The sequence below is a fragment of the Peromyscus leucopus genome, chromosome 5 (assembly GCF_004664715.2).
Source record: "Peromyscus leucopus breed LL Stock chromosome 5, UCI_PerLeu_2.1, whole genome shotgun sequence".
Classification (NCBI taxonomy): Eukaryota; Metazoa; Chordata; class Mammalia; order Rodentia; family Cricetidae; genus Peromyscus; species Peromyscus leucopus.
The window spans coordinates 89666596-89810774 of NC_051067.1; the positions used below are offsets into that span (position 1 = coordinate 89666596).

Below are 144179 nucleotides of genomic sequence, written 5' to 3' on the forward strand. Positions count from 1 at the left end.
CGTTCCCAGACAGCGCTGTGCGGCGCGGCGGGAGCCAGCGAGCCGTTGAGAGCGCCGAAGCCCCGGCTCGCGTCACGCCGATCAGCGGAGACGCAAACCTACGCCGCCGCGCTTCCTCCAGGCCCCGCCCACTCGCTTCCTCCAGGCCCCGCCCACCCGCCCTCCGCGGCTCGCTCGAGGGCTGGAGGAGGCGGGGACGAGGAGGGGCAGGCGCATGCGCATCGCGATCCGGCCCGAGGAGGGGGGCAACTAGCGATCTCGCGAGGGTTGAGAGCGGGTGGCGTAGGTCGCCGTCCCGGTGGTTGGAGAAGCTAGTCTACCCCGGGAGAGGCGAAGGCGCCGGGAGACCCCCGAGTGCCTTTCGCTTTCCTTTCCCCTTCCCTCGGCCCTCCGCCTCCTCCGTCAGCCCGCCCTCCGTGACCTCCGTGACCCCGCCGGCCCCGCCCACCCTCGTCGACGTGATTCCCGCCGTGAAGTAAACGCCGGCGGAGCGGAGCCGAGTCCCGCGGAAGAGGACGCGGGGAGAGCGGCGCGGCTGGGCCGGCTCGGGTCGGTGGCGGAGCCGCTGCGCGTGAGAGCTCCCGGGCGGGGTCTCGCTCCTCGGGCGGCCCGGACGCCAGGGCCGCGCAGGCAGGCCCAGGCCGCTTCCCTCCGCGCCGCGCCTGCCCGTGGCCGCGGCGGGTGACGCAGCCGGAACATGTCGTCCGCGGCCGAGCCTCCGCCGCCCCCGCCTCCCGAGAGCGCGCCTTCCAAGGCCGCGGCCGCGGGCGCCGGCGGGAGCAGCAGCGGCAACAAAGGCGGCCCCGAGGGCGGCGCGGCGCCGGCGGCTCCGTGTGCGGCGGGCGCGGGCCCCGCGGACGGCGAGATGGAGGTGAGCGCGGCCGGCGCGCGGGGAGGGAGGTGGGTGCGCGGCCGGCGCGCCTCCGCCACCGCGGCGTTTTCCCTCCGTTTAGCTACCCAGGCGGGTCGCGGGGCGCTCTTAGGACACACATGTTCCTGATTACTGTGGCCGAGGGGGCCGGGGTCCCCCAGCGCCAGACGCCCCCAGCCTCGCTCGACTGCCCCCGGATCTGGGTTTTAGTTTGCACCAAACTTTGGGGAAGGGCGAGGGAGATGCCCCTCCGGAGTGGGATGCACCGGCCGAGCGCGACGGTTCCCAGCGGCGCAGCTGGGGACTTGCGCCTCCGGGGCCTCATCCCGGTGCCGGCGGGGGCGGCATCTGTCTGTTCTGGGCAGAAACAATGGCGAGAGCTGGAGGGCCGAGTGCGCAGTGGGGAGAAGCGGGGCGCAGCTGCTTGTGTGCAGCGAGGGGAGGCGCCTCCCGGGCCCTGCTCCGTCGGGAGGGGAGCGAGCGTGACAGCCGCAGCACCTGTCCTGGATCCCCATCTAATTAGGGGTTTGTGGATGGAGAGTTGAATGAATGGGAGCGATGGGGAGGGTGGTGGGCTTCTAGCCCAGCGCATTACCTCCTGTTAGAGCCATTCAGACAATTTCGCTGTTGAACCACCTTCTGGGGCTCGAGTGGGCCAGATGATGATGACAGTACTGGAAGTGGGGGAGAGGGTGGGAAAATGGGGGAGCTGCCAGGCAGGTCTCTTGGATATGCTCCCAGGCTTTGAGTTGCCTGGGAACAAAGTTATTGCTTCCAATTTTTATTCTTGGCCTTGGACTTGTTTTGAGATTCTGTAGTTCCAGTCTGAAGGGTTCTGAAAATTTCGGCCCTTGGGAGGTAATACTCTAAAGATGAACCTTGGTGCAGAATTTGCACTGTAAGGAATGATGGTGCAGTCTGCATCTTTAGGGTGAAATTGCATGTTAGTCTTTAAAAGAACTTTTAGTGGGGAGGGTAGGTCTAAGTGTAAGGCACCATTTGAAGTGAATGAAGTTTCATTTTAAAATGTATTTGATGCCGGGCGGTGGTGGCGCATGCCTTTGATCCAACCACCCCTGAAGCAGAGACAGGCAGATTTCTGAATTTGAGGCGAGCCTGGTCTAGAGTGAGTTCCAGGACCACCAGGGTTACACAGAGAAACCCTGTCTCCAAAAACAGAAAGAAACAAAAAATTTTATTTAATGCCCTCCTTAAGATTTTAAACGGTCTTTGAGTTTCTAGGGTTGTTTAACTGGATTCTTGAATTTCTGGACACCAATAACACTGAAGGAAATTATATGTAAATGTACAGCTCACCCCAGAGAGATAGCTTAGCTTACCTAAGCTTTGCAGATTCTGCCTGCTGTTATAACTTGGAGTCCCACATTTCCACTATAGGTGTTATTTCTATTTACGTGTCCTAAAGATGAGAATTTAAAACCCAAATGAAATTACTTTAATTTTTGAGTTTCTGTTTTTCAATTAAAACAAATGTAAGCGTGAGTGTGATAACACCTGCTGTATAAAATAAGTGGTATTTTCGCTTATCAGATGAGAAAACCGAGTCTTTTAGATAGTCTGTGATAGAACTGTGGTCTGCTTCCAGAATGAGCCTTTTCTACACATCTTGCCCTTTTTTTTTTTTTTAAACATTTGATAATTTTACATATTGAAAAATATCAATTTCTGTTTTCTCTTACTCTTAACACGCTTTTTTTCTGTTCATGTTGTAGTTTTTTTTGTTAACTTTTAAGACTTATCTTCAATCTACTTTTCATTGTCTTAACTGAATTTAGAATCAGAATTAAGTTTGAGTTGAGTACACTTGCCTAATGTACCTGATGACCTTAAATATGTTTTAGCAGTTAGAAAAAGAAGACAATTGAGTTATAGAAGTAATGTCTGCAGTTAGAAAGCACATATTATTATTATTATTGTAGGGTGTATTTTACCTCTAATGTGTTCTGGCAGGAATTTTATAAATTAGACTGGGTTGGGGCTTTTGTCACTTTGCTTGTGGCATTTGAATGTCAGGATAAAGGCATTTTTAAGAATAGTGTATTTATTACTAACTAGGAGTCAAACTAAGAGTATTCAATTTAGCTGGGCGATGGTGCCACACACCTTTAATCCCAGCACCGGGGAGGCACAGGCAGGCAGATCTGTGTGAGTTCGAGGTCAGCATGGTCTATAGAGCGAGTTCCAGGACAGAGAAACTCTGTCTCAAAAAAACAAAACAAAACAAAAGAATATTCAATTTAAGCCCCTTTTTGGTAATGTTCTAAATAGTGGAAATTAGTGACTAATTGCTACCTTCCATGTGTTTGTACAGTAGATAGATGGGGTTTTATGATAAAAGGAAAAGGGATCTTTGCTCACATTAATGTTACCTAATTTGGCTTTATAATTTTATTTGAAAAGACACAGATTTGCCCATGTGGCTTGTATAGAAAGTAATTTTGCTTTAAGATGTTGTTGATAATATTTTAATCATGGCAACAGTTTATAATTGGGAAAAGTGATTATCCTCATGGTATTTTATTTCATCCTTATCAAGTTTCATGTCAGGTTATGTGATAGCCGTTAAATACCTAGGGAATTTGGAGTAAGAATATATTATTTAGTTGACAATTCTTAAACAATTCGATTTTCCTTTTCTAGCAGGAAGTATTTGATGATGCATCACCTGGAAAGCAAAAAGAAATCCAAGAACCAGATCCTACATATGAAGAAAAAATGGTATGTTCTAGACATATGAATAGCATTTATAATGAACCTTTTAAAAAAGATTTTAAAGGTATTTATTAGTTATATATACAGGTGTCTCTAATTATGCTGTATAAAACTTTAAACAATTCTTTGTGGCTCTTTTTAAGATGAACATAATTTTAAGATCAGTACGGGGTACTTTTACCCACTATGGTTTAGATTCTGATACTAATACTATATTAATAAATATAATTCCAGTCCTGTGGCTAATGGTTATTTCATTGTTGCTGATCTCATATGTATGTATTTATTATTCCCTGAAAATTTAACCCTGAGAGACTGTTTTCTTTTAAAAAATGATTATCACAATTGGCTTTCTTAAAGGTGTGTGATGCCATACCTAACTTGTTTCTTTGTATAAATAGATAATCATGTCTTTAAAATATCAGTTACTGAAGGACTTGAGATTTCATTATCAGTAAGCTTAATTTTAAGAAACTTGTTTTCAAATAAATTCATTCTCTTGATGTGACAACAGGAAATATTCAAAGGGATAGTTAACAAATACGAAAGAAATGAATAGTACTATGTGATATTCATTGATAAGTGAATTTTGGACCTGGTACCATTTTACAATCTGGCATTAAGTTGAGTAACTAGTGTGTTTTCTTCTGAATGCATTCCCTTGTAAAATGTTTTTGTTTGTTTGTTTTATTTTATGTAAAATTTAAAAATCTTGTTTCTGCCATCTTTTAAATGATAATGTACGTAAAGTTTTTGTTTTGGAAATAGATGAATTCATTTAAGCATTACTGTAGGCATGATGTAGAGTATTTTCTGTCACCCCTGTACAATCAGTCGTTCCGCTTCTTATCTTTAAATCACTAAGTAGCACTTGATATATTTGTGTATTCAACCTGTGCTTGTCCATCACTTGGCAGAATGCTTCTGAGAGCCACAGTCACCCATGTTGCCTATTTCAGTAGTTTGTTTATTGTGGTTCTTGAGTTTATCATGCAGGCATATGGAAATTGATTTCTAAAGTTTAATAAAATGTGCCTTATATTTTGCAGCAAACTGACCGAGCAAATAGATTTGAGTATTTATTAAAGCAGACAGAGCTGTTTGCACATTTTATTCAACCTGCTGCTCAGAAGACTCCAACCTCACCCTTGAAGATGAAACCAGGGCGCCCACGGGTGAAAAAGGATGAAAAACAGAATTTGCTGTCAGTTGGCGAGTGAGTAATAGCTTACATTTGATAATTTAAATCAAACTTGCTTTTTAAATTCTATTTTTTAAAGGTTTTTAATTTTTTTTTCTGTTGTTTCACAGATGTGGCCATCAGTGTCTAAATACCAAAAAATAAATACAGTGACTTACTCTTTTTTTTTTTTCCTTTTTTTTTTTTTATGTTTTTTGAGACAGGGTTTCTCTGTAGTTTTGTGCCTTTCCTGGATCTCACTCTGTAGCCCAGGCTGACCTTGAACTCACAGAGATCTGCCTGCCTCTGCCTCCCGAGTGCTGGGATTAAAGGCGTGCACTACCACCGCCCAGCTACTTACTCTTATAGCATTATGCTTTATGAATTGTAACAGCTGTGTTGTACATGGAACTAAGATGTTAAACTGTTCCTTGGAAAGGTTAAAAATGCAGAGGTTAAGTGGGTTATTCACCATCACATAGAAGTATAGAGTCCAGGCTTGAACTTGACTCTGATGTATGTTCCTGTCCTCCACAATTAGTTTTTTTTGTGTTGGTAGTGGAGATTGAACCTAGGGTCTCATGCTTGCTGGATGAGCATTCCATCCACTACTGACTTATAAAATCCACCCACTTTTTTTCACTTTTTGAAACAAGGTTTCACTGAATTGTCAGAGTTGGCCTTGAACTTATTCTGTAACTCAGATAGGCCTTATGGACTTACTGAGTGAGGGTCTTCTCTTTCAGCCTTCTAAGTAGCTAGGATTGCACGTTCTTATAACCAGCCTTGGTAATCAGGGTGTTTGAAATCTGAGCTGCTGTGTGGAATACTTGTTTAAAGTGCTTGCTTTATACTTAACTTGCTACTTATATGTTGAAGTGTCACATAGGTCATCCTTTGGGATTTTTTGATAATTCCTTGTACGTACTGAATATACAAAATTTTTCAAGATTTTTATGCTAGTACATTAATTTTTTTTTTCTTCCCCGAGACAGGGTTTCTCTGTAACAGTCCTGTCTGTCCTGTTCTGGAACTCACTTTGTAGACCAGACTGGCTGGCCTCCAACTCATTGAGATTCACCTGCCTCCCAAGTTCTGGGTTTAAAGGCATGCGCTACCACCGCCCGACCAGTGCATTAATATTTTAAGAGTTTCTGGCATGATAAATGAAGTGTGAAAATTAATTATAGTATGTGAGATTATTTAAAAGAGGTGATATATTATTAATGTGAAAATTGCTAAGTGATTAGTTGAAATAGAAAAATAAGATGTTCCATTTGGAGGGCATAAACATCATATTTAGTTTCATTCTATTGTTGCAGTGCATCTTATTACCAATTATGTATATCCAAAGTGCTATTTCTATATTTAAAAAACTTTTCAAGCCGGTGGCAGTGGCACACACCTTTAATCCCAGCACTTGGGAGACAAATCTGAGTTCTACAGAGTGAGTTCCAGGAAAGCTAGGACTACACTGAGAAACCCTTTCTCTAAAAAACAACAACAAAAAAAAAAAAAAAAAAAAAAAAAAAAAACAAACTTTTTAAGAGGTGGCTTTGTACTTTAGATATATTTAAATTGTTCCAGATATAATATTTTGTTAGCTATTTAAATATATCAGTGTCCTGGAATTACCTGGAATTACTGTAATAAGTGTTATTGTGAGATAAATTAATACGGTATGAAAAGAAATGCTTCTGCTTTTTTGTTTATTCTATAAGATAAAGATGGTTCACAGGATATACACAGTAGATTATTAAGTTTTTTTTTTTTATTAAGTAGTGTTATTAGAAAATAAGATTGAGATTTCTCTCTCTGTTTTTTTTGTTTTTGTTTTTGTTTTGTTTTTTGAGGTAGTCTTGTAAGGATCAAACCCCAGACCTTGGGTACATTAGGCAAGCATTCTACTACAGATGGATATATGTCTAGTCCCCCTTTCTTATCCTTTCTCATTTTGGAGATGGGGCTGGGTGTATATTACTTGAGACAACATCTCAGTGCATAACCCAGACTGGACTCAAATTCAGTCTTTCTCTCCCCGGAATGTTGGAATTATAGGTGTGGTCAGCTAACACCAGGGATTTGCTTATCTCTGGCTCCTCAGTGTCCACATTGCAACCTTGAGCTGCATCTTGCTTTTATTTTGGTGGGGAGATAGATTTGAACTCATATCTTGTAAGGCAGGCACTTTGCTGACTGACTTTCTCCAGTCCCCAAAGTAATCTTTGAGAGTAAATCCAATGAATCCCTTAGTTAATAACTGTTAAACATCTTAAGTCCTTATTTCTTAGCTTTTAGTCATAGTCATGATTTTAAAAGTGTCATTTCTGGAATTTTCCTCTTAGCAAAAAGACCTAAAAAGGCAACTTTAAAATGCAAGTTAAAAAAATTTTGGCTGTATATATCCTTGAAATTATTATTGTGTTTATTAAGTTCTACTGTGTATTAATGTATTTTAAATTTTTTTGTTTGCTCTCTTCCTTCCTTCCTTCCTTCCTTCCTTCCTTCCTTCCTTCCTTCTTCCTTTCCCCTTGAGACAGGGTTTCTCTGTATAGACCTGGCTGTCCTAGAACTCACTCTGTAGACCAGGCTGGTCCCAAACTCAGAGATGAGCCTGCCTCTTAATGTATTTTAGTTTTATTCATAGTTTAGGTAGCCACATAAATAATTTCAGGTTTAAATTTACTAGTAAATTTCCTGCTGATCACTTTTTTAGGCTTACTCTGCTTTTCAACTTTTTGTTTGTTTATTTGCATAAATTTTTTTTGAGTACACTAGATCTAACCCAGGACTTCTACTCATGCTAGACAAGTGTTCTACCATTGAGCTCCAGTTAAGCCTTGGCTTAATTAGATGCCTGTTAAGATTGTTGGGATATCACCATTTGGCTACTATGTTGAAATAAAACTATTAGTTGATTTTTGTTTTCATTTTGACAGCTACCGACACCGTAGAACAGAGCAAGAGGAGGATGAAGAGCTTTTAACAGAAAGCTCCAAAGCAACCAATGTCTGTACTCGATTTGAAGATTCTCCATCATGTATGTTAAATTCATTGAATGATTGGAGTTTTCAAAGTTCCTTATTTGAGACATCCTTTTATGTTTGAATTTGCTTTTCCTATAATTTATAAAGGGAATTCTTAGTAATCTTGGATAGTTACTAGCTGTGAATAACTTAATCTTTTTTTTTATCTGAAATGTTAATACGTCGGCTGGGGTTATAGCTATAGAGTTATAGCATGTGCAGAGCCTTGAATTGATCCCTGGAAGTAGAACTGAGAGATGATAGTATGTGCTGTATTTCAGAAGAATATGAAAATGCCATTCAGTTTATTATGGTTCTAAGGTACATTTAAATAGTAGTGATTTTGCCTCATTTTTTTCCCAAATAAGAAAACTACTTTGTAAAAGCGGGAGGAAAATAGGGGGAAAAAATTTATCTGCTGATGTTTTCACGTGAATTTATCATTTTTGTGGAATGTGTTAGTGCTTTTCCATAAGAAATCATTTTAGCCAGGTTTTACTAAAACATACCTGGATTTCTGATAGGGTTAGCGGCTTCAGTACTCTTCACTGCAGCCTCACTTTCCTCAGCTCCTAGATGAGTATTTAGTGTGAATACTAACAGAATTTTGGATGGACTCTTAGTTAGAATGTTAAGGAGTTCACTCACTCCCACTTTCCCTTTTTCTCCTTGCCTTACGAACGAAACACCCAGTTTCTACTTCTTTTCAAATGAAGTTAGAGGATAGCGATCATGTCTGACAAGCTGGAAAGGAAATTCAGATTATTTCTTTTTCACATTCATTCATTGTAACTAGTGTACCCAGTCCTGATTAGCTTTTCATTCTTAAGCAGTGATTTATCCAGGGAAGTAAAACAAGTAATATGTACTGAAAGACATAAGATCTGTCAGAAAAAGAACTTAAAAATTAGGGTAGACTTGAAGAAGGAATTCTCTGTCTATATTCTACTGTCACTAGGAGGAAAAGAAAATCTTCAGAGAACCACTATCTGATCTTTATGAAGGACAAAAACACTTGGTTAAAAACATTGTGCTAACATTAAAGAGAGAGGTAAAGAGACAAGAGATGGTCTGAAGGCCAGTGTGTTTTAACCTTGGATTGAGTAATTTAGATGAGGACTCTGATGCCAACAGTCACAGTTTCTGAAGTTCATTATCAGCTATTTGTATCCAGCTACCCCTGCTTCAGTCCAGATTTCACAGGCTACTTTTAATGATTTTTAACCTTTCAGAATCCCCATAACACATGTATCTTCTAGAAAAGAGATGTAGATACCTATAGGTCCAAGTTAAACCTCTAATATCGGATAAAAGGGGCCTGGCCTGTTTTGTATCTCTTGTGTTTAAAATGAGCATTGTGTTTTTTTGTTTTTGTGTTCTTAGATGTAAAATGGGGTAAATTGAGAGATTATCAGGTCCGAGGTTTGAATTGGCTCATCTCTCTGTATGAAAATGGCATCAATGGTATCCTTGCGGATGAAATGGTATGTACTTGGTTTTCCTGAAGCTTGAAGGTTTTTGTTGTTGGTGTTTTGCATTTGTAACTTAAGATAGTTGGACATTAAATTTGTAGCAATTAAGAGAGAATAGTTTTGTTGATTACAGCTAAATTTTTCTCAAAGTGTTAGAAGCAACTTGCCTTAGCTGCATAAATGACATCTTCATATGGGAAGAATCATAATCTCTGTAAGTAGAGTACATCTTTTTTTTTTTTGGTTTTTCGAGACAGGGTTTCTCTGCGTAGCTTTGCGCCTTTCCTGGAGCTCACTTGGTAGCCCAGGCTGGCCTCGAACTCACAGAGATCCGCCTGGCTCTGCCTCCTGAGTGCTGGGATTAAAGGTGTGCGCTGCCGTGGGCCCAGCTTGTTTTGTCTTTTGAGACAGTGTTTCTCTTTGTAACCTTGGCTGTCCTGGAACTTGTGTAGTAGACCAGGCTGGCCTCCAATTCACAGAGACCCGCCTGCCTCTGCCTCAAGAGTGCTGGGATTAAAGGCGTTCACAGCTTCATTTTTGTAGTTAAGTGATTTGGCTGTTTCTAACTTTTGATAAACAGCTTACACAGTTCTATTTCATACAAGATTGTGTCTTCTGTTCACTACTTACTAGTTATGTAGTGACTACGTTTACTCTTTTCAATTGTTTAAACAATTGTTTGGAGAAAGTATAGGGTCAAAAGAGATATTTACATCTGCCTCTGCTAGGTTTCTTTGGGAATATCACATTTTCTGAGCCTTGTACAAGTGATGTCGATACTTTCCGTCCGTACAGACTTTATGTGACATAACTCTGTAAACTTTCATACACATTAAGCTCCTGTCATGCTGTCCCAAATGTAGCATTTCTTTTAAATGTTTCTGTACATGTTGGGAGGCTATAAGTATGGGAAACTTGAATTGTTTAATGATTAATTGATGTGATTAATTTAATTGATTTAATGTTTAATTATGATGGAACTTTTTCAGGGTTTGGGAAAGACACTTCAAACAATTTCTCTCCTTGGGTACATGAAACACTATAGAAATATTCCTGGTCCTCACATGGTTTTGGTTCCCAAGTCTACATTGCACAACTGGATGAGTGAATTCAAGAGATGGGTACCAACACTTAGATCTGTTTGCTTGATAGGAGATAAAGAGCAAAGAGTAAGTTTTTATACCACTAAGATGAAATAGCTGGAGAAGGGGGAAAAAGAAAGGGACTTCACAAGTTGTTAGTGGTTTATAACTGTAATACTGCTTTTGTGGGTAAGAATTTTAGGAGAAGGCTTTAAAGACTATAGAAAGCTGTAAGAATTTCTTACTTTATTTTCAGTTTGTTTCTCCCCTTGGATGTGATTTTATAACGTCAAGGATTGTTTATTTGGAAGTATTAGCTTTTTTTTTTTCTTTAAGGTTTTGAATGTGTTAAGATCATTAGAAATTTGAGGGGCCAGATTTCTAGATTTGGGTACAGTGGTAGTAGTCATAGAATAGTAATTGTTAAATTTGAGTGGAGTCAATTCTACTATTTTGGTGAGATGTTATACAAATACCAGTTTAAAATATTGATTTCTTAGCCATATCTTTTGGGGACAAAGTTGTGGAAATAATGACGCTATTAAGAATAAAGAACTTTGCTGGGTGGTGGTGGCAGTGCAGGCCTTCAATTCCAGCACTTATTAGGCAGAGGCAGGTGGATCTCTGAGTTTGAGGCTAACCTGGTCTACAGTGTAAGTTTCAGGACAGCCAGGGCTACACAGAGAAACCCTGCCTCAAAAAACCAAACAGAAACCCAACAAAACAGAGAGAGAGAGAGAGAGAGAGAGAGAGAGAGAGAGAGAGAGAGAGAGAGAGAGAACACTTAGATTTGGAGGTTGGAGATAATGGATTACATTCACTGATTAAATGACTATAATAAATGATTTTGTGCTAATTAGTATAGATTAAGTAATTTTTTAAGATTATATTGATGAGTGCTTTGCCTGGATGTATGTCTCTGCACCAGGTGCATGTTTCTGAGGCCAGAAAAGGGAGTCACACCCCTGGAACTGGAGTTATGGATGGGTGTGAGCCACCATGTGTGTGCTGGGATATGAGCCTGGGTCCTCCCTAAGAACAGCAAGTTCTCTTAACCACTGAGCCTTCTCTCTATCAGCAGTCCAGATTTCTTTCCCTCCTGAGTAAATAATGTGGGTTATTTTAAGTTACTAGGTTGCTTTTTGTTTGGGGGACTCAGTTACTCCTCTGGTTTTTACTTTCATATCCTTATCTATAAAATGAGAATAGTAACAATGTGTTAATACATCTACAGATCAAACGAATGATACTGTTTACTAACAACTGTCAATTGTCTTTATGTTACAAACCCTGTTTCCTAAGAATTTCAAGACCTAGTGGATTTGTGGAAAGACATTTTAAAGAGATAGGCTTCTGAATTTTGTAATTCACTTCAGCTTTCTGAAACTAAGTTAAAACTGACATTATGGTGACTAATGAAGTAACTTTAGTGGTAGGATAGCTAGCTTTAAATACTTAGTTAATAATAGCTATTCTGTTTAGTAGTCTCACTCCTTTTTCTGTATTAGATTACTTGGTGAATTTAATGTATGATTATATTGAGTGATGTAATTTTTTTCTGTTGCTTTACAGGCTGCATTTGTCAGGGATGTTTTATTACCAGGAGAGTGGGATGTGTGTGTCACATCTTATGAAATGCTTATTAAAGAGAAGTCTGTGTTCAAAAAATTTAACTGGAGGTACTTAGTTATAGATGAAGCCCACAGGATAAAAAATGAAAAGTCTAAGGTAACTGGATACTTGATAGGAACGTTTTTGTGTCTGAGGGTTTGATACTTATTCAGAATGTTCTAATAATGCACTTTGATTGTTTCAGTTGTCAGAAATAGTGAGGGAATTCAAGACTACAAATCGACTGTTGCTAACTGGGACGCCTCTTCAGAACAACCTGCACGAGCTCTGGTCACTTCTAAATTTTTTGTTGCCGGATGTGTTTAATTCAGCTGATGTAAGCATCTCTTTGCAGTTAATGATATTTTTGTTAATGCTTTATATTTTAATAATAGCAGTGTTTGAGATGGTCATTACTTTTTTATACTTACGTAGCTAACCTGTTACTAACCAGCTAAGTTGGTTGTGTACCCTGAGAATTCACTTTTGAGCCTTGGCTTTAACCTCATTTTCCATCAGTTTCTATAACTGGAATGACATACTCTTTCTTATTCCTGTTTGGCAATCAAGGCTGTTTAATTTTGCCTGAAGAGTTTCTAGGTTAACAGCTTGTTTTAAAGCATTCCCAAGTATCTATGTATACCTCACACATTGTATTTTAGCATTCAGAAATGGCCTTCAGATGTGGAGGGATTTGTTTAATCCTGTCACATAGGTTTTCTTCCTGTTGCTGTGATAAAACACTCTGACCCAAGCCGGGCGGTGGTGGCGCACACCTTTAATCCCAGCACTCGGGAGGCAGAGGCAGGTGGATCTCTGTGAGTTCGAGTCCAGCCTGGTCTCCAAAGCGAGTTCCAGGAAAGGCGCAAAACTACACAGAGAAATCCTGTCTCGAAAAACCAAAAAAAAAAAAAAAAAAAAAAAAAACCCCATCAAAACCAAAACCAAAACCAAACCAAACAAAAAACAAACCACTCTGACCCAAGCAACTAAGGGAGAAAGGGTTTGTTGTGGCCTACAGTTGAAGGGTACATGCTGTCAAGGTGAAGGTGCTGACCGTAGCCATCATACATCATTCACATTCAGAAAGCAGACAGTGTGATAAATGTATCTTAGTGCTCTGCTCCTTTTCTTCATTCTAAACAGTCCAAGATCTTCAATCTAGCAATGGTCACATAGTTAAGATCGGTCTTCCTACACCACTTACTGTAGTTGAGATAATCCACCAGTCATGATGGGAGGCCCATTTCTGGGCTAATTCTAGACTGTCAAGTTGACAGTGAATGGTAAACATCACTCATGTCTTTCCTTATGGTTTAGTCTTTACCCTATAAATTATTTACATAAAAGAATGATGGTATTAGTGGTTAATTGTTCATTATACTAGGGAAAATTATGTATCAGTAGTCTGTGCTATTAGTAATTGCAGCCGCCAAACCAGAGTTCAGTTTTGAACAATTGTTTTGTCTGGAATGAGTAAGGAGAGCTTTGTAGACATCCATGTTAGTACATTTATATAAATAAGTTGTGTAAAGGTATTAGTTTTGGTTTGTTACGTTAAGACTTATTTTAAAAAGAACAGGAATTTGTGTGGAAAAAATACATTCAGATTTGAAAGTTTTAATTCTCCTAATACTTTAATGTTTTAGAGATAATTTCAAGGTAATTTGTTTTTCTTGTTAGGCTAACACTTATCTGTTGAAGCCCTCAGTTATAACTGATTATAAGATGTTTTCTTAACATAGCAAATTTATAACAGATGTTTTCAAGATACTTGATAAGGAAATTGTCTTTATTTAGATTTTACCTAAATAGTAATGATATGCTTTTAATCTCAGTTTCACTTAGATTAATTAATAAGATAGACATTTCTTTGGAAACCTTGAGTTGTGTATTCTAATTATTTCTATAAACTAGCTTTTAGACTCTTCATTGTGAGTCTGTGTTTGTGGAAAAAATGCTTAGGGGCCGGGTGGTGGTGGCTCACGCCTTTAATCCCAGCACTCAGGAGGCAGAGCCAGGTGGATCTCTGAGTTCGAGGCTAGCCTGGGGCTACCAAGTGAGTTCCAGGAAAGGCAGAGAAACCCTGTCTCAAAAAACCAAAAAAAAAAAAAAAAAAAAAAAAAAATGCTTACGGAATAATATGATTCAACTACTTGTCCTGGAACTAGTAGTAAACATGATACTTGGAAAACAAGGGCTTCAACTAAATTGTTTTTTTGTGGCTTACAACTCATGTGCTATACTAATTCTAGAAATCATTTTTATATCTGATGCTCTAGGGCATTTATGATTAATATTAATTTTGACCTTAAGATATTTTTTGTTTGTTGATCTAGGACTTTGATTCCTGGTTTGATACAAACAATTGCCTTGGGGATCAAAAGCTAGTTGAGAGGCTTCATATGGTAAGTATGGTTAGAACATATTTTTAATGGGAAGATATTTAAATTAATTATTTTACTGTTAACAGTACGATACAGAATTATATTTGTTTGAATTTAAAATCTGTTTGAAATGACATTAGGGAGATGATGTGTGATGGTTTTAGTGTTAGAACCTTGGATGTACTTTTTTTTTTTTTTTTTAATTTTACAATACCATTCAGTTCTACATATCAGCCACGGGTTCCCCTATTCTCCCCCCTCCCACTCCCTCCCCTTACCCTCAGCCCACCCCCCATTCCCACCTCCTCCAGGGCAAATCCTCCCCCGAGGACTGCTATCAACCTGGTAGACTCAGTCCAGGCAGGTCCAGTCCCCTCCTCCCAGACTGAGCCAAGTGTCCCTGCATAAGCTCCAGGTTTCAAACAACCAACTCATGCAATGAGCACAGGACTTGGTCCCACTGCCTAGTTGCCTCCCAAACTGATCAAGCCAATCAACTGTCACACCTATTCAGAGGGCCTGATCCAGCTGGGGGCTGGATGTACTTTAATGTAATGAAGAAAGGAGCCTTTTAGTCCACAGGTAAAAGTTGGTAGGCTAGATGAGGATGCTCTTGGCTATCAGGATCAAGTAAGAAATTGTTTCCATGCCCTAGAAGTCCCTTCATAACCTAACATTAAGGCTTTCAACATGGGTTGACATTTTGGTGTAGATAATATATAGGGAATAGGAGGATAGAAGGTTGTACTGTGTACTGCATATTAGTCTGTTTAACAACATCCTTATACTTTCTCCTTGATGCCATGTGTGACAGTAAACATGCTTTTAAACATGGTAGAAGTTACCTGGGAGATGAACTCATGCCCTGCTCGCTCTCACTACATCCCAATCTTTTCAGAATACGCCAGCTTTAATTTTACTTTTACCTAAATTTTCTGAAAACATCTGACTAATTTCACTTACTCTTGGTTCATTGTTTTTACTCTATCTAGAATCTCTGGTTTCTTTATACATATCCTAAGACTGACTTACATCTACTACCTTCTTTATTGACCATCTAGGCTGAGGCAGGCCTAGGTACTTTGTGTATTCATTCCATCTTTAGTCATTTGATCATTTGACATTGTAAGACTTGTACAGGGGACTGAAGTTTTGTCCTTGATGGATCCTAAGTACAAAGGCAGGAAACATGTTTATATACTTTGCACAGTGCCTGGCTTCGGTGGGCATTTTTCTTCTGTCTTCTCTTTCTCCTGTTCTCCTTCCCTTTCCTTTTCTGCCTTTCTCTCTTAAGTTTTGTCGAGACATGATCTTGCTATGCAGCTGTGGCTGGCTTTAAAACAGGTAATCCTCATGCCACAGCCTCCCAAGTGTTGAGATTACAGGTGTGAGCCCTTATGCTAGGTCTACTTTGACCTGTTTTTTCTATATACATTATTATACTTTTAAATTCTTGTGCATTGAGATTTTTTGTTAAGAATATCTGCGAATAGTGATAGTGTCCTAGGAACTTTTAATTCAGATAGCAATCAAGCATTTAAATACTGTTTAGATTTTTTTTTTATTCAAAGGATTGAAAGTTTTGAAAGATTAGAGTGTTGATAAAATCTGAGTGATGAAAAATGATGCAGAGAAATTTGATTTTTTTTTTCTACCTTTCCCTCCCATATCCTTCATTTCATGGCTTCCCTTTAAGTAAATATCTAGAGCAAACTAAAGTACCTAGGCAACAGAGTCAAGTAATTTTGGTATCTTTGTTAATTTTTCTCAGAATAGTCTGAAGTGCTTTATTAACCCCAGGGAGAAGAGAAATGATTTCTCTACTTTGTCCTGCCCTTGCATTCTGAAATCCTCATTTATAGTGTCTGTGATACTATGACGAAAGGGGCATTTAGGAGTCAGCCTGGGAGGCTGATGACGTGGCTTATATTACAGAAAGGTGCTTGTTTTGGAGGCTTTGTGAGTGACCTGAGTTAAATCTCTGGCACCCACACCAAGGTGGAAGGAGAGAACTGATTTGACATGCTGTCTTGGCCTCCACACGTGTGCTATAGCATGTACACCATAGACATATATACATGCACAATAATGATACATTTTCTAAAACTCAGCCTAGATATTCTAAGGAATGATTTATCAGCTATATAACCCTACAAAACCAGTCCCTTACTCTCTACAAATTTCTACCTTAATAGCTTGCATTTTAATAATTTCAGAGTTCGTGGGTGTTGTGGTGATTTTGGTTTTTCGAGACAGGGTTTCTCTGTGTAGCTTTGCACCTTTCCTGGAACTCACTTGGTAGCCCAGGCTGGCCTCGAACTCACAGAGATCTGCCTGCCTCTGCCTCCTGAGTGCTGGCTTTTTTTTTTTTCTTCCAAACTTTCCGTGCGTTTATCCAGCTGCATTTAGCTGGACAATTTTAGAAGACAGCCAAGTAGGACTGGAGGTCTTCTTGTCTTGGCAATAGCTGGTGCTTGATTAGGCCTAGACTAGCTTTATTGTCTGCTATAATCTGGTAAGAATTGCTGATGGTTTTTCTTACACATTTTAGATTTGTTTTGTGATAAGTCAGTATTTTTATAAGCCAGTAAAACTGGTACAAAGAAGCTATAAAAACAATTTTTAGTTTTATTGTTATATTAAGCAGTACATTTTATAAAAAACGAAAGAACTACTACAGTCCAGTCATAAACATTGAATAAAAAAAGTTGCAAGTAGTAGGTAGATAATTTGTTGTATAAAATTAAAAAGTAAGTATTGTTTAAAAAGTAAAAATATTGCTTACTCTTAGGAAAGGATTGGGAAGGACTCCAGGATTTATTAACTTGCTAGAGACTGAACTGAACTGGGTATTTTGTGCTTGCCACATGGACTGCTTCTGTAATGGGTAATTATTTAAAAGCTAGCCAGCCATACAGCACCTAATCTGGGTTGGACAGTATATGTGCAAGTAGCTTTTAAACTAGCATGAATTAGCAATTTTGAAAGTAGTTTTAAAACCTACCATTGTTTCCTAGTATTTAATGAGACTATAACAAGTATTATATAAATACTTACATATAGGATAAATAATGAAATTGTTACCTTTCAAGAATGCAGTAGTAATAAATTATGTATTTGGGACAGGGAAATCTTAAAAATTACTTGGTATTCAAGCAAATTTCTTTTTTATGTATTTGGTACATAATTTTAAGATTTTGAAATAATACCAATATTGCAGATAAGGTTATCTTTTTCTTTTTGCCCTTTCTAAGGTTTTGCGTCCATTCCTCCTTCGTCGAATTAAAGCTGATGTTGAAAAGAGTTTGCCTCCAAAGAAAGAAGTAAAAATCTATGTGGGTCTTAGCAAAATGCAGAGGGAGTGGTATGTATTCTGAGATGCTTGACAGTACTGTTTTTCCTACATTTTCATTTTACAGTCTTTAATGTCTTTATGGAATTACTGTTTACTGGATTAACCTTAGCCTGTTAATGCAATGCCCAAAAAAGGTGGCAGGAGGCAAATCAGCACACCAGCCTGGCTTGCAGCATGGTTTCTGCTGCCCAGGACTATTCTGGTGGTGGGTACTCCTTCTCTATGTTTTATTTCAGACAAGTGATAGAAACTAGAAGTTTAATTTAGTTACCCTAACATTGAGAGGCTTGGTTCTATTAATTTCACCTGAAGTTCACTTAAAAATTGAATCATGGAGCTGGGCGGTGGTGGCGCACGCCTTTAATCCCAGCACTCGGGAGGCAGAGCCAGGCGGATCTCTGTGAGTTCGAGGCCAGCCTGGGCTACCAAGTGAGTTCCAGGAAAGGCGCAAAGCTACACAGAGAAACCCTGTCTCGAAAAACCAGAAAAAAAAAAAAAAAAATTGAATCATGGGACTGGAGAGATGGTTCAGTGGTTATGAGCACTGGCTACTCTTCCAGAGGACCCAAGTTCAATCATGTGAGGACTCAGCACCCACATGATGGCTCACAGCTGTCTGTAACTCCAGTTCCAGGGGATCTGATACCCTCATCCAGACATGTGAAGGCAAAACACCAATGCACATAAAATAAAAATAAATGAGAAACTGAGTCATAATTTCTATACTTAAAAAGTATAGCATTTTTCTGTTCAGTCTGGAAAGCTAATAAACAGAACAAAGCAAGATCCATGATACAAACAAAACAAAAAATGGCTCAGGATGTAGTTCAGTTGTTAGAGTGTTTATCTAACATGCACAAAATCCTGGGTTCAATCCTCATCACCACATAAACTAGGTGTGATGTAATCACTGCACTGGAAAGGCAGAGGTATGATATCAGGAGTACAAAATCACCTGTGGCTATGTCAGCTTGAGACTAGTCTGAGATAACCTTTCAAATATGCACACACACAAATATACATGTATGTACACATATACACTTATGGATATATAAAACTTTATTTACATTTGTTTGATTGTTTTATACACACATATTACATGAAAATGTATCATTATTTTTACTCAACTGGGCTATTGTGAACATTTAAAATAATGTCTTTAAGGTCCAAGGGCATAAATGTGAACATATACTATAGGCAATAAAAACAGAAACAAGAGGTTACAGATGACAATTAACCGTACCTTATGAATTAATGCTTGTACACCAGCTACATAGTATATAGCATTATGATCCACCATTTAATGATGGGATGTATTCTGAGAAATACATTGTTTTTAATTTCGTCGTTGTACAAACGAGAGACTTTTTATAAAATCTGTGTTTATTATTCTTAAGTGTTTTGTGATTGGTTTGGGTAAGAGGATCATGTATGCAAAGTGTCAGGAATTAAATGATCTTTCTTTTTAATAGGTATACTCGGATATTAATGAAGGATATAGACATATTAAACTCAGCAGGGAAGATGGACAAAATGAGGTTATTGAACATTCTGATGCAGTTGAGGAAATGCTGCAATCATCCGTATCTCTTCGATGGAGCTGAACCTGGTCCACCTTACACAACAGATATGCATCTAGTTACCAACAGTGGCAAAATGGTGGTATTAGACAAGCTGCTCCCTAAATTAAAAGAGCAAGGTATCTGTGTTATTGGCACTAAATTCAAAAGTAATAAAAACTTTATAAATTGTAATAGTAAGAGGGCAAAAGCACAACACTTTAAAATGTCTGTTCTGACAGTTTTTAAAGTTGAAATATTGGATGCCAAATCCCCTTTTCCTAATTTTCATTCTTAACTCTCATAGAAGTTGGTAAATACTCAAGAGTAGTTACCATTCAGTTTATGTAGCTTTCTTAGATATTTAATCTTTTTATCATAAGCTACCAGGAATGCCTTTCCTGCATACACATTTCCCATTTCTTTTGTTCAGAAAGTGATGTTGCATACTTTTCTGGAGGTAGAGTCTTGTTGTGTCCAGACTCTTCTTTCGCCCCATGTTGGGTGCTAAATGTTGGGGTGCTCTGTGTAGCTCAGGTTGGTTGAAGAAAGAAGACACTCCCACTCCAAGATGAAATTCTAAGGCCTATGTGCCAGCAGAAAGTTCCAGCCTCTGTATTGAACCCGAACAGCCATACAAAGGCATAGTTATTGAAAGTTACACAATATATTTCCTCATACCAACATCCCTAATCTAATTTACATGTCTTACTAAAGAAGAGCATCACGTGCCCTCATGACTCTAGTCCATTATGTGTTGTTTGCAATACACAATAATACAAGAGCCTCAGGTGTGCCTGAGATGTCTTGTGTCCAAAGTCATGGGATGGCTACAATACCCCTTCAACAAAGTAATTCTACAGATCACGGGACACAATCATTGTTTTCCACAAGGATTCTTCAAGGCCAGAGTACTTTTAAAGATGGTTTATTCATTCTAATGTATACTCTGGATACAGTTACTGCTAAATTCCTATAACATTTTTATTGTGTTTTTTATAGAGCTTAAAATATTTACTTAAATATCATTTACAAGGACTCAAAGCATTCCTATTTACAGTATTCTGATTTTTTTTAGTATGAGAGTGGCTGTCTGCGTTATATATATTATACATATAATGCATAATACACACACACACACACACACACACACATACACACATATATATAGTTCTCCTAGATGAATTGAAGCATCTCATTCACTATGGTATTTTGTATATTATAGCTTTTAAAGATAAATATCAGCCCTAAATGAAATAGATTTCTGTAATATCAAGAGTACAGTGAGCTTTCAGATTTCTCTAATTGTGTTTACAGGTAAGGTTTTTGAAGGAAAGATAGTTGTACAAATAGATGGACCTTGATAATGATGGCCAAAAACACCATTGTGGTTTTCAGCTTATTTTATTTTACTTTTTTGTAATTGTTTATGGAAATAGCTGAATAGTTAAAGATTGATTTGGTAGGTAGAAGTGGCAGGAACTTGTGGGGCAATTACATTTTGGTGAGAGTGACATTGAACTCTAAGGAAGTAGAGACCAGAAATGTCCAAGAACATATGCATCAGGTTGTCAGCCTCAGTTTTGAGTTAGGCTCCTACCATAATCAGGTATTCTCAAAACAACTCCTTTGTCAAAGGTTTTGCTGATGGTATTCCATAGCTTGTGAGGAATCTAGTAGAATAATTTGAGTCATGGCAGATAAGTGAAGGACTTGTAAATATGAGGCACACATTTAGGTCTATTGAGTTAAAGTGTGTCTTCATAATTAGAATTGTACTAGGGATTTAGAGGGTTTTGGGGAGCTTAAGGGATCATGTTTAAAGAAAGGTGGTGTAGTGGTGGAAGACTTAAATATATATGAGGAACAGGCTAATGATTCTGTCTCCTAAACCAGACAGCTTACCTTGTGTGCTATATACATTATATATAACTCTTTTTGTGCCATGATGGAAGACAGGTGGAGAATGACTGACCTGGGTGTTTACTAATGACATTTTTATCCTTTTAACTAAATAAGTAATTTGTAATTGATTGGTAGTTTGTAATTGATTGGTAATTTGTTAGTCTTACTTTCATTAACCTTAAATTTTTAAATAAAAAGTTCTATTAGAAGTCTCTTGACAAAGGGCTGTTTATCTCTATCAGGTTCAAGAGTACTCATTTTCAGTCAGATGACAAGGGTGTTAGACATTTTGGAAGATTATTGCATGTGGAGAAATTATGAGTACTGCAGATTGGATGGGCAGACACCCCATGATGAGAGACAGGTAAGTAAAGGCTGGAGAGATAAAAAAATCAGATAAAATGATTCACTTTATTTTTTATGTTCTGTTAGCGTGTACCAAGTTAATATATGTTTGCATTGTATTAGAATATTTGATTTTTTTAAAATACCTTTTTCTTCTATAATTCATTTTGTGTATATGGGTATTTTGCCTGCATGTCTGTCTGCACCTTGTATGTTCCTGGTGCCCAAGGTGGCCAGAAGTGGGCATTGGAGCCCTGGGACTGGAGTTACAGATGGTTGTGAGCTGTCATATGGGCCTGGGAATCAAACAAGGGTCCTCTGGAAGAGCAGCCAGTGCTCTTAACTACTGAGCCATCATTTCAGTCAGGGATTTATATGCATTGGTATTTGCTTCGCCAATGACCTTGGGCTATATGGCCCAAAGGAGGCATGCTTCCTGTTGTTGTATGTGACCTCTTATAAGGGAAGGGAGAAAGGTCACATGTCCCTTCTTCGTGGACCCTTCTCCTCTGCTCCTGCCTGAGAGGTGGATTTGCTCCCAGGAGGTAGAGGTGGGTCTACTTAGTGAGATGACAAAAAAGAATATCCCATCTCACAGCAAATATAACAAAAATTTCTAACACTTGTTATTTTATTCCCATAGGACTCCATCAATGCATACAATGAGCCAAATAGCACGAAGTTTGTTTTTATGCTAAGCACACGTGCTGGTGGTTTGGGCATCAATCTTGCAACTGCTGACGTAGTAATTTTATATGATTCAGATTGGAATCCCCAAGTAGATCTTCAGGCTATGGTAAGAGGTAACAAATAAATACTTGTGTGCTTGGTAGATGTCTTAGGTAGAGTCCATTTATTTTATAAACCTCCCTGATTTAACCTAGTAGAATTTTCTTTTTTCTTTTTAAAATTCAGTTATTTAGAAAGTGTGTGGACACATCTCTGCCTGGTGCATATGTGGAGGTCAGAGGACAACTCAGGAAGTCTGTTCTGTTTTCACCATCTGGTTTCCAGGGATTGACTCAGTTCATCAACTATCTCCTCAGCTACAGCATTCTATATTTTTATAAATATATAGTATTTTAAACTAGTCTTAGATAAAGTATCATGCATGTATATAGGTTTTTGATCATATACATCTCTTGTTCCCCTGCCTCCTCTTCTCCTCTTGGACTCATTCTACTATATCCTCCCTTCTCAACTTAATCTTTTTTTATTTTTTCAGTAGCCCAGTGAGCCCAGTTAGTGCCCCTGTTTATTGGGCCATGTACTGGAGCAAGGGCAACTTAGCAGTGGCTATACCCAGAGAAAAAAGATTCTCCCTTCCCTAGTAGCAGTACTTGCCAGTAGCTCCTTGGGTAGGGATGGGGGTCTCACCAGCTGGAATTCTGGCAGGTAACCACAACTGCTATAGGTCAGTGCCTGCAATGGAGACGTTATGTACAGGAGACAGCATTTCAGTGTTCCTCTCCACTCTCCCACCGTTACCTCCCACCTCCTTTTGATGTTCTTTGAGAGCCTTTGACGGGGGTGGGAGGTTGATAAAGATTTAGAGCTGAGCACCCACTGTCACGTCATAGAATTTTCTTTCTTTGGCCTAATAGCTCAGTCAAGGTATTTTGAATACTCTGGTGTATGAGAGGATCAGTAAATAAGTATAGTTGTGCTTTAGGAGAAAAGGGAAGTCAGTTTGGTGAGTAGCTAGCTTATCTGCCACTTGGGACACCTAAAATTTATGCCCATTTTTGGAGTGTCTGACCAAATAAGGAAGTCGATTATAAAGCTGAGAACATTCATGACCCACAGACTAATGTGAAATATACAGGTTCTGACTATTGATTTGACATAGAGTTGGTGTTTGTAAGTGCAACTTGGAGATACCTGCATTGGTCACTTTTGTGTCGAACACTTTGTAAGGATGGTTAAGGGAAATTGATAAATTATTAGAAATACGATGTTTTGTTGGAGGTATGCAGTTTGTGAGTTTACCAGAAATTAACATGCAAATTAATTGGATTGAAGGTATTTAGCTAGTTGAGTAGTATTTAAATATTTTTATATCATTTGTGAAGAACATTTTTTATTTTCCTAATAAGTGATATTTAAGATTTCATTAATTTTGCCAGATGGTGGTGGCGCACGCCTTTAATCCCAACACCCTGGAGGCAGAGGCAGGTGGATCTCTGAGCTTAAGGCCAGCCCAGTCTACAGAGTGAGTCCTAGGACAGCCAGGTCTACAGAGAAACCCTGACTCAAAATAGAAAAACAAACAAAAACAGATTTCATTAACTTCGTGAAGGAAAAGATTGTGACGTTAAATTTAAGTAAAAGAAATCATTATCACACTGACGTGTTAATTACAATTTTGCCTGTTAGCTAGTGTCATATTTGCGTTACTCATGTGGTTAGCCTTGTCTGTTAAACAACTGAGGTTTCCAGTCTTAGGAAGCTTGCCTTGGATTAACTTGATCAAATCTGAGAATTTAAGAAATATTTATGTAGTATGAATTTGTGTTATTTTATAGGTGTTATATTTTATACTTAATACTTGTTTTAATTTTGTTTCTCATTGTACATGTTTGTGTATTATTTCACTTTTTAATTGTATTCAAAATGACGATAATTCAATTTTTCTAGGACCGAGCACATAGAATTGGACAAACGAAGACTGTCCGAGTGTTTCGCTTTATAACTGATAACACTGTAGAAGAAAGAATTGTAGAACGTGCCGAGATGAAGCTCAGACTGGATTCGATAGTCATTCAACAAGGTGAGGCCTAGAACTTTTAGATAATTCCCTAAGTTGGGTTGACAGCGACATGTTTCTGTATGATGCTTTTCTGAGATGAGATTTTAAGCACCTGGAATCCAACTAACAGCCAAGAAAGATGGTTTATATTCCAGACATTTTAAACTTTAATTTTGTTATTAAGAAAGTAGGTTTTGAGCTTGGGTAAGTTATTTTAGTATTTACTAGCTAGCAGTTTCCTTTTGCCTGAACCTCATATTTCACATAAGTGGAAATAAAAGTAATGTTTAAAATTTTTTAAAGAGTTAAATGGGGTAATACAGAAAATGTGTGACATTCAGCACAGCGTACATTAAATAGAGCTGTGGTAATGATTTACAAGCACTGGGGGATACTGAAGAAATGAAAGATAAAAAGTGTTTTACTTTTTTCTTATCTGAAAATATTCCAGGCACTGTTGTTACTGCTGAGACTAAAACAACAAGTTGACCAAGTATGCTTATTTTTAAGGAACTTAACAGTTTAGTAGAGAGAGACTCTTGACTAGACACAGGACTAGAGAGAGGGTGGGACTTTATTTGGCTTGTTTGAAGGAAACTTCCAAGTTCTTGTATCAGATCAACCTTTAGGAATATATACTTTGCTTGTATTTGTGAAAACACTAATAAGATTGGCTAAATTCCTACCAGTTGAAGATCTTCATTTAATTTATTAATGTTGAATTCTTTTCTGTGATCAGACTAAATTTTCAAAAGCTTTGGGTTCCTCATATCTAGACATTTTCTTTTGTGGTTTTTTTTTTTTTTTTTTGAGGTGGGGTGGGTGAAACAGGGTCTCACTGTATAGCCCTGGCTAGCCTAGAATTTGCTAAATAGACTAGGCTGGCCTTGACTCATAGTGAATTTCCTACCTCTGCTTTCCCAGAATTGGGGTTAAAGTCACCTGTTCTTATATAAAATAAAAACACAAGCAAGATTTGTGTATTTCAGTTTTCTAAGAAAAAGCTGATTGGGAAAAATGAGCAATAGCATATTTCCGATATGATATTTCTTATGTTTATAATGTTTACAAATGTTAAAATTTGTGAGATTCCCTCTTAACTTAGCTCTGGCTGTCCTAGAACTCACTATGTAAATCAGGCTGGCCTCAAACTCAGAGATAATGCCTCCCAAGTGCTGGGATTAAATGCATGTACCAATAGGCTCAGCAACTTGATTTTCAAATATCTCAAATAATATATTCTTCAAAAAGCATTTTATTGAGCCAATATATAGTAGGTAACACAATATTTAAGCTTTAGAAATATTTAAAAACTTATCCAGCTTAAAAATGTGACATTAAATTTAATGTACTAGTGAGTTTGATCATTTGTAAATTAACAGTAAACAGGAATGAAGTAAAGCTATAAGGTTTGTTGCCTCTGACGTTTAAAAATTTAAGTTTATAGTAAAAGCTTAAAATTAATATCATACAACACATCTTATTTTTCAGGGAGGCTTGTAGATCAGAACCTGAACAAAATTGGGAAAGATGAAATGCTTCAAATGATTCGACACGGGGCCACACATGTGTTTGCATCAAAAGAAAGTGAAATCACTGATGAGGATATTGATGGTATTTTGGAAAGAGGTGCAAAGAAGGTAAGATGCATGGTAAAGGATAATGTTTGTAATAGAAATTGTTTATGAATAAACTGATGACATGATATGGTGTCCTTGGTATGGTTAAGGGGAAGTTTGTTTTTTTAATCATAACTAAAGAGAACATCCAGAGCATCTGGAGGAGTCCAGAGCAGAGAAAGAAGTAGACTGAACATGGCAGCAGAGCAGACATGGCCAGGGCTGGGGAAGTAGCAGAATGGAGAGCGTAGTGAGACTAGCAGAACTGAGGGGAGAATAGCCAGGCTGTCAGAAGGATGAGTAGCTGGCAGGAGGGCAGCCCAAGAGCTGAGGGAGTTTACTTAGGGGAGCAAGGGAGAAAGGCTAGGGTGCTAGCATGGTAGCCGGGACTTGAAATGTCTAAGTATTTGTGATACAGGGAGCCTGGAGGCCAGCATGTACTTTGATATGCTGATAGGTGCCATAGGGAGGAGGCTGCCAGAGGTAAGGGAAAGGACTTCCTTTGGTAGTTGGAACGGGCTTGACAAGTTCCTGAGGAATGCTGGCTTTAATCTAGCTGCCAGAAATCTTCCTATAGTCTAAGTTGAGCTCATTTCTGGAATTTTGGATGTCTTTTGGAGTTTGGGATATTTGAATTTGCTTTGAACCTAACAGTTTAGGCCAAAACTACTTGAGAAAATACTTCCTCTGTGAATTACCATCTTTTTTTTTTCTATAAAAAGCTTTTGTATAACTGTAAAGTCTAATCTTATTTTATGTGTATGGGTATACATACATATATATCATGAGTGTGCTTGTTGCCTAAGGAGGCCAGGAAAGGGCATTGGATCCCCTGGAGCTGGAGTTAAATAGAGCTGTGGGCTGTCTTGTGAATTGAACCAGGTTGTCGGGAAGAGCAACAAGTGCTCTTAACTGCTAAGCCAATTTTCTAGCCCCAAAAGTCGAATCCATTTTGACTATAGGTCTTAATATTATTTTGCTTTCAATATAATGAGTGTTTTTTTCTATATAGACTGCAGAGATGAATGAAAAGCTCTCCAAGATGGGTGAAAGCTCACTTAGAAACTTTACAATGGATACAGAGTCCAGTGTTTATAACTTTGAAGGGGAAGACTACAGAGAGAAACAGAAGGTATTTATTTTAGAATGGAGTTTTACTGAAAACTTGGAGTCTTGTGTTAGTTGTGAGACTTCATAAGTATTTCAAACAGCAACCAGTTTTGTTTATTCACTTTTTAGGGTTTTCATTGTTTAAGTGGTGTTTTAGCTTGTAAGATCTGATTTGTTTGCTTGCTTATTTATTTATTTGGAGTCTTACTACAGCCCTGAGTGGCCACCCTTGCTTTATATTTGAGGGTGGCCTTGAACTCTCCTAATCTCCTGCCTTTATGTCCCCAATGCTGGCATCACAGATGTGTGCCACTATGCTAGTTTTGGTGTGTTTTTAATGTATATGGTAAAGTTTATTATATACTGTTACTGAAAGTATTATTGTATAGAGTTAGTATAATTGGGGTGCTTGAAAGTAAACTCAGTGGCAATAAAAAGGCCATAGGCTATTTTTCTTAGAGCTTGAATTGATTTAAATGATTTAATTTCATTAGTAATATTTGCTACTACAGAGAAAAATTGGGAAATTTGATATAGAAGGAATATGTTACTTTTTTAAAACATTTAGACATATTAAACATAGTCTCAGAAGTTTTTCTAAGAAAAAAATTTTTTTCTACTTATTTGGGTTGTAGCATATATTTTTAAAGTATTACAGATTCAGTCTTGTGTTTTAATTACATGGTATAAGAAATACTGTAGTCCTCACCTTTATAGAATTCATAGTTCAGTATTTTGTCAATATCTTTTTATTCATAAATCACTAGACAGTTGACTGCTGTGTATAATGAAATTAGTGATTTGAATTCTTTCCCACACCCTAGATTGCATTCACAGAGTGGATTGAACCACCTAAACGAGAGAGGAAAGCCAACTATGCTGTTGACGCCTATTTCAGGGAAGCTCTCCGTGTTAGTGAGCCGAAAGCTCCCAAGGTAGAGTGACAGCAGGGAAACTCCGGGATGTCATGGCAGTTACGTTGTGTTCTCTCAGATTCTTAGAGCAAAAGAGAATGGAGAATTAGGTTTCGTGTGATTTTTTTTTTTTTTAATTTGTGTAAATTTTGGTTAATGTCAGTTTATTTTTATTAAAAGATGAATTCTCTTCTTTGGAGAATTGGCTGTCATGATTTAGGAATTAATATAGATAGATGTGTGTGTTTGTATTTTTCTGTTTCTTAATGGATGATACTGTTTTTATTTTTCCTTAGGCACCTCGACCTCCAAAACAACCAAATGTTCAGGATTTCCAGTTCTTTCCTCCACGTTTATTTGAATTGCTGGAAAAAGAAATCCTGTATTACAGGAAAACTATCGGGTACAAGGTGATTGAAATTCTTCTCTTTGTATTTTCTACTCAGAAACCACAAAGGCACAGCTACTTAATGACATTTGCTTAACTAACTGAGCCTAGTAGGAAATACTGTTATTTGCTTTACTCTAGTTTTACATGTCTAGTATCTGAACTTTCTGACTTTTCATTGAAAAGAAAAAATTTCATGAGTAATACTTTTTAAAATGTAACATTGGAGCTGGGTGGTGGTGGCGCACACCTTTAATCCCAGCACTTGGGAAGCAGAGCCAGGTGGATCTCCGTGAGTTCGAGGCCAGCCTGATCTACAGAGGGAGATCAGGACAGGCACCAAAACTACACAGAGAAACCTTGTCTCAAAAAAACCAAAACATAAAAACTAAAAGACAGAATTTAGTCTGTTAAGCCCCTTAAATTTACCAATTGATGGCATTGGAAAACATCTGTTAGGTGCCTCGGAGTCCTGACCTACCTAACGCAGCACAGGCACAGAAAGAAGAGCAACTTAAAATTGATGAAGCGGAGCCCCTGAATGATGAGGAGCTGGAGGAGAAGGAGAAGCTTCTAACCCAGGTACAGCCTTAGAGTGGCACAGCCATGTTGTAAAGAACTGTTGTGGGTGTGTGGAGACCACACAGTGCAACTCTTTGCTCCCCCAGGAGAGTTAGTGTGACCCGGCACTGGAGTGCTTCCCCGGTGTGTGCGGTGCTCTAGGTGCGCTCTCCAGCACTGAAGAAGTAGGAGGGTGATTCAGCATGGGGAAGGAAGCTGGAACACAGGCTGCTTGTGATTTTCATTCCCAGTTGAGCTTAGAGACACGTAATCCGTAGTTGCCATTCTTTAGAACTTACCTTCAGTAGTGCCAGCTTTCTGTGAGTTCCGTACTTACGAGTTATCTCAGGTACAGTTTTCTATTTGGAACTTAATTGAAAACACTTTTAGAATGTTGTGTAGTCACTGTCCTTGGTACTGTGTTACATAAGGATATTTTACACCAACTACATCATTGGGTTGAGCACATTCTTCCCCATACACCTTCCCTTCCTCTTTCCACTCTTGTTAGTCCTCTCTCTAATGTTAGTTCTCCTTCTGCATTCATGTCTGTACATGAATCATTTCAGTGTCTATAAAGCCTAGATGCAACAAATGAGAGAATACATAGTGTTTGTCTTGGTGTTGGCTTCATTTTCTTAATAAGATTATCTCCAGTTGCATCCATATTTCTGTAAACAGTGTAACTATTTTTTATGGCTGAAAAAAATTCCACACACTACTTGTTCTATATTTTCATTATCCATTCCTCTGTAGTTGGCCCTATAATTAGTTCTTGAGAATGATTGCTGAATAAACATTGGTGTACAAGTATCTCAGATATATTGATTTGGAGTCTTGGGTAAAAACTGCCATACAGGGAACTGGAGAGATGGATGGCTCAGAGGTTACATTTGTTCTTGCGGAGGACCAGAGTTTCAGTCAAAGCCCCTACATGGCAGGCAGCTCACAGACGGCAACTCTAGTTCCAGAACACACATGATATAGACATACATTTGTGCAAATACACTTATACATATAAGATTAAATAAATCTTTTCAAAAACCTGCTATATTGGCTTCTATAGTGGTAGGACTAATTTAAATTCCCATCAGCAGCATATAATGATTTATTTGTCACATCTTTGGTGATATTTAATATTTTCTTAGTGATTGCCATTCTAATGTGAGATAAAATTGCAATGTCATTTTAATTTGTATTTCTCTGATGGCTAGCAAAGTTGGGTAGTTCATGTATGTTCATTATTTATTTGTATTGATATATATGTGTGTGTGTGTGTGTATACACATATATGTTCATTAGTCATTTATATTTTATTTTCTGTAAGCAGTTTGTCTCCTTAGCCTATTACTTAATACAGTTCTTTGTGTTTTGGGGTCTGATTTTTTTGAGTTCTTTGTATATTCTAGATACTAATCCTCTGTCAGATGTATTCTGCTTAATATTTTGTTTTAATTCTTTAGGGTTCAAACCTTTGAGAATCTGGTCTTATGTTTTTGGTTGTAAACCTAGCCTTTAACAGCTGAGCCATCTTTCCAACTTGAGAATCTGGTCTTCGACCTACCCTTTTTTAAAAATTAAATGTATTAGCCGGGTGGTAGTGGCACTAAGAATTAAGTCTAGCTGGGTGGTGGTGGTGCACACCTTTAAGCCCAGCACTCAGGAAGTAGAGGCAGGTGACTTTCTGTGAGTTCTCGAGGCCAGCCTGGTCTACAGAGTACATTCCAAGACAGCCAGAGACCTGTTACACAGAGAAAGCCTGCCTCAAAAAAAAAAAAAAAAAAAAAAATGGAGAAAAAAAATTTTTATTATTTGAGACACACACACACACACACACACACACACACACACACACACACACTACATTCTGGCAGCTCTTGCTTCCAACATCTCTCTCTAATCCTTTCCACCACTGTCAAACCCACCCCAGTCCCATTGTTGTGACCCACTGATCTGTCTGTGAGCTTGGGAGTGGAACTATCCATTGGAACGTGGTAGTCTTGCCAGTGCCTGCACAACTGAACACATCCGCTCCGTAAATAGCCAGTAGTCCTCCATTGATGGGTAGAGCCTTATGAGTTCCTCCACCCTTTACTTAATACCAACAGGTCCAGTTTTGTGCAGGCTTATTGCAAACAACTGTAGCTGCTCTTAGTTCCTGATTGTAATGACTCTTTTATGCCCAGAAGGTAGCAGCATTTCACAGCTCTCCTCCTTGTCATCTGGCTTTTACATCCTTTCTGGCATTGTGCAGGCCAGCCAGCAGGGAGGAAGCTTCTAGTTGACTTCCAGCTTGAGTCCTATGTCTTGCAGCCAAAATGTGTGCTGTCTTCAGCAGTAGGTTCTCATCTAGTTCTGGTGGGCAACCAGGAACAATGGTGCTACGCTGTGTTGTTTTGGGGTTTTGAGCCTTCCTGACCAACAACTTACTTACAGGGAGATATCACACATCTGGCAATGGAGGTTTTGTTTGATCTCTTTGACTTCTGGGATCAGCGGTAATCCACCCATGTAGAATACCTTTTAGTAGTAAATACAGTTAATGTATTCTTGTGTTCATGTGTGTGGACAACTTGAGGGAGTCAGTTCTTTTTACCATGTAGATTCTGGAGATTGAAGTCAAGTCATTAGACTTGCCTTCAGGGACCTTTGTATGTGGTACCATCTCACTGGCTCTTTTTTAAATAGTTTCATAGGGTGTAGCATGTAGAGTAGTAGGTTCCATATGACTTTGTACATGTTTAGTTTTGGTTAACCCACTCCCTTCTGTTTCTCCTGCCCCTCTTTTCTCATTTAGTCCTTACCTCAATGCTCCCCCCCCTTTGACTTCACATGTTCTTTTAAGCTTTGTTTTTCTTGTGTTTTTCTGCTTGGTCATTTTTGCTATCAGTTACTTATTTTCCTTCCCAAATCCTAATAGTATTTCAGGGCTAAAAAAGGTGTCATTGAACCTTTTCATGCAGCATTCCTTACTGTTTCCATTTAGAGTTAGTTGCTCAGATTTCTGAGAAATATATAGCATGCTGGTAAAAGTGTGTACATGAAAAGTTAACCGCTCCAAACTCTTAGTTAAGATAAAGATATTTTTTTCTGTAATGCTGTATGTATTTGTAAGTATAGTAGCATTATTTGCTAAATTTATATCCTATGATTAAACATTTTGCTTATTGCTGTTTAGGGGTTTACTAATTGGAATAAGAGAGATTTTAACCAGTTTATCAAAGCGAATGAGAAGTGGGGTCGTGATGATATTGAAAATATAGCCAGAGAAGTAGAAGGGAAGACTCCAGAAGAAGTCATTGAATACTCAGGTAATCATCACTCTCTGAAAGTTGAATAGAGGGTTTTAGACGCTTCCTGTTTTCTCTTTTATAATTTTCCCTTTCCTCCATTTATTCTAATTTATATGCTTACAGCTGTGTTCTGGGAAAGATGCAATGAGCTCCAGGACATAGAGAAGATTATGGCTCAGATTGAAAGGGGAGAGGCAAGAATTCAAAGAAGAATAAGTATCAAGAAAGCACTGGATACAAAGGTACTTTGTATATTCATAAGTACAGTAGCTTGTGTAAGTCCAGTCTGTGAATATGATGAGGTAACCTTGTTAAAGAACAAGTAATTTTTAAATGTAATGTTTAAATTTTAAATTCTACCATAACTTTTTTTAAAATAGTTTACCTGAATATTACATTGATAACCTAGTTTAAAGATACTGGACTTGCTTCTGCCTAAGTAGTGTCAGAAAGCTTAGACCTCATTTCTCTCAGTAACAATAGTGGGAAACTATAAAGTACTGTAGGACAGAGGGCAAGAGAGGCCCTAGATGGGAGAACATTTAAGGTTAGTTATAGTAAAGCTGAAGTAAGTTTGAAGTGTGGATTCCATAGGACTTGTGTTTTTTATATAATATATATTATATAACTTTCATAGATTGGACGGTACAAAGCACCCTTTCATCAGCTAAGAATATCATATGGAACTAACAAAGGAAAAAACTACACTGAAGAAGAGGATCGATTTCTCATCTGTATGCTGCACAAGCTTGGATTTGACAAGGAAAATGTTTATGATGAGTTACGACAATGCATTCGCAACTCCCCTCAGTTCAGATTTGATTGGTTTCTCAAGTCCAGAACTGCAATGGTGAGTGTCCAAGGTTTTTTGTGTAGTGCAGCCGAGTTCAGAATAAGTACATTCGGTATTTGTTAACTTTTTAAAAAGATCCTTGAAGTATATTTTTACTTAGTTTTAGAAATTAAATAATTTCCTCTATTTTTCTCAGCCACAGTTTGAAAATTTAGAGGTAATATGAAAAGCTGCTGTCTCCTCTTTTAATGTTGTATGTTTTGGTGTTTTTTTGTTTTTCGAGACAGGGTTTCTCTGTGTAGCTTTGTGCCTTTCCTGGATCTCACTCTATAGACCAGGCTGACTTCGAACTCACAAAGATCCACCTGTCTCTGCCTCCTGAGTGCTGGGATTAAAGTCGTGCGCCGCCACCACCACCCGGCAATGTTGTATGTTTTAACATTGCTTTATACTATAGGACTAGTTTTCGCTATTAGCTTAATCAGGTTCTAAGTGAGGAGAAATTCTACTATCACGTTCACCTCCTGAACATGATGACTTTTAGGTTTGCATCTACCTGTTCTATCAGGATGCTGAATCTGGGTTCTTTTAAAATAGCTAATTGTTGCCGGGCCGTGGTGGCGCACTCCTTTAATCCCAGCACTCAGGAGGCAGAGCCAGGCGGATCGCTGTGAGTTCGAGGCCAGCTGGCTACCAAGTGAGCTCCAGGAAAGGCGCAAAACTACGCAGAGAAACCCTGTCTCGAAAAAAACAAAAAAAAACAAAACAAAAAAAAAAATAGCTAATTGGCATAGAACAGTGTTGTTTATACTGATTTAAGACTGGGTTATTGGTTGAAATATTAAGGCAACTCCACATAGTTAAAAGGGAGGTTTATTTTGTGGGGTAACTTACAAGTGAAAGGATAGGTTACAGGGTCTGGGAAAGGTGAAGCGCAGTCCAGTGGTGTTCTCTGAAGAACTCTGCTTGGTCTACCTCCAGTGTCCAGGACCCAGGAACCAAGAGAGCCGGCCCATCCGGATTTTCAGGGGTCCTGTCTCCGCTCTACCTTGTAGGTGTGACAGTTACCGAAGCCTCAATGGGGGTGGTACTGCCAGGTCAAAGCTGGGCTACCCACTACATCCCCCCCTTTTGTCTAAATAAGAAGGTCCTAACCTAATACAAGACTATATACAATAGGAATGATTATCAAATATTGTCCAGGAGTAGTAAGGCCTGGATAAGTAAGTAATGACCTAGATATGATGGAACTTTAACCAATACGAAAAATATCAAACAAGAGACACATACTAAAGTCCAGAGAAGTCTGCAGCATGGGTAAATGGCATGTTACAAAGATTATTCCAAAAAAAAAAACCCCAAAAAACAAAAAACAAAGATTATTCCAAAAGGTGTCCTATCCTAAAGAACCTAAATCTAATACTTAATATGTTCTATCTAAGATATTATATATATACTAAGTTGTAACTGTAACTGCTAGTCTTCAATCCCATCAAAGACCTGAGAAGGAATATAATGATACCTGAGAAATGGAAGATGAATGCAAGCAACTTTCGGGAATCTTGTAAGAATAGACAGAGACAGCTGGCAGCCCCGACAGTCACCTAATGTTTCTCAGCATTGTTGGTGTATTCAACTTGGCTACAGGTCTAGAGTATCTTGACATACCATTTTCAGAAGTAGGAATTCTGAAAGACCATCTTACCCTGTCTTGGCAGAGTTCAGTAGTCATTTTTCCTTGTGTCTTGCTTGTCCAGAAAGGACAGCATTGCATTCCTACTGTCAGCAGTCGAGGCAAGGGCAGTTCTTTGCCCAGTAGTCCATTTTGTGCCAAGAAGACAAACTTTTAAATGGAAATGTCTTAGAAGCCCAACATTCTCTTGGGATCAAATTGGTGCTGCCAGGAGCAATTGTGTCTCATGTCAACAGAATTCTAAGTTATTTAAATGCCATATTCTCTAGGTCCATGAAGTGTTTGAAGATTACCTGTCCATCCGACCTATATATCTGTAAATCTGGATAACCTAACTAACTATAGAGATGACAAGCATAGGTGACTATAAATCTATTAAGTCTTATCTACCTAAATAACCTAAGGACTAAGGCTTCATGTAAACAAGGTAAACAGTTTGTAAGCAAATGTACGGTAAAGGATGATGACTTCAAAATTATACAAAATATCTTTAACATAGGTAGGAATGTATAGTACAATATGCAATATGACAATAATCCTGAATATATATCAATATACAAAATATTCTAAACAGAGATAGAACATACATACAGTATGACAGATATAAATTTACAGTTGTATTAATATACAAATATTTCAAATAAGAGTAGAAATATATGTATATTACAACAAATATAGTTCTGTATTTGTATAAATATACAAATTATCTTAAACAGGAATATAAAAATAGTTTACATTTGTATAAACATAAGAATCCATAACAGTGCAAATTATCTAAGGCTGTTATTTTACTGAATTTGTTTACTAGTATATACAATAATCTACCATAATACCTTATACCTGTCCATCCCACTTTTTCTTTTCTTTTTTGTTTCTTGTTTTGTTTTGAATGAATTCTGTATGTTAACCTTTAAATATAAATAGTCCAGAGCAATAACTATAACTAGGCATAGTTATTGCATGTGTTAGATGTTCATTTTCACTGTTAATACCTAAATGATCAGTGGAGTAATGATTTGTGAAGACTATACACTAGTATGGAGCTTTACTGTTTATCTGTTTGTTTATTGGCATACTACCACTGAGCTAGTGTCCGTTAGTGCAGCTTTAAAGAGTGAAGTAAAAACACGGGGCTGGAGAGATGCCTCAGAGGTTTAAGAGCACTGCCTTGCTCTTCCAAAGGTCCTGAGTTCAATTCCCAGCAACCACATGGTGGCTCATAACTATCTGTAATGAGATCTGGTGCCCTCTTCTGGCCTGCAGGGATACATGCAGACAGAACACTGTATATATAATAAATAAATAAATCTTAAAAAAAAAAAGAGTGAAGTAAAAACATTAAATATTTGCTTTTTTTGTATCCTTATAGAATAGTCGGTGAGTAAACATGAACTTCCTTTTGCTTGCTTTTATCAGTCTATTGGGAATATATGGATGACTTTCGTAACATTTTAAAACATCTTCATTTAGATACTGAACTCCCGACAATATGTAGTTGGAATTAACAAGTTTACTGTGTATATTTACAATGCAGGAGCTCCAAAGGAGGTGTAATACCTTAATTACTTTGATTGAAAGAGAAAATATGGAACTAGAAGAAAAGGAGAAGGCAGAGAAAAAGAAAAGAGGACCAAAGCCTTCAGTGAGTGTTCACTAATATGTAAAATGTATAAATTATCTGAGTACAGTGTGTGTGTGTGTGTGTGTGTGTGTGTGTTAGTATATTGTGAGGCAGAGGTTGACAGTCAGGTGCCACCTTATTTTTTGAGACAAGGGTCTCACTGAATTTAGAGCTTGCCATTTTGGCTAGGCTGGCTGTTCTGTTCACCTCTTCTTCCCCACCCCAGACCCCTCACCGATGGGGTGTCTGGGTTTTTCTGGGTTTTGACTCAGAACTCAGGTCCACGTGCTTTCTTGACAGTTTACCCACTAGCCGTGTCTTCAGAGCATTTGAACATGGTTGGCCTTTCTTAGGTTAGGTTTGTCTCTTTTCTTTGTACCAGAAAATAGAAACTGAGTTTGATGCACTGCATATGGAAAAGCATGTCTGCTGATTGCCAAGAGTGCACACTTTTCTTATTCTTGAAACTGGAGGAGATTGAGGGACATTAGGAACACAAGAGCTTTGGTTGTCTTCTAAGCTCTGATTCACTGTCTTAGTAATGTGTTAGCAACTTGAGTGCATTTCCGGAGGAAGCAGGCATCTTGTTACTAACTATGGTAAAATGTTGGGAGATGTGATAGTGGTTTTGAAAGATCATTGTGTAGCCCTGGAGAAAAGTCTTATACTGTCCTGTCCTGTTAGTTACTACTAATGTGCTACACCAGTGAGACTTTAGTTCATGTTCACATTATTTTAATCTTGTCATGAGAACTAATTGTTGTGTTTATTTATAGACACAGAAACGTAAAATGGATGGTGCCCCTGATGGTCGAGGAAGAAAAAAGAAGCTGAAACTATGAACACATACTTGTCTTATAATCACTAAACTAGTAGTTCTTTAATTTACGGGTCTTCATAAGATGTGCTGTACAGTGCTCAACTGTTATGTCATTCAAAGACATCAGCTCCATCTGCTTACTGAGCTAGAAACATAGGATGTAGTTTCACTTTTTTAAATGCAACAGCTGTGCTGAAATTTTTTTTATCATTAACACTTGAAGTAATAAAACAGGCTTCATTTATTAATAAATGTTTCATTTGATTTATTTTTCTATTAGTTTCATTTGCAAGGATTGAGGCTTTTTATTGGCTACGACTTTTAACACTTGTATGGCTTAAAAAACAAGCAAACAAGTAAAAAAAATGACAACATTTGTCCTTTCATCTCCATTTACTTGTGTAATTTTATTTCACATTCTTTGCCTTTAATGATTTTTTTTTTTTTGGTAGTACTATTGAGTCTCATCTGGAAAGATTGTGTAAATTGCATTCTTGCTTATTATAGATGGGGGAAGGCAAGACAAGTTAAAATGATTTCTATGCATATTTCTATTTCACTTTCTGTTCCTATGGTTCTGAGATGAATGTGCCCTGGTCCGTTGGATGAATGGCCTTTTTAGTTGTATAGCCAAAGACATTTAGTATTTTCTGGTTCTTGAAGGTGGTGTATTATTTTGTAGCAGGATTTTTTTTAAAGTATTTGGTAAATATATTGACAAATGGCCTGCAGCAGCCACAACTTAGATAATGTCAGAAGTAAGGTGATTTTTTTCTTTTAAATTTGAATGACCCAGCCAAAATGAGGTGTGAATCTGTCATATTGTTACAATACTAATAGTATGTACCCTCTCAGTTTATAGTATTTTTGAGTTTTTAGAGTAAATGAAAAATTTATTTTATTATATTTTAAAATAACTTCTAAATCTTAGTAGCAAGATGGAGTGTAATTCCAGTTTTTATTTTCTATGGAATAGACTTGCTAACTGGAGACCCTGAAGCAGGAATACCCAGAGGCCTTTATGTGCTACACATCATTTGTATAAAGTTTTATATGTGCAAATTGGGTACATAAGCAGTTCTCCATTTTTCTAAGGGAATGCAATAAATGTAGCATCGTGAATAAATATAACTTTTATAATCCTTAAAGTGGTCTTTTCTTTCCATCTCTGAATTTTTTCCCTTATTTATTTAACTTCAACCTTTTCCCCTTAAGAGATAGTCTGTTTTTCTTAGCTCTCTCCTCTGAAACTTAGTTTTCCTCTGTGCACGAGTCACTGAAGTCTGCTGTCGTACTGTGGTTGCCTGATTTTCTTAAATGTAAGCTTGCTGATGTGAGTGTCATGCATTTGGTCTGTGGCTATTGTAGAGCAATTTGAATTCTTTTCGTCTTTCCCAAAGCTGGTTAATATTGACATTAGATGTGGCCTCGTTTTGGAAGAAATAGTTGAAAACAGTTCTAAGATTGAAGAAAACTATAAAGGTCATAAAAGTGAGGTTTTGAAGATGGAGAGAAATTGGCAGTACTGGTGCTTGGGCCTCCCACACATTTGGGTAGCCAGGGCTTAGGAATGGTAGGCACTGGGACTTGGCAGCAAAAACATGTGAGCGCTACTGTCTTGATGCTTGTCTCTTCTGAAGCCATGCTTTCTGATAAGTCAGTCACCACTCAGCACTACAGGTTGAGTTGATAAAAGTGTCAGCCCAAGTTTGATATTTTGACAGACCTTTCTGGACCTATACTGACACTCTTAAGACCTTCATTGGGGTGATGGTAAAGGCAGATTTGGAACTTGTGCTGAATAGGATCAGTATTGTACCAAGAGGTGTTGTGTAGAATAGAACTGGAAAAGCAATGCTTCAAAGTATTTTGCAAAAGGAAAATGAAACCTTAATGGCTGCATAGCAGCAGCATTATCAGTGACATTATTATCAATAGCAGACATTATCAAGACTCCTTTTTATTTTCTTTTCCTATGCTGAACCGCTGAGCTTTAATATATTTCAGGAGGCCTCCCAGTGTTTTCAGGGTGGTCTTGAACCTTCTGCTTCAGCCTCCTCTAGCTGTGACTCCAGGTGCAAACCAATGCATAAACACCTAGTTTGAAAAAAGGGAGATTATATTTTTCAGATAGTGCTTTATCATTTAATTTTTTTATGTATATAGTTCAGGCTGGCCTGTAAATCTTGTACCTACCAAGGGCTGAGATTATGGGCATGCTCTAGTATTCCTGGCCTTTAAATTTTTTTTTTTTAAGATTTATTTATTATGTATACAGTGTTCTGTCTGCACATATCCCTGCAGGCCAGAAGAGGGTACCAGATCTCATGAGAGATGGTTGTGAGCCACCATGTGTACTGGGAATTGAACTCAGGACCTTTGGAAGAACAAGCAGTGCTCTTAACCTCTGAGCCATCTCTCCAGCCCTTTTTTTTTTTCTTAAGGAAAACTACTTTTTTTTTTAATTTATTTTTATTTTACGTGCATTGGTGTTTTGCTTGCATGTATGTCTGTGTGAGGCTGTCAGATCTTGGAGTTACTGCCATGTGGGTGCTGGAGTTGAACCTAGGTCCTCTGGAAGAGCAGTCAGTGCTCTTAACCACTGAGCCATCTCTCCAGTCCTAAATTGCTAAATGTTAGCGTTTTAAGTCATAAGAGCCCAGTTACTTTTGAGCTGTGTTTCTTTAGAATGTCGTACTAGGGTTATCAGTGGCAGTGCAGGAGAATGTAGAATCACTAGTGTGGTTGGCACACAGGCTCTGGCCCCAGTCTCCATCAGCCCTAAAAGTAAGTCAGTTTGTAGTCCAGAAGTTCATGAACTACAGGCATATTCAAGTTGAGATGCCACCATTTAGAAGGCTTCAGTGTATCTCTTGGTTAGTATTCCATTTAAATGGAATGGATGTAACAGAACTTTAAACAATTGATTTTTCTCCTGCTCTTAAATATATGAATATCAAATGTATCTGTAAAGGAAGAGTGCCATTTGAGTAATTCTGGACATAACCTAGAACAACCTAGGAAGAGAGTCTTAAATTACATGTTTGTTTTAGAGAGTGTGTGTATGTGTATGGGAGCACACATGCCACAATGTATGTGTGGAAGGAAAAGCGCAGCTTACTGGAATCAGCTCTTGCCTTTTAGCATGTGGGTCAGATTGCCAGGCATTTACTTGGAAAAGAGTCTTAGGAATTCTCTAGATGAGGTTCACCTGTGGGCATGTCATTGAGGTTCAGGGATTGTTTTGACTGTTACATAAGTTCAGCTCACTGACAGTGGCCCCTGCTAGGCTACTTCCAGAACCATAAGTAAAGCTAGAAGCTCTTGACTGGATGTGATATGATAAGCTCTTGGAAGTTCCTCTCTTGACTTCTCCACAGTGATGAACTGTAAGCTGGAATTTTAAGCTCAAATCAATCCCTTTAGCCTCTAAGTTGCATTTGGTCTAAGTGTTTAATGTTGTGTATATATCTCCAATAAGAGTTCCCTAGTTAATGCGGAGGTTATAAACACTACATTCACAAAACCACTCACTGGCACTTTGGGAAACAGTAAAACACTAATTTCCTAGGAAGCAGTTTATGCCATTTCCAGAGATAAGGACAAATGTCTCAACACCGTTTATTTGAGGGCAATTCCTCAACTAGAGAGAGAGTAAACGGCAGAGAAGGGTTTTCTGAAAGTCACTGAGATGACGGCATTCAAACTAATCCTCTGTGGCTTTGCCCATAGTGTCTGGTGAATTTGGCACATATTTTCAGCCTGAAATCCATGATGAACAGTCAAAACTGGAGTATTCAATTGAGAGTTACCCTGCTCACATGTAATTTTCCCAGTACCCTTGCTAATATCTGGGGAGAGTGTGTATCTCTCTGACCTATAGAAGATTAAACGCCGGGCGGTGGTGGCGCACGCCTTTAATCCCAGCACTCGGGAGGCAGAGCAGGCGGATCTCTGTGAGTTGAGAGCTGGCTACAATGATTCCAGAAAGGCAAAGCTACATAGAGAAACCCTGTCTCGAAAAACCAAAAAAAAAAAAGAAGATTAAACAATATTTGTTAATTGATTTTAAAAGATTTTGGTCTGGAGAGATGGCTCAGCAGGTAAGAATACTGGCTACTCTTCCAGAGGACCCAGGTTCAATTCTCAGTATCCACAGGGTGGCTCACAACCATCTATAACGTCAGTCCCAGGGGATTCAAAGCTCTCTTCTGGCCTCATGGGCACTACATGCATGTGGTACACAGACTTACATGCAGAAAAAAAAACCCATATACTTAAGACAAAGTATAATTTCTAAAAAAGGTTTTGGACCTGGGTTAATGAGACAGCACTAGAGAGCTGTGATTTTCTGGTGGGATCACAACTGGCAAGGTCTTACTTCGAAACTGCTGGCACATATTCCACGGTGGAAACCTCTTCTTACCTTGGACTGGGAAACCTGAACTAACAACAGCAAAACTTGGGCTGACAGAAGACATGCCATCTGTGCAGATCACCTCACAGGAGCCTTCTTATTCTGTGTGTGTAAAGTCATGAATTTAGCTCCCATGTAGGTTTGGAAATAGGTTAAGAAATGTTTAAAACAATTTTTTTTGGCAGTTTCTGGGTAACCGTCTTGGTTGTCCTGGAACTCTGTAGACCACCAGGTCTGCCTGCTTCTGCCTCCCAAGTGCTGGGATTAAAGGCATGAGCCACCACACCAAGCACTCTGAAACAAAGAAGGCAGTTGTGCAAGAAATACCTAAAGGTAATCATGGGGCACAAAGATGTGGTTTAAACGTAATTTGGCATAGTGATACATGCCTTTGATCCCTGCACTCAGATGATAGAGGCAGGAGGATCTCTGTGAGATGGAGGTCAACCTGGTCTACAGAGTGAGTTCCAGGATAACCAAGGCTACACAGAGAAACCCTGTCTCGGAAAAAACAAAAATAATTTGGGGATTTTTATTTATGTAGTATTATTAAGGCATGGATGGCTATAAATATTGTCAACTTAAAATTAGTTAAGAACTTACTAGGTAGTCTGGGAGCTATGCAAATCAAGTTTTCTTGTCTTTTTAAATACACTTTTATCTTGTTATTGTTTGTTATCCTTTACGTGGAAGAGTGAAAAATAAGAGATAACAGTTTGGTGAAGGCTTGTGGATAGACATAGACATTGGCAAAAATAACTTAGAGATTATTTGCAGATTTCAGTTAGGGAACATATCAAATAACATGTGTGAGTATGTGTGTACCTTAACACCCAACATCGACTGGTAAAGAGAGAGCTGATTTATTTGATGACAGTGGGTTTTACTGACCTTAGGAACAAATGAAACAGAAAAAGGAACAACACATTTTTTTATTGGCTAGATCCTTTCTTTTATATATATTTCTATCTCTGTGCAGTTACATCAACTATTTGCACAAACACAATGATAGTACAATATTGTTATTCCAGAGTTGCTAAGCTCTGGAATGGTACATCTTCATTCTGTGGTTCGGAGACATCTAAGCAATGGTACATCTTCATTCTGTGGTTCGGAGACATCTAAGCTACTGTTTGCCTCGTCAAGGAACTACAGGCACTCTGCTTGGCAGTCGGTGTTGTCGTTGATGGTAATAGTGGTTTTATTTGGTTCTCCCAGCACTGCACCTGTAGGCATCTGGAGAAGTAATTCAGACTTCTCTGGACCCTCAAAGGCAGGCTGAACCCGGTCATCAAGGATTGTCACTTGGATTCTCTGCAGATTTCAGCTGACGCCAATGTAGTCTGTTCCAGCTGGGGTGGGGAGGGACAAAAGACAGTTGTGAGACTGTGGGGTTCGTTATGTAAGCGATGAGAGCCGCCATCCACTCTGCAATGCTCGCTCTCCTCAGCATTACCAGAATCATGACTAGTGGGTTCCAGAAGGCGAGAGCTGTCTTCTCTATTCTGACAAATGTGCAGTGCCGCCTCACATGACCGCGTGCCACTCTTACCAGACCAAGCACATCACCTTCTACTGACTTCCACGAAGACTTTACTTATTACAGAGAAGAAGGTGGCTTCAACTGGAAATAAAAGAATCAGCCTTTTAAACTTGCATCTTGAAGATAACTGTTACAGGTTTTACTTGATGAGGTTTTCCCTATCTCTGGTTCAGTCTTGCAACAACCCAATTCAGTTTTACTCGGCCATGGAGTTTTTGCGATTCTCTGGCTTGTTTTATCAGCCATTTTTACAGGCTGACACATCTGACCATTTAGATTCTTGGTTATTATTTATTTTAAAAGACCAAATATGATGAGAGAAGCAATGATAACAATGGAATAAGATAGAAACCCCTAGACATAAATACATACATACTTTGAGGAACAGAGTATTTATGTTGTCTCAGGAGATCTTTCCAGAAAATAGTTAATAATCACAAAGAAAATAAGCTAACTTTATAGTGGAGGAATCTTAGCAGACACCACTTGAACAGATGATGAGAGTTAGCTCACCAGAATCAGACAGAATGCAGTGAGAATATGGCACCATCCCTGTGATGTTTCTGATAAAGGCATCATTTCAGTCTAACCATGAGGAAAACAGGCAAATCTAAGTTGAGATATTCTGTACATTAGAAAGACTAGTTCATTATCTTCCAAAGCAGCAAGTTGATGGGGGTTAAGAAAGGAAAAAGGTGTGGGGGTGGGTGGAGATTCTAGGGAGTCAGCAAAAGTGTTTGCCATGGTGGCCAGGGCATGCGGCAGCCAGGGGCATGTGGTAGAAATCAAATGAGAGATACTTTCTTCCCTTTTCTATCACTGTGATAAAGACCCTGACCAAAGTACCTTCGGCCAGAAAGGTTTTATTTTAGCTCACAATCCAGGTCACAGTCCATCAGTGCATAGAGGTCAAGAAACCTAAAACCACTAGACACATCCACAGGCAGGGACAGAGAGGGATGCTCGTTTTCTCCACTCTTACACAGCCCAAGACCTCAATCCAGGGAATGGTCTCTCACTTTTAGACTGTTGTCTTCCCACATCAGTGAATAATGAGTGAAGTCAATCCCTCATTGAAACTCCCTTCCAAGTGATGGGTGATTCCACATCCCATCAAGTTGATAACTGAACCTAACCATCGCAGTCACAATACCTACTATCAGCCTCTGGCCTTAGAAGGGTCAGGGGGAAGGGGAGGGATGAAGAAGGAATTGTTCTGCATTACTAAAAATTATAGAGGGGCTGGAGAGATGGCTCAGCAGCTAAGAACACAGGATGCTCTTCCAGGAGACCTGGGTTCCATTCCCAGCAATGACATGCCTGCTCACACTCATCTTCAACTCCAGTCCCAGGTATGGAATGCCCCTTTCTGGCACATGCAATCGAAACACCCATATGTAAAATATTAAATTAGAGCAGATCTGACAACTAAATGTAGGGTGAGATTTTGGACTGGATTAGTCGTGATTGGACCATTGGTGGAGCTTAATCCGAGGAGTTACAGAAATGTGTCAAGTTTGTGTCCTGGTTTGATGTCTGTGCTGTAGTTATGAGGGGATATATTTGTAGGGATTACATTTTGAGCTTTAGAGTGGTGGCTCTAAACTTCCTGGCGACTTCCTCCCGAGGGTTGACAAAACCCTGTGGCACTTGCTGCGTCTCTGTCAGTTGGAGGTTGTCTCAAAACTTTTTGAGAGGCACCAAATAAATGATGGCATTAACAGAAGATCTATGACTGCATTGAAAACTAGCAAGGCAGAGGAGGCAGAGAAAGAGGCCTTTGTACCCCAGGCACTTGGGTCACATCTTGGGTCATTGCTTCATTGCGTCCATTAGTCAAACTCATGTGGGCTCAGTGTCTTCAACTGCAAATGCAGATGTTTACAGCTGCCTTCAAGGCCACTGTGAGGACTGGAAATCATATAGCAACCACTGCAGCACAATATCTGGTGAATACTGGGCATGGAGTGAGTGGAGAGTGAGACTTACAATCATGCACTTCTTTTCTTTTTTCTTTATCCTTCTCTCATATATTATGTCCTGTCTGCAGTTTCCTCTCCCTCCTCTCCTCCCAGTCCCTTCCTCCAACCTCCCTTCTCCTACAGATCCACTCCTCCTCCTTTCCCTTCAGAAAAGGGCAGGCCTCCCAGGGAACTCAACCAAACATGGTGTATCAAGATGCAGAGATCCACAGCCAAGCATCAGGCCAAGCTCTGGGACTCCAGTTGAAGAGAGGGAGGAGGGGCTTTATGAGCAAGGAGGGTAAAGATCATGATGGGAAAATCTACAGAGACAACTGAACCAAGCTTGTGGGAACTCACAGACCAAGAGCTGTGGAGCCTGCATGGGACCAGACTAGGCACTCTGCATACAGAAGACATTTGTGTAGTTTGGTCTGTTTGAGGGGCCCCTGGCAGTAGGATCAGGATCTATCCCTGGTGCATGAGCTGCCTTTTTGGAGCCCATTACCTGTGGTCAGATGCCTTGCTCAGCCTTGATACAGTAGGGAGGAGCTTGGACCTGCCTCAACTGAATGTACCAGGCTTTGCTGACTCCCCATAGGAGACCTTATCCTTTCGGAGGAGGGGGATGGAGGGTGTTTGGGGGGGGAGGGGAAGCTGGGGGAGGAGGGGGAGGAGGGATGATGATAAGGGGATCTGTGGTTGATATGTTAAATGAATAAAAAATTTCTTAAAAAAAGAAAGAAATAATTTAGGATAGCAATGAAAAAAAGAAAAAAAGAGTCAGAGACATGTAGTGGGTAGCCATTCCAGCTTTGATCTGGAAATTCCAAGCCCCATTGAGGCTTCGGCAACTGTCACGCCTACAAGGCGGGGCCAAGGGAGGCACCGAGAGACCCGAGATCTGGATGGGCCTGCCTGCGCACGCGAGCTGCTCTCTCTGTTCCTGGACCCTAGATAGTGGAGGTTGAGCTCCAGAGAACACCGTTGGACTTCGATACACCTTCCCCAGACCCCACGACCTACCTTTCCCTTTTTTGTAAGTTACCCACTAAATAAATCTTCCTTTTAACTATGTGGAGTGGCCATAATAATTTCACCAACAGAGACACAAGAACACCAAGATATACAACCATAACATATATGCAGAGGACCTAGTTCAGACCACATGATTGTGGGTTCAGTCTCTGTGAGCCCCTATGAGCTCTGCTTAGTTGATTCTGTGGGCCATTTTCTTGTGGTGTCCTTGACTCCTCCGGCTCCTACAATCCTCCTTCCTTGCTCTCTTTCTCAGGAATTCCCAAGCTCTGCCTAATGTTTGACTGTGGGTTTCTGTATCTGCTCCTATTAGCTACTCGATGAAGCCTCTCTAATGATGACAATCATGCATTTTAAATACATATGCAAAATGAATATTACCTCTTGAGGAGATGGCTAGGTCTATAGAGTACCTGGTCTGTATCATTTTTGTTTAGACACACGAATCACTACCCCAAGAACCGTCAGTTCTAGTCCATCCCAGCCCCAAAGTGGCAGTACTTTTGGATACCAAAAGGAATTTAGATGTCTCCTCCAAATTATAAGCCAAACAATCCAGTGAACCAAAATTGATTCTATTCATAGACATTTAGAATGAGAAATGAACCTCTCTGAACATTAATGAAAGAAAGGTAGATGGGTGAGACAGTTTTGTGGATAAAAGTGATTGATGTGCAAGCCTGGTGCCTGAATGTGATCCTTGAATCTCACATAGGTGGAGGGGTAGATCTGACTCCAGCAAGTTGTCCTCTGACCTCCACATGTGTGCTGTGGCTCCTGGGTCTCCACACACAGTGTTGTGGAATATTAGTTTAAGATGTGTTACATTTGTTCATGCTGAGGAACGTTTGTTTTAATGATGCAAAGATGTGCTGCATTCTTTTATGTTGCATTTAACTCTGTGAAGCTGTGTTACTGTGCCTGTCTAAAACACCTGATGATTTAATAAAGAGCTGAACAGCCAATAGCGATGCAGGAGAAAGGATAAGCAGGGCTGGCAGGCAGAGAGAATAAAGAGGAGGAGAGATCTGGGAGGAGGGGATGGAGGAGTGAGAAAAGAAGGGGCCAGCCAGCCAGCCAGCCAGCCACACAGCCAGCCATGGAGAAAGAAGAAAGGTATATAGAAATAGAGGAAGATAAAAGCCCAGAGGCAAAAGATAGATGGGCTAACTTAAGAAAAGCTGGCTAGAAATAAGCCAAGCTAAGGCTAGGCATTTATAAGTAATAAGTTTCCATGTGTATTTATTTGGGATCTGGGTGATGGCCCCCCAAAGGGCAAATGATCAAAGAGCCAAAGAGTAAAAACAGCAAAATAACAAAGATCTTGCATGCACACACACACACACACACACACACACACACACACACACACACACAATTTTGTTTAAAAGAATAGATGAACTAGTCAGAGTCATTATTGCTGTTTCATATATCATCTCCCTGTGATGTATGTATGAGTGTTATGATGTTGGTTTTACAAGTCTAAGTAAAATGGCAGTGCTTATCTTCCTCAACCATTTTGGAGATGAAATGACATTATGTTCACATTTTCATTGGTATTGGTGCGTTTTGCTGTCCTTATGTCTGGTCAATTACTGTAGACATCTAGATTGTTAGTAGATTCTATTTGTTTAGAGGGCTCTTGCATCTACACTGAAGTATTGTCATGGTTTATAGACATGTAGGCTGCTGGCCCTGAGGTATGCTGGCTGACTGGCTGACTCCCAGGAGACTAAAAGATCCCAGCAGAAGTAAGGAAATCTAATCATCTGTATACTGGTTTTACTTTTATGATAAGCACCCAACAGGCTTTCAGGAGGATGTGGGATCCAGAGTCATCCAGTCTGGCTGCCAGCTAGACTTTCGTCGTCTGTGTCAGGAAACACAAAGATGAGTGGGACGTGAGAACAGTTACTGGAAGTCAAGGGGAATGCTGGAGTCAAGAGGCTAAAATTCTCCTCTTCAGAGTCCTATGACTTACAGGGGTTTGGCTTATCCAGCCATTGCGCAGTTCTTACACACATGCATGCGCATATACGTGTACATACACACACACACACACACACACACACACACACACACACACACACACACACGTACTGTTCCTTAGGAGAGAGCCTTTTAAGACAGGGTCTCTTCTTGCCCTGGAACTTGCTGATTAGTCTAGACTGCCAGACCACAAGCCCCAGAGATCCTCCTGTCTCTGCCGCCACAGCACAGGGGTTGCAGGTGTGCAGTGCTGTACTTACGTGGTCACAGAGGACCGAATTCAGGTCCCCAGGCATTTTGCTGCCTGAGCTATTGCCTCCCCACCCCATCCCCCAAGCCCATGTTGTTGATGAGCACTGTAAGGTCTTATAAGTATTCCGGACATTGGAAAAATTCATTGGAGTCCATGATAAGCAAGTGGCTAAGGAGTAAGTCATATAGGCTGTGGTCTGAGGATGCTTTTGCATAGACAAGCCATTTATCCAGTAGAAAGAAGAGATAGAGTCAGAACCCACCAACATAGACCTGGCTTGCTGGCTCCTGACAGACAGCGCCCACCACCAGCATGAATGGTATGATATTCTCTTCCCTCGGCCCTCTCACCTTCTGCGGGCTGTTGCTTTGTCTTCCTAGAGCACACAGTGGTGGAAGACGCTATAGAAGATCAGTGCCCCTTCTCCAGATGGCCACCTCCACGTAGACAGCACTTTCCTCAGCGTGTTACTCTGCATCTCCCAAGTGCAGGGCCGGCTCTAGGGAGGTACAAAGGACAAACCAGGGAAAGATGAGCTGGACTCCCAGATGTACTTGCTCTCTTTGCTGGCCCCATGTGGGTCACACCTGTCGTACCTGTCGGGTCACATCAGGTCACACAGACCCTGCTCAGGGAGAGAAAAACCCCCAAACTCAAAGAGCCAAGTCAGTGAACGACATGCTATGACTGCCTCTTGGTTGGGGTCCCACTTACTCTTCTGTTTTAAGAGCTTTCTGTCAAAAATAGTGACAACCAGGCAGCCAGGCAGACGCCGGCACCGGCTATTGTCTCCGGAGTGTAGGGGTGAAGTTAGAGATGCTTCCCTGTGTTTGGAGACAGCTGAGTCACTGTTCCGTGTTTGGGGACCACCATTGCGCATTTTTTCATAGTATTTGTTGATTGCAGGGACAGATAGCAATCTGGGGCTGGGGGAGGCGGGACTCTGTCGACTGAGCTAGAAAAGCTCCCCAGGGGAATGGAAGTGGATTTTTTGAGAGGGAAGGCTGAAGGAGGTCAGAGCAGGCACCAGCCTCCAGGAAACATGTTTCTTCTAGAAGGAAGGAAAGCTTGATAAAGAGAATGCTAAGATTGGACATGTAAATGTACTCGCTTCATTCTACGACCTGACCTGATTACAGTTTATATGAAGTTCAGGGCTGGTGAGTAGAGTAGATGAAGTCTCTTCTCACCCAGCTTCATGACCTGAGTTGGTGCCTGGGACAAATGGAAGAAGGAGAGAGTTGTCCTCTGCAAGTTGCCCTCTGATCTGCACATGCTGTGGCACACACTCCCAACAAAACAGACAGACAGACAGACAGATAAAGTAAATGCAATAAAATTAAACTTTTATGAAGTTTAGCTCCTAACACTAGATATATTCTGTCCTAAACATTTTTGAAATAAATTGCATTTGGGCTAATACTGGAGGTTAAAAAAAAAAAAAAAAAAAAAAAAAAAAAAAAAACAAGCCAGGAAGCTTGGAGGGATATAACCCCAGAGATGGAAAAATAGAAAATCAAAGTTATGGAGCCACAGTGATGACACCTTTGTGAATATATTAAGTGAAGATATATATCTGAATTAAAGTAAAAAAAATCTGGAGAGTAGAAATCAGAATTAAAAGGTGTCAGTTCATGATGCATTTTGGTAGAACAGACACACAGATATGTTGTACTGAAAGTTTTACTGTGGTACATAAGACCTCTCATAGTGTAGTCTGACTTGAGTCTGAATTGCTTCTTTTTGCTTCTGAATTCATCTGGAACCATGTTCCACCTGGAACCATGCTCCATCATCTGGAACCGCGTTCCATCTAGAACTGTGCTCACCTAGAACTGTGCTCCATCTGGCTCCATGTAGTTCACTGTTTCCCAGTTATACCTAGGTTTGCACTATGCCTGCTCCACATGGCAAGGGTGATTCGCTGGTGACTTTCTCTGAGCTGGATTGTGCTATTTTGATGAACGCAAACTCTTCAGGGCTTTGATGAGACATTTCTGGGAACTGGAGACCCGGCGTTACAGCTTTGGAAGCCATGTTGAATTTTCTCAAGAAATTATAAATTCTGTAAGCTGTGTTTCTGTAAGAGCCTGGCTAGTTTATAATTGTGGGGCTGGCCACTGCAGACTGAGAGCAGAGGTAGCCGTACCCCGAGAAGGGTGCTGAAGTCATCTTCTTTTTTTATGCCAAGGATTCTCACCCTACCTCCCTGTTCTCAGTCCTGGAGATGTTTATGATGCTCCCAAGGCTGGCATAGGACACGAAATCAAGAGCTGGGAAAAAATTATTTTTCTTCAAATTCTTTAAATGTTTAATAAACCGAGTTATATAAGGCCATTTTTTATGTGACTATTTAATGTGCTCTGAGAATGTGCTCCCCACCCCCCGCTACTCTCCCTTTTGTGCCCTGCCCTGCCATTGGTCTATTTTGTCCCCGTAGAGAGTTTCTCCTCTAGTTTCGTGTTGTCTGTACACATGTGACCTATGGATCTGCAGGGCAGGTCTTTCCTGACAGACGTCTTGTTGGTGCTGGTCCTCTCTGGCCTTAGATTTGTTTCTTGTGAAAACGGTGGCATCTTTGGAAGCCTCTCACTCCAAAGCTGGGCGTCGCTCTACTGTGGTTTCTTGATAAGGATGAAATGTCACCATTTTGACTGTGCCCTTATCAGTTCTTAAAACCCATGCATTTGGTGATGTCCTCCACTGAGACTGTCCTAGCCTCTAGATGGCGCATTTGGACCAGACCAGCTGATGTCTGCTGTTATTCCATGATTACCCTCCTTTTTTTTCTAGCTAGAATCTGGGAAGACAGCACACTCCCAAAACAGTCCTCTTATTTGTCTGTTCATAAAAGTGGCCAGTAGCTTTTCTCCTGCACTAAGGTCTCTCAGATAGAGTAAGACCCGACCACAAGAAAGGGTGCTGGGATTGAAGTCTATTATGATGATGATGTTGTTGTTGATGATGATTAATTGTGCCCATTTCTCACTCTGGTTCTTGTTTTCTTAATATAGTTGGGAACTCTAGTGTTGAGATCATGTGGAACTGCTGTAACTCCCTAATGCAACGACTTTTTATCATGTGTGCTTCTTGGTCTTAGCACCAGTTGCTAACATGTCCATTTTGTCCCACTGAAGAGAGTCACCCCTGCTCTGTGTGGGCTGTTATTTACACAGAGTATCTTTTTCTCTCTTTCACATTCAGCCTATGTGAGTACTTGTCTACAACGAGTTACTTACAGATGGTACATATGGCTCTTTTTCTCTAAGTCCCTTCAGTCACTTTTATTTTATGAATTTAATCCATTTGCATTTAAATGTGACAGCTAATAGGGAGGAATATTACGTGTGTGTGTGCACACATGGGTGTGCATGCATGCACCCACACATGTGTGGGGTTCTGCCAGTTTAAGACCACAAAAGCAGGAGGCAAAGCCCTCTGCGCAGCCCTGCAGCCCCAGGCTGCCTTCCAGTTAATTGTTTCCTCTTCCACCCAGTTCTGTTGTCCTTCTTTTCTTCTCTAATGCCATTTTTTATGTTCCATTGAGGCACCAGCTTTTTGGTATTGATATTATAATGGCTCTTCTTGGCTGTCGGCTTGACTGCATCTGGAATCAACTGAAGTAAGGCTCTGGGCAGCCTGTGATGGACTTTCCTGACTGGATTAGCAGAAGCAGGAAGACCTACTCTAAATGTGGACTGCACAGTCTGGCAGCAGCCCAGAGAAAAGGACTCGGAAGAAACTTGGCCTGTGTGCCCTCGCTCTCACATCTGTTCCGCTGCAGCTGCGTTCCTTAGCTGATATCAGAACCAGCTTCTTCAGGATTCCAACGTGGACTGCTGGGTATTTTGAGTATCCAATTTGATGATGTTTTGCTACTGTCTGTCTGTCTATATTTGTTATTTCTTCTTTTGCTTTGGCTTGTGATGTACTTAATAAACCCATTCATACACAACTGGGAACACAGTTATTATAGACCATCCTCTGGACTACACAAAACATGCCCCTCCTTGCCCCAGCCCTCCCCAAGGCTGAAGGAGCATCACAGAAGGGAGGCAAGCAGAGTGTAGGAGGGCTGGAGAAAAGGCTTAGACATCAGGCTGCTTTTCCTGAGGCTATGAGTTCATTTCCCAGCACTCTGTTTGTGGCTCAGAACTGTCTATAACTCCAATTCCAGGGGCTCTAATACCCTCTACTGGCTTCTGAGGATGCCAGATATTCATGTGATGCCTAGACAAACATGCATGCATGCAGTTTAAAAAAAAAAAAAAGAAAGAAAAAAAGAAAAAAAGAAAAAAAAATGGAGGCGCTGGAGGATGGGGAGGGGTGGTGTGAAGTGCTGTCTTCTGAACTTGACATGACCATTACATTTGTGGTCTTTATAACACCTGTGGTTAACAGTCTAGTATGGATGGTGGGGGGCACATGAGGTACCATACCTAGCCGAGCAGCTATGGGCAGTTGGGAGTCATTTTTCCTTAGGGATGCAGTCGCTTACCAGTTCCCCTGAATCCAGTAAATAACCCCACACTCACGAATCCCTAAACTCAGCAGAAGTGGGAGTGTTATGCAGGGGGATTGCGGGGGTGGGGTGAATGTGGACAAAGTACCTTACATAGTGCATGGAATTGTCAGAGAGTGAATTTAAAAATAAAATAATAAAATAAAATATGATTTATTAACCCACTAGTGGGTATATACCCAAAGAAAATGAAGTCTTGGAATTAAATCAGCATCATTCTGTTGTCTGAGTGGCATCCGTGGCTTATGGATGTAATTTTATTATTTCCAACATGAACAAGAGTTGGAGAGAGGAGGCTAGCCCAAGTGCTTCACCAGAGTGTGCAGAGGCTGAGTGGAGAGAGGAGGCTAGCCCAGGTGAGGAGGCTAATGACAGCCTGTTCTTTCCCTTTCTCCGTCTTTCATGTGCAGCCAAGAAACGCTGCCATTTCAGTCTCCTCTAATTTAACTCAGGACACCAAGGCACACTTAATTTGCCACTTCACAAGCTAGCCAAAACATTTGCCTTTGTCTTTGTGTGCTGCTGCGAGGGTTTCCTGGTTTCCTAAAGAGTCCAATACATGTGGGGTGTGTTCTTGGGCTGGCTACTTACTTTGACTCCTGATTCTTATCATGAGAAGCACTTTCCATTTCTGCACAGAAGCTTGCTCTGTCTGTGAGAAGACTGTCAGAATGCATCAGCCGCTTTTGTTCATTTACTAAGTAGCACGTTACATACATTTCTACCTTAAAGTTCGCTGGTAAAGAGCTGGGTTCCTTGTTCAGGTGTTCATGCTAAGTCAGCCTGTCACATACGATGTGACAATGAGGATCAGGGCGTATTACACAACCTTGCTGAGTAGCGGCTCCAGATCTCATCTTCTGCATCGACTCCTGTCTGTGTGCATGTATGAACATGTCCTTCAAGAGGTGCGCTTGCCGAGTTGCTGCACCATGGAATCGTGGGCATAGATTGGCAAACGGAAAGGATGCAGTCCTTTTTGTGGGGCTCACTGAGCAACAGTGACTGGTGGTAACTAATATGAAGGTAGCGTCTTATTACCAAAATACTAGCCAGCACTTCCACCACTGCGTATAGGGAACTTGCAAAGAAGAAGCCAGTGCTCTGTGGAGGCTTGGCTATTTGTTGGTGGGAAAAGACCCCAGAATCATCCACTGATATATCATAGCATGCACAAAATAGACAGAATCCCCACCTCCACACACCTTAGATTAAAAAAATAGGGTATCAGTGATATTTTTTATTATGATTGATCTTCCTAGAAAGTACTCCTGGATGTGTCTTAGGCCTAACAAAAAATATAACAAAAATTTAGATTTCCATAAAGAAGAATATTGGAAATTTAATACACCGTTTTTGGTTTGTTTTTTGAGACAGGGTTTCTCTGTGTAGCTCTGGCTGTTCTGGAACTCACTCTGTAGACCAGGCTAGGCTTGAACTCACAGAGATCCCCCTGCCTCTGCCTCTGTGAGTGCTGGGACTAAAGGTGTGCGCCACCACTGCCTGTTTCATCCACGTTCTTTTAAGAACACCAATCCCTACCTCATCTGTAATGGAGATACTGTTGCAGGATACATTGACAAGAAAACAGAGACCTCAGGTACTATTCTTATTCTTAGCTCTTGATACTTTAGAAAATGTGTTTTGAACTGAACTTAGTCCTTGAATTTTTTTTTTTTTTTGAATGTCACAAAGCTAGTGTTGTGTATCTCTGAGGTGTGGTGTAAAACCAGCCCATTGCACATCTCTGAGATGTGATTGACAGGGCTGAGGATCTGGGAACGCCAAGCAAAGCCACTGGAGAGCAGACACTAGCAATCTCACTCCTCCACTCCCTTTCTGTGGTGGTTTTAGAGACAAAAGCTTAAACAGAATGTTGTTGTGTGATCAGTCTGCCATGCTGTCCTGGAGAGCATGTCCCCTGCCCATCTCCACCCCGGGCGTGTTTGCGTCTTGTCCCAGCTCTCAGCTTAATGGGAACTCTGTGCTATGTACAGGAAGCAGTCACACTAGTTCTATGGTACTGGCCAGCTTAATCCTGCTCAGATGTGGGCATAGACGCCCTGCTTCTCAGGTCCCCACTGAGGCCTGTCTGATGGATCTGATATGAGAGTGTGGTCATGTAATACTAGCCTCCATGGACAGAATCTGACTCTTGAGTTTACTAACATTTTTCTTTAAACAAGACAATGGTGACACTTGCTCGCAACATCTTATCGCATGTGGGAGGAGGTGGTTGGTGCTGAGGAATGAGGAACCCCTTCATCTTTGGCTGAGTTTCAGTTGGGCTCCTCAGAGATCAGGAGCCCTAGGAAGGGGACCGGATGTATGCACACAGAGTTCTCGAGTCCCCCTATGTCATTTTAGGACTCTTTATGTTATTGGGGACATAAATGTTTGATTAGGGATCTTCTAAGCCTTCATGACTCCTTTGGCTGTGCTGTTTTTTTTTTTTTAGTTTTGGTTTTGGTTTTTTTTGGTTTTTTGAGACAGGGTTTCTCAGTGTAGCTTTGTGCCTTTCCTGGAACTCACTTTGTAGACCAGGCTGGCCTTGAACTCACAGAGATCCGCCCGGCTCTGCCTCCCGAGTGCTGGGATTAAAGGCGTGCGCCACCACTACCTGGCAGCTGTGCTGGTTTTTTTTCTTCTTCTTTTTAGAATAAAGTCATACACAAAGTCTTAACCTTCCTGCACTCCATTTTGTCCTTGGTGTTGGTGGAGTCTACACCTGTGGAACGTTCCGGCACAGCTTTAGCGGGGAGTAGAGCGTGAAGGGAACAGGGGCTGCCATAGTGGCCAGCTGACAGTGCTTGCCCATCATGCACAAAGCTCTGGCTTCCATGCCCAGCACATCCAACAGGCATGGTGTCTTACATCCCTAATCCTAGCACTCGGGAGGTAGAGATAGGAGGATCTGAAGTTCAACACCATCTTTGGCAATACAGAGAATTTGAGGCCAGCCAGGGCTACATGTGAGCTACACGTAACTGCTATGGGATGTTCTGCATGTCCTGTGGGAGCCCGTTCTCGGGTTCCTCATGGCTTTACCCAGCAGGTCCGCATAGAGGATGATTAGGACCACAGGCCTGAGTGCAGGTGTCTGAGATGGTCTGCACTTGGCTGTGCTGGGGGATGGTCTGTATGTCAAGTTGCTCTGATTGGTCAATAAATAAAACCTGATTGGCCGTGGCTAGGCAGGAAGTATAGGTGGGACTAACAGAGAGGAGAAATAAAAGAACAGGAAGGCAGAAGGAGTCACTGCCAGCCACCGCCAGGACAAGCAGCATGTGAAGATGCCGGTAAGCCATGAGCCATGTGGCAAGGTATAGATTTGTAGAAATGGATTAATTTAAGTTATAAGAACAGTTAGTAAGAAGCCTGCCATGGCCATACAGTTTGAAGCAATATAAGTCTCTGTGTTTACTTGGTTGAGTCTGAGTGGCTGTGGGACTGGCGGGTGACAAAGATTTGTCCTGACTGTGGGCAAGGCAGGAAAACTCTAGCTACACGTAATCTAGAAATTATATTATTTTGTTTTGTTTTGTTTTGTTTTGTTTTTCGAGACAGGGTTTCTCTGTGTAGCTTTGCGCCTTTCCTGGAACTCACTTGGTAGCCGAGGCTGGCCTCGAACTCACAGAGATCCACCTGGCTCTGCCTCCCGAGTGCTGGGATTAAAGGCGTGCGCCACCACCGCCCAGCGAAATTATATTATTTACCTTATAACTGCAAGAGCAAAGTAGAAGCTGAGTCATTGCTTAGATCAGAAAGGGAACTTACCATCCTCTCTGTCAGCCAGGATCAGTTACCCTGGAGGTGGGGAATTTAGCTCCCAGCTGCTCTCCCCCTGGCCGGCTCAATGCAATGCTGAAGGACTCCTCTTCTTCATAGAGGGAGTCATTGATGATCAGGACCTGGCAGGTCTTCTCTGTCTCACCCTTCTCAAAGTGGAGCATGCTGGTGTTGTCTTCTGGTCGTGAGACATAATCTGACCAAGATAACTCCATGGCAGGAATCGTGCCAGTGGCAGAACCTGCAGGCATGTGAAGAAACACAGGAATGGTGAGAAGATACAGAATTCCTAATGCGAGTTTCTTCCTGGTTTATCAGACTATTTGTAAGCAACAGCCATTTTAATGACTTACTTACCTCTTCCATTCACAAGTATTAATACTGCAGTTGGAAGGCTTTCAGCACAGTCTATTTGACATGGTGCAGATTTACTAGTCTTTAAGGAGGTGTCAGATCCCAAGGACATTCCACCAATAAAAGGGCAGGCCTACTGACTGAGTCCGGAATTGAGTCTAGGCCCAGCTCAACCTGGACAATAGAAAGATTTCTGGCAGTTGGATAAAAGCTAGCGTTCCTCAGGAACTTATGAAAGTAGTTCCCATCTACCAAAAGGAGTCATTCCCCTCACCTCTGGCAAAAGGGACACATGGCTCTATTGAGAGACACTGTGACTGCATCTCAAAGCCCATGCTGGCTTCCCAACTCCCTTGGTCCCTACTCGAAGTACTTGATGTATATTTCACAGTCCACGCTCGCCTCCCAGGCTCCCTGCTTTGTAGATACCCTTTGTTTTCTTTATAACAGCAAGGTTTCCCCTGCCCTGCTGTTACCACTATTCTCTTGCTCTCTCTCTCTTGCTCGTCTCCCCTTTTCTCAGACAGCCCTGGCCATGTCCATTCTGTTTCTCTTTCTCTCTGCTCTGGACTCTTCCAGATGTCTCTGGATATTTTCTCTCTTTTTTTGCACAATAAAAACCTTTCCCTTGACCTTACCATGGAGCGGTCATGTATACTACAGCTGGATGAGCCTTGATCTTACATTAATAGATGGGGAAATAGAGAGGCAGAGAAATGAGAACCAGGAAGTCCGTAGTCTGACAACTGCATAGAATTTTTCCTGCCTTCCCATGCCATAGTGACACAGCATTTACACAATCTTTCATTCCCACTCTGATTAGGGCTCCCTGCACACCACCATCATCATATGGCCACGAGATTACCTGTCAGTTTGCAAACAGTGAAGGATTAATCAGGGGATTTTAGCTTGGATTCAATGCACCTTACATATGTATATTTTTAGGTTTTTTTTTTTACTTTTTAAATTATGTGTGTGTGTGTATATATATATATGTGTGTGTGTGTGTGTGTGTGTGTGTGTGTGTGTGTGTGTGTATAGATATGGGCACATAAGTGCAGTGCCTATGGAGGCCAGAAGAGAGCATTTGATCTCCTGGAACTGGAGTTACAGAGGACTATGAGCTGTTGACTTGGATTCTAAGAACTGAACGTGGGTCTTCTGAAAGAACAGCATGGGCATGCTCTTTGCTGCTGAGCTCTCTCTCTAGCCCCATCTTTAAATTTTGTTGAAACAGTTGACTTGTGTTAAGACTTACCAGTGTAAATGCACAACTTGTTGGTTTTGATAAATCCATATAAAATGTAACTAACACTATAATTGTAATATAGGACATTGTTTTCCTCCCACAAATATTGACTTACATTTCCTACAACCCCTCTTCCTCTTGTCTCCCATCCCCCAGAAACCACAGATCTGCTTTGTGTCATAACTTTATTTGATATCATGAGAATTCATATAAATGGAGACACACACACCATGCGGTCTTATTGTCTTGACTCTCATTTACCACAGTACTTTGAGACATCTGCGCGTCATGACTTTGTTTCCTTTTATTGCCGACTCTTGCTTCCTGTCAGGTCCAAAGGAAACTCCAAGTCCCCAAACTCCCAAAGGCAGTCCAAATATCCAGAAATGAGATCAACCTGGACTATAGGAGGATTTCTGGTGGTTAGATAAAAGCCAGTGTTCTTCAGGAGAAGCTGGTTACCATCTACCAAAAGGAGTCATTTCCCTTACCTAGGTAGGGCAGAAGGAAAATGTGGCTACCCATGGCACCATCAATATGCCAACGCAGATTCTGACCCCAGGCTCCCCAGCAGCGCAAGTCCGGTTACAAATGTCAATGTCTGTGCTGCCACGCTGTCGCCCCAACCCTTCTCACCCCCCAACTTCCTACAGTTCACGGGTTCCTCCCCACAGCCACTCATGCTCCTTATAACCCTGCTATCCTCACTGTGTTTTCTCTGTGCTCCGTTTCTGCCTCTCTCATTATCTTTCCTCCATTTTCTATCCCCTCCTCTTTTTCCCTCTCAAAGACAGCCCTGGTCATGTCCAGTTTGCTGGCCGTGTTCAGTCTACTTCTTTCTCTGCCCTGGACTCTTCCAGATGCCTCTGGCTGTTCTCTCTCCCATATCTGCAATTAAAACAAACAAACAAAAGCAAAAGCAAAACCCCACAACTTTCCCCTTACTATACCATAAAGTGGCCATGTTGTTAGTTTATACATCTGGTGCAGAAACCTAGGAGATGCATCAATGGACCCCTTTCCAAGGGGCTCAACCTCTCCTAACCACGCCAAGCTGCTGACTGGACTCTCCTAAGGTATGGGTCATTTGTTTCTGCTGGCTTCTGCCACCTATCACATTTGACTCCAAACTTTAGAGTCCGTCTCTTCAGCCACTTCTTCCCTCTACCTGCTCTCTCCTGGTACTTAAGTAAATGTCACTTAGGAGCTGTCCACTTCGTCTGTGTCAGCTCCTGGAACCTACTGCTGCTATAACACCCACGCTGGTGTATCCAGCAACTTCTCTCACTCTATTGGGCACCCGTCACATGGAAAGGGATGCCTTTCTGTGATTTGGGATATCTCTCTCTGATTGTGTAAACTTTCTGTATCCCAGGATTTGTAAGTTCATGGATTTTTATATGATGACTTTTGTTCTGGAATTTAAAAAATGAATACAAAACCATAAAAAATGTTTAAAGAAAATAGGACTTAAAAACAGCATATGTTTGATGATTAAGGTCTACTCAGGTTAAGAGAAACTGACAGAGATGTATGTCTAACCACTTACATCTTTTCTGTGTTCAGCACCAGGCTTCCAGAAATTTTTAGGTAACAGATAGCATATGTTTAATGAATAAGGTAGACTTGATGAATAAGGTTTATAAATTCCTAAGGTCTATTCAGGCTGGCAAAAACTAACTTGAAGATGTATGTCTAGCCTCTTTGTCTTTGCTAAACTTTTCTAAGCTTTAGTTCTTTGAGGTAAACTGAGTCATACAAAAACCTGTGATATTCTATAAAGCACACTGTTAAAGAATCAGAAAAATAAGTTTCCTGGTCTGTCTGTAGACTGTGTTTATAGTTTAAAGTTTTATTTTGATACAAAGTGTCTTTTGAACCTTCTATTCAAATTTTTAAGACTCAAATTTAACAAGGATAAATTTGTAAAATCCTAATCTTATAAAAGCTACTAACTTGTTGTAACTGTTAAAGATAATTAAAACATACAAATTAGTAGTCATTTACCTTATACATTATTAAATTCTTTAATGTGCTCAGAACTATGTTTGTAGTCATGTAAGTAGGAATGTAATTCATTTACAGGGACAAGATTTAGCCTTTTGTATATGTTGTCAAGGTTAAACCTGAAGCAAGTAACTAGAAATAAGTAGTTTGTTTAAAATCTTATACTTAATAGGTAAGATCATGGTCCTTAAACCCCTCAGAAAGTTCTGCTGACTATGGTGTTTAATGAAAAAGACTTCCCGGATAGACAAAAATACCAGCTTCTGGTAGCAGCATCTGAGGCTATCTCCAAAGATGGGCAGCAATGGACTCCATGCAGGCTTGCTTCATGTGTGGTAACATTGACCACTGGCCAAAGAACTGTTCCAAGCCTTGCCCACTACCAGGACTACCCAAACTATGGACACTGTTGAGTTAACTGCTTTACTCTGCCTTACCAAGACAGGTCAGTTTTCCCAAGTTCCTCCCTACAGGAAAATCTCTCAGACCTTCTTGGTCTGGCGGCCAGGGGCTGGTGCTGTCCTGTGTGGCAGCCGCTGTATATAATCAAAGAGTGACAATCTCTGCCCACAACAAAGGCGTCAAGATCACCATGGATGATCCCAAGCCGGTTGTCCCGTGGTGGGCAAGCCTCTGTCATTTTAAATGATACAGAGGCCCTTTGGATTGTACTTCCTTCTCCAGTGTATCGGTGTCAGATGTCTGTGGTGGTGTTGATGGTGAGCTGTGGCCTTATCAGTGTAGCAGCAGCAAGCAGACCTCAGCCAGCTCCTCCCTCCAAGGCTGCAGCTACCCAGTCATCCTTTCATATATGAAAACTAGGCCTTGCTTTTTCGAGAGCTACTAGGTCTCCTGCTAAGAAAGGCCGACTCACAGGTAGACAGACCTGGCTGATGGGCTTCATACTGAAAAAGATAACCTCACAAAACAGGTTTTAGTACAAAAACAAACTCAAGCTACCATGCTGCTATTACTCACTAAAAACTTACCTTTTACAATTCTTTTATTTAAAAGAACTTGTTTTTTCAATGACTGGTCTTAGTAATCAACCACCTATGTCTCATGGACTGAATGGAAAAAAAGGTTTTACATTTGTGTAAGTTGTGAGGGTCTGAGAAAGTGACTTAAGGTATGTGAAAACTGAGACTTAAAGGTGATAAATGATGGCTCGTGTCTCCAGATCGTCTTACAGGAACCAGAAGCTCCCCAACAGCCTCTGATAGTTTGTATTCTGCCTCTGGAATGTAAACTGTTGATTCTAGAAAAGATGCAAGAAGGTGTTTCAGCAGGATCTAAACTTGGTCCCTGGAATTTTAACAGACCTGTGCAGAGGGGTGCAGTCATGGGCCCCTACTTTCATTTCAATATGATTAACTGTGTCAAGAATGAGAATGGTGTGAAGTATTTATTACTAAGTGAAAAGCAGGGAAATTGGGTTACTAAATTGTATGTGACATACCATCTCCAGGATCCACAATTTCAACTATTGCTGTCTCTGGAAACTCTAGTGCAGCCATGCCAGGTTCTAATAGGATGATTTGGAAAGATTCTGAGACCTCATACTTATTGTCGGGGATAAGTCCCACCTTCCACGTGGCTGTAGACTGGCCGGGGCTGAAGTGGACCTGTTTAGGAGCCGTTCCTCTGAAATCTTCACTTTCTTTTGTGGTCTCCTCTTTGGTTTCAATGCCTGACAAAGGTCAGGAAACTCAATTTAAGTCGGAAGGGATATTTTCCCTTCAAAGTGGTTTCTATTGTTGACAAAATAGATAACATAGTTATTGCTTCCTTTTAATGTCCCCAAAAGATATTTGTGAACATTGTTCCCGGCTAAAAGAGAAAACAGAAGTGAGCTGATTGAGAGGAAAGCAGGAAGGAAGGGTGGGGTAGAGCAGCTGTAAGTATGTGCCGGGCCTTGGGTTCCTCTGCAAAAAGACAGCATGCTGTCCGAAAGCACCAAGGAGGAATGAAAGGGGAACAGCCACTGATGGGTTCATTTTAGCATTTATTAACCTATGACCTCTGATTGGTCAAATGCTGGGAATTTGAAGATGAGTGAGAAACAGTTCCAGCCCCTAGAGAGCTCACTGTTTACACAGTGAGTGCAATTATGCTTGGTACATAAGAAGTCCTCAATAAATATCACTGAGAGAATATATTATGAAAATTTCTATTTCTGCAGGCTGACTTCTAACTCTCTGAGTAGTTGAGTATGAGTTTGAACTTCTCACCCTCTTGTCTCCATCTCCCAAGTTCTGGGATTATGGCATGGATCACCACATCTGGCTTTATTTGGTGCTGTGGATCCAGGCCAGAGCTTTCCACATGCTAGACAGTTACCTTGCCAGCTGAGCATCATCCCCATACACCCAGCCTGTTTAGTGACTTTTGATTATGAGAGAATTCTTAGTAGATTTCTGTTACGGAGTATTAGTTTAAGATGTGTTATATTCATTTATGCTGTGGAATATTTGTTTAATGATGCAAAGATGTATTGCATTCTTTCATGTTGCATTTGTTTAACTCTGTGAAGCTGTGTTACTTTGCCTGTCTAAAACACCTGATGGTCTAATAAAGAACAGCTAATAGCTAGACAGGAGAGGGATAGGCGGGGCTGGCAGACAAAGAGAGTAAAGAAAAAGGGAGGATCGAGAAGAAGGAGGAGGAGAAAAGAATGCCAGGGGCCAGCCACCCAGCCACACATGGAGTAAGAAGAAAAGAAAGGTATATAGAACAGAGAAAGGTAAAAGCCCAGAGGCAAAAGGTAGATGGGATAATTTAAGTTAAGAAAAGCTGGCTAGAAATAAGCCAGGCTAAGGCTGGCATTCGTAAGTAAGGATAAGTATTTATTTGAGAGCTGGGTGGTAGAACCCAAAAGAGTAAAAAACAAACAAACAAACAAACAAAAAAAACCGAAAACAGCAACAAAAAAGCTAACTACAGTTTTCCAGACAATAGATCCATGATAGTGAAAACGGAGAGGTGGGGACTGACTGGAGTGTTGTCAGGAAGGAGGAGTTAGTGACTTACAGAAGAAACTCGTCCACAGCAATCCAAACAGCTCAGGAATATGTAAAACAGCCGGTGTCGGTCAGACACAGCGGTGAAGACTCCCTGAGTCTGAATAAAGTCTCTTTGCCTGTGACGTGTCAAGCACTTTTCTTTGTTTGATTCTGTATGGCAGGGTGGGGTGTGTGGGAAAGGAGAGAAGGTAGAAACAAAGGTCCTGAGGTAGAGAGGTCCACCAATGTTTGTGGGAAACCCCATGAGGTAGAGAGGTCCGCCAATGTTTGTGGGAAACCCCATGTGATTTTATTTATTTAATTTTTTATTTTATGTGTATTGGTGTTTTGTCTGTGTGAGGGTGTCAGATCCCCTGGAACTGGAGTTGCAGACAGTTCTGAGATGCCATGTGGGTGCTAGGACTTGAACCTGGGTCCCCTAGAAGAGTAGCCAGTACTCTTAACTGTTGAGCCATCTCTCCAGCCCCTTTATTTAATTTTCTTTGAGGCAGGGTTTCTCTCCACAGCCCTGGCTGTCTTGGAACTCACTATGTAGATCAAGTTGGCCTCAAACTCACAGAGATTCGTCTGCTTTTGCCTCCCAAGTCTGGGATTAAAGGTGTGCCCCACCACATGCAGCTAATTTTTTTCAATAAAAATAATAAAATTGTATATTCAATTAAAATTTTTGAGTCTGTAGTTGTTTGAGTGTGTGAAATCAACTGTAATAATTTAATCCTTGTAAATGATACCGGGTCTGCCAAAAAACTGAGATTAATAGCTGCTTGTATAATTCTGCTGCCTCCTTGTCAAATTATCTGAAACTTCGTGGATGATGACCCTCGGCTGTAAAACATGAACATCGTTTCTTGGGTAGGAGAGCTGGTTTTGTCTTGTAAGCCTATGAAAGAAAGGCTGAACTTGGGGTGTGGCTCAGGGAGTAGAGTGTCTGCAGAGAAGCCTGAGGAACTGTGTCCAGGCCCACAGCACCCAGGGACAAGCCAGGCTTCACGTGCATCTGTCACCCTAGTCCTGGAGGTGGGGGGCTGCTGACAAGTGGATCCCTGGAACTTGCTGCTCAGCCCATCTAGCAGAATTGATAAGGTCCAGGTTGAGTGAGGAGATTCTCTCAGAAGATAAAGTGCAGATTGATAGAGGAAGATACCTGATGTCAAGCCATGGCTCCACATGCGTGTGCACCCTTGCACACTCATGTGTGACCCATATGTATGCATAACACACACACAAACACACACACACACACACACACACACACACACACACACACACACACACAGACGCATTCATAGAATTTGGAAGCCAAGAGTGACTGTCCGATATTTAGAAGCACACCCTTGGCCACGTGTTGGAAGTAAAGACTGCAAGGAGGTGAGTGATCTCCTCAGTGGAGGCTTGGAAGAAGGTGCCACTGTTACAGAAATAAAGCTGGAATGTGGCTCCTTGCTCAGTACTTATGGAGGGTATCAGCATTCTGTCGCAGGGAATAAGGTACAGCCACAACTACCCTCAAGGGGTTTTCCATGTATGGGGACATACACAGATGAACAGATGGTCTCAACTCTGATAGTGCCATGGAGTAACAATAGTGGTCATCATTTGAGTATCATTCTGAATTACTGTCACGTATCAGCTATCAAGGCATTATGAGGTGGACATTCCATGTATGAGGAAGCCTGTGTTCTATGGAATACTCTGGAAAAGCCAGAGCTTGAACAGGAAACCGGGCTTCCTGCTACCTGTGCTCTGCTGGTAGTCCTGGTCTGGGGTGGTCGGGGGATTCAGGGGGACTTCATGGAGCAGTGGAGCGAGCCATGTTAGAGGCTCTCTTCAAGCAGCAAGAGGCGGCTTCCACAGTCACGTTGCTAGGGTCCCTGTGAGAGTGGAGCCAGCTATCTGCTGCAGAGGACAGCTGTGACACATGGGCCTCTTATGTGAGCTAGAGGATGGCAAGGGTGCAAGTCGGGGAGGGGCTGGCCCAGGTGCAAGGCCTCCTGAGCATCTCAGTCACACACAGCCAAGTGCTCCTCACAGCCGCTACTCTAAAGGTGGAATACGGAAATTCTTCCTGACACGCTAATTCAAACTCACAAGGAGGCCTTGGACGACAGGTTGCGGAAGCCAAGCCCTGAAAGAGAAAGGTTGCATATTTCAGTTGAAGTTCTTGCCAGCAATTCCAGCCACGCATGGATGAAAGGACCTGAGGGGTGGGCTGAGGCTTCAGCTGACCTAAGAGAAAGTCTGCTCCCGGGGCCTCCTGTAAAGCACACCTTTCTTTGACTAACCTTTCCTGTGCCATGTTTCCTTCCTGAATCCCCTTCACTGATTTCGATATGGTAGCTGGACTCTAAGTGGAATTCTGCTTGTCCGTGAAGCTCTCGTTGTTCATTTGTAAAATGAACATCAGCAACAAAAGAGGCTGGGTGTAGTGGTGCACTCCTTTAATCCCAGCGCTTGGAGGCAGAGACAAACTCTGTGAGTTTGAGGCCAGCCTGGTCTACAGAGGAAGTTCCAGGACAGCCAGGGCTACACAGTGAGACCCTGTCTCAAAACCGCCCAGAAGATAACATATTCTCCTCAAGAGATCATGAAAATAAAGGCAAAATGACTCCTGAAGGTTCTGGTAGTTAACAGTGCTGTCAAAATGTAGTGGGTTCTTAGAACAATTATTATTAATTATTAAAGATAGTAATTGGATCCTCTATGCAGACCCTGCCTGTCTCTTTACTCCAAAAAGCTATGTTTTGCTGGTAGGTGTTTGTAAAGCATAGAAAACTTGACACTGTGCATGTCCTTAAGCAAATTAGAACCTCAGAGCTGGATTAAAACAATTACATATAATCAAGTAGTTCAATTTAAAACAGCAATTAATTAGAAAATAATAATTGAGAAGAATAGCTAGAACTAAGCATGGCAATGAATTCTACACTCAAAATCAATTTTAAAAGAAGTTCATTGTGACTTTATTCCTAATAACCAGAAACCAGAAACAACCTAGATGTCCCTCAACCAAAGAACTGATAAAGAAAATGTGGTACATTTACACAATGGAGTGTTGTTCGGCTGTTAAAAAAAATAGGACATCATGAAATTTGCAGACAAATGGACGGAACTAGAAAAAATCATCCTGAGTGAGGTAGTCCAGACCCAGAAAGACAAATATGGTATGTACTCATTTATAAGTGGATATTAGTTATTAAGTAAATGATAACCAGGCTACACTCCACAGGCCCAGAGAGGTAGGTAGAGAGGAGGGCTCTGGGGGGAATGCATGAATCTTCCTGGGAAGGGAAATAGAATAGATTTTGTTGGTGGGCTGGAGGTGGATGGGAATGGGATTGTGAGAGATCAGGTTGTGAGGGGTGAGAGGGATGGAGGGATAGAGTATGGGGAGAGACAGAATTGGGGGCACTGGAGGAGGTGGTATGGAAATGTAGCACAGTGGGAACTTCCTGAAATCTATGAGGGTGACCCTAGTGAGGACTCCTAGTAATGGAGGATATAGAATCTGAACTGGCCGTCATCTGCAGCCAGGCCAGCCTTCCAGTGGTGGGACAGGGTTGCATTTGGTTTAGTTGTTGGCTAAGGGGGTCCCCTGAAGATCCCTAAACAACCCAGGCTGATGCTAGGACAGAAGGTCTCTCTCTGAAAACCGACAGGGGGCCACACTGCAGAGGACAATGTCCACTTGTAGAGAGGTTGAGCTGGTGCCTGCACGGAGCGGAGCCTTCACCCCTACATCCTAGTCTCTGGCACAAGAAGGTACTCTGCAGGCTGCGGAAAGAGAAACCGGACATCAACCCAACCACAAACCCTGGACCTACACTCTGTCCTGCCTTCAAGATGTGCTGGGCAATGGCTGCGCAGAACTTGTGGGAGTGGCCAACCAATGTTTGTTTCACTTGTGGCTCACTCCACAAGAGGGAGCCATGCTCTACTCTGCCTGGATGGCTAGGGACCCGGGAGACTGCACAGTCCAGGGATCCAGAATGGAACCATACAACTGGCAAAAACAAAACAAAACAACAACAACCAGAAAAAAAAAAAGAAAGAAAGAAAGAAAAAGAAAACAGTAAAATGACTTCTAATGATAGTCTGCTATACTCACAGATCAGTGCCTTATCCAGTCATCATCAAAGGGAATTCCTCTGGCAGCAGATGGGAGCGGGTACAAAGACCCACAGACATTATATGGAGACAGAATCTAAGTTAGAGGTCTCTATCGGGCGGTCCTTGGAGATTGGAGAATTCAGCAGAAGATCAGGAGGAAAGACTGTAGGCGTCAGAGCGGATGGAAGACACGGGAGACCAGGGCCCACTGAATCAACTAAGCAGGGCTCGCGTGGGCTCAGACTCTGACGCAGCAAACACACGGCCTGCAAGGGTCTGCACCGGGTCTCTGTGTGTGTTATGGCTGTTAGCTTGGTGCTTTTGTGGGTCTCCTAACAGTGGGAGGGGGTGCTTCTCTGACTCTTCCGCCTGCTCTTGGGACTCCCGGTCCTGTTGGGTTGCCTTGTCCATCCTCTTGAGGGCTTAGCCTTGTCTTAGTGTATCTTGTTTTGTCTTGTTCGGCTGTTGTCTCTTGGAGGCCTGCTCTTTTCTGAAGAGGAAATGACGGAGTGAAACAAGGGGGGAGAAGGGACGGTGTGTGTGTGTGTGTGTGTGTGTGTTGTGTGTGTGTGTGTGTGTACTGGAAAGAGTGGAGGGAGGGGAAACTGGCGGGATGTAATATATGAGAGAAGAATCTATTTTCAAAAGAAAAAAAAGAAAAGAAATTGGGTGAGCTGGAGATTGTGGGATGGGTAAGAAATGTCTAAATTTTCCAGGAGTTTTTTGAGTTATAGAGAAGAAAAAGAATATTATCTGTTAGAAAATGGAAAACACACAGAAAATAATCAAAGCGTATCAGCTTATAGCTCATACAACACAGTTTTCCTGTAACTTTTGTAGGTATTTCCACCAAACTGGCTCCTGATGCTCCTTCACTCTGCTTTTATGTTCCCACATCTTTTTGCTGACAACCAATCCCAAGCTACTTACTGATGAAGGATGTGCTACCAAGGTATCCCCTGCGTGTGAGGGTCACTTCCAAGAACGTGGAATCTTCATCCACAATGTAGTACTGTCTTTCCAAAGAAATCCAAGCCCAGTTTAGACTGAAAGCTTGATTGGTCAGTTTGTTTCCTCCTGGGATTGATGGGGATAAAGAAGACATCAGCAGAAGCGATGAAAATTAATGATCAGGGCACTTAGAATTATTATTCTTTGTAGAGGAGAAAGGATCTTTAATTTTCTAGAGAACATTGTAAGTGATTCTCACCACATGGGTAGCGATCACCACAGGGGTTGCATATCAGATTTTTACATTAAGACTCATAACAATAGCAAAATTACAATTATGAAGTAGCAATAAAAATAACTGTATGGTTGGAGTCACCACAACATAAGGAACTGCACTAAAGGACCGCAGTGTTAGGAAGGCTGAGAACCAAAGGCTTAGAGAAACAATACTACAAATTGTTGGGCACAAATGAGGTATCCAATACATGTCAGCTACTTTCATCAGGGTTTTTATTTATTTATTTTTAATTTTTTATTTGTGTGTGTGTGTGTGTGTGTGTGTGTGTGTGTGTGCAAGCACATGTGTGTTTAGGTATGTGCACATGGGTGAAGGTGCCAGTGGATGCCAGGAGAGGGTGTCAAAGCACTTAGAGCTGGCGTTACAGACTATTGTGAGTTTCTCAACTTTCATCATAGTTTTAAAGGAACGCAGACCTGATACACACCAGGCTCTCTACCTCTGGTGTAATATACCTTTGACTAATAACTGGATTATTTATATTTTTAAATTTCTGCTAGCCTTAAGAACAGCCTCTACTTCTGTCCTAACATCTCAATTCAAGGCATTCTCCTACTTCTCTCTGCCCAGTTAGCCTAGTCCTTGAGCAAGATAAGTAAATATGAAAGCTTAGGCCTCAGGCCTGAGCTTATCAGTCTCTGGCCTGACACCTAAGGCAAGCCCTTGCTTTCTGCAAGCCCATGCTTGCTGTTGAAGTGCCTATTGATTCGCTCTAGAGAAATGAGAAACATAGGCAGTGTGGACAGACAGCTGGTGTGGACAAACAGCCAGTGTGGCAAGACACCCAGCAGATGTTTGCACCAGGTGTGTTGCGGGGAGAGGCCAGATGAAGCCAAGAGGTGAGGTCCATCTATAGGGGTTTTGAAGCTGTTGTTGCTAACATTGCTAAATAACAGCAGCCTCGCCGGGGTGGTGGCGCACGCCTTTAATCCCAGCACTCGGGAGGCAGAGCCAGGCGGATCTCTGTGAGTTCGAGGCCAGCCTGGGCTACCAAGTGAGCTCCAGGAAAGGCGCAAAGCTACGCAGAGAAACCCTGTCTCGAAAAACCAAAAAACAAACAAACAAACAAACAAACAAACAAAACCCAGCAGCCTCAGAAATAAAGAAACAAATATCTAAGAAACAGCTTGACAGAGCTTCAGTGTAAGGATACATACTGCAAGTACATACAATTAGACACTGTGAAGAAAAAAAAAAAAAACAAATACTAGTCATGAAATGTAAGAAGCTCCAAGTGGTAAGACAGCATAAGAAACTTCATACCCCTTATATTGATCATCTCCCACAGACTGGTCCTAAATATGCACCCATTAAAATATGGTAAAGACATTATATTTGAGTTAAATATGGACTTTTGTCAATGACAATATTGGATGCTGGACCTGGCCTATACATGATGCCACCTTTAAGAGGTGGAGCCTCCTGGCAGAGTTTAGCTCCCTGAACCATGACTTTGAAGGGACTATCACTACTCCAAGCTCTCCCTCATCCTCCCTTCCACCTTGGCCATGAGGAAGGGTCTTTTTCCCCTTAGACTCCCATTGTGATACTCTCAGCCTTGCTACAGCTCCCAAATCAACAGACCAACAATGGGCTGCAGCTTCTAATGTTGTGAAACATAGTAAATGTTTCTTCTTTTTATTTTGATTATGTCAGGTACTTTGTTACAGTAAAGAAAAGCTGACTAACACAACTATTAACGAATGATAGAGATAACAACTTAATTGCAGAATTTCTGACTTCCTGAAATGTGAGTGTCTGCTATGTAGGTTTAAATAATTCCAGACAGTTTACTATCTTAAATTTTAGTAATTCTTCCCAGTGTGACATCATGCCAGATCTGTACCTGAGAACCTGAAATCCTTTCCATCCAAGGGAAAGTTACATTGATCCTTATCGGATCCCAGGTTCAAGTTGCCGACCTCAATGACAGCCCCAAATGCATACAAAGTTGAGAGTGCATTTAAAGAGCTTAGGTCCTGAATGCATGTTGTTACAGACTACACTCTGTCAGCCACATTTCTGAAACAGAGCTCAGGTCACCAGGGCAGTACCCTGTAAGCCTTGGGGTTTTGAAGCCATGTCTGCTGACATGGACACTGGCTATAGTATCAAGGGACCTCATATGTCACGAAGGAACTTCGTTGCAGTAGCCAAGCCAGTTTCTCCTGAGAAACACTCATGGCTGGGTGTGGTGGTGCATGTCTTTAATCCCAGCACCTTTATACCTTTGGAACTCATTCTGAGGCTAATTTACTCCATTGTGGTGTTATTATATAGTAGGAAGGTTTCTCTGGTTCCACCAGTCCCCTGCAGTCCTGTGGCCTGCTTATAAAATAATCACTTAGAAACATATTAATTATAACGGCTTGGCCATTAGCTCAGGCTTATTGCTATCTCTTACACTTAAATACCTATAATTCTTATTTATGTTTAGCCACGTAGTTTGGTACCTTTTCTCAGTTAGTTCTGCCTTGACATCTTGCTACCTCTGTGTCTGGCTGGCGACTCCTGATTCAGCCCTTCTTCTTCCCAGAATTCTGTGGTCTGCTTGCCCCACCTATACTTCCTGCCTGACTACTGGCCAATCAGTGTTTTATTTATCAACCAATTGGAGCAACACATATTCACAGCATACAGAACAACATCCCCCAGCATTATTATTCCTCTTTATACGTTCTGAATCTAAGAAAACTACTCTTTGTGTGGCAATAAACGGTATTTATGATCATACTTAGATCAGCTCTTCATCTCCACTTGACCCAACAAGGGCACAAAGTGATAATGCTTTTTTTTTTTTTTTTTTTTTTTTTTTTTTTTTTTTTTTTTTTTTTTTTGCAGTGATGGGACATGAATCCAGGCTTAGAGTCTTCTAGGAAGTCCTCTACCACTGAGCTACATGACCAGTGCACAGTGAGACTCCTGTCTTTACAACTGTCTCTTATCAGGTTGAGAAATGTAAGAAAAATACATTAAATTTTTATCCAAGTACTATATTCAGCAGTATATTTTATACAGTTATCAAATTATCATATTGTATACTATAAATACACACAAATACTACTGAGCAAAAAAGACAAAACCTCTAGGTATTATATCCAGGAAGACAATACCTGATTTATCTTAGTTACTAAGTCTTATTGTAGAAATAAAGTTTTCTTTAAAAATATAAGAATTTAGAATTAAAGTTAAAAATAAAAATTGGGTCAGCAGTGCTTGTAGATAAACCTGATGACCTGAGTTCGATCCCAGAACCCACAAAGCAGGAGGGACTCAACCCCTGCAAGCGGATGTGCTGGGGATGTGGCCCAGTGGTACACTCTGACCTTCTCATATGTGCTGGGCATGTAGCTCAGTGGTACACACAGAATAGAAAATGAATGCAAAACATTTAAAACTTAAAAAGGGATTATAAACAATTAGAGAAAAACTTGAAACTCTATTTAATAAATCCTGACTCCCAAATAGGCAAAATTAAATACCAAATGATAAATTAGCAGCTATTGTCAAATGTTTAAGGCCTTTAAATTTTGGGGAGAAAATATTGTTGAGTAGGGTATTTGGGATGCTAATAATTTAAATGAACACTTTCATGTTCAAATAACTTCAATTGTCATAAGCATTTCGCTCCTGCAGCTCTTATCATAATATAGCTTAACATGTATTTAAATTCATTTGCAGCTTTTTATTATGAATTTGGGAGTATAATTTGGGGCTTACAGCTGTTGCATAGTTCATACCATTCAGAAAACATTTCACAGTGCCTTATGGGGATGCATTCCTCTGAATTATGCTTTGATATGCACAGTTGCATGGCCTCAGATTAAAAATAGAAGTCTTTTTTTCCCCTTCCAAACAGCTATAAATTTGGGTAAAAGAAACCTGAGATAGAACAGTTTCCAAATTAAGAAAGAGAAAAGCTGAGTTGCATGTCCCCTGGGTCTTCATTTACTTCCCGAAGTCTTCACCCAAGTGTCTGGAGTTGTGGGTGACAGTTTCTGACGTTGTTGGGAAGCCATGTCACTCTCCCCCGAGACAGGGTGATCCTCCAGGTGGCTGCCATTCCTCAGGCTTTGGTTTAAGTCACATTTATTCAATTATTCTATAGGTCAGCCCAATTCTCCCCCCTCAGTGCTTCAGGATTCTGGGAGGGAAGACCACCTCCATGCAGAGTCAATATCTCAGACTCCAGCATTCTGTTCCTAAAATGGTAAACTATTCTTGTGTAACTACACATTAAGGTTTTCAGAAAAGAAGTAAAAAACCAAAATTAAAGTCTCCCAAAGGCTTGAGATCTCTGTAACTGCTTCTTTAGTTGTATTGACCTAAGCTGTTGTGGAGTATTACTTTAAATATGAAAGTGTGTTGCATTCGTTTGTGCTGCATTTGTTTTGTTATGTAAAGATGTGTTGCATTCGTTTGTGCTGCATTTGTTTTGTTATGTAAAGATGTGTTGCATTAGTTGCACCTTGCCTGCCTCAGGCACTTGATTTCTAATAAAAAGCTGTACAATATCTAGGCAGGAGAGGGATAGGCAGGCTGATGGGCAGAGAGAATAAGGAGGAGGAATCTAGGCAAAAGGAAAGAAAAGGGAGGAGAGAGCGAGGGAAGAGGAGAGGGACATGCCCGGGGCCAGAAGCCAGGCAGCTCCCTGCCTGCCAGCCCTGGAGACATCAGGAAAAGTAAGATACGCAGAAAGAGAGAAAGGTAAAAAGCCCCGAGGCAACACGTAGATGAAGAGAAACAGGTTAAGTTATAAGAGCTAGCGAGAAATGAGCCTAGGCTAAGGCCGAGCATTCACAACAATAAGTCTCCTCATGATTTGGGAGCTGGTTGGTGGACTAAAAGAAAGCCTGCTACACTAAGCTGAGGGTACAGTGTGCGGCTTTGCTCTTGGATGTACTTCTAGCCCCTTTGAAGCCGTGGGTGAGTGCTGCTGGGAGAGGCCTTTGCTTTGGAGGATGAGGTGGCAGGTGTCAAGATTTCTTGCTCTAATCCAGTAACAAAGAAATGTCTGGAACATTCTTTTTGGAGGTGCCTCCAAACTGTGTTGATGATATTTTGGCTCTCCATCTTGGTTATAAAAGGACAACATGTGCTGCTGTGCACAATACATGTGTTCTTTGCCCTATGCCCATTCTTTAGAAATAGTTACTCAGTGTAAGTTCCCGGAAGCAACTCAAGGAGATAACAGGTTTTCTTAGATGTTTGGCATAGCTCAATAGAGGCATTGCTTGATTTGGACAGAAAATAAAGGCACCTGGAGAAATCTCAAAGCAATCTTAGAGAATTAAATCAAATATATTTCAAGACTGTGTTAGCAGTTTTCAGTATATAGGAGAGCAGAAATACATAGATGTCATTAACATGTGGGCTAGTGTGGTCAGGCTTGGTTGTCAGCTTGATTAGATGAGATAGGCTTAGGTCATTACTAAAGCACACTTCTGTCTGTCTGTCTGTCTCTCTCCCTCCTTTCCCCCTTCTCCTTCTCTCTCCACGTGCATGAAAATGCATACACACACACTTGTACAGACAGGAACATGTACACACAAAAACCAGTTTTCTTTCCAAGAATTCTCCCTTCTGTGTTGAGATTGTTACAAGGATCAAAGATGATGACATGCAGACATTGCATACAACTTTGCATTCTGGAATTCTAAACTTTCAGGGATGTGGGCTGGAGGAGAAGGCTGGTCACCTACAGAGACCACAGAAGGTGGGGGGGGGCGGGGCTTGGGGAGGGAGAACAGCCTTCGCAGAGAAGGCTGGCCAACAAGTGAATGAACCACAGGAAATAACGGGTCTCTTCTGCCAAGGCCTCCGGAGTGCTGGGATTAAAGGTATGTGCCAACACACCTGGCTGGATGCCAGCAGCTCTCCATAGGTGCACTTGGCACACAGGGAGGTGGCAAGATGTGGCAGCCGTGCTGGACTCGGAGGGAGGAGACGAGTCTCAGCAATGGTACTAACTGGAGTTGGCCCTGTGGGGGATCTGCCTCTGGGACCTCAGTGTCTCCCATCTCAGGGAAGGAAGAGGAATCACATTTTTTCTGAACTAATTTTCAGGTTTAATCCCCAATATTTTTTTCCTGCCCATCTTAGTATGAGGCACTGCTGTTAGCAGCAGAAAAACATTAATTTATGCCCCTGTTTAGACAAATTATATTACTGAGTGTAAATCCAAGAGGACTTGACAAATTAAGTGTGAGTTTTAAGCTCTCTGGTGGTCTGAGCCTGAGTCAGGAGAATGAAGTCTGGAAGGCAGAGGAGCTGCCTGAAGAGTGTGCAGCCTCAGTCCTGACTGCGTAATGTTATCATGTTCTTCCACTCTCTCTATCTCCTGTGAAGACCCAGTTCTTAACAACTGCCCTTCCTATCAGGAGCCAGTGTACTGACATTGGACAAATTACAGCCCTGTGGTTCTGTGGCCGTGCCTCGGTCCAGGTCCCAGAGCTAGTAAATAAGTGAAAAACTATGCAAAGCCTATCACGGTGTTTGTTTTTCCCCATCGTCTCCTGCTGAGAAACGGGCCATTTGTCATGTTCACCGTGTGAGTCTGCAGCCTTGACAGTTCCTGCATCTGGTAGTCGTGGCTTATCTGCCACTTACACTGTGGTAACACTGTCACAAGACGGCAGCTGTCTGAGTGTTGATCTCGTTCTTGTTATAGAATTGATTACAGGTTTCTTTTCATGTTGGCGCACATAGCCAAGTCACTGGTGATTAGCAGGGCCCCAGTGAGTACCTGTGTGATGGCTGAGTGCCTCCTGGAACACCTGGCTTGCTTATGGATGGAAGTGCAGCATGAGCACCTCTAATAACTCACCTGGGCATAGTTTATGCACACATTACTTCTATTTATTTACTGTGCAGTAGACAACGGTTACTGTTTTCTAGTAATATCATAGTACGCAAGTGTCATAGGATGAAGTCAAGTTTTATTCTAGCTGTACTGTTCTGCAGTACCCATGGCCAAACTTTTGCATTTTCTGCATCTAAAAAGTGCCGTGTGAACAGCTAGGCAGTGGGGATTTTCAGGTTTGAGGGTCTTGCTCTAGAGAAATCGTTCAAAGATTTAATTCCTGTATGTGTGCATGTCTATGTGCAGGTGTGTGCACACGAATGTTCTTGTAGGGACCAGAATCGGGGATAGGATCTCCTGGAGTTACAGGTGGTCATAAGTCCCTTGATCTGGATTCTGGAACTGAACTTGGGTCCTCTGCAAGGGCAGTGCATGTTACTGACTGCTGAGCCATCTCTCCAACATCTAGAGAAATCTTTTAAAAACAATTAAAATAATACTTTTTATGTCCATAATAAATAATATCTCACAGTTTCTTCTTTTTTTCTAACATTTTATAAACTTATCATGTCATCTTGGTCATACAGGCTAATATTTAACTGGCATTTGAAAAGCAAGAGTATTTATTTTAAATGTTTACTGAAAAACCATTCTACATTGTGTGCCTTAGGAAGGTCAAGTTCCTTACAGGATAAAGACTTCTGCTTCCTTTTGAGTGTCCAACACATGAGATGGCCGCCAGCAAGTATGTGCTGATGTCAGCAACTGAGGGCTCTGAAATTCAAAATTAATTATAGTGGTAGAGAACACAGGCTGGAGGCAGAGGCAGGAACAGGAAGCTGATGGTCACATGATTCCACATTCAGGAAGCAGAGGGTAAGCAGGAAGTGGGGCTGGTCCCCTACTTCCTCCAAGGAGGTTTTACTCCCAAGATTCTACAACCTTTCCAAACAGTTCCACCAGCTGGGGACTGAGAATTCAGAAACGTGAGCTTGTGAGGGACATTTCAAATTCAAGCCACAGATGACTCAATGGAACCCAGCACTGTAATTCAATATTATTATTTTTATTTTCAATTCAATAGGTCTGTTCTTAGCAGATCCATGTTTGTAACCTCCAAGGAACTAACAGCTCAAACATTGTTTCAGTGTTTTATAGATCTGTACAAGTCCCCAGCTATGTGGAGAAGCTCATCATTTCGTGCTTAATATTAAATGCTCCCCATTTCATCTATTTATTTGTGTGTACTAAAGACAAAACTCTTACAAGTAACTAAAGAACTCATTCAAATGGGATTCTCCCCCTTCAGGGAAAGGAATAACACACAGAGTGTATTAGGGACAACAGAGAAAGGAGCTGGCAAATGAAACGGACTAAGACTAAGCCCCTTGCAGTCACAGTGGACTCTATGGGTTAAGGTGAAGTCTGTGTCCATCTGTGCTTAATACTGACATGTGGAACTTGGCGTAAAAAGCTGTATAAATTCTCAAGACCAGCTGATAACAGGGCTTAGACTCTGTGCTTTGGGTACAAGGAAGCAAGTCTGAAATACAAATAGTTCAGAAATAATTATTCGGACTGATTTCTGGGATAGTTTTCTATTGCCATGTAAGAATGAGATACCTAAGTAGACTGGAAAAAGAAGGTATATCTACATTCTCTCCTTAGCTGCAGTGGGTCAGGTATATGGCTGAGCTGGGACCCTGGATGAGATCTCAGAAGGACTAATACCAATGTGCAAGCTGGTCTGTACTCTCAATTGATGGAGAATATGCTTCGAACACACTGCAACCCAGTCTGCAACTGAGGCTCCTCACAACTTCGCACACGGCATTGGCCGGAGGCGGCCCTTAGCTTCTCTAAGGTTTCTGAAGTCTTTCCATTCTGAGGGTCTTCTAGTGGTTTCTTCCCACCATGATCATGTGCTTCTTTAAGGCCAGGGGACAATTGCTTTAGTATCCTTTGGCAGGAAAGAGGCCCACCTACCATGTGTATGTGCACATACAGGTGTGTGCAAACCTAATCACAGTAGGAACATGTTATCACCCTTGACATGTTCTGTTCATTGGAAGTGTGTTAGTTACTCTTCTATTACTGTGATAAACACTACAACCAAGGAAACTCGTGGAAGAAAGGGTTTCATTTGGTTTTCTGTTCCCGAGGGATGAGAGTCCTTTACCACAAGGAGGAGTGACAGCAGGTGGCAGACACGGTGGCTACAGCGGAAGCTGAAGGCTCACATCTTTTATTTTTAAAAAAATCACTTAAAAGAAATTTAAAAAATTCAAGTGTGTGTGTGTGTGTGTGTGTGTGTGTGTGTGTGTGTGATGTAGGCTGTTGCAGAGGTCAGAGGTCTTGGACCCTCTCTGCCCAGAGCTGGATTTACGGGCAGCTGTAAACTGTCTGATGTGGGAGATGGGAACCAAGCTTCATCCTCTGGGAGAGCAGTGTGTGCCCTTGACCGCTGATCCATCTTTGTAGCCAGGGACTCAACATCTTGAACCACAAGCAGGAAGCAGAGAACACACTGGAAATGGCACAAGATTTTGAAACTAAAAGTCTGCCCTGGTGACAGTATTTCCTCCAGCAAGACTACACCTTCCACCTCTACCCCGCAACCATGCCACCCCCTGGGGACCAAGCATTCAGACATCTCATTCAAGCCACCACAGGAAGCAAGTCATTATTCCCACTCACAGTCAAGGAGAAGCAAGGAGAGGAAGCACATGGGGCTTATCTGAGAACTTTACTTGCTGTAGTTTCCATTCTGATTGTACATTACAACTGCTGGGAGAGCTCCTTAGCATACAGATGGCTTGAATGCACCCTGAGGATCCAAAGACCTGGGCCCAGACTTGTGCTCTCTTCTATAAAAAGGTAATCAAATTACTATACAACAAACGTGTCACAAAGCTTCAGGTGTGCCTATTATATAACTCTGGAAGCATCCGACTTTTTTCTTTTGAACCAAGAAGGACTGAAATGCTAGAGAATTTAAAAGAATTAACCTCTTTTCAGTAGGAGGTACAAAAAGTGAAAGTTGCTGATCAAGTGAGACAGTGTCCAGTAGTCGAGTCAATACCTTTGGGAGATCTGTTGGTCTTAATCTAGATATAAGGCAGCAGGTTAGCGAACCTTCCTGTCACCCAACAATAAAGATGGGGAATGGAATGAAGACAGAATTTAAGGTGATTAGAGGTTTAATAGGCCTTGGGCTCAATCACCAGTACCAGGACAAACAAAGCTGTTGCAGGGGCGCCTGCCTGTATAAAAGAGCTCAGCCAGAGGGATTTACCAGGAGATGAGTAAGAACTAACAGGAAGGACAAATAGGAAGAATCCAGTGACTCCCAAAGCTATCATCTGTATCTGAATGGCCTCGGAGGGCCTGTGAGTTAAGGGTTGCATCCTCAGCTGGTGGAAGTGGACCCATTAGGAGGCAGAATAGGGTGGAAGAGATTTGGATCACCAAAGGTGTGCCCTTGAAGGGGATACTAGGACCCTTTCAAGAATGCTACTCTACTAAAACATCCTCAGAAGGGCATTTTGTTCTAGATAAAACTGTTTAGAAAACATGGCATTTTTAGAAAACAGAGCATTTTTGTCCACCATTTAAACCTCCTAAACATGGCCGCTGCAGTCTTAGCTGAACGTGCCCAGAAGCATGTTCACCATCTTTCCTTCTTGAAGGATGACCTTCAACAAAGCATCTTCAGGAACATTCTGTCAAGTGCTTTCCTTTGTGAATGTGTGTAGGCTCCTCCAACAAAGCCTGTACTTCTTTGTTAAAGGAGGCATTGCCCTTGGGGCATCCGCTGTGCCGTGCTTCCCTTCATCAGGTAATACACCTTTCTCTACTCGTCTACTGGTCATGCCTTTTTTCACGTCCACTCACTAAGATGTGAGCCCACTGAATTTGATTGTATTATCACAGGCCCCAAAGCAACATGGTCAAAGAACCATGCATTGGAACCATTGACAACAAATGAATTAACCTTTTCAATTTTTAAAAGTTGATGTCAAGGGGCTGGAGAGATGGCTCAGAGGTTAAGAACACTGGCTGTTCTTCCAGAGGTCCTGAGTTCAATTCCCAGTACCTACATGGTGGCTCACAACCATCTGTAATGAGATCTGGCTCCCTCTTCTGGCCTGCAGGGATACATGCAAACAGAACACTGTGTATATAATAAATAAATAAATCTTAAAAAAAAGTTGATGTCAAGTATTTTGTCATAACAACAGAAAACTAACACACCAATCTGTTCTGTTGGAAGCTCCACTTCAGCCCCCCTCCTCCCTTTCCAAACCCCACCCCTCAGAAAGCCACCAAGTGGCAGCTTCTTTCCCAGAGCTGCTGAAGACCATGCCTACAGGGTATTTAAGCTCAGGTCTATAGACCTGCATATGATTTCTCCTCTTCCCTCCCTCCAAAATCACCCAGGAGTGCTTTGCTCAGATTAAATCTAGTCTTTTACTCTTAATTTGGCTTATTGAGTCATCAGAGAAACCTAGCATGGGGATTCAAAATACCTATCACAATCTTCTGGCTGCTATTGCTTTCCATTAACGCAGTTTACACATTTTTTCAGTGTCATGTACATGCACCCATTTTCTCTTCTGTTTCTGTCTCTTTCTGTCTCTCTCTCTCTTGCTCTGTATAATTAACTACATTGAATAAACCAATGGCATCCACTGAACTGTTGTGTTTCTATTTTACTTGGCAGGTAGAATTCTTGACCAAGGAGAGGAAAGAGTATTTTGTCACAAAACGACTCTTGAACTGGATTTCCAAACTGTGTTTGTTCTGTTCGGTCATGTTACTCTGCAATGAGCTATAAAGTGAGGCCATGTTGGGCCTAGACAGGAGACAGGTTAAAGACAACAGCAGGTACAGAAATCAGCTAAGAGGAGCAGATGGCTGGGGCAGGTGCTGTCCTCTCAGTCCCATACCATTGGTTTATGTAGATAATTGAGTTGGGGACAGGTTGTATGGGGACAGCAAAGTTGGGAAAGGCCTGATCTCGGTGCCACAGGAATAAGTCAGAAGTCCTTGGCCAATGTTTTCACTACTCCATTCAGCAATGCTTATAGTTCTTCCTTCTAATGTCAACCTTTTGACTGTTAGTTCCACAGGACCCTGCTCAGGAAGCAGCATGTTATTATATAACATTTATTTTTATTTTATTTGCATTGTGTTTTGCCTTCATGTATGTCTGTGTGAGTGTATCAGATCTTGGAGTTACAGACAGTTGTTAACTGCCACATGGGTGCTGGGAATTGAACCTGGGTCCTCTGGAAGAACAGTCAGTGCTTTTAACCACTGGGCCATCTTTCTAGCCCTCAGCATGTTATTTTGAATTCATATAAAAACACTTCAAAGCTATTCTATTAGTGTTTCCTACACCTTGCACTAAAAGACTTTTCAGGGCATTTGAGCATGAGTCTATGCTAAGAACAGTGAAGAGGACCCAGGACCTGTAACATGGCTGGAGGCTATGAACTTTGATGTGTTAGAAACATCTTAAGAATTCTCTGTGAATTTTATTTTGTTTTATACTTAAGTACTTCTATTATTATAAAAGCAAAACTCAGCTTAGAGAATATGCACCTGATTTAGTGTTCTCTCAACCCTCTAGCTCATGGATCTAAGCCCTAAATCTATCAGAGCAAGTACGGACAAAACTAGAAAGTCTCTTGAAAGACTAGCTCACCAGCTGGGGATGTGGCTCAGGGTTAGAGCACTTGCCTCAGAAGTGGGAGGGCACTTGTTTCAACCCCCAGTGTAAACAAACAATAAGAAAAAAAAAATGACCAGAAAAAACAGGCCACTACAATGAAAACCCCAGATGGCAACCTTAGGGTACTGAACTCCTGCAGAGCATGGCACTAAAATTCCCCTCTGATAATTCTATACCAAAAAGGAGTGATTTATACATACTTAGAAAAGGCCTAAGTCTAAATGTGTTTTTAAAAGAGATCAGATTATTTTCTCTCAGTAACTGCTCATCATTACTACTGTTTTTTACTGAAATAGAGAGTTTCTGCCAGGCAGCAGTGAGTGTAGATATCAAAACATTCCAAGCTCTCAAAATTGAAGGCTTCCCTCTTCATGGCATGCCAATAGAAACATATATACAACTTAGAGCCATACAAAAAGTTGTTCTTGGATATTCACGAAAGCAATATTTACCAAGACTTATAACGGCATCAAGTCCATACATTAGACTCCAGTGCATACAATGAAGTATGATCTGGACATAAAGGAATGATACATACTAAAGCATGGCTGGATGACAGAAGCCATTCATACGGAAGGCCCCAAACGGGCAGCTCTGTCCAGATGGAGAATAGAGTAGACGGACATAGGAGTGACTGCCAGAGGCACATGATTTCTTCGGGGACTAAAGTTGGGTTGTCATGAGTTTGGAGTCTGTGCACACTCTAAAACCATTGGACTGTGTGCTTTACATGGGTAAACTAGACAGTATGAACACTCTGTCTCAAAGAGCTGCTCAAGTGCCGTGTGCTTTTGTTTTCCACTTTGCTAATGCACACTATCACTGTTAGTGATGCCCTTGCTGAGATCCAAAGCCACCTACAGACTCGGTGTAGTTACTATCAAAATTCTCCTCTCAATCTCTGAGGAGATGAGAAAGAAATCCTTAAATCCATGTGAAACCACGAAACAACCCAAATAACCAAAGCAATCTAGAGAACAGAGCCAAGGTTTCATTCTACTCAGTTAAAAATACACTACAAAGTTATAGAAAATAAAACAGAGTGGTATCAACATAGAAATTGATATTAGACCAGTGGGACAGCCCTTAATAAACCCGTATCTTTATGGACAACTGTTACAGTCAGAGAAGGTGAATGAGTTCTGGAGTTCTATTGCACAGCAGTAACTGTAGCTAATGAAAGCACAACCCATATTTTGGGAGAGGATTTCAAACTTTCTCACAGTGAAGAAATGATGAATAATCAGGTCTGAACTGGAGTTCAGGTTCTGCTAGGTGGTTTATTTTTATTTTTATTCTATAGATTGACATCAAACATTTTAAACTTCAAACACTTAAATCAAACAAGTATTTTTCTTATCAAGAAACAAAAACTTGGGCTGGAGAGATGGCTCAGAGGTTAAGAACACTGGCTGTTCTTCCAGAGGTCCTGAGTTCAATTCCCAGCAACCACATGGTGGCTCACAACCATCTGTAATGAGATCTGGCGCCCTCTTCTGGCATGCAGGCAGAACACTGTATACCTAATAAATAAATCTTTAAAAAAAAAAAAAAAAAAAAAAGAAACAAAAACTTGAGCCATGTGTGGTGGCACACACCTTTAACCCTAACCCTAGTACTGGGGCAGTGGAAGCAGGCAGATTTCTGAGTTTGAGGCCAGCCTGGTCTACAGATCAAGTTTCAGGACAGCCAGGGCTACACAGAGGAAACCTGTCTCAACAAAACAAAAACAAAAACAAAACAAAAAAGCAAAGCAAACCAACCAAACCAAAACAACAGCAACAACAAAAGAAAAATAAGAAAATTAACTGGACATGATGCCACACTCCTGCAATGTCAATACTGGTAATTCAGAAGCAGGAGGATCAGGCCTGAAGAGGAAACCAGATCTCATTACAGATGGTCGTGAGCCATCATGTGATTGCTGGGAATTGAACTCAGGACCTCTGGAAGAACAGTCAGTGCTCTTAACCTCTGAGCCATTTCTCCAGCCCCAAGAATGAGAAGATTAAACAAAACTCTGTAAACGGTACAGCAAAGCAGATTACAATAAATGCATGTTAGATGTTTAAAGTGACTATAGTTCTCTGTAGGTGATGCAATTTTTTAGATTCTTTTTTCATTCTTTGACAGTTTCATGCATGTACATACTGAGTGTGGTGGTTTGAATAGGGATGGCCCCACAGGCTCATAGATTTGAATGCTTGGTCATTAGGGAGTGGCGCTACTTGAGAGGGATAAGGGGGTGTGGCCTTGTTGGAGGAAGTGTGTCACTGGGCGTGGGCTTTGGGATCTCAGAGGCCAAAGCCAGGCCCAGTGTCTCTCCCTCTTCCTGCTGCCTGCCTGTCCAGATGTAGAACTCTCAGCTCCTTTTCCAGCACCATGTCTGCCTGCATGCTGCCATGTTTCCTGCCATGATGATATTGGACTAAACTTCTGAACCAGTAAGCCAGCACCAATTAAATGTGGACCATGACATTCTTCACAATCCCCTAAACAGCCCAAGTGCACATCAGCAGATGAGCAGATAACAGAGTATGTATATACATAAAATGGAATACTGTTCAGTCAAAGAGTGATGTGTTTGTTGATAAAAGCTACAAGATGGATGAACCTAGAAGACAGTATGCTAAGAAGAGTGAGCCAGACAGAAAAGGACAAATGTCATATTAATCTACTTGTCTGTGACTTATGCATTGAAAAATTAGTGAAACAAGAAAATTTGTTACATGTTCTCCACGGTGGCTCATGTCCTTGGCAATTGCAGCACTTGGAAGGCTGAGGCAGGAGGATTGACCAGAGCTTCAAGGCTAACCTGGGGTACAGAATGATTTGTAAGTAGTCTTGGACTAGAGTGAGACTCTGTCTCAAAAACAACAGCATTAGTAAAAGTGAAATATTAAAAATTATTGAATTGTACATTTTATTTTATTTAAAATAATTTACTTATTTACATTTTATGTACATTGGTGGTTTGCCTGCATGTATGTCTGTGTGAGGGTGTAGGATCCCCTGGAACAGGAATTACAGACCGTTGTGAGCTGCTATGTGGTTACTGGGAATTCAACCTGGGTCCTCTGGAAGAGCAGCCAGTGCTCTTAACCGCAGAGTCATCTCTCCAGCCCCGAACTCTACATTTTAAATGAACAAATTGGTGGTTTGAGTGAAAATGGCCCCCACAGTTTCATATATTTGGATACTGGGTCTACAGTTGGTGAGTCACAGACTCACCCTCTGGAACTGTAAGTCCAATGAACTCTTCTATAACCAGCCCCAGTCATGATGTCTTAGCACAGCAATAGAAAAACAATTAAGACAAATTGTATGGTTTATGAATTGTATCTCAATAAATCTGTTAACAAAGAAAACTATGAAAAACTTACTGGCAAAATAGCAGAGTACTGATGAATGAAGGTATTTTGGCTTTTCTACAATGTCTATGAGTTGCTATTTCTACAGCTACACAGACAAGACAGACAGTGATTCTGTCATTTGTTACCTACATGTATACGAAACTGGGATAATATTACATTTTACATGAAAGTTATTGTGCTGCATAGTTTTATGTCAGCTTGATACAAGCTACCAAAAGTCATTTGAGAGGAGGGAACCTCAATAAAGAAAATGCATCTATAAGATCAGGCTGCCGGCAAGTGTGTATAGGGCATTTTCTTAATTAGTGATTGATGGTGAGGGCCCAGCTCATTGTGGATGGTGCCATCCCCGGGCTGGTGGTCCTGGAGTCTATGAGAAAGGCTGAGCAAGCCACGAGAAGCAAGCCAGTAAGCAGCACTCCCCCATGGCCTCTGCATCCGCTCCTGCCTCCAGGTTTCTGCACTGCGTGAGTTTCTGCCCTCACTACTTTGGATGATGAACGTGATGTGGAACTGTGAGCAAAATAAACCCGTTATCCCCAAGTTGCTTTTGGTCATGGTGTTTCATTACAGCAATGGGAATCTTAACCAAGACAGTTAGTAAAAATAGCTATTATTTTATTTGGGTTTACTCCCTCTCTGAATTCTGTGGAGTGATATGGACTAAGATGTGTGTATTCATCCTATGGAGCCACTGCTCTAGGGGAAGACCCTTTGCCTTGGCTTTCTTTAATTTATTGTCATGAACAATTTTGGCAATGGAGAGTTCAATATTTGGCAACAGTTACCAGTTTGGAGTTGCATATTAAATTAAACTATCACAGAAAATGGGAAGTCTATGACAAAACTTCCTTTGAATCATCACTTGTTGACTCTAGTCACTTCAGAGATTCGTAAGTCATTGTCTTAATGAACCTGATTCCTTGTCCTGTAATTGCTTGCCAATCAGCACATTTTCTGCTTTCCCTTCATCAGAGGACACAGAGACCGCAGCTCGCCAATCTGTCAGAATGTTCTTGGTTGAGAAACTCATGGACTTCTCCGAGCTCCATGGCATCCGGCTATAACACTGCCAGATTGGCAAAGTGCCTGCTCCCCATGTCTTGGTGCCCTCTTCAATTATTAGACAGAGGAGGCTTGCCCCTAAGAGCTCATTGTGTGAGTGAAACATCTTACTTAGCCAGTCTCTGAGGGAATTCAATATCTCTCTGTAGTAGGATTTAGTTGTTTGGTGGAGTTTCTAATATTCTTACATTTTTACTTTTTCTAAATGGGGTCTCCCTGTATTACTGAGCCAGGCCCGGAACTCGTGACTCTAAGTGGCACTCTGCTTTGTCCCCCATGTAGCTGGGGCCGACTACTGCATGTACCAGGCCAATGGTCTTCTTAACTTTTAAAGAAAACATCACAAATGATTCTGTTTTGGAGATTTTTACTTCTAAAATGAATAAACTATACTTTATAAACACTGTAGTAGTCAAATATAAAAAGTGGTTTGTCATGTGGAGTCTAATTTAATAATTGAATCAGTATTTTTTATTTTAACATAATTTTTTACTGATTCATTTCACATCATGCACCCCAATCCCACTCAGTTCTCAGTCCTTCCACGTCTGCCCTCCACCCTTGTAGCCTCCCCCCAAAATAAACATAAAAATAAAAACAACCCCCCCTCCTCTGTTTCCCGCCCCTCATCGCACGTTTGTTCATCGTGGTGGCATCGGGAGCCGCGCTGTGTCTCGGGGCACGGGGCACACCCCTTTGCCCAAACGGCTTTACCTGCAAACGTTCATTGTGCGATGTGCTGTTGGTCTGGTTGGAGGCCTCCGAGTGTTGGGGTATGGGTCTGTGACACATGCTTGACCCTGAAGTGACTTGGGAGTTTGCTTTATGAGGCAAAATGAGAACAGCTTTGACTCTTTTCAAGAGCTAAGCTCTCTTCTCGAGGAGCAGCGTGCTCCTCAACTGATGTGCACTGTAACCAGGGTATTTAGAAACTGAAAAGGGAGAGGAAGGGGTTCACAATAAGGCCACGTAAGCGTCACACGCCCCCCTAAAGCGTGTGTTCCTTATTAGGTGTTCCTTACTAATAAAAAGTACTAAAGGAAAGTCATTTATTTGTTTTGGAGTTTGAGAAAAAGTTTGTTAGCATTTAAAAGAAAAACTCCATGGCAGGCAAGCATAAATCTCAGCTTGGAGAAGAGAAGGAAAAAAAAAAAAGAGCCATTCTTTTGTGTAAGCTGACACAAAGCCCAGCAGCTTGGTGGCCAGGTAGCCACATGGCAAGGAGGGGACTTTATAAAGAGAAAAGGTAGAGTAGTTCAAAGTACCCGAAGCACGAAGCACGCTTGGGTTCTGACCGGCACCCCAAAGAGAAGACAGAAGAGAAGGCCAGGGAACAGTTATGACTTTCCGAGTCAGGAGTCAAGATTCAGGCAAACACCTCATGGCTCAAGTCCCAGGTCTGCTGGGGGTGGGGGTTCTGGGAAGGAAAGTGTGTCCTCTCATTAAGGATTGACTAGTCCTCTCACGTCTTTGATATGGCTTAAGGTGACTCTGCCTTCCTGAGGTCCTTAGGCAGGTTACTGACCCTGTCCACCTGGAGTGCTGGGCTCCATCTCCACCTACAGAGATTCTATTTTCCAGACCAGAAGGAGTCTTCCTTTAACAGGCAAGAAAATCATGTATAATATTTCTTTCTTTGAAAAGGGTTTCTCCCACTAACTCTTTGTTAAAGTATGTTGATTTTCTTGCACCAGAATTTTCTTAGGTTCCCAGATACTCACACTGGCTTTCTGTTGTTGTTTTTAGACATGAATAATTAAAAATTAATTTTAGTGATGAAATGAGTGCATGTCTTGCTGTGTAAAGGTAGAGCTGGTGACGCGTGTAATTTTTCCTGTTGAAGAAGACATTACTCTGATTCCTCATTGCTTGGGTTTCTGAGCCCACTGTATTGTTAAAGGGCTATTTCTGAAGAATAATGTACTTAGTTCTGTTAATCAAAGTTATTGGACCAACTTGGCTGTGGTACATTCATGCATTCTCTTTTTAAAACAGAAATTGCTTTTTCCTAATAATAGGAGTGACCTCTGTAAAGCATTTACACAAGAAAATATAAAAAAGTAAAAAGCAATAAAAGAATTTATGATCCACTATTGCTATTATAAGCTAATTTTTACTATCAATATATATACTGTAGAAATTTCCTCTGCTTCAACACACATACACACACACAGACACTACATACACACACTTCCTGCTTCCCTACACATACACACACACCACATACCCCATCCCCTTCCTCTCCACACCCCAATACTATGCTCGCATGCAGACACACACCATACACATATATGCTCCTCCCCCACCTACCCCCACACATGTAGGTACAACCCCATCCCCCAACACATACACACAGAAGCACCTCCCACAAACACAGACACATGTAGCTGGAGTGTTTCTCTCCAGCTCCTGCCAAGCTTCACCAGTCCCAGAGCCCACTTATAAAATAAACACACCGACTCTTATATTATTTAAACTGCTCTGCCATTAGCTCAGGCCTACCATTGTCTGGCTCTTACTCTTATACTCAGCCCAATTTTGTTAATCTATATGTCACCACATGTTCCGTGGCTTTACCTGCTGCCTCTACATGATGCTCCCTCGATGGCAGCTGGTGTCTCCCTCTCCTGCCTTCTTGTCCTTTCCTTTCTCCTCTCTCTAGTCCTGCCTATACTTCCTGCCTGGCTACTGGCCAATCAGTGTTTTATTTATCAAACAATCATCCACAGCAGACACACACCACATATGCTACATCCCCATTCCTCCTTCTCTCTGTTTCTAACACACACACACACACACACACAACACACACACACACACAAATGTACACACAGACACATAACACTAACCCTACCTCCCCTCTGCAGAGACACACAGACACCATACACACATAGACAGACACACGCTCACGTAATTTTCTTTGTATCATTGCACACTGCTTTGTACTTGGCCACTTTTATTTAATGACACAGTGTAAACCTCCTTCCACGTTCATAAATGCTGATTTTTATGACATCAAGGGCCATGGGATATTTTACATGTAGTCTTATTACAGTTATGCTTCTTTTGATTTGACAAGGAGCCATAGAAACATGAAACATTTATCTCACCACTGTGTTGTCCCTAAGGTGCTTATGATTTTAAATTTTTTCAGATATGATTTTAGTTGGAATAGAATTATATCACTCCTTCCATTTCCTTCCTCCAGCCTTTTGTGGCTACCCTCTCTTGAACCTTGTCCATTTTCTTCCCCTAAGTTGACACACATACACACACACACATATGCACACACACACACACACACACACACACACACACACACACACACACCTCCCCGAGTATAATGATGTAGGGAGAGGAAGATAAATGTTTATTTGACATATGTTTAATTGACATAGTTCAGAATTAGCGAACTCTGAAGTGTCTTCCCTGTTTCACTGGTGGCTTTCTTGGCAATCTTGAATATAACGAAGCTTACCTCAATATTAAAAAGAAAACTGAGGGCTGGGAATATAGCTCAGTGGTAGAGTGCTTGCCTGGTTAGTGTCAGGCTCTGTGGAGGTTTGGATGAGAATGGTTCCCATAGGCTCACAGATCTGAGTGCTTGGTCACCAGCGAGAGACACTATTTGAAAGGATTAGGAGGTGTGGCCTTGTTGGAGGAAGTGTGTCACTGGGGGCGGACTTTGAGGTTTCAAAAGGCCGTGCCAAGCCCTGAGTCTATCTTTCTTCCTGCTGCCCGCAGATCTGGATGAAGAAAACTTAACTACTTCTCCAGCCATGCCCGCCTGCTTGTCGGCATGCTCCTCACCATGATGATAGTGGACTAAACCTCTGAACTGTAAGCCAGCCCAGTTAAATGCTTCTTCTTTTAAGAGTTGCTATGGTCATGGAGTCTCTTCACAGCAATAGGACACTGACTAAGACAGGCCTTAAGTTCAGTTTTCAGAGTCAAACAAACAAAAAATACCCTCTCCCCCAGTCTTGGGACTAGAGAGATGGCTCAGAGGTTAAGAGCACTTTCTGTTTGAGGACTTGGGTTTGTTCCAAGCACCCATATTAAGCAGCACGCAACCATCTATACATGCAGTTCCAGGGAGCTGACACCCTCTTCCTGTCTTTTTGGGTACCTGCATGCATGTGGTACACATATATGCTGTGTGATGTTCTGTATGTTAAATGTGTTGCTCTGATTGGTTAGTAAATAAGACACTGATTGGCCAGTAGCCAGGCAGGAAGTATAGGTGGGACAAGGAGAGAGGAGAATTCTGGCAAGTGAAGGCTGAGTCAGAGAGACGCTGCCAGCCGCCGCCATGAGAAGATGTTAAGATACTGGTAAGCCATGAGCCACGTGGCAACTTATAGATAATAGAAATGGGTTGATTTAAGATATAAGAACTAGATAACAAGAAGCCTGCCATGGCCATACAGTTTGTAAACAATATAAGTCTCTGTGTGTTTACTCAGTTGGGTCTAAGCAGCTTCAGGACTGGTGGGTGAGAGAGATTTGTCCTGACCGTGGGCCAGGCAGGACTGGAGAAAACTCTAGCTACACCATATATTCAGTAGGCACATGCATACACACATAAATAAATCTATAATTAAAAAGAGAAGACTGAGAGTTTGCACTGGAATGGCCCGACTTGAAGTTCTTTAAACTAGAAAATGTTGGAACACACAAATTAGTCTTATTATCAATTTTTTCATTAAATTGCTAGTTAAGCATTATCCAGGTATCATTATATTTACAACTATGTGAGAGGCCTGCTTATGCTCAGTGGGCGACTGATATATCCTGGGCCTTCCACTACGTTTTGATGTCTGTTACTTCACTAAGCTGTAACAGAGCAAAAGGAAAAGGCGCAGTTGATTGTGAAACCAAGAATTGGACAGGCAAGGTGACCAGCTCAGCAGGCAGTGCCAAAGCCCAGACTGGCCCATCAATACTTCCCCTTCCTCCTGAGCCCGCTTCTAACAGATACCACAAGCCGGGTGGAGTCAGAGGGGTACTGCACACGGTGGCCAGTGAAACAGTCTGCTGTGCTTTAATGGCAGATCGTATATAATCAAGTCATCTAATTATAGGTTTTGAGGACTAAATTGTTAAATTTATTTTTCAGTTAAAGAAAAAAATACAAACTTTGATCTCTGCACAAATAATTGTAAAGACAGGATTACTGGGCCCCAGGCATGATTCTAAGCACTTTAGATGGGTTGATTCCCTTCATACTAAAACTTCAAACACTAGTATTTCCATATCATCATCATCACCACCACCACCACCATCATCATCAACACCACCATCACTACCACCACCACCACCATCACTATCATCTTCATGACTGTTGGTTATGCTGCGGTACTCATGGCTGGCCGCCACCCACGGTGGCCATGCTGGTGGAGGAGAGTGCTGATCGGAAGAATCACAAGCCATGATTACCTTTCTAGAGCTTTATGGGGGGGGGAGAGGAAGAGAGAGAGAAAGAGAGAGAGAGAGAGAGAGAGAGACAGAGAGAGAGACAGAGAGAGACAGAGAAACAGAGAGGAAAGAAACGTGGAGGGAAGAGAATGGAAGGAGAGAGTGCAGAAGGGAGAAAAGGGACACACAGAGGGCACGCCCACATTTTAGGCTGGGATGCCGTCGCAGGCTGGTACGTAATTAAGGACATAATCCTTACAATGACCACCACCACCACCACCACCACCACCACCACCACCATCACCACCACCATCATCATCATCACCACCACCATCATCATCACCACCACCATCATCATCCTGGAGCCAGGCAGGCAAGGAGTTAGATATGAGGGAAACAAGGCGACTGTAGCAGGACCTTTGATCTTGGTAGCAGCATCTCCTGACGGTCAGGATGCCCTTTAGTGGCTAAGTAGCTTTGAAGCTGCAATGAGGTTGTTCTGCTGTACAGAAACCCAGCAACCAGCTGCCACCTTGTGCACCCTTGTGTACCCTTGTACATCTCACTATAATATCACCCACACTGTCATTTTTAATCCCTTGCTTTTTTGTGGACTTTTCTAGAGGATCATGGGAAGCAACCCTAAAGGGAGATCTGGTCCACCATACTCCATGAATGTGACACCCACACACCTCAAAAATCATTATAAAATATTCTTAAAAACTCACAGTGCAGAATGCAGTGGTCAGCTTTTCCCTTTGGGGGAAGCCTACTCCAATTTTTCTTTGGAGGGCTCACTTTGCTCTGCTTTGCCAAATCTTAATTTTACTTAATCTGGCCTTGTCTCAATCAAATTCTTTCCTTCAAGAAGATGTGAACCGGAGACTTATCCCAGACCTCTATAACCCTTCTCCCTCAGTGTATGGTGGAAAGTGTATCACTAGACACTTACCCACCCCAACTGCTGTAATGGCAGGAAGTAGTGCCTTTTATTAGTGTGCTGGGAAAGAAAATTATTAACAAGTCAGATCGTAATTTTTATTCAACTTTCCATTTCCATTTTTTAAAAATAATGTATTTATTTTCATTTTATGTGAATGGGTGTTTTGCTTTCATGTATGTATGTGTGAGGGGGTTGGGCCCCCTGAAACTGGAGTCATAGACAGCTGTGAACCACCACGTGGGTGCTGGGAATTGAAATCACGTCCTCTGGAAGAACAGTCAGTGTTCTTAACCACTGAGCCATCTCTCCAGCTCCTGGAACTTTTTTTTTAAAGTGGGAATTTAAAAGTCTTTTTATTTTATTTATTCATGTTGATGTATATGTGTCTGTGTGTGTGTGCGTGTGTGTGTGTGTGTGTGTGTGTGTGTGTGTGTGTGTGTCTAATTAGGTGAGAGAAGTGTTGGTTCTGTGAAGCTGGAGTTCCAGGCAGTTGTAAGCTGCCTGATATGAGTGTTGGGAACTGAACTCAGGTCCTCTGCAAGAGCATGTTTTAACCACTGAGCCCTTCCTCCAGCCCAAAGCAGGAATATTTTAAAGGGGAATAAAAGATTAAGTTGGCTCCTGTGGAGACACAGATTAAAATTTTTTTGAAACTATCAAATAAACAGTGTTTAAAGGGAACTCTTTATCAGCTGTTAGAATCACCAACAGATGGATCTTAGCTCTATGCTTGGTACTCAGCAGGCAAGGGCACAATCTATTGAGAATAAAAAGGACACCTGACTATGTAATTAGCTCATGGCTACACACAGGTGTTCTCAGCTCCAGCTGTGAGTACAGCCCCAGCTGTTTCAGTGTCTGCACTTGGTTGTTCTCGCGGCTCTAACCTGTAAGGTGTTTCTTCGTTGGCCAAGGAAGGGCACCTTGCGTCTGTTCTCTGTCCTTTTTCATCACTCAGCTTTGTGGATCTCTGGCATGTTAGAGGCTTAGCGTTGGAACCAGGGTTTTGATTCTGTCTCGCTGGCTTATTAAGACTCTGACCTTGAACGAGTTCTTCAGCCCCAGTGTTTTCATCCTGAGACAGCCTTGTGCCATTTCCTGTTGATCTTACAGGGATTACAAGTCCTGATTCATACAAGTGCTGCCTGTGAATAAGAAACACTCTGCCGGGCGGTGGTGGCGCACGCCTTTAGTCTTAGCACTTGGGAGGCAGAGCCAGGCGGATCTCTGTAAATTCAAGACCAGCCTGGGCTACAGAGTGAGTTCCAGGAAAGGCTCCAAAGCTACACAGAGAAACCCTGTCTCAAAAAAACCAAAATAAATAAATAAATAAAAATAAAAATAAAAAAATGGTGGTGTCAAAAACAAACCAACCAACCAACCCTCCACCAACAAAAACCCAAACAAACAAACAAACAAATAACCCCCCATCAGAATCTTCATAGAATTATCTTATTTCTGGTGCTGCCTACAAATCACAGCGCCAGAATTCCTTTTCATTTCCTTTTCAAAAGCAGAAGGCAAAATATCGACTATGCAATGTCCATGTAGGTGGCAGAGATGGCCCACGCCTTTAATCCTAGCACTGGGGAGGCAGAGACACGTGGATCTCTGTGAGTCCGGGGTCAGCCTGGTCTACAGAGCAAGATCCAGGACAGTCAGAGCTACACAGAGAAACCTGCCTCAAACAATCAAAAACCAAACTAAAACAAACAAACAAAAAACCCAAAATACAATGTCCTTTGAGTTAGATATGAAGACCATCTTTACATCAACGGGGGATGAGTGAGAATGGGGGCAAAGAACCTTGTTCAAGGCTGCCTGGGGCAAGCTCACCCTCCAGCCTCTCATACAGAACGACTTTGTAGTAAATCGGTCCTTGACTGATGACACACGATTCAGGCAGGGGACAGATGTTCCTTGCTGGGGGTGAGTAATGATTTCTGCTGAGAGATGCTATTGAGTGGCAAGCAGCACACGGACATAATTTCCGCTCTTATCCTGCCGTACCTTGAAATGGTCTTCCTTCTGAACACGTGATTAGCTTGTCCCTTGCTAGGCAAATTAAATGTCTTCTGTGAACTGGCTGCTTCCTACTTGTGACTTCGAAGGTACCGTGGATAGACTCAGGAGCAGCAGAAACAGGGAGCTTTTTAAGCTTTCCTCTATGTCAGTACATCCATTTTCTTCCCCATCTAAGAACATCAAAATCCCAGTAATTATCCTGGTGTGTGTGTGTGTGTGTGTGTGTGTGTGTGTGTGTGTGTGTGTAGCTGTCTGACACATGCAAAATGTGTGCTGCACCATTGCACCCCAGCAGTCCCTGAGAAGATTAAATTCTCATGTTAGGAAGCCACACAACTCACCCTGTAGCTGAAAGTGCTGAGCAAATCTAAAAGGAGCCTCTTTATGCAGTGCTGGTCTGATAGACACCATTCCCTCGGGGCTCAGAACCTCCTAAAGTTGTGAGGATTCAGCCGTGAGAACCACCATGTCAGAAAACCACTCACTGCATTTCCTGTCACGTTCGTCAAACCCCTGGTTGTTTTCTGCTCTTAAAAGCTGGCTTGCCACTCAGTCCTCCTCTTTTGTGCTAAATGTCAACACTCCCTTCAGAAGATTGAGGAATAAAAAGTTTGCTTAAAAAACAGTGCTTTGTCAAGCAGCACTGAGCATAGGAACAGAGAAAAAGCCAAGGGTTCACTTAAGGGCACAGTGTGTGACGTCACTGATGATGTCACCATCAGTGTTTGCAGTCTGCACTGACGCTCGCTCACCTTGCTTCATTCTAGGGCTTTACTAGACTCACCGCTGGCTCCAACAGAGAAGTCGAAGGAGTCCTTCGTCGCTCTGCTGCCCTTGCTCAGGATGTAGTGGACCCGTAGCTCATCAATGTCAGCTTTAAACAAGAGCAAACACCACACTGAGTCACTTTGTACAACGGGAAAGGGGTGTTGGCAACTTCAGTGTTTATACGCTGTGGGAAAGGTAACAATGTTTTAAATAGAAGTGGAGGGCCTTGAATTTTTATTTGCACTTATTTATTTATTTAATGTGTGTGTGTGTGCACACGAGTGTGTCTGTGTGTGCTATGGTATATGAGTAGAGGTCCTAGGACAACTTGCAGGAGTCTGTTTTCTTGTCCTACCACATGGGTCCTGAGGATTGAACTCAGGTAATCTGCCTTGGCTGCAAACACCACTGCCTACTGAGCCATCTTGCTGGCAAACAGATCTGTTTTTTAAAGTTAGAAAGGCAAAAATCAAGGAACATTTTGCAGTGGTGCTGTGAACACGTGTTCCTGTATACGTCATACATCCAGGGGACATTCTGGCTGTATGTGTTTTATAGCATCCTGTAGAAGTAACCATCTTATTAAATAAGGAACACAGAGCCAATGTAAAGATAAAAGCCCATGAGGTCAGAGCTAAGAGCCTTACTCTTCCTGCTTCAGTGATCCTCTTCAGCCAAGAGAGATCTACTTCCTGTGTGTTTATCTTTATATAGACTTTCTGTTCTGCCTTCTCATTGGTTGTAAACCCAACCACATGACCGCCTCGTCACTGCCTGTCTGTACAGACCTCCAGGTCTTCTATGGTTGGTATTGAGACTAAAGGCGTGTGTCTCCAATGCTGTCTGTGTCCTTGACCACACAGAGATCTACCTAACTCTGCCTACCAAGTGCTGGGATTAAAGGCATGTACCACGAACACCCAGCTCCACTATGGCTTACTATTAGCTCTGACCCCCAGGCAACTTTATTTATTAACATACAAATAAAATCACATTTCAGTACAAATAAAATATCACATTAGCATCCTGCCAGTCTGTAATGATCCAGGTCAACACGATCTTCACAGAGCCACAATGACCAGTACTTGTTAAGTATTTGCCAAACTTAGTTTAAATAAACATAAAGATTACATCTGTAGAAAAAGAAAATGAGAATAAGCCACTGTTTTTTCTTATTGTCTATAACACTTTCCTTTAAACAACTTGTTCCTTAGATCTGTGATTGCTTTTTATATTAGTAACTATTAGTATTTTAAGGCAATTTGCACCCAAGTGGAATTTATTTAGACAAACAATTCTTACAGAGCTGTATGTGATGTCACTGGCTTTAGAAGCAATCTGAAAATATAACCAAGCTGGTTTTCAAATACTGTGATGGTTTGAATGAGAGCGTTCCTCCTCCATATGTTTAAAGGCTTGGTCTGCAGTTGGTGGAACTGTGTGTGAAGGATTAGGAGGTGTGGCCTCTTTGGAGGAGGTGTGTCTCTAGGGTATGCCATTCACAGTTGGCTTTCTCTTTGCTTTGTGCTGTGGATCAGATGTAAGCTCTCAGCTATGGATCTAGCATGATGCCTACTTTCTGGTTGCCATGCTCCCTGACATATAGACTCACATTCTAAAACTGTAAGCCTCAATAAACTTTCTTTTATAAGTTGCTTTGGTCATGGTGTCTCTTCACAGCGATAGAAAAGTAACCAAGACAAACATCCTCTTCTCTGACAGCAAGATAACTGTGTATTGAGGGTAAGATATTGCATGCCTCTATTACATCTCATAAGTAAAGTTCCTTGCTGTGGAATGTCATTCTGTATGCTGTGAATGTGTGCTGCTCTGATTGGTTGATAAATAAAATGCTGATTGGCAAGTGGCCAGGCAGGAAGTATAGGTGGGATGAGCAGACAAGGAGAATACTGAGAAGAGGAAGGCTGAGTCAGGAGTCACCAGCCAGACACAGAGGAAGCAAAATGCCAAGGCAGAACTGAGAAAAGGTACCAAGCCACATGGCTAAACATAAATAAGAATTATGGGTTAATTTAAGTGTAAGAGCTAGGCAGTAATTAATATAAGCCTCTGAATGATTATTTTATAAGCAGCTGAGGGACCATGGAGCCAGGCGGGACTGGAGTAAACTTCTGACTACAGCTACTTAAACAGTAAAGAGCAGCCAAAGGACCTCTGGTGCCGCACAACCTGGAAAAGCAGGGACTTCCTTCTAGTTCAGCACTAGCACTAACCTCAAATTTAAAAGAAAAATAAAATGTAAAACACAGTCCTTTTTACACTTAAGACTAACTTAGTTCCATGTACTTTTGATAAATAAATCACATCTTTTCCTATGGGATCTTACTCTATAGCTTGGCCTGCCTTGGTATTTATGTGTTCCAAACTGGCATCAAACTTGCAATTCCACTGTCTCAGCCTTCCAAGCCCTGGAATTACAGGCGTGAGCTGCCACTTCCACCTTCAGAAATTACTTTTGAATAGCACATTAAAATGTGTGATGTAATCACTTATATCTCAACTCTAGATAACAACGGTTATCTTAAAAAATCTAGACTAACAAACCATAACAACGATTCTTAGGCATGTCATTCTTAAACTTCGAAGCATGTTATCAAAATAAATGTAACCTTATGATATTTCCAAAGCCCAAGCTCCTGTGTTTTGCTGTTTGAAGGTGTAATTACAGTCCATTAAATATTTCTGGGTTTCTGTTAAGTGGCTCTTCTAATGAGTGGTTGAAGAAGGACCATTTTAGAGAACACTGAGCTCTCTAACCCAATGGGGAAGAGTGTGACTCACCTTGTGTGAACATGTGGGCACTCTTGTTTCCAGTGCCAGTGTTGACAATGTAGCCAATGCTCGGGTCCTCTGGTCACTTTATACTTCAGGAGTCTGTGGGGACCATTCTGATTGTCTGCTTGTAGATACTTGTTAGTAATGAGGAAACCCAGGTGTCCAGTGTGAAGGACATTCAAGGCTGTGGCTCCCCTGTTAATGGCAATCTGTAGGAGCCAGTTGCCAAGGGGACTTATCTGGATCCACATTATCTGAGGTGCGTGCATCTCCAGGGCAGTGTCTGGGAAGACATAGAACCCAGTGTGAGTGCCATCAGTCACAGTGAAGGAGAGACTGGCATCAGCTGCCTCACTACCATCATGACAGTAGAGAATCAGGTTCTCAGTCAGGTCCTTCTTGGTAAAAGTGGTCACAGGACGACTACCATTATACAGAATCCTGCCATGGATGGGGGCCTGGGTGATGGTAAAAATAATAAAGTCATCTGGAGTGTCCTCATCTTCCACTGCCAACTGGAAAGGAGTGACCCCTGTGCTGTCCCCTCTTTGCAGTGCCAGTGTTCGGATCGTCGAGATGGGTTTCTTTTGTCCCATCTGTGACGAATATCCTGAAGATTCTGAACACAGAGCTGTGCCCGTCAGTCACTCTAAGCTCAAAGTGTTCCATCTTTATCTCATCCTTTGAAATGTGGACATGGGCTATCTTGTTGCCAGCCAGTTGAATGTGAGTAAAAGAAGCCATGGGCTCCCCGTGCTGGTCAGAGCTTTCCAAGTAGCCCATGCTAGGAGCTTGTGTGATGTTATAGTGAAGTTCCTCACCAGGGCTGTGGATATCACTGATATTAAACCGTTCAGTGGTGAGGGTCGCCCTGCCATCTTCTGTCAAGGTGAGCCTTTTGCTGACAGCCTCAGGGGGGATGCTGTTTGAGTTGCCAATGGTGATATAGAAATAGCGGTCCCTCAAAGGGTTAACTCCATCAGTCACATCAAATTTGAGAAGATCAACAGCCCCCTCCTGGCCTGTGTGGGTATAACAGATAAGTTCTCTGTCAATTTCATCCTGGGTGAAATTCATTCCCACGGTGAGGTTGCTCCTCACTTCTCCTCTTGGCTTCCTCAGTCTTTGTAAGAGTCCCCGTTGAGGCTCAGAATGGAGGACAAAAGTGAGACTCTTGTTGTCTGAGTCAAGATCTATGGCATTGAGCATGCGGTTTGTGATGATCTCGGCATGTCCAGTTTCCACTTCCCATCATTGATGGTCAGCTGAGGGGCCTCATCATCTACCAAAATTACAATGATGGGTACCTTTTTGTGAGCGGTGTGCCTGCCGCCACTCAGCCAGACCTCAAGGCTGTCCTCTGTGCTCTCTGAGTCATCGTGTTCATAGGCAATGGAGGAGGCCTCCAGATCTCCTCAAGGTAAAGCTGTGGATGGGCTTGCTGTCTGTGGCCAGCTGCTGTGTGATTTGTCCATGCCGGGGGAGGACGGTGAGTTGAAAATGGAGCTTATCTGGTGGGAGGTCGGCATCTACTCCATTGAGCAGTGGGGTATCTATGACCCGGCTCATCCCCTCGAATACCACAAACTCATGGGTGAAAAGTTCGGGCTGCTCGTCATTGGTGGGCAAGATGGTCAGAGGGAGGAGGACATCTCGGGAGAAATTGATGCCATCAGAGCAATAAAAAGAGAATTGATCTGTTCCTGGTTCTACCCCCTTGTGGATACTCTGTACGTAATTGATGCACCCGACTTGGACATCCTTGAAGGAGAAGGCACTGATGGGGCAGCCAACCCGTGACACTTCTGAACCAGGAGCTGGTGCTGAGTTTTCCAGGTAGCCAGATGACTGACCAGTTAGAGTGCAAAGGATTTCATCTTTGGGAGTGTCCACATCTTCAATGTTGAGATGTTGTGTGGTCAAGAGGCCCTTCCCACCTTCATACACAATGAAGGACTCTCCCACCAAGACCTCGGGGGCATGTTGTCCACTGGCAGCACTGACACTTGCACTAGCACCCTCTCCAGCATGTTGTCCCCCATGGACCAGCGATAAGAATCTTTGTCAAGGATGAGGCTGAAAGCATCATGTACCTTTTGGAAGCCAACTTCACCTCCAGTGTGGGCATAGGTTACTGCCCCACCAATGAGGTCCTCCTGGGTGAATTGTTCTGCAGGAAGACCATTCACCAGGACAGTGCCCAGTTTAGGCTTGTCCTCCACAGTAAAAGATAGCATTAACTCCTTTGTGTCCTTTCTGCCACGATTAGCATCCATGGTGATCCCAGTAGCTGCATTATCAAGCACATCTATGGAAATAGCCAATATTGGAGAGCCTGTGATAGAGACCCTGGGACTTTCATCAGCCACCATGGGCTGCACAGAAATCCGGACAGTGATGGGCATATGGTGCGCCCCATCACTTACCTCCAGGTAGGAGATGTCACTGGTAGTTTGGTCTCTGCTGTGCTGATAAGAGATGTTCCCATCAATAATATCAGCTAGCATGAAAGAGTCCCCTGAAACCATATATTTTTTAAAGTACTGCAAGTGTCCATGCTGGGGACCCCAGACTAAAATGAAGAAAATTTGATCAACACCTGTGTCGGGGTCTGTAACATCAAGTTCACTGCTGCTGAGAATAAAGCTGCCTCCCTGGAAGACAGCAAAGCCCTGTTGATGACGTTTGGTGGCTGGTTGGTCAAAGGCTGCAGGAATAACGTGAATGTACCCGGCACACCATTGCCTGCAGCATCTTCTACCTGGTAGCTGAATCGCACAACCCGAGGTAAAATGCCCAGATTCTTCTGGGGGCGGGGGTTGATAAGCAATTTTTGGATGGTTGACCTGGGCCTGGGTGAAATGAGTAGTGGGTCTATTTGGTGAATCAGTGAGCACATTTCTCCAGTCTGGACTTGGTGGTTGGTCAGTGTCAGTTGGTGGTGTCAGTAGGGTGTACCACAGGTTCTGGTCATCTGAATTTCTCCCGGAAGCAAGTGAGCTGGTATCCTTGCACAGTCATTTCTAGGGTAGTTCCTGGATACAACTGAGGACTCAGCCTATCTGCAGGCTGGATACTGGTGGTGAAGAAGTGCTGTTTGGAGAGATTTGGTGGGTCATGGTCATCTTGCACATGGAAAGCCAGATGGGCCACTATAGATTGAGGAATGTGTGGTCCAGCATGGGAGAAGAAAAGTCTCCCTTCCATTATGTCCTTCTGTAGCCACTCAGTCACCACCTTCTCATAAAGACCCTCCCTTTCCACATAGTGCCAGTCACTCTGCAGAAGGGACAAAGGGGGCTCAGCCTGCCTTAGCAGCATGTTGCCGGAGGGCTGGCTTGAGTTGTCGCAATCAGGAGCCCGATCCCCACTCCTCTCTTCCTGTTTTCCTTCCAGATATTGGTCTTCCAACACAAAGATATAGTTGAGTCCTCAGAATCAACATCTGTGTCACTCAAGACAAAGGGGGATATCTGGACACCTGTCCTTCAGTCACTGAGAGTCCTAAACTGGTGGTGACCACAGGTGGCTCATCGTCTACAGGCACGATGGTGATGGGGAAGAGAAAATCCACCTGATGATGCCCGTCCTCCATCCTGAAGTCGACGCTGTCGCTGTAAGAGTCACTGCCATCATGCTGGCACACCACACGCCCTGCACTTAGGTCTGCTGGTGTGAAATACTTACACTCCTCAGGTGCCCCGAGCACCACCAGCTGTCCATGTTGCAAGCCTCTTACTGCAGCAATTCTTATTTCTTCTGAATTATCTTTATCACTGACCTGAAAGCTTTGGCCATTGGGCAGGGGCCTTGCCTGGCCTTCAAAAACCAGAAGTCCTCTGTTGTAGCTAGTCATCCGAGCCAGGGCATTGGTAGACTTCACCGCCACCATGAAGGCAAAAGGGTCAGAGGTGTCGCCATCTCCATCCACCACCTGCAGTTCTAGCTGGAAGATGTGGTCCCCTTCTGAGCTCCCTGTGGGAAGTTGATAGGCAATTTTCAGCTCCTGCAGCTCCTTCTGGGTGAAGAAGGAGACCGGAAGGCCCCGGGGGTCATCTGTGTTCACCACGTAGCCCTGCGGACCTTGGTGTCCAGGTGGGGCCCGAGGGGCATTGAGAATGTTGAAGACTAGGTCGTCCGGATCTGATTCGTGGTCATCTGCAGCCAGTGCATCAAGAGTCAGGGCTGTAAGTAGGGACTGATCAACTTCCACCATCATTAGAGCCCCGAAACTGGGCCTGGGTGCTGTGCTCCTGGCTCCCTTCTGGATTCTGACTTGAAGCTGCAAGTACTCCTGGTCCAGCACCTCCACTGACACAGTACTTTGGGGCTCGGGCTCTAGAAGTTCTACTATCATAGGCACATAGTCCCTGCTGGGTGAGGATGGAGTGGCAGTGTGCTGGTAGTGCACCCCAGTCCAGATAAAAGCCGTGCAGTCAACCAGATGGCCCCTGAAGAGAGGGGTCCCAGTGGCGTCCACCAAGTGCCCGTACTTGGGGAGTAGACCGCCAGGGTGAGGAAGCAAGGTGAGCCTGCACCTACTCCTGGAGGCGAAGTCTAGCACCCCCTGTCAATGGCATGGCTGCAGCCTCGCAATTTAAATACCTTCAAAGGCCTGTTGCGCTCACCAGCTGGAGAAGACCACGTTCACATCCAGAGTGAAAGGCAGTACCAGCGTGGAATTTCCTGCTTTGTATCGCCGCTGCAGCTGCACCCGAGAGCATGTGGCGCTGGATGAGCCGAAGTGAGTGTACCTGACCTGGTGGGCCCTGAAGTCGCAGGGAAAGTGGCGCGGGGAGAGTGCGCCTTGGAGCAGAGGGATTTCCAGCACTGTCACCTGCACTGGTCCCCTGGCTGCACTTGAATCACCAAGTCCGCAGTGGGTCGAACCAAACCGAGCGGCCCTGAGGCACCTGCAACCCAGGGTTGGCGATCATGATGCGAGCGTTCTGGTGGCTACCACCATCAAGTGCTCCCCATGGAGGGAGGTAGAGCTCCCAGTGGGATGCGTTCCCACTCAAGGGTACCTGTCCCCTCAGTGCGCGACAAGTCAGAAGCAGGCAGGCACGAGCCACTGCCAGCTGCGGAGACATCCCAGGAGAGTGCAGAGAATTCCCAGCCATGGTACGCAACAGAATTCTGGAGTTGAGATACCCAGATGGTGTCCAAGGGCGCACTTAGCCCCAGGTGCTGGCATGGAGGCAGTGATGCTCTGCGGGAGGGCGGGGAGGCGTGGATCCCGACAGCTACAGCGGCTGCACTTGAGCTGTCGCAGGTAATTGCGAGGGAAGGCCTTTCTCTGTTTTCTGAATTCCAAGTCTCCACCTGCGCTGGTTCCAGTGGCCACTCAGGTGTGCCCCAGCACGCTGAGACCTAATGAGCATGCAGGCGCTCCCCCTCCACTCCCAGTGTCTTTATCCTAGTTACCTTGATCTGCCACGGTACAGCTAGGTACTACCTATGACGGGCTAGTCTGGATACCCTCTTTCCTGGGAGCCACAAAAGGACTGTGCCTCAAGGCTGGGAGAGCAACTGCGCCTGGGTGAGTTCTACGCACGGGAGACACGGCTGGCGCGGTCCTTTCACCCAGGAATGGTGTCTTCTGGTGGAGTGCGAGCCAGAGTCTTTCTCTTACCGCGGACAGGAGTGCTTTTCCTTGCCAAAATCGAGTTTCACTTTGGATATTAAAAAAGCTGGTGGGAATGATTTTGCAAAAAAGATTTTCCGTCTGTCTGACTGAGGTAATCCGCCCTTGCACAGTAATCCTGGCAGTTTCTTTCTTTCTTTCTTTCTTTTTTTTTTTTCTTTCTTTCTTTCTTTCTTTCTTTTTTTTTTTTTGTTTGTTTTTGGGAGGTAGTGGTGGTGGTGAGGGGGCGCAGGATGGGGGCGGGCAGCTTCAGGAGGTTGGGGTGGGGAAGAAACAGCTTCCAGACTGGCAAACTTGAATAGTCTGTACTCTGTTCTCAGTCAATGGGTCTCACATAAAGCAATGGGTGTGCAGGTCAGATTCCTGTGGCTTTCTTAGAATGTGGTTCCCATAGCTAGACATGGCTGTCTCCTAATTACTTTCCTTGTTGACAAACATGTGGTAGTCAGAGGTGAGGATATGGGAGCAGCAATATCAAAGAAAACCTCACAAATAAATCTCTGGGAGTGGATTCATCTAACACTTGGGATGAGGCTTTCAAAGGACCATGATTCATTCCTACCTGGGAGTGGAGTGAGGGGCAGGTCCTGAGGTGTCTTCATTTCTTAGGGACTAGAAGAGTTTAGTCAGCCACTGTGCAAGATAATCAAGTTCACCTGATCCTCCCTCCCTCCCTCCCTCCCTCCCTCCCTCCCTCCCTCCCTCCCTCCTTTCCTCCTTTCCTCCTTTGCTTTCTTATGTCAGAGACTTTTTAATGACTGGAAATAGATTCATTGCAAAACTCTTGATAAGAACGGCTTCAGCGGGGCGATAGCAACCCTGGGAACTGTCACCCACAAGTCAGCCTTTGGATCGTCCACAGTGTCGCAGACATTTTATTTACTTTAGCAGCACTGGCCCCCACAGCCACCACGGTCTCTGTTTTCCAAAACAAGAACACAGAACGAGAGCCTGAACGTGTTAATCTGTCTGACTGCTAAACTAAATCAAACTGTGAATTTGTGTGTGTGTGTGTGTGTGTGTGTGTGTGTGTGTGTGTGTGTGTGTGACTCTCTGGAGCTGAATGCTAGCCCACCTCATTAGCACCCAGACTTCTTCATATAGCAAGATAGCAAGATAGTAAGAGACAGTAGATTTTAAATATGTAAGTTTAGCTTAATTATACATTACCCAGCACCTTCAGAAAATGTTCTTTGAAACATGTATTTTTTACACCTAAGCACAGTTATAATTTCATTATGCCTGAATGAGGCATTATATTCCAGAAAGCCGCCTTATGTAAAGAATGAGTGTTCATAATCAAACTTTTAAAATTGCTCTTGTTCTGAGATAGGCTTTCACTGTACGGCTTAGGCTGGCCTCAAGCTTGGGCTCCTCTGGCCTCAGCCCCTCGAGTGCTGGAATTACAGGCATACATCACTTTGTCTGGCATAATAGAACTTTGTTTTTCGGTCTACATGTATTAAATTTTACCAGCTGGGCATTCGTACATGAGTAGTTTGGTTTCTGTATAAACATTGCTCCCTCTAAGGCAACTATCTTTTGCACACATTATTTCTGTGATGCGAAAGTGGAGGTGCAGAGCTAAGATAAGAGGTAGCTAAATTATTACTAAATTCATGGTTTTGATCTCTGACCCTCTCTGCTCAGCACACACCTTTCTTAGTGTTCTATGTCTGGAAGGGGCCCTTGTCTCTCATCATCTTGTTTCTTTTACCTCGGACTTGCTCTCTCCTTAGGACACTCTAGCCTGGCTTTGAACACAGACCAGACTCGTGCTGTGGCCATCAGTAGCCTTTATGGTTGATGTTGCTGCACCTTTGTATTTCCCCTCCTTCCTTCCAGTAACATGGCTCTCTGCCAGCCATGGTACTAAATTTCATATTCATGCATGTACCCATTAATTGAGGTCTGTCTTCCCTGCTGGTCCTGAAGCTCTATACCACCACTGAGAGTGTGGCAGTCACCACTGATAATTGAGGTCTGTCTTCCCTGCTGGTCCTAAAGCTCTATACCACCACTGAGAGTGTGGCAGTCACCACTGATGCCTAGGAATAGAGGAAAGACGGCAGCTCCCAAGTCGTAACTATATGAAACGTAGACACTCATCAGAAGTCAGTACAGCAGGTGTAACGTTCTTCTTTCCCAGAATGCACCAACTCATTAGAAACTGTCGTCACGGTGTTTACACTGTGCAACTTGTTTTCTAGACGAATCTTTGCATCATTAAATCTTTGTTTCCTCAGAGCAATTTCTTTCATCTCTGTTGTGTCTCTGTATTTCATTACCTCAAATTTATCCTTTGAACCTGAGCTACATTTCAAATCTATCATTAAGCAGAAGAGAAACAAAACAAAATTATAAAGTGTAGGCTCTGATCCTATTTTTATAAGTCTTACATCATGTGATTCCTGCCAAAACCTTGTGACATGCCAAAACATGGTTGTGCCATGTCTCTAATTTATATGTAATAATGAATCCCACTTCATCCATCGGCCACAAGAATTAAACGCATTACTGCTCATAATAGGCTTCTTTGAATACTGCCTGGCACACAGTAAGCACTCAATAAATGTAAGTTATTATTATAATTACAGATAGGAAATTGAGATTTATAGGCATCAAACAGAAAACTTTTACCTTGTAAGTGAACTCCACTATCACCAAAAGGGGGTCCTACAGGGAAAGACACGTGTGTACACTTTGCATGTTCCCTCATGTGTTATTCCATAAGTGATATGCTCTGAAGTGCATAGAATGAATGACATTCAATACAAGGGAAAGGACGAGGTGCCCAAATATCCTGCATGTGCTTGGCAGAGAGACAAGCCATTTTCAAAAGGTCACACCCAGCTTCTGGCACAATGACTAAGAATAGGTGAGGAAGTTCTGTCCATCCAGTGAGGAAACTCCACAATAGCATTTCTTAGTTCCACAGGCCATCCCAGCCAAGACTAATTCAACTGACATTTGCCAAAAGTATTTTTTTTCTCTACCATTTCAGGAAATGAAAGAAAGGCCTTAGACACTGTTTATCTGAGGGCACTTGCCTCCGACTTAGCCAATGATTAACAAAATACTTTGGTTCTGTCTACCTGGAGAGTTTAATCTAATTGACCTTGAACCACGAAGAGACTCTCAGACATTGGAAGACCTGCAGTAGGAAGGCTACAGATAAAAATCAAACAAAACATTTAAGTGACACTGGTTACAGGGGTCATTGGGACGTCCCCGGTCAGAACTTCAACCGCAATGGAGTTATTGATGATACACAGGCTGTCTGAAGGTCCATCTCACTGACTGTCCCAAGGCAAGGGCCATCTTCTGCACAGATCTGGGCAGGGTTCTCTGCCTGGAGGGATGAGTGTCTTTTCACATGGCAGGCTGTGATTGAGGGCAGGCCTGTCCAATAGCCCATGGAGAACACTCCCAATGGGAGTGACCACACAGTGTGTCTCTAAATTTCACAGTGAACTAATTTTAGTCAGTGCTATGATTTGAATGTGAAATGTTGCTTCATAGGTGTGCACATTTGCACACTTGGCTGCTAGTGATTGGAGCTGTTTTGTGAGTTGTAGACCTTCAGGAGGCAGAGACTTGGTGGAGGAAACAGATTAGGGTGGGGACTGACCTTGAAGTTTCACAGCTGGACCCCACTCCTCATCTGCTCCCTTGTGAGGGGCCCCAGGTGCAAGACTCTTGCTACCAGCAGCCACCTGCTGTCTTGCCTTTTCCATGACTCGCTGTATCTCCTCAGACTGTAAGCTAGGCACTTAGTCACATCAGTGACAACGTATTTAATGAAAGCTTCCTGCTTGCTCTCCTTCAAACAACTGTTTCCTGTCAAGGCAAGCTGATACCATCAGAGCCTTCGGTAATGAGGTGGTGTGAGGAAGGAGAAGCAGAGATTAATAGTTTCCCTGTCCTGAGATATCATCTGGTGTGTGGCAGAGAGAGGCAGTCTTTAGGCCTTTGGTTTCACTCCGTGCATGATTCCCAGAGCATCGGTTAAGGCTGCCATAGCTCAGGGAGAACCTGGGGTGGTAAGGAGTCAGGAAGAGGAGCCACGTGGGAGGCTGACGAGGAAGGCTCACTGCTGCCGCACACCAGTGCAGGGACGGAGGAAAGCAGGACTTTGGGAGGACAAGGGGGCTTGTTCAGCACTGACTCATAACATGATAATTGGTTGTCTGATTTTAAATTATAAAAGTATATGAAAGGAACCACCTTTTCTTTTTTTAATTTCAAAGGAAGACCTCAGGAACAAACATGAAATGAAAACTAAAGCTGAAAGTTGAGAGATTTTTTTTCAGTCTCCTTGATGGGCTTTGCTCCATTTACTGCAAATGGATGCACCATGGCTCTCTCCCTTAAGGTTATTATAGAATTCGGAAGCAAAAGCTCCCATGATGAATAGTGATAGTGTATATTTTGTAGTTTTTAAAGAACGCAGTTAAACTCAGAAAGACTTAAGAATGATATTACTTTGTCCCTTGTTCTGAGTTTCCATTAAACTGGTGTGGCGGTTTGAATGAGGATGACCCCCAGAGCCTCATTGTTTGAATGCACAGTGGCCAGGGAGTGGCACTATTTGAAAGGATTAGAAGGATTAGGAGGTGTGGCCTTTTGGGAGGAAGTGTGTCACTGGGGGTGGGCTTTGAGCTTTCCAAAGCCTGCTGGAGGCTTGTCTATCTCTCTCTCTCTGCTTACAGATCAGGATGCAGCTCTCAGCTGTTGCTCCCACACCTGTGTCACCATGCTCCCCATCATCATGATAATGGACTAAACCTCCAAAACTGTAAACAAGCCCCCAAATAAATGCTTCATTCCCTAAGATTTGCCATGGTCATGGAGTCTCTCCACAGCAGTAGAACAGTGACTACAACAACATATAGACAATATGTAGACATTGTATTTGGAAAGGTCTGCACTTGGCTGTGCTGGGGGAGGTCTTTTGCTCCATCCATTGGTATCCCTTTATAAAGTCCTTTAGAAGAGACAGAAGAGGCCGGTGGATAAGGATCCAGGCCCTCCAGAGGCTATCATGTGTTTCTGTCTCTCTCCCATCTATATTTCTGTCTAAATCTCTTATCCCTCACTCCTCAAGAGTACCCTGGGGAAAAAGGTGGGAGTGGGTGCTGGGAATTGAACTCAGGACCTCTGGAAGAGCAGTCGGTGCTTTAACCGCTCAGCCATCTCACCAGCCCCTCCATTTCATTTTTAATGGGAATCATAAACTACCTTTGGTATGAAGCTGTGTGTATCCCAGGACGGCACTGCAGGGTGTTTTGGTGGCGTAGGCTCTGTACACTGTGGATTGATCTTGAGTGTCATGTGCAGGCTGCCTGTCTAGAACAATACCTCCTCAGCTCCACGTTACTTTATTGTAGGGAATTGGGGAGAAAGATGGCAGGGTATTTTAGGGGAAGCAAAGAGGAGGAGGGGAAATAGATGTATATTTGGAGGGTCAGAAGCAATGAAAGGGGAAAGAAAGCTCACAGGGAGAGAGGACAAAGGGCCCAGAACTGTGGTGATGTATTGTGTCCCCCAATATACTGTGTCCCCCAATAAAATTTATCTGAGGATCAAAGGAAAAAGCCAGCCACTGTAAGTAAACATAGAAGTCAGGCAATGGTAGTACATGCCTTTAATCCTATCATCCGGAGGCAGGGATCTGTTTGGATCTCTGGGAGTTCAAGGCCACAGTGGGAACAGAGCCAGGTGTGGTGGCACATGCCTTAAATTCCAACACTAGCCAACCATAGAGGTCTGGAAGTCTGTATAGGCAGACAGGAGTGACAGAGCTGGCCAGGAAGAGGAAGTGATGTAGCGGGACAGAAAGAGCAAATGATATAGCAGAACAGAAAGGCATATAGGCATGGTGTATAGGAAGTAGCTCTCTTTGGAGACTGAGGTGCCTGTGAGGTGAGGTTAGCGTGTGGCATTTCTATTTCCCTGATCTCTCAGGTTTTTAACCCCTGTATCTGGCTCCATGTTTTTTATTTAATAAGGCCGTTTACCAGTTTGTCTACACGGAACAGAGCTCCAGAGTGAGGAGTTCAGCAAAGTGACACAGGACAGTCCCTGAACCTGGACCTGGAACTCCAGGCGCCCGACGTCTGTTGCTTCCACTTTAAATCTCTGTGTGTTACCTAGGGCCTGATGCTTAGTAGGCGCTTATGAGTGGTTTTGCTTATTTGTTTTTAAGTACATCATTCTAAATGCATCTCCAGCTGCCATACTTTACAGTTATTGGTTTTATTTGTAGAACTTTTCAGGCTTGGTTTTAGCTTCTATATATTTTCTGGAGGAATACAGTTTGCAGACATTTTGAGGACTTTTATCTATTTAGATAGTCTTTCTTTTCCAATGTTTTATTTATCTACTTGGTGTACACACACACACACACACACACACACACACACACACACACACACCATGCATGTACACTCACAAGCACTCAAGTCCCAAAGTGCTCTTGTGGAGGTCAGAGGACAACTTGCTGGAGTCAATTCTTTCCTTCCAACATTGCAGAAGGTGGTGCAGGGTGAGGAGGACGTGGGGTTGAACTGAGGTCTTCAGGCTTGGAGGCCAGTGCCCTTACCCACTGAGCCATCTCACTGGTCCTTGTTATGGTTTTAGAGAAATCTAGAAGGTGTTTGTGTCAATTGAAATTGTGAATTTTAATAATCTAAAACAGCTGCCGTGGGAGTGGAGTGAATCTTCTGGCTGTTGCCATTGTGTTACTGCCCCCAAAGGAGCTTATTGTTAGTAATGCAACCCGTTCATTTTTCATTTCAACCGTCTGCAAGACAAGTTGTGAATAGCCACTTTAAGCATATGTGTGAATCCTGAGTTTTCTCAGTGCACGCATGACTTTCAATTATATTTTTCTTGACTTATTTGCTATCAAGACTTTTATGGAGCTCAGGCCCATTCCTTTGACATGTGCACTTTAAAGTATCAGATGTCGGAAATTAAGATGTGGTTGGTAATTGCATAGTCATTTGAATTTGTGAGCTAAGTTTGTAAACTGGTATTTATGAGAAAGAGCTGGATACCATTCTCAGGCTTGGGAGAACTAGAGAGCGTCCTATGATGCAAAAAAAAAAAAAAAAAAAAAAAAAAAATCCATGGGGAGCCGTAACACACACTGGTGAGCAATTGAAAGAGTGAGTCTGACAAAATAATCTGGTTTGAGGATACAAATATTTCTGTTGTCTTAGAAGTTAGGCCACCACCTCCTCTGATCTGTACAGAGCCAAGACATATCTGGAATATTCATGTCTGACATGATTAGATTTCCTTGGGATGAGAAATTTATGCCATCGTTAGGATTTTCACCCACGCCTGTGGGTGTTTAGCATGGCCAAGCCCCCATCTCTGGGTGCTCTATAGTCCTGTAGCTCCAAGCAAAGCCCAATCTATCACCCGCCCACATGTGCCCGGCACCCCCAACTACACTGTCAAAAAGAGCAGGCACGAGGAACTGAACTCCATTATTCGACACCGAAGGCTGTCGGTGTCCCAGCCCACACTTCCAGCTTGAGTCATTTTTATGCAATTATTGGAAAACTACTTTTCCTGCTGTCTTTGTTTCATTGAGATTTCCTTGAAATGCAAGGAAAGCTGTAAAAAATGGTTCTCACTTACAAATGTGCTTGGGCCTGAGTTAGATTTCCTGTGTCAGTGATATGGAAGTAGATTAAGGAAGGAACTGGATTTCGAGCAGGTAGTTGTACATGGTGAGGTTTGCTGTCTCTACTGATGACCATGGGGCTCAAAAGTGACAGAGTAGGAGAGATCTGTCCTGGTGCTGTGAGGACCTGGACTCTGTGTCGGTCACGATCTCCTGGAACAGAGTCAGGCTGTGCCCAAACGAGATTGCAAGCCTCCTGCCTCAGTGTTGAATACTGGAATTACCGGTATATGCCATCAGGTCCAGCTGAACCCAGTTCAGGAGAGCAGTGATTTGCAATAGGAAGGGGCTAAAGTTTGCAGGAATATATAGCAAAATATCATATTTTAATATATTACTAGGAATTTTAATGTAATCTAAAATAAAACAAGTTTCCTCACTGGATTTTAAAATGTGTGTTACTACTAGAGATGGTAGATACAGAACATTCAAGCTATAATAGTGAATCTACATTCTAAAAGATACAATTTACAAAATTCAGTAAAGTCCCCTTTTTTGAACATTTCATCTGGAGGTGACTGCCAAACTCATCCTCTACCCCTGGGTACTTCCATTGGCCATTTTGCCCTGATTTCCTCGAAGCCAGATGTGACCATGTGACTCAGCTCATTAAGTGGAAATGATCCATGATTCACTCAGGTGAAGCCACAGAAACTCCTCACATGTGATCTCCCATGCTCCTTTCCACTTCTGGTGGTAGAAATGGGTATGATCCCAAAAGGGCCTTGGAAACCTGGCATTGAAGAATAGAGCATATGTCAGAAAGGAACCCATGTCTCTGACATTCCGTAGAGGAAAGCTCACTGGCCAGAGATGTTCAGGCTAGATAGTTCAGCGCTACTCATCTTGACAGGAAGAACAAAAGCCGAGTCTCACCACAACAAAGCTCTTATGTGGATGTGATGTCTCACTTTCTTGCCTATCTGATAGTCTGCCTTTTTCTGAGTTCATTAGCCTGCTTATCCTTCCTGTCCACTCCCCGAACCTTGGGAAGTGTGGGGGCAGAGTCCAGGGCAAGCTGAAACTAGTTAAAAAATGATTCAGAAAGTCACACAGCCTCTCAAACTTGGACTCGGCTGGTGACAAGAGATAGAAATCAACAAGAGATGGTGCTGGAAATTTCCAAGCAAAATAAACATCAGGCCAGCATCACAGCGGGCGTGTGTGCGTGCGTGCGTGCGTGCGTGTGTGCGTGTGTGTGTGTGTGTGTGTGTGTGTGTGTGTGTGTGTTACAGAGTGGGCAAGGATGTGAGTGAGGTGAGGAATAGGTCAATTCAAGGGACAACTTTTATAGGACCAAGGATTCCAACTGGCTGACTCTCTTTTCCACAAAGATTGCTGCCAACTTGCTAGGCAGGTGAAGGAACACTACATCAAATTACATTTTCAGTCATTTCTCCCCCAGGGTGCTGCAAGGCCTTCTCATGTTCTCTCGCTTCTTTTGGTCTAAGGAGTGTGCGTAAACCCCCTCAACTACGCTGCTCAAAGCAAACCACTCCATAGAACACAGAGAATACAAAACAGCTGTGGACATCTTGTTATGTTTTCCCATTGCTTTTATTTATTACCTTTTCTTGGACAAGGGATTTTGTGTCTATGATTCTGAGCCTGCAATTCATGCCGCCTTGGAGAAGTCGTAACTAAGATTTCACAACAGATAATAGGAAAACATTTCAACTTAGCATCTTTAGAAGGCATCTACCTTTTTGTGTATTTTAGAAAACTTTTTAAATGAGCACACACAGCATGTGTTTCAATACAACACTTTCAAGCAAAGCTTGCTTCTGCTGCTCCTCTCTGTGTTCTCTCTCCTTAGCCCGTCACTGTCTTTGGACCCAACCCCCCTGCTCATAGCCGCCCGCAGCTTTCATGACTCCGAGGTCCTTGTAGCAGTTACTTTAGATGAAACACACAGCCAAGGAAACTTCTATAAAAAGAGTTTATCTTGGATCATGGTTCCAGAGAGCTAAGAGCCGTAGCAGGGCAGCAGGGCAGCGCGTGTGGGCCAGGAGAGGGAGCTGAGAGCTCGCATCTCCAAAGCCAACCGTGAAGCGGTGCAAGGCTTTTAGTCTCAAAGCCCTCCGCCAGTGACGTACTCCAGTGGTGTACTCCAGTGGCGTACTCCAGTGACGTACTCCAGTGGTGTACTCCAGTGGCGTACTCCAGTAGTGTACTCCAGTAAAATACTCCAGTGGCGTACTCCAGTGGTGTACTCCAGTGGCGTACTCCAGTGGTGTACTCCAGTGGCGTACTCCAGTGACGTACTCCAGTGTACTCCAGTGGCGTACTCCAGTGGTGTACTCCAGTGACGTACTCTAGTGGTGTACTCCAGTAAAATACTCCAGTGACATACTCCAGTTGCATACTCCAGTGACACACTCCAGTGACATACTCCAGTGGCATATTCCAGTGGCGTACTCCCGTGATGTACTCCAGTGACATACTCCAGTGACGTACTGCAGTGACGTACTCCCTCTGTCAAGGTTGCGTCTCCTCAACCTCTCCAACAGCACCATTAACTGGGGACAGATGGTAAATATCTGAGCCTACGGAGGACAATCCTGTGTAACGCCCTTCCTCAGCGCCCCTTTCTCTCTTGTGGTCTCCTTTCATAGCCCTGCCCCCCTTACCAAGCTACTTTATACCCAGCTATAAACTCTATTCACTTCGATACCAATTTACCAGGCAAACGTGGGCAACTGCACAAGAGTAGCATGGCTACGGGGATAACGTCTCCTGATTGGACATGAGGTCTGATCCACAGAAGAGAATTCACTTATGGTACTGCAAATTCAGGTCAAATCCCGTGCCTGGGGAGGTAATAGGCCCAAGGGAGGAATCTCTCATCTTGTTTAGCTCACTTTGTGTAGCATCATTTTACCTTTTATGTTAGTCACTGTTCTGTCGCTGTGAAGAGACACCATGACGGGGGCAACTTTAAAAGTATTAAACTGGGGCTTGCTTACAGCTTCAGAGGTTAGTCCATGATCATCATGGCCAGAAGGTGGCAGGCAGGCAGGTGTTGATCTGGAGCAGTAGCTGAGATATTATATTTTGGTCCTCAGGCAGCAGGTAGAGAGAAAGCAAGATTGGGCCTGGCACGGCTTTTGAAACCTCCGAGTCCACCCTGACTGACACACTTCCTCCAACAAGGCCACACCTCCTAATCTTGCCTAAGCAATCCAACAACTTGGAACCAGACATTCAAATATAGGGGCCTATGAGGGCCATTCTCATTCAGACCACCATGGATCTTCTAATTGTTTATGTTTATGCCCTTAGATAAATGCTACTTCCAGCCTTAATCAGAGAAGTCTCTCTTTGTACTGAAAGGTGACGAATGCAGAGACACACGACTGCTCAAGACTCTGAAAATAAGTCAGAGTGACAGCTGAGTGCTTAGCCGTCAACAACACATTTATTCTACCTTCCCTAATCCTGGGAACATTGCAGAAGAGGACCTGGAAAGAATGTAAGGGCAAAAAGAAGGTAGGAAGAAGGGCATGAAAGAGCTGTTTCAATCACGAGCACACTGCAACCATGCTTGCCTACACACCGTCTGCACAAGAATGGTTCTGTCAAGAGGCAGCCGTGGATGGGACGGTTTCAGAGGCCTGCCTCCAACCCCTGATGGATTCTAGGAAACGGAGAGTCACCACCGTCAGTTGTGTAGCCGCTGGTGACCGACCCTACAAGGCTCCAAACTCACGGACACACAGAAAGCCATGGTTGAACCCATTGGGTCTCCAGACAAAAGGAAACAAAAATACATAACTATGGGCAAGGGGCTTGTTGGGAAGAGAAGGGGTTGATAGAGGCGGGACAGAGACGTGGGAGGGTGGGCAGGGAGTAACCAGATGCTTTGTATGCATGTATGAAAATCCCCAAGAACAAATCCAATAATTTTACAGATAGGAGGGATGTTAACCATTAGAGTTGGTGAAAATAGTCTGTGTTCTTAGCATGTTACACATTTTCCTCAACTTCTACATAAAGTTGGTCAGAGCAGCAGTCCTGGCAAGAATCCATCTGTTTATTAGTTTAATAGTCTTAAAAATAATTCACTTTTAGAAAATATTTTTATATCCAATAATGTAATATATGGGAGATGAGAAGTGTAATTTGAAGAAAAACTTGGCTACCTTCTAAGATCAATTGACCTAATTCTTTTGGTAATTCTAACACTCTATAAAATTATATTTGGGTTGTTTGTAATTTACTCAAAGCTTTATGAAGGTGATTTCACTGAGTCATTCTCAAATGGGTACGGATTTCCTTGTAGGAGACAGTTTTGGCTTTCACTGGAAGAGGCAGAGCCATGGCCTGCTGGGATTTTGTGGTGGATCAATACTCTGCAATTCACAGTACGACTTCCTGTGGCAAAGATGACCCTAGGCCCAACTGTCAGCAGTGCTGCGGGGGAGAAACCCTGGTTTAGAAAACGAAGAGTGTATAGAAAAAGGAATCTTCCAGCCACATTTCTCAACACCCTTTCCCCCTTCTAACTCGGCCATAATGCCATTACTGGAATCCCAAGGACAAGTCACAAAACAGAAGAGTAAAGAGAGGGAAGAGGACACTTTTGCTCCCCCCATGTTGAATGGTATTTCGGAAAAGAGTTTGGCATGGCCTCTCTTCTGGAAGTGTCTGTCAACTATGATGGAACACCACTATCCTAAGCAGATTTGATGTGACAGCTCAGACACCTACCGGATGTCAATCTGTAAGCTGTTGTTGCAAAGGTGGTACCTGCTCAGGGACTGCTGTCATTTAAAAAGAAGTCTCGGAGACTGGGGAGATGGCTCAGAGGCTAAGAGCATGCACTACTCTTCAGGAACACCCCAGTTCAATTTCCGGCACATCCATCATGTGGCTCACAACCACCTGTAACTCTAGCTCCAGAGGGATCCAACACCCCTGGTCCTTACGGGCATTTATACTCATGTGCACATACCTGCACACAGACACACATCCGTACACATAATTGAAAATAATAAACATAATTTAAAAATAAAAGTAAGTCTCTTATAGTATTTACTCAGAAGAAGTAAAGATTTACCTCTCATGAGAAGAGTCCCCAAGAATCCAGGAAGAAGCCACCATCTAAATGAAGTCTGAGTTAGCGTGTAATTGTGTACCCCGAAATTGGCATCTGTGGGTCACAAGTATACAGTTGCATTTAATCTGTGAATAGATGTTGGGGGAGTGTCTTAAGGGTTTTCATTGTTATTTATACTTAGAATTGAGATAAACATTATAATGACTTCCTCCTCCACGACCATATGAGAATGTGACTAATGATGATTTGGAAAGGACAGGTGTCTGTAAATATTTAAGGCTATCTTAACAGGTTCCTGACTTGCTCCTACCCTTTATTCACCTCTAATATTCTCAGATAGGCCTTTCCTATCTCCCAACCCCGCCTGCCCCCAAAAGCAATTCCTTTGGGGCTGGAGAGATGTCTCAATGGTTGAGAGTGCTTGCTGCTCTTACAGAGAACTGGCATCAGGTGGCTTACAACATGTGTAACTCCGTGTCCAGGAGGATCTGATGGCTTCTTCTGACCTCCATGGCCCTTGCTCTCATGTTCATAAACCTGTTTATAAACATGCATTATAGACACGATTAAAAACAAAATAAACAATTCAACAAACCAACAAAACCAATTCCCACACCTGCCCCCTTGCTTTCTCCTCCTTGCCTTTACTTTTATGGTAGAACACTACTGAACTGTCAGCATATGTTTATATTCTCTGTTGTTTACTTTTAGAAATTTTACTTCACTTTATGCCAGTGAGTATTTTGTCTGTGTGTGTCTATGTACCATTTGTGTGCCTAGTGCCGTGGAGGCTGGAAGAGGGTGTTGGATTAGCTAGAGGTACAGATGGTTGTAGATGCCATGTGGGTGCTGGGAATCAAACCTGGGTCCTCTGGAAGAGCAGCCAGTGCTCTTACCCACTGAGTCATCTCTCAAACCGCAGGTCATAGTGTTTTATCACAGCACTAGAATCCCCACCTAAGTCACCATGGGAAGATGAACTCATCTACTTCATACCAACTCTAAGGCATGGATTCTATCCTTACTCAGATGAAGAGCCTGAGCTCACAAAATCTAAGTTGATTCCCTCAGGTTGAATGAGTGGTGAGTGGCAGAGTCAGCACTATGGTACCTGCTCTTGCCTGGGGTTCCTGCTGCTGTAGCTCCTAGGACAGTCCTGACTCAGATCAGGAGCAAATAAATATTGGTTGATTGAATGAAATGGCCCCATGAACACTTGGAAACAAACAGTGGGTATTTTTCCAAGCTATTTAGGCCAAGTATTTCACTTCTGAACACTCAACTACATAGACCACAGCCCTGCTCTTTGGAGACAGTGAGTACAGCCTTGGCATGGATGTCGAGCAATTCATTTTCTGTATAAAGGACAATGAAATTTAAAATTTATCACAGTGGTTCTACTTCTTAGGAAAACATCTCAAGTCCCCAAGAAATAAGATCAGCAAGGCTGAATCAAAGTGTGTCAGTTCATTTTGCACATCACCAATGTTCATTATTCAATCAATATTCATTATGGAACCACAGAGTTCAGTAGTAATTTTGAGACTATCTAATAATCAAATCCAGTTCTCTATTGGAAGCAAAATATGAAGAATTAAGTTAAAAAATAAATATAATGTGAAATTTTAAGGGGGACCTTGTAACCTATTACTAACACATCCTCATAAAAGGGGCAGATCCAACCTAGACGGATGAGTGCTGTGACAGAGTTGAACACTGGACCATGCAGAGCCCATATGGAGACCTCTAATTCTGCTGAGGTGCAAGAGAAAAGGTTTCTGAGCATCCCTAGACATGGTCCAGGGAGGAGAAGATGCTCACTTGGGAAAGAAGGAGTGGCCTGGGCAAAGGGCCGCAAAGTTCATAAACTAGGCAGTTTAGTCAAACACGTTTACTAATTGGACATTAAGAATATCCTTGGTCATTTGAGGCAAGGTTTCACTATGTATCTCAGGATGATTTTGCACTTAAGACCTTCCTGCCTCTGCTCGGTTTGCAGACTTGAGCCACCATGCCAAGCTAAGTGTTAAAGCTTAACCATTGTTGTCTGTAACAAGTCACTGACTCAAATTGTGTGTGTGTATATGTGTGTGCGCGTGTGTACGTCCATGCATGCACACATGTGCAAACTTATGCTTCTACCCCCACTATCTATCAGAGGAATCTGTACATTTATCTGAGGTAATTAATAAAAGCTCAGGCTTGCTGGATTCCAAAGACAGCTGCCATTGAAACTACAGGAAAACACACTACTTATCTACAATTTTCTGGGATGCTGTTCACCACAAACACACACAAATGAGTGACAATCTACCCCACCAAGTGCTGTTGAGGTATCAGGAAGATAACTGGAAGTGCCATGTTCATGTATCAGTATGTCGAGTTGGTGGATGACTACAGATCCAAATTATGGTACAGTAACAGTGCAGTGAAGTATTAACAATGGAATACAAATAGAAAATACAAGCAGATCCAAAATAAGTTTCTGAACCATGAAAAGAGAATGCCCATGATAGGAAGGCTTCAAGTTTAATGAGGAGCTTCAAGGCAGCCTCCAGACACAGTGACATGTCAGTGACAGTTGTTACACACACAGAGTGATGTACAGCAACCATGTCAGGAAAGCAGGGCTCCTCCCAAATGGAAAAATCAAGCGGAATTTTCGACTTTGGAAATCATGATTGACGTAGTGAGCAATGACCTTCCTCAGCAACAGAATCAGGAGCAACATGGACTCTGTGAGGGGAGGGTCTAGTCCTGCTCCACATAGAAAATATGATGTCTGCTGATGAAATTTGTCTCCCGATGGAACTGCACATAGGCAAGGATGGGCCACGTTTCTAAGTGGCCTTCAGTGCATGTTATTGGCTTGGTCAAGGCTTTGGTGCGGTTCACAGCAATGAGGCAGTTTCTGCTTTCTGACAAGTTGGGCAGCTTCTTAAAAGCCACAGATTTGTAAAAACCATGGAGAAATGAAAACATATCTATTTGCTGAGAGTCAGCAGTGGTAACATTGGTTTTAGATTTAAGACAGTAGTTGGCTTAGAAGCCCTGGGTTTGATGCGTAGCTCTTTCTTCCTCATCCTGTCAGGAGGGAATGTGACCCTCAGGCTGGCTTATGTCTGCACCATTGGAAACGTGACCACCTGTGATTACATTCACAAGCAGCAGCACAATTTTGTCTTCTCAACATTCAGGCAAATCACTTTATCTTCTTTCCACCAAGCATTTTTCCTTTTCTACTTTGTTTTCAGACAGTGTTTTACTGTGCAGCCCTGGCTGGCTTGGAACTCACTGTGTAGACTAGGCTGGTCTTGAACTCACAGGGATCTGTCTGCCTTTCTCTACTAGGGTTGGGATTAAAGGTACATGTCTGGCCGTTTTTCTTATTTTTAAAATTAATTTCATGTATTACTGTAATTAGAGTCTATATGTATTTGATATAAATCATAATTTGACAGATATTGATGAAGTGTATATTTTTTCCAACCTCAGTTTCTGAAATGTGCATTCCATTTTCCAAGAGGCAAATATTATTTATTATGTAATTTCTGGGGGAAAATTTATATACTTTAATGTAGCTTTAATTTCATTTTTCTCAATATGAACAAAATGGAATATCCTCATCAATCATTTGCTGTTCTGATCTGTTAACTGTCTTTTTCATATATTTTGACCTGTTGGATTTTGGCATTTTCACTTTGGTTTTAGGAACTCTTGAAGTAACAATATATAAGTTTGTTTTCTAAGCTGTTTTTCTCAGTTTATTATCTTTTCACTTTTTTATCTTTATTGGCCTTCTTTTAAAGATTAATTTATGTGTGTATATATGTATATCTCTCTGTGAGAGTATGTGCAGATGCATGGCCCTGAATGTGCACACAGAGGCCAGAAGAGGGCGTGGGGTATCCCCCTTCTTTCACGTTTCATCAGCTTCTTTGAGGCGGGGTCTTTCTATGACCCTGGGGCTCACCCTTTCTCAGGGTGACTGTGCCTCTCAGAGCTGGCCTTACAAACATTTGTGGGATCACTGGGCTTAATATGTGGGCATTGAACTCTGGTCTGGTGACTGCAGACCACCCTTAGCCACTGTGATATTGTATCAGGCTCTGTTTTATTTATTTTTTCAATTAATGCAGGAATCGGTGACTTTTTAAATGAGAGTTTCTCTTAGGACCTCTGATTTTGATGGCGTGCCCGACGAAGGCATCCCTGCTTTGTGGTTAAACAGCTCTCCCATTGGTGTCATATGGTTTTTCTCTTCTTCTTATTTATTCTTAGTGTCTTTCATATCATGTATCTCGATCACATTCATTTCCCATCCATTCATATCTATCCTCTCCCCTTAAATAAAATAAAATTTAAGAGAAAAAAAAGAGAAAAGGAAAAAGTAATTCTTGCATGGGAGCTGCAGTGTGGCACAGTGAGTCACACAGTAAGCCCTTGTCCATGTATCTTTACTTGCAAGTGTTCATTGCAGAGTCGTTGGTCTGGTCTGAGGCCTCTGGTTTCTGCTACACTATCGATGCTGGACCCTCACTGGAGTTCCTCTTGGTCATCCAGCTGTTGCCCTGTGTTGTGGAAATCCTGCAACTTTGGGTCCCTTCACGTGCTCCAGCAGATCACAGATGGGGTGGATGTCGGAGTGGGTCAACACATAACCCTGATTCTGGGCCTGGGTAGCTATAGGGTTGGTCAGCCAGCCCTTTCTCCCCTGTCCTCAACACTAGGATGAGTTCTCCTGCAATTGTCCTCATGAGTTCACCCCTTCCAGTGATGAGTAAGGGGCAGGGCTAGTTCTCCCCCTCTTATGACCTCAGGGCCAGCTCTCCCACCTTCCTCAGGTATTGAATGGGCAGGGTTGGAGGGTGGGGGGATCAGGGTATGGTGGGGGGTGTTATCTATCTCCTGCCCATGCCACCATGTGACAAATGAGTAATGGGGACAGCTCTTCCACTTCGTAATATTGGGGCTGGCTTGCCCACATCTCTGCCGACGGGATTGGCCCTATTGTGCTGCCCATGCAAGGTGCAGGGCCTGCTCTCCCGAGTGTTGCAGCTGGTGGCAGGCAGGGCTAGTTCTCCCACTCTTATGACCTCAGGGCTGGCTCTCCCATCTGCCTCAGGTATTGATGGGTGGTGGGAGAGGGCATCTCTTCCTCACCCATGCCTCCACCGTGACGGATGAGTAATGGGGCAGCTCTCCCATGCTCACAACTTCGGGGCTGGTTTGCCCACATCTCTGCCAACAGGATTGACTCTGTTGTGCTGCCCAGGTGAGGTGCAGGGCCTGCTCTCCTGAGTGTTGCAGCTGGTGGTGAGCAGGGGCAGCTTTCCTGCCTTATGTGTCATATATTCTTTTATGGTTCCTTATTTTATTCATTTAAATCTTTATTTTGCTGAAGTTGAAATCCAGATTAATGTTTTTGTTTTTCCTGGATGACTACTTAGTTGGCCAAACACCATGAGTAGCTTGTGGATATAGACGACCACGTCTATCATCCTAAACTTTACTGTACACTTGGGTCTCTATCAGGCCTTTGTTTCTCTCAGTTGTCATGTGTCTGTATCACCATTTCATGTTATTCTGCTGTTTTAACTACAGCATCTTTATAGACTACTTTAAGATCTAGAAGTATGACAACATATTCTAATTTTGGCTCTTTCTTCTTGTTTATATTTTGTATTGGTGTTATAATTACCATGCTCACTTTTCCAATGAATCATGTTATTATTTCCTGTTAATTATATTTAGTTTCTAAATAAAGTTCAAAGTTGCTGGGTAGTTCAGGCTGGCCTTGAATTTTCAATCTTCCTGCTTCAGCCTCATGAGTGCTGGGGTTGTAGACATATGCTGTTGCTACTATTACTGAATACACCATATTTTAAAATATATTGTATTTTTTTTTCAAGTCAGGATTTCTCTGTGTAACAGCCTTGGCTCGCCTGGAAATTGCTCTTTAGATCAGACTGGCCTCAAACCCACAGACGTCCACCTGCCTCTGCCTCTCAAGTGCTGGGATTAAAGGAGCGTTCCACCACCACTTGGTATATTGTAACTTTAATGCTGGTTTTTGCATGTTAATTTTTTTCTACTAGTATGTTGACTTAAATGTTGAAATCATTTTCTTGGGTAAATCATTTAAATTTTCTAGCTGTATAGTGGTAATCTCTACAAAAATCATGATTTTCTTACCAGTTTTTATGCTGGTCACATCTTACTTATATCATTGGTTTATCAATTTAGTGATAGTGGAGCTCCTTGCCTTGTCCTTAGTTTTAACTGGATAATGTGATGGCTAATCTTGGTGGTCAACTTGACACACTTGGGAAGAGGGAACCTTAATAAAAAAATTGCATCCAGCAGATTGGCTAGTTGCCATGTCTGAGGGGCACTTTCTTGATTGATAATTGATGTAGGAGGGCCCAGAACACTGTGATAGCATCATCCCCAGGCAAGTGGGCCTGGACTATGTAAGAAATGTAGAATGTGAATCTGGGAGCTAGTCTGTAAGCAGTGTTCCTCAATGGGTTTTGCTTTAAGCTTCTGCCTTGAGTTCATGCTGTGGTTTCCCTGATGATGAACTATAAAGCGTAAGATGAGATAAAGCCTGTCCTCCCCAGCTGTGGTTGGTCTCACTGTTCATCCTCCCAGCTGTGGTTGGTCTCACTGTTCGCTGCTCAGACACAGAAGCAGACGAGAACACACCGTTGTCTTTGTTTTCCTGTTTGTCATTAGGCTGACCAATGTTGTAATATACAGGAAGTACTCATTTCAGCAGTTTGAAAACCTGTAGCTTTTGGTTTTTTAAAAGGCACTATTATTGAATTTATCAAGTCATTCTCCAGTGTCTGTGGAGATAATGATGCGATCTTTTTCAATAAACTACCATATTGTGATAAATTATTCCATTTTCGAGAATGAGTTTTCAGTAAATTCTGGATGAGTTGTGCTTGGTAATATTTTAAGATTTTTGTCTCAAAAGCTAAGTATGGTACTTATTTTTTATTGTGTCATCTATTGCTGAAGACACCATGCACTTCAGGAACAGGGCCTAGAGACCCTGAACTGGAACTGACGTGAGCTCTCCTCCCTGAGGACTAGTTTTCATGGTACCCGAAGGCACAAGGCAAGCTTCCAAAGGAGGGAGGCAACCAACAGTCCTACCCCTATAAACCACGTCAATGACCAGCATGGCATAATAACCCTAAGGGTTCAGCAGTGCCACACAAACCTTGGCAGTAACCAACAGCTCTGGAATCAGATTAAGACCCACTCAAAAAAAAAAAGGGGGAACCATGCCTAGTACTGGGAACCTTGACAACTACCCAGGTCTAGTGAAGTCATGGATCTTGGATAAGAACTTACATCCACCACTTTACTAAAGCAGCATAATCTAAATACCCACAGATAAATGCAGCCCTCACCCTTCATCAAAGACACTTCTTTTTACAACAGACAGAGACCACTGTAGAAAACCACAACCAATTAAAATGCAGAGTTATGGATCCCAGTCCAAATGTATATGCCTACAAAACACTTTCATACCTAAGGCTCAGGGAACATTTTGGAAGAGGGGACAGGAAAAGCAATAAAAGCCAGAGGATCAGGGACTTTGCTGTGAGATTGTATCTCTTAGTAATGTCAGAAGCTACACCCATAAAGTCTCAGCAACATGACTGCACAAATGTGAGCAAGGATGACACCAATGGACATACCAAACTGGACAGGGAAAAGCCCATGAGAGTTCAAGCCTACACAAAAAACTATAGTGTAGCTGAAGTTTTCTCCTGTCTTGCCCAGCCCCACAGACCCCGCAGTCACTTATAAAATAATCGCTCAGAAGCTTATATTAATTAAAACTGGCTGGCCATTAGCTCAATCCTACCACTGACTAGCTCTTACATTTAAACTAACCCAACATAATCTATATGTTGCCACATTTTCTGTGGCTTTACCTATGTGCCATTACATGCTGCTCCATGGACAGTGGGCTGGCATCTCCTGACTCAGCCTTCCAGCCTTCCCACAATTCTCCTTGTTTGCTTATCCTGCCTAAACTTCCTGCCTGGCTACTGGCCAATCAGCATTTTATTTATCAACCAATCAGAGCAACACACTCACAGCATACAGAGTGATATCCACAGCACTATAGAAAACTAAGGAAAGCTGGGAGTAGGAGAGGTGGTCTTCTTCAAGGTAGAACACATCAATTGACTGTCCAGTGTCAAATGGTCAGCCCTGAAATCACACATACAAGTAACATTACACAGACTGAACAGGTTATATTTTAGGAATATATGTGCATATATAAGTACATATATACATATAATAGCAATTAGTGATAAAAGAGTCCATGAACCTTAAGAAGAGTGGGGATGAGTACATGGGAGGGTTTGAAGGGAGGAAAGGGAAGGGAGAAATGTAATATATCAATCTCAAAAAGAAAAAAAGATTTTCATTTTAACAGGTGGGTACAGTGTTTATTTTTATAATGTGATTTCTGTTATTCTGGTATTATATAAGAATTATCTAAAAGGTCGCCTTTTCTGGATCTGGAACCATTGATGAATCTTGATACTTTTAAATGTCTGGTGAAATTGTTTAACTGGTAACTGAGGAGGGACAGTTGCTCCTTTGGCAGTTCTCTCTATTAAAAATAATTACATGCACTTATTTTGTGTGTGCATGTACATATGTGTGCCCTGGCACATGTGTATGGATGTCAGGGGACAACTTTCAGAAGTCTGTGTTCACCTCCCACCGTACGGGGTCCAAGGACAGACTTCAGGTGGTCAGGTTTGGTAGTCTTTACCCCCAGGCTACTTCACCAGCCCCAGTTTATTTTATAACAATAGTTCATTAGTTTAGATTTTTATCTTTCTGCCTTAGTCTTGGTAATTTACATATTCCCAGATAATTAACTAAGGCATGTTGGTTTTCAAATGTGCTTTCTCAGAATTAGCGTCATTCTTCAAGGTTTTGCAAAATTCTTTATACATGTGTTTCTTTGATGTCTTTGTCTCTTTAGTTCTGTGTTTTATGCATCTACTTTTCTTCCTTAGGTTATCCAACAGTTCATTTTATAAGCAACATCAAAAGAAATCAGTTTTTGTGTGTATTTATTAGGCCCATTCAATTTTTTTGTTGTCTCATTTGCACATTTTCCAATTTCTGTCTTTTTATTAAGTTCATTTTCTTTTTCTAAACTTTGGAGCTTTAAGTCTAGTTCATTTGTTTTTATTACTTCTTTGTTAACATGACTATTTAAGTTTACAGGCTTCCTTTTTCTGTAAGCTGTACTTGGCTTAGGCAGCAACAGCTACATTTGTTATATGCTTTTATGTCTTAGGGCCAGTTCTAAAACTTTTCAACAATAGTATGATGTAATTAGAGTTATTATCACTGCCATTTGTCAACAAAGAAGTTGAGGCTCTTGGGAAATAACACAAACAAGACCAAAAGGAATCTTTTTTTCTAAGTGGGGCGTCAGCAAGGGTCTCTGTGAACACAGGAAGTGGGCGTGTGCTGAGACTCTCAGCACTTCCTCCTCTAAGGTGGAAGCTGCAGGGGGACTGGTTGAAGGGAGAGTTTTGCTGTGTAGCGTTGGCTTGCCTGTAACTCACCATGTAGATCAGGCTGGTCTCTGTGGGGGCCCACAGAGGCTCCCCAGTAAGGCCGTACTCAAGTCAGCGAATCCGAGCTTGTTTTACGCAGCAGGGCTGCATAATGGGATGATTTGGCCACAGGTGTGGTTACCAGGTGTTTTGGAGGGTCTACACTTGGCTGTATGTTGTGCTTTGATTTTGAAAGGGGGGAGGTCTTTTGCCTCTCCCCTTGGCATGTTATAAAAATCCCATTAGAATAAAACTCTGGGCAACTGGGTATTGACCCAGGGCCCTCCCAAAGCTATCCTTTGTCTCTGTCTTTCTCGTCTGTGGTGAGCTTTCTTGCTTTCAGTCTAGAAGATTTATTAACATATGGTTTTGAAATTAAAATAAGCTTTGTAGTTCAGCAAAATGGAAATAGCTGCAATTAAAAGATTATTTATATCCCTTCTCTCTTTTTTATAGCTCCATAATGGGCAGTCTATTCAAGATCCCAGCTGAGATCCTCTCAGGCCGAGTCACAAGCTATTATTTATTATACATATCTCTTGTGTACATGGTTGAGGTCTACAATAGGGATACACTGCATTACTAAAGCTTTTCTTCTTATCAAAAGGACAAGTTTGTAAACAGGAAAAGGAATTGCTTCCAATTACAATCACACACACACACACACTTTGGATTAGATGCATTACACAAAGAATGAGATTTTACAATATTAGATAATTCTGCATTAGTTGGCCAAGACCACATCCTGAGAAGCACTAACGGCCAGTGCCTGCGTGCAGGAAGGAGTCTGAGGAGATAAAGGTTGGCAGTGACATACACACTGGAACATGCTGCTTACAGTTTCTATGCTGTCCCACCATACAGTCAGAAACAGTGACTATTTCTGGTTTAAAACCAAAGAGCTCCATAAACTGAAGTTTCCAGAAAGGGGCTGTACTCATTAAGCACCCTATAAGGCTGTTTGATTGTGGAGAGCTGGAATGTAATGGACTGGAAGCTAAAATGATCTTGGGCCATCTTTGGCCCTTTAAATAACCATTGGTTGTCTAACTATCATCCTTACTGCTATTAGCCACATTCTTTTAGAACAGTGGTTCTCAACCTGTGGGTCACAACCCCTTCGGGTCACCTAAGACCATTGGAAAACATAGGCATTTATATTATGATTCATAACAGTAGCAAAATTACAGTTTAAAGTAGCAACGAAAATAATTTCATGGTTGGGGTCACCACAATATGAAGAACTGTATTACAGGGTTGTAGCATTAGGAAGCTTGAGAACCACTGTTTTAGAGTGTATAAATAGGCCCAAGATTCCACTCACTCACAGGCTAAGAATGTCATCGGTCAACACCTGAGACCCATAGGAGAGAGTTCCCTGCTTCACTGTAGCCTGCCTGTCTGGTATCTCCACCAAATGCACTATTTAGAGGGTCTTGATTTATGATTTGTTTTGTTGTGTTACTATGAAAACCACGAAACTGTTGCCACATTGAACACAGTGTTTGGGCAATCTAAATCTGAGTTCCTGGACCACCTCCACTCATATTTGGCTTCAGAATAAACTGTCCTTTATTTCCTTAGATGTGTGTGTAGCTGAAGTTTTCTCCAGTCCTGCCCAGCTCCATGAACTCTGCAGCTGCTTATAAAATAATCACTCAGAAGCTTATATTAATTAAAACTGCTTGGCCATTAGCTCAGGCCTACCATTGACTAGCTCTTAGATTTAAACTCAGCCTATTTCTGTTAATCTATATGTTGCCACATGTTCTGTAGTTTTACCTGTGTGCCATTACATGCTGCTCCCTGGACAGCAGGCTGGCATCTACTGACTCAGCCTTCCTGTTCCCAGAATTCTCCTTGTCTGTTTACCCCACCTATATTTCTTGCCTGGATACTGGCCAATCAGTTTTTTCTTTATCAACCAAACACATCCATAGCATACAGAACATACCGCAGCATGTGTGAGCTCTGTTTTAGTCAACATCTTAATCATTTTGTTGTAGACAAATTTTTATAATAGGAAAAGGAAGACAAAATATGACTGGGATTGAAGAATTCTTTCACCACATCCAACATAAAACTTGTTGGTTTTTTTGGTATGTATTTGTGTGAGTGCCTGTATGTATGTATGTATGTATGTGTACCATATACATGACCACAGAAGCCAGGAGAGAACATCAGATCCTCTGAAACTAGGTACATGCAGTTGTGAACAATCTCATATGAGAGCTTGGGAGCTAAACATGAATCTTCTATGAGAACAACAAGTGTCCTTAACCACTGAGCCACCTCTCCAGCCTTCATTTATTTTTATGGCTGAATACAATGTTCCCTTGAATGAATGTCTTCTACTATGTTTAGCCATTTGTCTGTTGAAGGGAATCTTGATTGATTTTAGTTTTCAGTAAATTCTAATGATGTGGGCAGGGTTTAGACAATTAACAAGGAGTGATATGAAACCCAAGAGCTAGTAATGAATATATTGAAAGGAAATGACCCAGGTAAGAGAAGCTTTACAGAGCACAAGGTCTCTCCAAAAGCCTTGGGTAAAGGTTCACTGAAAAGTAGACAACCTTTGGAGATCCAGAAATCAAGATGATAAACACTGATCATTTTTTTTTCTCTCTGGTTATCTTAGTTACATTTTTATTGCTGTGATAAGACACCATGGCCAAGGCAACTTAGAGAAGAAAGAGTTTATTGGGTTTACAGTATCAGAGGGTGAGTCCATGGCCATCAAGGCAGGAAACATGGCAATATGTAGGTAGAAATAACACTGCAATAAATGCTGAGAGCTTACATCTGATCCACCAGCACGAGGCAGACAGGAAGCTAAGTGGGAATGGCATGGGCTTTTTAAATATCAAAGCCTATCCCTGGTGATACCCCTCCAACAACAAGGGTACACCCCCTCCAAGGCCATATCATCTTTTAATCCTTCCCAGACAGTTCCACTGTGGGCCCTGGCCCCCCACTGTGAGTGGCTGCCGCCTTGCTTGCTGACCTTGACCAGATGTCCTCCCTGTGCCGATTCCTTGCTGGCTTCCTTCTCACTTAACTATCACTGGAGGTTCTTTGTTCATGTATCCTGCATTTGGTATAAACAGCTTAGATGCAAGAATGTAGAACATTGGGTAGTGAACTTCTGCCCTCCGGGGATCCTCCATTGTGCTGTAAGCCTGTATTTAAGGTTTCCTCCCTCTTTCAATAAATGGCATCTGGCATTCAGCTGTGTCGAATGACTCGCTGTCTCTTGTCTCTTATTTTTTAATCCACAGCCCCTCGCTCGGACATGGTGAACGGGTAGTGGTAGCACGGCAGTTGCCACAACAAATGAAGGACCCACCGAGATTCTACCAAGACACTACCGAGATCTGAGAAAGAAGGGAAAAATCTGATGGACACCTGAGAAGGCTGGCCAGCATTTTAAAGAAAAAAAAAATAAGAGGTACGGGTGAATTGTATTGAAATGGGTGCAGCTAGCTCACAGTTACTCCTCGAGGAACAATTAATTGGACTGTTGAGGCAGCGAGGCACTATCATTAAGAGCAAGATGGCTAAAGATTTTATTCAGATCCTCCAGAATGTTAGTCCTTGATTTCTGGTCTCCGGAGGATTTAATGTACCAGATTGGGAACAGGTCAAGGTTGACTTACAAAAATATTTGCATAAAGAAGGGCCTGATTCCATATTCTTAGCTACTTTTTCTTTGTGGCACTTGGTTAAAGATGCATTGCTTAGTGATGATATTGAAGTTCAAGAGCATTTAACTGAAGCTAAAGCTGTGTTGGAGGAGTCTCAGATAGAGGAGGCTCTCAGAACCCTTCAAACTTCTGATGTTTCTGATTCGGCAGAGTCATCTTCAGAGGGTGATGATGTAGAAGTCAGATCAGAAAAGGATGCTAGATGCCTAAGAGGGAAATCACAGAAGATTTCTCGCAAGGATAGACCTCCAGCCCATAACCTTGACTTTTGCAACACAGAGGTCCTTCCTTCCGCACCCATAGAGGGGTTAACGGGGGAGTTGCTTACCTGATTATAGAGACTCAAAATGCTCAAGGGCAGAGACAAAGGGAACACAATTCTCTAGATTTTAAAAGCATCAAACAGCTCAAGGAAGCTGTAATGTCGTCATATGGGCCCCATGCTCCTTTTACCACCGCTATACTTGAATCTTTTTCTGCCTAAATTGTACCCCTAGTGATTGGATGCAGTTGTGTTGTGCTGCTCTCTCTGGGGGGGGGGAGATTATTTAATTCAGAGGAGTGAATTTCAAGAGCATTGTCAAACTACAGTTAATAGAAATGCTGATGCAGGCTTCCCGGCTCATAATCTTGAGATGCTCACGGGTAGCCACTTTACAAGCACAGATTTTGTATGATCCCACAGTTTATGCAGATTAGTGTAGCTGCTACCAGAGCATGGAAAGGGCTGCCTAATAAAGCTGCTGGTGAACAACTATCTAAAGTCATTCAGGGGCCAACAGAACCATTTGCAGAATTTGTAGATCGCCTACTTCAATTAGCAGGGAGAGTATTTGGGGATGTTGATCAAGCCATGCCCATAGTAAAGCAATTGGCCTTTGAAAATGCCAATAAATATTGCAAGGAGGCCATTAGACCTCATAACAATAAGAGCTTAAATGATTATCTTAAACTATGTAGAGATATAAATGGGTATCACATCATGGGACAGGTAATGGCTTCAGCCATAAGGGGGAATAATTCTGGAGGAACCCACCCAAAAACCTGTTTTGGATGTGGCCAGCAAGGTCATGTTAAGAAAAATTGTCCTGGAGCCCAAGCAACGGCAAAGACACCGGGACTTTGCCCGCGATGTAAAAAGGACCATCACTGGAGTAATGAGTGCCGATCTAAGGTTGATGCTCAGGGAAATATGTTACCGCCGTCAGGAAACGGGCAGCGGGGTCCTCTCCGGACCCCCCGAAGCCAGGTGTACGGAGCCCTGGATACACCTGTTCCGACCCCAGTTTCCCACCATCCCATCTTGTTCGTTCCTCGAAGGAACCCCTTTTTGTCCAAGACCTTATCAGAGGCACCCCTGGAAGTGCAGGATTGGACCTCTGCTCCTCTGCCAGAGCAGTATTAACACCTCAGATGGGCCCCCAGGTTCTCGGTACTGGAGTCATGGGTCCACTACCTGCAGGGTCTTTAGGACTGATTCTGGGTAGGAGTAGTGCTCTTATGCAAGGTATTAGAGTAATTCCAGGAGTGATAGATGAAGACTCTGAAGGAGAAATTAGAATTATGGTTGAGGCTGGTAAGGGGGTGGCAATTATTCCCCAGAGTGCTTGCATAGCACAATTGCTTTTGATGCCCCACTTTCATACTAATAATCCTTTTCTTAAAACACATAGAGGTGAGGGTGGATTTGGCTCTACAGGCCCTCTAGCATGCTGGGTTTCTACCTTAGAACAAAGACCCATGCTAAATTTAAAAGTTAATGATCACAATTTTCAGGGTCTTCTAGATACTGGTGCTGACACTTCAGTTATTTCTTTAAAACATTGGCCCGAAGCTTGGCCCCTTAAAAATTCTACCTCTAACCTACAAGGTATCAGCACAGCTTAGATGCCATTACAGAGCAGGCTACCCTTAAATTGCAAGGATGAGGAAGGTCATGCAGGAACTTTTCAACCCTTTGTGCTACCTGACATTCTAGTGAACTTGTGGGGAAGGGATATGTTAGATGGTATGGGAGCTGTGCTTACTACACAGCCTGTACAACAGATGCTGAAGAGTCAGGGCTACTTCCCCGGGCAGAGGCTTAGGGAAAATGCTGCAAGGAGACCTACTCCCTGCGGCAGACAAAAACTGTGTCACTAGAGGTCCTGGGAATACTAGAGGGTTAGGGTCTTTTCCATAGGGGTCACTGCACAGCAGCCTTTGATTATGCAACCAATAAAAATCACTTGGAAAAGTGATGACCCTGTATGGGTGGAGCAGTGGCCCCTTACTAAGGAAAAATTGGAGGCTTCGAACGCTTTAGTTAAGGAACAGTTAGATGCTGGACATATCATTCCTTCCACTTCACCTTGGAACACACCTATCTTTGTTATTAAAAAGAAGTCAGGAAAATGGAGGCTATTACAGGATCTTAGAGCTGTAAATAAAACCATGCTTCTCATGGGAGCAACACAGTCTGGCTTGCCTGCCCTTGTGGCAATTCCTAAATATTGGCATTTAATTGTGGCTGACTTGAGGGATTGTTTCTTCACTATTCCTTTGCATCCAGAGGACAGTCCTCATTTGCTTTTAGTGTTCCTTCAGAAAATCTTAAAGAACCTTATCAGAGATATCAGTGGGTGGTATTGCCTCAAGGAATGGCCAATAGCCCTACTATATGTCAAATTCATGTGTCTTTGGCCATAGCCAAAGTTTGAAAGGCTTTTCCAGATGTTTATATAATTCACTATATGGATGATATATTAATGGCTGCTAAAGATAAAAAACTTGTTTTTGATGCCTTTTCTAAATTACAAGAGGTTTTTAGCCTGGCTAATTTACAGATATCCCCAGAAAAGGTACAGGTATCTTTTCCCTATCATTATTTAGGTCATGAATTGTTACGCACAGGCATACTTCCACAAAAGATTACTCTGTGTATGGACCAGCTACGCACGCTTAATGATTTCCAAAGCTGGGAGATATTCAATGGCTTCAGTCCACTTTAAAGATTCCAACAGGTCAGCTTCGCCCTTTTTATGATGTCTTAAAGGGCGACCCTGACCCTTCATCTCCCATAAATTAACAGCTGAAGGACGTGTAGCCCTACAACGAGTGCAAGAGGCCCTGGAACAGGCTCACGTGCAGTATATAGATCTTAATTCTCCCTTATTGTATTTGATGTTTTGTTCTACTCATTCACCTACTGGAGTGTTTTGGCAAACAGGTCCTATTTCTTGGGTACATTCCTCAGCTTCTCCAGCAAAAACCATTACTCCTTATCCTCAGGCTGTTGCTTAGATTATATTTAAGGGAATCAAGATCAGTGTTCAAACTTTTTAAGGAGCCAGATATTGTGGTAACCCCATACACCCAGTCTCAAATAGCATGGTTGCAAGCTAATGATAATGATTGGACCATACTGACATGCTCCATGCAGGGTCAGTTTGATACTCACTACCCCTCCAATGATGTGTGTCAATTTTTTAAAATTGCATCCTGTTATATTTCCCAAGATAGTACAGATGACTCCTATTCCTCAGGCCCATGTGGTATTTACTGATGGCACTTCACATGGTTTTGCTATGGTGGTTTCTGGTAACACAGTGAAGAGAATGAAAGTCCAGGGCACTTCTGCCCAGATGGTACAGGCACTGTTGCTTGCTTTACAGATGTTTTCTGATGAGAGTGTAAATATTTATACTGATAGTCAATATGTGGCACATGCCATTATGCCTTTGGAGACAACAGCCTACATACCATCTATTTCTCCCATTCATGAATATTTGTTGTAAGTGCAAGGACTCATATGGTCCCGCTCACATAACCTTTATGTGGGCCATATTAGAGCTCATACTCAATTGCCTGGACCTCTAAGTGAAGGTAATCAGAGGGTTGATGCCATTACTCATATGGCTGTCACATTAATTTGTTCTGCCTTTGAAAAGGCTACTCAGTTGCATCAATGTTATCATCTTAATGCTGGATCTCTTCATCATCACACAGGCATAACCCGGGAACAAGCCATCCAGATAGTTAAATCATGTCCTATTTGTGTTGAATTTTTACCTGTTCCTCATTTGGGAGTTAATCTCCGAAGACTTTTACCTAATCATGTGTGGCAGATGGACTTCACACACATGCCTTCCTTTGGAAAATTACAATATGTCCATGTGTCTATTGATACATATTCTTCTCTAATTTTTGCTTCTGCCCATTCAGGAGAAAAGGTTAAGGATGTAAAGAATCATTGTCTTTATGCTTTTGCCTATATGGGAGTGCCAAAATGCATAAAGACTGATAATGGTCCCGCTTACAGCAGTACGGGATTTTCAAAATTCTGCCAAGACTTTTCTATTGTTAAATAAGACTGGTATTCCTTATAATCCTCAAGGACAGGCTATAGTACAACGCTGCCATCGTACCTTAAAAACATATATTGCTAAAGTAAAAAGTGGGGAGCTAGGGGCTCATCTCTCCTCTCCACATTCTATTCTTTCCCTTGTTTTATATATTTAAAATTTTTTATCGGTGGATTCTGCTGGAGTATCCGCTGCAGATAAGCACTGGAGGGCTCCTGTTGCAAATCATCCTCTGGTTGCGATGGAAGGGTCTTTCTACTGGCACTTGGAGGGGACCTGATTCGGTGTTGGTATGGGCCCGGGGATCTGCTTGTGTCTTTCCACAGGACAATGAGGTGCCTCTTTGGGTTCCTGAGCACTGTGTGTGCCCTGTGGCTGCTGCTGAATCCCAACATGGTAGAGACTTATTGGGCCTTCGTGAAAAATTCTCCCCTTTTGATGCCAATGAGGATTGAGAGCCTAATATGGCCAGCCTTGGCAAACATTAATGTAAGCCTAGAAACTGTAGCCATGTGGTTGGATTCTCCAGAAGGTAATGTATAGTAGTAACCTTTTTCAATTATGTTGAGATTGTGTCACCCAGACACCTTGGAGATTAAGGATAACTCTGAAGGTCGTTGACCTTCATTTGTTAACAGTAGCATGCCAGCTAAGCCTTTTTCATTTTCATAATTCTCTTCAAGCTGGTATAGTACCTACTTTTCAGGAGTGGCTCTGTGCAACATTTATTGGCCTCCTGAAATTCATCTAGCCTCTTTTGAAGGTACCTTAAAATTTGTGAGCCTTAATGTAGCCATTATGAGGCCATGAGTTCTCCTCCTTATTTGCTGTTTTTTCTTCTTTATGGTTCTTAGTTGTTCTTTTGCAGAGCTGCCAGCTTATGTCGTGCTGGGATCAAGAAAAATGGGCCTTGGTGGTTTGTGTTCCTGGAGCAGTGTCCATGCCAGTGGACTGTGGCAGCTAGACACAGATGATGCTCACACACTCCAGAAGAGACTCTGACATCGCTGTTGCCATTGTTGCTGTTATAGCGGTGGTGGTCACTGCTGCTACTATTTCTGGGATTGCTATTTCATAATTGGTTACTACAGCTAGCACAATGGAGACCCTGGCAGCAAAAGTAGCTACCACAGTTAATTAATCTTTCATTCTATTGGGCATGATAAATTTAATTCTACAACTATACATTAGAATTGGCTTTGAAAGATGTAAAATTTATAAAACTCAAGTTTCACTTGCCTATGGAATACCACCTTACAAGGACTCCAATTTGCAGTAAGACTCGTTAAGGAAGAGAATGGCTCAGTTGCCTTTAGCCTCCTGGCTATGGGTGGGTTAGGACTTCTGTTGTCTTTTCTGTGTCTCACAGATTGCAAGCCCAGTGCCACTTTGAGATCTTTGGCAGCAGTTATTCTACAGCTCACGTGGTTGAGTCTGTATGATAATGAGTATTCAGAGACAGGTAATGCTTGGGGGGCGGTCATCAACCTAAGACAGAGCGCCTGTGTGGCCTGGGCAGGTGTCTCCATGACGGTAAGGTGACCTGCTGAGGTCCCATGCAACCTAAGTCAGAAGCTCATTTTTTAGTAAAAAGGGGGACCTGTAGGGCCCTGGCCTCCCACTATGAGTGGCTGCCGCCTTGCTTGATGACCTTGACCAAATATCTTCCCTGTGCTGATTCCTTGCTGGCTTCCTTCTCACTAAAGATCACTGAAGGTTCTTTGTTCATGTATCCTGCATTTGATGTAAACAGCTTAGATGCAAGAATGTAGAACATTGGGTAGTGAACTTCTGCCCTCCGGGGATCCTCCATTGTGCTGTAAGCCTGTATTTAAGGTTTCCTCCCTCTTTCAATAAACGGCATTTAGCATTCAGCTGTGGTGAATGACTCGCTGTCTCTTGTCTCTTATTTTTTAATCCACAGCCCCTCGCTCGGACATGGTGAACGGGTAGCGGTAGCATGGGCATTGCCGCAACATTCCACTAACTGGGGAGTAAATTCAATATATGCTCCTATGGGGGCCATTCTCCTTCACACCACCACAATGCTTATGCCTCTCCGTGGCTTCACACAGCTGGATCTAGAGCAGAACAGGTTCATGGACTCAGTGGAACCTGGCCAGCTCCCACTGTCCAGAAGCCTGGAAAAACATGTGCAGGATCTTGTGGATTAAATGAAAAGTTCAGGATGTGTTAGTTTCTGTAAACTTTGACTATAAATTCATTTATAAATATATAAATTTGTTTTTGGCATTTCAAATTAGTTCCTCTTTGTGTGTATTTTCAAAATTGGTATCGTTAGACCCGAGACAGTGAAAAAGGTGAAGGCTGCTGAAGGCTGCTGTGCTCGCCACACAAGTTATGTCTGAAGTCCTGATGCCTCTAAGGGCTTTCTGTTTGTGTCATCATCTGATATGTGTACATACATGTGCATATGTAAAATACATTCATTTTATACATTCCAGTGCACATTGTTTCTTTAAATGGCAGCTGCTAGCACATATATATCATAACTGAAGGGTTCACAACACGCCCCCCCCCATGGTCGCATTTACCAGGCGGACACTTCCGCCTAGCCAATTCCGGTCAGGTCGGACACCTCTGCCTAGCAAGTTCCGGCCGAGGCATCTCGCGTGACCAGAATCCGTGATGTTACATGGCTACGTAAGCGCGCAACGTGACCATGTGATCTACGCACACGCATGGAGTAGTGATGTGACCTGGCCACGCCCCCAGCTGGTTTTTAAAGCGGAGCGCCATATTCCCTCTTCTCTTCTCTCCTCTCTTCTCCACGCACGTGTCTCTCCCACAGGCCTGCGCACTCTGTCCCTTTAACTCTAATAAACTCTTATAAGCGGATTCTGTTGTGTTTCGTGACGTTTCCTTGCAGGGTAAGAACACAACGCAGCTAAATAACTAACAATAACTCGATCTGAAAATAAGACAATATTTCACAAGGGATTGAGTGAATATTTGAGATATCTGTCATATCTTTAGTTCATTCATTTTTCCTTTCTGAATGAGAAAAATAAACATGTTTTTGTTTAATTTATGCTTTCCTCAAAGACAATGAACAAAAATCTACTTCTATAAATGTGATGACTTATTCCCCTTCAGATACATAATAATTATTTCAAATGTGTGTTTAAATTACTCAGCTATGCCATTAATAAAGGCCGGTTCTCTAGCTTAAGTACATGTCTTATGAATATTGAAGGTTTGTAGATGGCTTTAAAAAAATCTGTGCTCCAGTTTCTTCCCCAATAGTGGCCTCCTCATTTAGCCCCCCACGCTCGCTCCCTCTCCCTTCCTCCTTCTTTCTTTCTTAGGATTTATTTGTGGGGCTGTGGTGGTACATACCTTTAATCCTAGCACTTGGGAGGCAGAAGCAGGTGGACTTCCGAGTTCAGGGCCAGCCTGGTCTACAGAGTGAGTTCCAGGACAATCTAGGGCTACACAGAGAAACCTTGTTTTGAAAACTAAACCAAACCACAAAAACAAAAAAATAAAACCCCACCTCCCCCAAACATAAACAAAGAAACACTTTGTATTTTTATTTTATGTTTGTGGATATTTTGCCTGCATGTGTGTCTGTACAACATGGGCCTGCAGTACAGTGGCCGCCAGAAGAGGGCGTCGTACCTGGAGTTACAGATGGTTGGGAACTACTATGAGACCAAAATGAGCCATCTTAGAAATAAGACCAACATGCTTTCACCCAAAAACTAAGGCCTAAGATTTCTCCTTCTAGGAATAGGTCATTAGTTACTGAAACCAGTCAGTTCAGATTCCAGAAACAAGGAAGTGTAAAAGTACAGAGTCACAAGATAGTCACGAGGTAGTGCCTGCCAGACTATGGAATGTCCTCTCCCTGGTTTCCAGGGTAACTGACCACAGAAATGCCCCCACCTGAGGGCAGCCAATGAGAAATGGTGGCAGGCAACCACTCCCTTAGAAGTAATTTCTAGAAGTCCCTAGAAGCGAGCCAATCAGAATTGTATCTGTACTAGCACCCCTAAATGATGTAACCTTGTGACTTTTCGCTTTAAAAACTGAGCTTGCAGACAGGTGGGCGCTTCCTCCAGCCTCCACTGCATTGGATGTATTGGACGAAGTCCCTGCCTAGGCTTGTATTGCTTTTGGATATCCAGAATTAAACCTTGCTTTTGCATTCCGGCATGCTCGTCTTTGGTGGTCTCTCTGGGGGTCACGATCTGGGCACAACACTACCACGTGGGCGCTGGGAACCAAACCCCTGGTAGAGTAGCCAGTTCTCTTAGTCAGGGAGCCATGTCTCCAGCCCTCTGAGGATTTCTCACAGACACAATGACTCTGATCATCGTTAGCTAAATCCACCCGGCACTTGAGTATTTAGTGCTTGACCCCTCCCTCAGCAGCGCCTGCTGTCCCGGGCACTCCTTTCCTGGAAGTTGTCAGCCCTGGTCCTTCTTGCCCTGTCCTTGTTCTTTCGAGGTGCGGGAGCCAGATCGTCGGGCCTGGTGTCTTGGCACTGTCATTACAATCCATGCGACCTTGATAAGTCATCAAGCTTCCTTGGGACCTAGTTTCCGTATTTAAAAATGGAGATAAAATGGAACCCGTACCACAGAGTAGTCACAGAAGGCACTTGCGTGAACAATTTGGCCTTTCTCTACCACAGCCAGGGAAAACCGGCTGTCTGAAGAACAAAGTCCTAGTTCTGTTGTCTGCCAGTTTCATCAAGATGATCACTGAACGAGTCTGTGACCATATCAAATCCTTGAATGGGGGAGGTTGGCGTAGGTGACCCATCCACAGCTCAGCATTCATGGTTACTTACACTGCTTGGCGCTTAGAACAGTTACAGGTCTCTGTATAAACCACTAACTACCCTCTCTGAACGAAGCTGAGAGCCACACAAACCTCTGCCCTAAGTTTTACTCACTTGCTGTGCATAATTCAATGTTTTTGTGTGTTCACAGAATTGTTCAGTGGCCACCTTAATGGATTTCACCATGTTTTCACTCTTCACAAGGAAACTCTGTGCCCAGTTATAGCCATTTCCTTTCCTGCCGCTCCTTTCCCGGACCCAGCTGTCTACTTTCTGTCTCTATACATTTGCATATCCCAGGCATTTCATATGAGTGAATCATATAACATGTGGTTTTTGTGTATGCTTGTGTTCACTTTGTAAAATGTTTCCAATGTCTATCCACCATGTAACATGTAGTAGTATTTTATTCCTTTTTAAAATCAACTTTTATTTTATTGATTATTTTATCCATACACACGAACACAGACCATGCATGGAGTGTGTATGAGGTCAGAGGACAGCTGAGGTGCCAGTCATCGCCTTCCATCTCGAGATAGCATCTCTTTGTGCACCAGGCTGGCTGGTCCACCAGCTTCTGGGTGTCTCCAGCTCCTGCCTTCAGTCTCCCTGCAGCAGCACTAGGGGGCGCAGGTCTATGTTTTAGAACAACCACCGACCAAGTCTATGTTTTACATGAGAGTTAGAGCTCACATCCTCACGAATGTGCTGTTACTCACTGAGCCGTTGCTCCGCCTCTTCAGACTTCTTATCTAGGACTAATATTTCCTTGTATTGATTTACTACAGCTCTTATCTATTCATCAGTTAATGGAGCACAGGTGGGCTATGACCATGAACACTTTCATGTGGCTCTATCTTTGAGTTTTTCTTAAGTATGTATCTAAGAGTTTCTAGGTAACATGCCAACTCTATTGTTTCTAAACTGATTTCTCAAGAGGATACAGGATTTCATTCTTGCTGGCATTACAGAAGCATTTTTTTTTTTTTAAATTCTTGTCAGTGCTTTTTATCTGTCTTGATTATAGTTATTTTAGTGAGTATGATCTGGTATTTGTCTGCTATTTTGATTTGCATTTTCCTGATGGCTGATAATATTGAACAGCTTTCCATGCCTTTTCTGACCACTTGCACTTCATCTTTGGAGAAACGTCTCTGTGTTTATCTAGTTTTTAATTGGGCTAGCCATCTTTTTACTGAATTATAATGACTTCAATTACATTTTTATTCATGAGTCTGGAGACAAATATTTTGAGTCCATATTTCTTGTTTGAGCTTCATGGTTGCCCCCAAAGGTCCCACAGATTCAACAGGCTCCTCCAAGCCTGCTTGCCTTTCTGAATTATTTTACTGAAAGTTCCCATGATGTACTCTGGAGCCCAAGTGCCATCTTCATATATAGATTTTTTTCCCCTTTATGTTCAATTGCTGTTTCCACCTCTTAAGGCATAAAATTCCCATCTCTGCAGCCAGCGTTGCCCAGGCCATTATTAATAGGTCCCTGCAGTTTCTGTAACTTCCTCTTCAAAGACCCTTCAATGCTATTCACTCTGTGTTTGAGAATGGATGTTTTAAAACATAAATTAGGTCCCACTGTTCACCTTTCAGTACATTCCTTTTTCTTTGAGGACAGAATTCAGAGTCATGGAGTCTGTGGAGGTTAATTCCTAAAAACTAGAACGCCCAATGACATATTAGGCCAACTCAGGATTCAGATCTTGTCAAGGAACCACCCAGGCAGAGTCTGCAAACATCTCTGCAGGGTGGTGGGCACAGCCATGCTTTAAGTAGATGGGAGAAGCTGGAGACTCCTTAACATTGTAACTATTGGAGGCGACAATGCAGCTCCTCACATGCAGCAACAGCCAAAAGATCTGATGACTGGGAAGACCTCATTGATGTACAAATACATGTGAACCCAGACTTGTGAATATATAGAGAGCCATAAATGCACTGTTACAGCTTCTAAAATGATCACATACTAGGAAAGTGCCAAGTGCATGAGAAATCTGTCATTGTATTAAGGATAAAAGAGAACAGTAAATTATAGAACCAGTTAAAAATTATGGTTCTAGAAAATCTGATGAATTGTAGTTTAAAATAAATTGAAATAAAGTTCACTTCATTTGCCAAAAATATCATTATTTTTATGTACATGGGACATTGGTTATTTAAAAATCTGATAGTCATTAAGGACTCTCTCTGTCAAAAGCTATGTCTTCAGCTCCAAAGTTTCAAAAGTGTTCATGAGGCTTCAAAGGTTCGTCCATGAACACATACTGAAGGAGCCCAGACCTACAGAGTGCAAGGGAGATGTGATCAGAGACGACATAAAATGGTGATGTGCATTTCATTAACCAGTTAGCCTCACCTACTATTAGGAGGATTATTTAAAAATTACAAGTGGATCATGTTTATGCAACAAATGAATTAAATAATATATCCAGTAAGGCAATTGCACGTTCATATAATCTTAGAATTCAAGAGTATTAGACAGTAGGATCACAAGTTCAAACCCTTCAGGAGTCATATAGACCCTGTAACAAAGCTAAACAAAGTGAACCACTGTACACACACTCAATGCCCTGTCCAGCTGTGTGTGCTGAACCACCATATACACACTCAATGCCCTGTCCAGCTGTGTGAGCTGAACCACCATATACACACTCAATGCCCTGTCCAGCTGTGTGTGCTGAACCAGCATACACACATTAAATGCCCTGTACAGCTGTGTGTGCTTGTTTCAGAAAGATTCACTACAATGAAGAAGAAAGTTATCTAATAATAGAAGCATTAAGAATTGAAATTATAGCTATTGGAGTTATGAGGAATATTTAAAATGTTGTAATAATCATCCACACCCCCAAGAGCCTGTTGAGATTTTTACGTGGAAGATATTTTGAATGTCTTTCATTTACTCTGACAATTCCATCCACACATCCAGTGTATCACGACCACACTTACCCCCAACTTCACAGTCTCATTCCCCAGAGCACCCCAACATGTCCCCTCTCACCTTCATTTACTCTGTTTTCAAAAACCACTTCATCCAACTAGAGCTGCCTGGAATGTTGACCCATCTCTGTGACTTGATGTTGTGCAGGTAACCATGGCTGCTGTGAGGTCATGAGTGTGACAACCATGTCGTCTAAGGACAGCATTTTACAGCACTTGTCCTCAGCTTTTAGCTCTTATGTTCTTTCCATCTTCTCTTCCCTGGGGTTCCCTGAACCTTGGACAGGGGGGACAGGTAGAGGACGGGGTGTGGGTGTCCCATTTAGGGATGAGCACTCAACAGTCACTTGCTCTCAGCACTTGGACCATCTATGAGTTTCTGCATTAGCTTTTGCCCAATGCAGGAAGTGGTTTCCCTGGCTGAGGCTAGAACAGCACCAATCTATGGGTGTCAACAGAAATATTTAGAAGGCAGTTTCATAACATGAGTATTTAGCAGAACAATAGTAGGTTCCCAGCTAGGCCATGACCTCCCTATCCATGGACTTCTGACCAAGTTCACAGTGCTGGCTATAAATTCCCTCTCATGGAAGATTTTTAAAGATGTTTACAAAAATTGATATAGAGAGATAGCCATCTATGCCTTGAGACTTGATTTCAAGTTTTGAGAGCACTGTAGCCTGGTTAGTTCACTTGTTTCTTAAATATTATTCTAAAATTAGAAATGATCATGACTAAAAAGGCAAGATGGGCCTTTTTACAGATTTTCAAAGTTGAACAATAAGCTGATTTGCTTACAGAAAAGAAAGACACGGTTCATGGTCTTCCCTGGCAGACCAAGTGTCATGGATAAAAGATGTAACTGAGAACCAGCAAGACATCATTCACTAGCTCTGCCATGTCGGATTTAAATTACATCCTCAAGTGCTGCCAACTGCTCTAAGTTGGATGTCATTAAGGACACACCATTAATTTGTCAAGCTGCTTTGTCTGAGGGGGATGAAAAATGGTGATGTCATTTTCCTGGCTTGAAAGAGAAATAGGAGGGGCTAAGAAGGGACAAATGTCGCTTTTGCTCTCATTAATTCAGATGAAGATGAATTTGAAGTGAACCTGGAGTCGCAGAGACAAAATCTGTTGAGCTGAAATTTGGATATATTTGTGTGTATGTTTGTTAGTTGACTTTCTGTTACTGTAATACCTCAGAGTTTGGACATATTTGTGCACATATTAGTCGCCTTTCTGTTACTGTAATACCTCAGTGTCTGGACATATTTGTGCACATATTAGTTGACCTTCTGCTACTATAATACCTCCGGGATCAACTTACAAAGAAAACGGCCTCTTTGGCTGATAATTTTGGAGTTTCTAATCCATGATTTTGGCTGCTGGCTGGGACATTATTTGGTGTAGATGTTATGAAGCAAAACCACCCACCTCATGGTCAAGAAAGTAAAGAATGAGGAGCAGACCAAGAGCCCATTCAAGGGTGTGACCCCAATGACCTAAAGACTTCTCACAGATTCATCTCATCATTCACAGGATAAGATAGATAACCCCTACTGCTATCCTTACAGTGGTTGCTCTACCCCCTTCTCCACAAATTCCTGTGCTGAAATCTAATCTCCCAAGGTAGTGGTACCTTAGAGGCAGGATGTTTGGGAAGGAATTAGATTATGAGGGCTTTGTCTTTTTAAACAAGACCACAGGGAGTGTGAGGCTGTACTAAGAAGGTATCATTTATAAATTAGGAAATGGACTCTCAGTAAATCCTACATTTGCAAGGTATTATCGTTTTGGACTTTTCATTCCCAGACTCAGGAAACTTACGTTTCTCTTGCATATATGCTACACAGTCTCTGGTATTTTGTTATGATATCGCTGTATTATTTATTTTTCTTATTTCTGTGACAATATACCCTTCAAAGAAAATAAAGGAAAGGAGGGTTTATTTGGGCACACAATCAGAGATATAGTCCACATGGTGGAAAAGGCCTGGCGGAGAGAGTGTGATGGGCTGTTCACACATTCTGTCTGTCACCAAGAAACAAAGGTGTATGCTGATGCTCAGGGACCTTTCTTATTTATTCCTTTTTGTCCACTCAGGCTCCTTAGCGCATGGCATGGTGCCACCCAAGCTCAGGTTAGGCCTCCTTTCTTCCATTGAACTTCTCTGTAAATGCTTCCCCCACAACAAGATGTACCCAGTGGAGCATCTTCTGTGTGACTGCAATGGACTGATACTGGAAATTAGACGAGATTGGGCGCGTTCAGGGTGGTATGGAAATTACCCCCTGCAAGTCCAAGCAGACTAGACATTCATGTTTTGCCATGAAAAATTTACCTTTAGCTTTATAAACAGGACAGGTCTGTAAAACTACAACAAATTTTCAACCTATGAGTAAAATTCAATAGGTATGTATATTACAAGTGTTTTGTTTTAAAAACTGACACATGCACACTTCTGTGAATTCTAAGTACTCCTGTAAGTATACATATATGTACATTCTTGACTCTACTATGTTTTCATGGTACATCAGTCATATGTGTGTGTATGTTATGGACTGTTATTATTGTGCTATCAAGATCCATGTGATCGATCTTATGCCTATATTGCATTATCTTGATTAATATAAGTTAGTATCAAATTAGGTATTGTTAGGTCCTTGTATAACAGAATTATTCTATAAGGGCAGGCCTCTAATGACCTAAAACCTCCCACTAGTCCCAGTTTCTTAATATTTCATGGAAGCAATTGTATATCCATTATCGAAAAACACCAAATCCCGACCTTAGCCTCCTCGTATGTGTTTCAATGTCTGAACTA

General features: G+C 42.2%; 2 protein-coding genes across 3 annotated transcripts; one reads left to right on the top strand and one right to left on the bottom strand.

Moving 5' to 3' along the window:
• Nucleotides 1-267: 267 nt before the first annotated feature.
• On the top strand, nucleotides 268-38235 carry Smarca5 (SWI/SNF related, matrix associated, actin dependent regulator of chromatin, subfamily a, member 5). 2 transcript variants are annotated; one of them, XM_028881774.2, is made up of 24 exons: nucleotides 268-871; nucleotides 3533-3610; nucleotides 4654-4820; nucleotides 7724-7824; nucleotides 9194-9294; nucleotides 10272-10451; nucleotides 11937-12092; nucleotides 12181-12312; nucleotides 14315-14383; nucleotides 17617-17726; nucleotides 19190-19416; nucleotides 21424-21545; nucleotides 22170-22322; nucleotides 24164-24296; nucleotides 25767-25915; nucleotides 26907-27026; nucleotides 27829-27939; nucleotides 28215-28328; nucleotides 28766-28888; nucleotides 32046-32178; nucleotides 32284-32402; nucleotides 32798-33010; nucleotides 36181-36288; nucleotides 37044-38229. In XM_028881774.2, the coding sequence occupies exons 1-24, from the start codon at nucleotides 698-700 to the stop codon at nucleotides 37107-37109; spliced, it is 3159 nt and encodes a 1052-aa protein (XP_028737607.1). In that variant the 5' UTR covers nucleotides 268-697; the 3' UTR covers nucleotides 37110-38229. The 2 variants fall into 2 exon arrangements, with proteins under 2 accessions (XP_028737607.1, XP_028737608.1); XM_028881775.1 differs by having other exon boundaries at nucleotides 328-871; nucleotides 3536-3610; nucleotides 37044-38235.
• Nucleotides 38236-42607: 4372 nt separating this feature from the next.
• Nucleotides 42608-102639, bottom strand: Frem3 (FRAS1 related extracellular matrix 3). Its single transcript, XM_028881760.2, is given in 25 exon segments — nucleotides 42608-42856; nucleotides 48639-48692; nucleotides 48695-48787; nucleotides 56588-56609; nucleotides 56611-56840; nucleotides 61029-61037; nucleotides 61351-61467; nucleotides 61669-61899; nucleotides 68270-68416; nucleotides 94737-94826; nucleotides 97523-97577; nucleotides 97579-98110; nucleotides 98112-98763; nucleotides 98766-98926; nucleotides 98928-99495; nucleotides 99498-100190; nucleotides 100193-100328; nucleotides 100330-100498; nucleotides 100500-100935; nucleotides 100938-100997; nucleotides 101000-102082; nucleotides 102085-102143; nucleotides 102145-102355; nucleotides 102358-102393; nucleotides 102396-102639. Coding segments are annotated over 25 exon segments (6291 nt in total). The 3' UTR covers nucleotides 42608-42653.
• Nucleotides 102640-144179: the final 41540 nt, after the last annotated feature.

Coding starts and splice junctions, on each gene's coding strand:
- Smarca5 (XM_028881774.2), top strand. CDS start 698: ATGTCGTCCGCGGCCGAGCCTCCGCCGCCCCCGCCTCCCGAGAGCGCG. Junction 28,889..32,045: donor AGGAGAAGCTTCTAACCCAG/GTACAGCCTTAG, acceptor ATTGCTGTTTAG/GGGTTTACTAATTGGAATAA. Junction 33,011..36,180: donor TCAAGTCCAGAACTGCAATG/GTGAGTGTCCAA, acceptor TTTACAATGCAG/GAGCTCCAAAGGAGGTGTAA.